The following is a 144,179-nucleotide window of genomic DNA, read 5'->3' on the forward strand; positions in this document are numbered from 1 at the left end:
CCATCTAGTTTGGCATCTTCTCACAGTGGCCAACCAGATGTTGTGGAAGCCCACAAGCAGAAGCTGAGCACAACAGCACTCTCCCCTCCTGTGGTTTCTAGCAACCGGTAATCAGAAGCACACACCCTCTGATACTGGAGTTAGAACATAACCATTGTGCCATTGATAACCTTATCCTCCATGAATTTGTCTAATTCTTTTATAACCCTCATGCAGACCCAGCAAAAACAATCACACTGGCTGACTTTGGGATATATTTGGAGCCCAATGAGATTTCTAATGGAAGGATGGGATCACTTTGTCCCCCAGTTTTTAAAAAATGTTTTGGACACCATAAGTGTGCTTGACACTGCCAAAGCACCTTGAGCCAAAAAACACTTATTCAGAGGAGGTAGAATTTTTTCTGAGCAGTATATGTTGGCCCCTTCTCCCAGCACATTGAGTAAACAACATGATTTCTGAGGTATTTTTGGATCCTAGTAGGTTTTTTTTATTTCTAGAAGGAAAATGATAAGTGGCAACTGGCTGAAATTTGGGGACATCATAAGGGTGACAGTTTTTGACAATGACCCAGAAGGACAACCCTGTAGGTCTACTCATGTGTACATTATACAGTAAAAGGCAGAAATTTGCTCCCAGGGCTTTTTGCTGGGGTATTTTTCACCCTCAGTGGTGTTTTATGTTTCCAGAAGGAAAATGGTAAGTGGTAACTGTCTGAAATTTGGGGATGTTATACAGATTAAAATGTATGACACTATCCTAGAAGGACATCCCTGAAGGTCTACCGATGTATGAATTACACAATGAAAAGTGCACATGGGGCCAAACAGTGTCCCACAAGTCTTTATGAGGGTTGAAGCAATCCAAGCTGGTGGGCATCATTGCATCTTGTGGGTAAATCCATAGTTTACCTATGTGCCATGTAAAGAAGTAATTTCTCTTTGTCTGTCCACTGTCCTTGAGTTCTAGTGTTATAAGGGGAGAAGAACTTTTCTCTATCTATTTTCTTTACACCGTTTGTCATTTTATATTCTTCTATCATGTCTCCTCTTACTCACCTCTTCTCTAAACTAAAATGCCCCAAATATTCTAACCTTTCTTCATTGGTGAGTTGCTCCATCCCTTTGATAATTTTGATGAAGAATGGCAACTTTCATGTCAGACAACTGATAGTCAGGACCACAGAGAGCTCTCTGCGAAGCAAGTGTCAGGATCCTATCATACATGAGACTTGCTGAGAAGAGAGGTTGGAGTGTTGTTCCAGAAATTATCTGAACCGATTGTCCAGGAAAGAAATAGTATTGAAGGCATATGTCATATATATTTGCATTAGTTACCCACAGGAATGGTCTGTTGCAGATCCATGGCTTTGGGAAAACAGCCAATGAGAGAGTGAGATGTTGCTGTCCAATTCCTAGTACAGACAATTCTTTGAGTTTATTAGCTGTTAGTTATACATTTGAGGTATTGTCTTCAATTCTTTTTTACAGATTGATAAGAGTTCTTAAAAGCTTGTGGCAGCTAGCTGCTTATGGTCAATTATTAAGAGCACTGGCAGACCCAAGTTCATCATTTGGGATCTTGGCAGTAATCAGCTTGGTTAGATAAGAAAAGTGATGCCTTTCAACATGGATTTTGTTATCTTTTTACTCAGTAGAGATACAACAATGTGTGCATGTGTTGTGACCCTTGTACAAGATGAAATATGGATATGTACAACCCAATGTCCCAATGAAATTAGACATCCTGATATGTAAGATGTGAACAATTGGATAAATGAACTGATCTGAACTTTCAAATATTCTGAACCCTAAATAGTCTACTTTTGTGCTAATATATAGAACAATTGCCAAGTTCTTGATTTTTACCAACATGCTCTATACTCTTGAAAAAACTAAATATCTTTTTTCATTCATGGTGCCTTTTCTCTATAAATTGATATAGCCATCAGTTGTTCTTGCTTACTGAAATAACAACAGTGTTAGCATTAGTGAAATAATACCACTGAAATAATTATATCATTGATTGACAGGCTGTGATATAACTAGGGATGGGGGAGAATATTTGAAAAAATTGAACCTGGTGCTGGATCCCGACTGAATGCACTAGTTGGCTATTCCTTCGGAGTGGCACCTATCTCTTGTGGCAGGTTGTGGCTCTAATTGACACAGATTTTGTGACCATGGCTGCAATCGACAAGAAATCATAGAATCGTAGAGTTGGAAGGGGCCTATAAGGCCATCAAGTCCAACCCCTCCTCCTATCCTCCTATTTTACATTTTTACATTTTACATTTTTTTTGTAATTAAGGTGTTGTGTCAACCACAGGATTTCCGCTTGTCCATTATATATTATGAAAAAATTGTTATTATCACATTATTGTTATTATCTCTTCTCCCAAATGGTTCTTCAGGACCCCCCTTTTCTTTTGTAAAAAATAAATTATTATGAACAACACACATACACACTGTGCTGCCCACCAGCCACTCAGTTTGGTGCAAGTAGCAATCAATCATTCACCCCAGGAAAGGGGTGGGTGTACTGTCCTCTCCTCTATGAGATATCAGTGTTTCCAAATTGGCACAGACTATATCCAAAAGAGAGTAAGCCTGAGGCAAGACAGACTCAAAGGCGATTATCTGCCTCACTGATATGTAAAAATAGGAAAAAACACCACGTGGAATGCTGTAATCAATTCATTCATGTAAGCTACCTAACAATTATGCAATGTTTTACCCACCACCAAAAAAACATGTGGAATGCTGTGATCATTCATGGCACCTACCGAAAAACTACACAATGTTTTTCCCAATGCCAAAACCCACGTGGAACACTGTGATCAGTGACCTGAAAATTATGCAATGTTTTTCTCCACTGCCAGAAAAGTACATGGAATGCTGTCATTTACATAAGTATCTACACAAACAATTACGTAATTTTTGCAACCCCGGGAAAAAAAACACCTGCAGATCGAATCGCTGAAAAACACGAGCAAAGGATCGAATTGGAAAACACCAGAGAAAGCGGAAACAAAAAAAACCCGGACCAGTAAAGAAATGACGGACTATCGAACTGCATGCGGTTACGCACCATGCAGCGAACCCATCCCTGGATATAATTTAGTTGCAGTTAGCCACTAGCTAGTTATTAATTTTAGTTTGTATATGTTTAGATTGGATTCAGTGCCACATGTTACCAAGAATTTCTGTGAAACTTAGGAACCCTGGGCATTCAAATCTGTTTCCACTACAAAAATCCACAATTTATTTGATCTTGCTACAGAAAAGTTCTTATACTGACCTTCCTTTTAAACTCACAAGAATCTGCAAGACAGTTCAGCAGTGACCATGGTGAGGGTGCAAGTGCCAGTCATTGAAACTGCTTAACACTGGATCAATGTTAATGCAGGTGGGCTGTAGCAATTCAAGACTTTGACTTTACCATCAAGCACAGAAATCTGGGGGTGTGAAACATTAATATTGTCACATTATCCAGATGGCTAGATATCCATGTGGAAGGAGACAGTACAGAAGTGATGGTACCAGAGCCAAAACTTACACCAGCACAAACTTCAGAAGGTCATTCTAGCGCTTATTCTTAGCTCTTAAATATTCATTTCTGAATACTACAAGCAACAGAAATAGTGATTTTATAATCTAGTGCTTGGAACATAAATTTCAATGCTGTAGTTAGATCACATTCAGATTAAAGCCACTTACATGTTACTAGCAGAATAATCCCATATATATGGGTCTGTTTCCTCTGTTGTTTCTGTTACATAATTAACATGTCAGTGCTTCTTTTGGTAAAAAATGAGGTGCCAGTACTCATACCGTGATAAAAGTGTCATGAATGCCAACATAAAATGGCTGCCGTGGGCAGCAAAAAAAGTGGTGCCAGTACAAGTATAAGTGATTTCTCAAGAGATTGAAAATGTGTAGATATTGCAATACTAAGTGTAAGAGAATAACTTTCATTATGAGATCAATGCTCACTACAGACCCTCTTGTCAAATGGCATTATTATTATTTGTTGCATTAAAGTGCTCTGTGAGGGGATAGGGCTCTCCTAACAACTCTCAGCACTCTTCACAAACTATACTTCCCAGGATTCTTTGGGAAAGCCATGACTGTAAAGTGACGTAATAGTGGAATAAATGTATAGTGTGAATGTATCTCTCTCACTCACCTATCAGACCAAGGTACTAAACAATTAAAGCAAAAATATTCATTTGTCCTGCACTGAAATTGTCTACAATTGCTTTGCGATACCAGCTCCTCCTTTGAGTCAGGGATCTGACTAGCTCTAGTAGTAATGACAGCAGGGCAAGTTATTGCTGCAGTCGTTAATTGCTGTAGTTGTTAATGCAACAATAGGCAGGCCCTGGAACAAGTTAAAATGGAACCTGTAGATCAAGGACGGGGAACCTCCTATAGCCTTGGGACATCAAGCCATCAGGGCTGGCCCTACTATTAGACAGAGTTAGGTGTCCTCCTTCTGGGTGTCATTAAAGGGCAGCAGTTCTTGATTTGTTTGTTTTTTTAAAAAAGAAAAATATTGGATGATGGAACTCAGTGCTGCTGCTCCACTCACATAATGGCTTCTGTTCCAGCAGATGCCCCCTATTAACATTAGAGGAGGGAGGCCATTTTCTCCACTTCTCCCACCTTCTCTGCTATTACAGTATTTTCAGGGGCACAGGGGGCTCCAGTGGAAAGTGGGAATCAGTGGAGATAACTTCTTTTCCTCTTAACGTTAGTGGAGAATCTGAAGCTGTTTCGGAAGTGGACAGGCAACGTCCTTTTTACTGCTAGGAAAGGGGAGGGGAATTTTCTGCCTTAAGTGCCAGAATAACTAGCTTTGAGCACCCTGACTTGAGGAGGGGGCTTGTCTTTTGCCAGCCTACCCCAGGCAGCACAATGTCTTGAGCTGGCTAACCATGAACTAGCAATGCACACTTCTGCAAACAAGTACAATGTTATCAGGTACTCTAGCAGGATATTTTTTCTGGCTTAAGGTCTTGCTGCAGTAGCATAACTGTGTGAGTGCTGAGTCAATATCCTTATTTTAATAGGCCATCAAATCTTCAGAAGCTGGTTATGTAGATGAAGTCTTTGCATGTGTATGTTTGTGTGGTATATATTAAAAACATGCCATTCATTATTATGTAGTAGTGACTATATTTCATACACAGTGGTTACAATACAATTGATTTGGGCAAAAGCATGGTTACAAATTTTAATATTTTAAAAACATTCATTTTTTACTCAGTGATACAGACATATTAAACAAACTCAGTTAGCCCTTCTGACCTTAGACATCTTAACTTAGTTAAATATTTATTAAATATCAGAACATGATCCTGGCTGCAGTAACAGTGCCATGCTTTTGTTTTATTTTTCATATAACAATATTGAATACATACTTGATGGAGCAAGCTAAGATACTTTTATTTCTTTTTAAAAACATCATTATAGCACATGTACAATTCTTTTGTGGGGTTCCCTCTATTTTTTTCTCCAAAGCAGTTCTTTTTTTTAAAAAAAAAAGTCATAATGGACTTGTGAAATAAAATGGAAATTCATGAAATGCACCGGTACATTTTTGTCATCTCATAAACAAAATATTAATATTGGTTTGTAGAGAAATACACAAATCCCCCAAATTAAGCATGAAACTTTAAATTGCATTATATCCACAGAACCTACCATCCTTACTTGTATAGCTGCTTTTATTCAGGGGATTGAATGCTGTGTTTTGTTTTCTGTAGATAGAACCTGGAGGGCACTGGAGAACAATTTATGCATTAGACACAGAATTTTAAATGAACATGCCCTCTAATGACTCCTTCAGTCCAAGCAGACTTTTGAAAAAGCGACACTGAAACCAAGAAAAATTACTTAAAGGATCAGTTACATTTATAGCGATGAAATCAATAACAATATTTTCCCCAGGCTTCTTTCCCTCTGATAAGCAAAATATCTTTACTTAAGTTAAATGCCACATTAAAATTTAATCACAATCTGTGTGCTGCAGCTAATGACAATTTCTGGACATCTGTCTTCGCCTTTGTTTAAGTCTTGTATTCCTTCTGCTTAATTCTTGCCTTTAAATAGGAAGACATCATTGTGTGTTGTTTTGTGTGTGTGTGTGTGTGCTTTAAAAAACACCTCTGCCACAGTACGTGACTTTTACCTCTTGGAAATCCAAAGCTTATGAATGTTCTTTTCATACATGTTTCTGTTGTGGCTGGTATTAATTAGAAAGTAGCAAGAGAAGATAATTTTTATCCCCCCCCCCCCGCAATAACAGCAATAGCTAATTTCCACTACCACTGGGGAAACATGTATGAAGTTAAATGGATGGTTTATAATAATGGATTTGTCCTTTTTGAGCAATGCAGGGTACTTGTTCCCCCCCCCCAACAATTACTCTGCTTAGAATGGTTGGAACAAGCATCCCATTGGCATTAATTGCATTTATGTATGTTTCTCAAAACGTCTGTCTTCAAAAGAATAAATGTTAAATTGTTTAGCTGTGGCACTTGCTCATTGAGAAAAGAGATTTTATAAGAGAAACAGCAGCAATTACACCTGTCCCTTGCTTCCTATCTCTGCCTCAGAAGAGGAGAATAAAGAAAGATAATCTTTCACTACACTTCCTCTGATTACCACTCCATTCTCCAATCACCTAATATGACTGTGGAGACTTGCAGTAAGGATGTAATATTTATTATAGCAGAACTATTTAAGAGGATCAATAGAGTCAATATTGGGCTGTGCTTTTAAGTTTTGAAGCCTTGAAGAACTGAAGTAGTGATCATACTATAGTGTTTTGTAGTAAAACAAGTTTTCACTCCCATTTGAATGGGCTTGCGTCAATCAATAAGGTTAACTATATTTGACTAGATTAAAATCAATAAAATTTGCCCACGTCCAGTATCAGAAATGGCATATAAGCTTGCATTTGTGTTTGCTCAGTTGTCGATCTGTTCTTAATTAATCAAAAGCCTTTGCCAGAATTAAATATATAATCATCAGTAAGTGCATTAAAATATCCTTCCCCTTGAAGCAGATTATGGGTTTAGGAGAAATTCAAATAACCTTATACCGTGTTAATTAAAAGAGATGCTAAAATATTCAAATATGCCTACAATATGTCCAAATATATTTCCAATATGTCCAAATGTGTGCACACTATTACATACTTCAGCATATACGGCGTTGAACATGTACATCTTGAATGACTGCAGTGAAGCAGCTGATATATTTGATTGCTCTTCTAAAACATCACCATTTGGGTGGATGGAAACACTGAACATGCAAGAAGTATATTAGGAATATGCTTCCCTAATATCTAAGTGGCAATACATCTCAGATTTATGGCTAAGCTATCATGCACTGATAGGACCTTTGTCTATTGCATTCTACATGAATCATACTGTGCATCCAACAAATTTTTCTCCTGCGCTAAAAAATCATCCTTTCCCCATTCATTCTCAGCAAGCAGTATGTGTTTTTCCTTTTTAAAATACAGATTTGAAAGAGTCAGTACTTTCCCCCCTTCCTATAAAAATTATAAGATGCTATTTTTTATCCTTACTGAAACTAGGACTGAAATCTATAGGGTTGGTTGGTTTGTGGACTCCTCCGCCCCACTTTACACCATCATCCAACAATATTTCCAGATTCAGGCTTATGCAAAGGAGTCTAAAATATAGTCACATCTATATTGTATTGTTTGTAAAAACTGCTTTTTCATTTTGGTACATCCTGTGCTCTCTCTGCTGTTTCCAATTCGCAAAATCTTTGCTTTTTTCCTTCATACTTTATCTAAATCATGTTATCAGTTTACATTTCCTGACATAAAAACACAAACATCTAAGTTAAAATGATTTATGAACACAAATATCGTCTACTTCTTGTCCTTTGAAAAGAATTAAGTAAACTGCCTGTTCAAAATGGTTATAGTAGCTGTCTACTTTTCTGAAAGCAAAAGCCAAATGAGTGGTTAAAAATATTACACATTTGAAAAATGCAAATAGGGTTATCCAAATATGCAGCCATATGTCCTCAATGCACACAGTTAAAAAAGAATTTGTAAGGCTGCGCAGCAAACAAGTATATTTAAAGGTGCTGGATGCTAATCGCCATGCAATGTGTTCTCTTCACTCATGTGATATTATTTTAAAAGAGACATCCCCCCCCTACAATAAACATGCCACCAACCATTTTAATATAAAAGCAAGCTTCTAACAGATCTCAGCTACTGAACCATCTTCCTTTTCTCACTGTTTAAATTCAATACTTGGAGAGCAGTTCAGAGCATTCCTTTGGATGTTAACATAAATTAGTTCATGTAATTTATGCTGCAAAGTTTGTCTAACCTTTAAGCAACTTGCTCCGCTGATCACAGCATCAATAACAATAGGGGATATGAGGCCAAATCCAAGTGGTTAAACCCCTAACAGGAAAATATCAATTAATCTTTTTCAACAGAGTTGAAGTATGGGTAATCCTCTCATTAAATTGTTTGAACTTTTCTCCCAGTAAACAAAGGAGGAATAATGAGTGATGTGGTCTGACTTGTTTATATGAAGACTCTTCAAGGGGCTTAGGCTCGACTTCTCAGTGCTCGGTCCTTCTTAGTCACTTGTCACTAATTACCCATTTTAAAGGCATTTGTGTCAGTTCAGGAACTCCAAAAGGAAACTATTCTCAGGGTTCTGGGGTGAAGATGATAAAAGTCAATGTATTACATTCATAAATGCATGAACAGCATGGTTGGAAATACACTAACAGCATTTCTGTATGGAAAAACTTCATCTACATCTGCCTATACATTTTATTAAAACGCTGCATCCTTTTCCAAAATAGCCCTGTATGTTATGTTTTTTTTAAAAAAAGTCTGTCTGTCATTTTATTTAATATGAAATACTTTCATAATATATTTTGTTTTTGAGATAATTGTTGATGGATTCACTATCTGAGTCACAGATTAGTTAAGCAGAGGGAAGCCGATGTTGTCCTCTGGAAAGACGTTCCTTATATCAAGGCTGATAAACTTGTCGGAAATAGTTTTGACTGATATGCTTTTTCTGGTAGAAAAGGTGTTGTACATAAAGAGCTAGTTTCTGTATTCAAGGAGGCAGCATAAGTAGAAGTGAAGGGGATGCATTTGCCCACAGAAGGTCTTGGATTCAGTCCTCGCTATCTCCATTGCTGGGGGGGGAGTGCTGTTGCCCAGTGTTAGAGAACATGCTTTGTATATGTCAGCCCAACTTGCAGTCCAGAGCATCTCTAATTAAAAATGTGGCTGCATTCAGACACAGGGTTTATTGCATTAGGTTTCCTGATTATAATGCTAGTGCTTCTGTCCTGATTTCTGATTGTTCTTTCATACTGCCATAACTGTTGCATTGTGGAACTGTGGGTTTTTTTTATTGATAAACTGCTGTTGGGCTAAATTTCATTAATATCAGTGGACATGGTGTGACAAAACAGTGGGCACCAACAGACATATTGCCACCTACCCACTCTTTATGCACATGCACACTTCTGTATGCCAGAAAACCACTCCAGATCTCATTATGTGACCAGTGGTGGCGTGATCACAAGAAAACCACAGAAAAATGAAACACCAAACTCACACAATTTCCCAGGTTAATGAGGTCGTAAATATATATATTTTTAAACACAGAATTAATGTGCTAAGCTTCTACTAGATTCCACTAGATTTTCAGAAGTGGCTTTTACGCCATGTGAAAGATCACATAAAATGCAAAAATTAACATGTAAGGAAACATTGAGAAAACTGAATAAAGTGATGTCTGAATGCAGGTAGCAGGTGATGAGGGAAACCCCTGTCTGAGATTCTGGAGATCCAGGCATCTGGTTGACCACTGTGAGAATAGAATGCAGGACTAGAGGGGCCATTGGACTGATCCAGCGAGAGTTCTTCTTATGTTCAGTGCCAGTTACAGTAGATAATACTGGTTTGGAAGGACAAATAGTGTAACCTGGTATCAAGCAGCTTCTTACATCCAAAAAAAGTACAACTGACTTGCAACTTTTTCTTCTAAAGTCCTGTGAGACTCATGGATCTCGCCAGTAGTGAGATTGGTGGTTCACAGTTGGCTTTCTGATCTCAGCGATATAATTATGAAAGAGCATCATGAGTACTTTATTGGGCATAGTAGTGATTTTGATGTAAAACTATTGTTGCATTTTTAGCATGTCAGTTATTTTTGTATCAGGTTCTCTCAGCCTTCTTAGGTAAATTAAGATAGTACCACTGGTCAAGTCAATGCCTCTCTAGTGGGCCTCGGGGCTTTAACGGCAATTTAAGCTGGATCTCCCATGTGCAAACATTATAACTTACACTGTCCTCATGAAGAAGGAAAATTACCCAGACTTGCCCTACAATGGCAATTTCCACTTTATGAAATATGTATGTTAAAAATTGCATTTCCTTTAAGTAAGCAGTGGAGTCCAGAAACAGAGGAATGGGGCAAGCTGATTGTGGGAGAAGGCTTCCCTCCCATCCACTTCCCCTTCTAGTTCTGATTTGACAGTGTGGGGACCAAAATATGGTGTTCCAAAGCAATATAGCTAACATGTCTGTTCATCTGGGCTCCTTCAGGAGGAAGGGCAGCATATTAAAAAAATATACAGATGTATACACTTTTGGAGTGCAGGAAAACTGAATAACATGTATGCTTTGTGCATTACTTTCTAAACTCTGTGCTGATGGAGTATGTTGATTAAAGGTGACCCTATTCCAGACGGGACATGACTTCTATTCTTTTGGGCAACCTGAAATACCTGCATAATTTTCTTTCACTGCAACACTGACATTGGAGAAGCTGCATCTCAGGTGCTTCTCTCTTCCTCTTAAATGGTTAGGCCTGTGTCTTTATGAATTTGGTATTTTTAAAAATATCTTCGCTATCATAGGAAGCTGCTTTATACCAAGTCAGACTCATCATTCATTGGCGATCGCTCGTGGCTGAGTAAGATTGTCTTCGAAGAAAAGGTGTTTGCTTGGAAGACGCCTGTGTGTGAATTTGTTTTATGTGGGGAAATCGGCGCACGACAATCAACACACAATCTTGACAGAAAAAGGCTTTGATCCAATGGCACGGATACCATGGCGATTGGAAGTCTTTTATCTGCTGCAGCCTTCATCCGCCTTCACAGCTGTTGTAACGTACACATTGTTATCCTCCACCTGTTCTGCTGTTGAGGACTTTCTTGGATCGTTCTTTGTCTGGTTTGTCTCCCTTGACCTTACCGCCATGGGTGACCCTGCTGGGAGTACATGACTCCAGATGGCATCGCTCACAGGGTTCATTGGAACATGCAAGCCCACTCGCCACTACAAAGTGACGATCCAGTGAGGGGCAAGTCAGACTATTGTAGATTCAGCCTATTATTATTATTATTATTATTATTATTATTATTATTATTATTATTTAGTCCCTCTTTATAAAAAGAAGTCTCAAAGCGACTTAGTAAGATAAAATACAATAGAAAAAGAAATAAAATCAGAAAATGTTAAACAAAGTATAATACAAAATGCCTAAAATGGTCTTCCAATGACATAATATTAAGAACAAGTCCTATCCACCCCACTAAGAGATGATTTAGTCCGACCGGCAGTGTCTCAGGCACAAGTCTTTCACATTACCTGCTACCTGATTCATTTTAACTTGAGATAACAGAGACTGGATATGTACCTTCTGCAGGCAAAGCATGTGCTCTACCACTGAGTTACAGTCTCCTTTTATAGTAGTTCTACACTGAGGCCAAAGAATCTGGCCTAGAGCTAATTTCATATTTTCATTAGCCCTGTTCAGGTATTTTACCCCTAATGAGAGAGCCAGGATGTCTCTGCTGGTCTGCCCCCTCCATCCCATCCCCACCATCCTACACATGTTGGAGGGCAAAAGTCTGCAGTGGGGCACTTGCTGTATGCATGTAGGCTCTCCATGCAATTTAGAACCCTGTGAGATCAAGTTTCTAAGTTGTGCAGGGAGCCTACATGCATAGAGCAGGCTCCCCACGTCACGCTTTCAGCACAGCTGGGCAATAGAAAAAGGCAGCTGTAGAAGTGGAACTAAGGAATACAACCTCACTCTCCCCTCATGCGATTCTAATTGCAAGATTACTAGAATGCCTGAAAAGGGCTTTTATTCCATAAATTACATTCACCCACTACCAAATACCTTGATATATTATGTTTGCAAAACCCAACATGCCTAGCATGAAACTGGTCCCTACCTCTGCACCTTGTTTGGGGTATCAAGGGCTGATTTCAATGGTTTGAAAGTCAGGGTAAACCACCAGTTAAAATTAAGGCAAAAGACAGTAAAAGAGCCTTTTCGTGCCACTATCGTGCACATCACTTGTACTGAGGACAAGATGTTCTGCTACCATTGCCACTTCCAGGATGGCTTAGTTTTGTCACCCTTGATGTGTACCTTGCCATGCTGTGCTAATCTCTCATAAAAATCTAAACTATTACTCATATGTTCCTGTGGTGAGGACTGCAAATCTATAATTTAGAACCCCTTGGTTATGATTCAGGACCAAAATGAAGGAATTGGGTTCTTTCAACATTTTGTCTTTAAAGGATTTTCTCACTGCACAGGACACCAAAGAAGGCATTTATGTGAAACATTTGAAGAATTCATTTGCTGTAGCCTTGCTGGATGAGGGGATGCTTAAAAGGCACATTTAAGTAAAAAGCTTTGGTATGTCTGTGTTGCGTGTGCATCATTTTCATCTTCATAAACGATGGAAACTCTTTATGAGCTTCCCCCATCCCCTTTTCTTTCTGATGGGAGAAAGAGAGGAATGTAAAATGAATCTGGTAAAATAATCTCTAATGGGGATTATCTAAAAGCACCTTCTCTCCTATAAACGATGTGGCATTCATATTATTCAAATCTGAATAATCAACTGGAAGTCTAACACTCATTCCACATGATCAGTGGTGACTGTTGGTACTTTTCCACTCCTGTCTCCTCTCTACTTAGCGCAACAAAAATAGGACCACTTTCTGCAGAGTGAGAGGAGATGTATCATGCTAAAGGGATGTATGGGTGGTGAAACTGGCTTGAGAGAGGAAGGAAAATGGCATAGGACATGCTCTAATTTTCAAAAGGCAGACCTATTGTATTGAAATAATCAGACACACGTGCTGCTAACAAAGAAAAAAGTATGCAGTGATGGTAACTATTGGTAAACTATAATGAACCTAAAGCATATTGTTTTAGTTTAGTCCTGGTGATCGATGGAAGCCCTTGGTGGAAATTATTATCTAAAAACACCTTAAAATGTATTACTCCTTATCTTCTATCTTCTTCAGTAGATATATCTCACATGTAATGATTCATAGAATAATAGGGCTGAGATTCAAGCCCATGCTCATGTACTAACTGAGGTTCATCTCTCCTCAAGTACATGCAACACAGTGGTAGCCAAAGTGGTACCCTTGGGCCAACATGGCCAACAGTCAGGGATGATGGGAGTTATAGACCAACAATATCTGGGAAGCATGATGTTGGATACACTTGCCCTAACACATTAAGACTGTATTATTTCATTTATCCTCAGCAATGTGTATGTTCCATGCACTAGATGATTGCCACACAAATATGATGTTATGAATCAAGTAGCATGAGTTACTTCCAGTTCCTGGGGGGAAAGATATCCTTGGTTTCCCAGCTTGTAATCCACCTCTTCCCTGTCAGCATGTCCTATTCTCCCATTCTACAAGTCCTTGTCAAATTACTGCAATTCTTTGAAAACCTGGATCTTGGCAGCAGAATATATTATGCAAAATAAGCAAATCTAGCGTGTGGCCTTTTGGTCCTTAAAATATGGCTGTATCTGATCATGCAAATTAGTGTAACTTGGCACGTCATTTTACAAGTGGAAGTAAACAAAAGAGGATGGGAAAAAGACTCAGTAAGCCTCCAGTTAGATTAAAAAACAAGTTAACTTCCTTACCCAAGGACTGCATTTTGACTAAACTATGGCCCTTCCTTAAGGTTTGAATCTGAGACATGGAATGATCTCCTAAGCACATACACCAACTTCAATTCTGATAAATCTTTGGCAGGTATCCCATTATAGTGGGTTGAATCCAGACTTCATTCCCACTGCAGGAGCGTTCCCTGAGTAAAATGTGAAATGGCCAGGGACACTATACTACATGTTCAATTCTGGTTTGTTGTTATATAGGAGCTTTTACCTGATCGTGAGGATCATAGATAAAATGTATGCAGCTTCCATGGCTGGAACCCTGATAAATTCCTCCACACAGTTATGCATGTGGGTACACAGTCATGTTTAGAACAGTTGGTATGAGTCCAGCTGTAGGCAGAGTGAGCCATCAGCTGTTACTTGAGGACACTGGGGGAAAGTGCTGCTGCAATCAGGAAGACCACTGAGAGTTCACTGCCATGATTCACAGGAACTTTTCCTGTGTAGTGGTGTACTCATGTGGATGATGGAGGAATTTAGTGAGGTGAACCTAACCTAAGATAGCATGTTGTCCAAGGAATTATGTACAGTCAAGGTTTTAATACGAATGTTCTACCTGTACTGAACATGTAACTTTAAAGTAATTGTTTCATCAATAAATATCATAGCCAGCAACGACCAATGGTAGGAATGTGGGAGACAATTGATTCTATTGGCATTTATAGGTAAATCTACCTGATTTGCACTTTGCAAAACAATACACAAACCAAAACATAGCCATCCTTCAGGATTCACACTTCTCCAAATTTTCCAATGCAGTTTCCAGCCAAGTAAAAATGCATATCATTGTGAAAAGAACTTACAAAAAGTCATACTATTTTAAGGAAATTTGTAGGCTAAGCAAAATTGCATACGAAAATGTGTATGTTAGGAGAAATTTGCACTAAAATGCTGATAAGGATATTTCTAAAAAACACAAACTGATGTGGAAATGTGGAGAACTGAACTTAAGTTGGAAAAACAGGAAATTGACAGAAACTGAAACTGATAGATACCTCCATCCACACATGGTTATGGTTCACATACACCATATATATCACGTACACTATATATATCACATACACCATCCAATGTAAATGTACTGTGTGCAGTATCTTTTCTGCATAAGTATTGCACAATCCTCTTACATATATCTGCTGTTTTAAAGTTCATGTTCAGTGCATGAAATGTAAAGTGCATTACAAACCTTGACTTTTTAAATGTACAGGTTTTTGTTTTGGTTTTGGAAAGGAAATATACACTCTTGTTTTGTTCCCCCCTCCCCAAGACATTATGTCCATGGCATCCTGGTAGGAGAATTCTGTTAAGATCACTTCTAAAAAGTAGCATCTGGAAATCTGAGTTTAAAATTAATGCACCAATCACAAAACAATCTTTCACAGTGCCCAACCCAATTTATAGATTGACACAAATTTGGATGATTTTTGTGCCATGTGTGTTTCCCAAATACATTTTCAGAGGATGAAGACACAAACAAAGAGATATTGGTTTCAATTTTTGAGAAGAACTCAATCTTGTAGGATCACTTCATTTACCAGCAGCGTATGATTTTATACATGGTTGTCGGATCCTTGACACAAATGTGGCCTAGAGATTGCCTATTATTGGGCTAGAATGGGAACATGATTTTGGCTATGTGGAAGTATAGCAAAAATCCTGGAATCGGGGACTTTGGTATTCTACGAGTAATAATAGGGTATCAACATTCAATGTAAACATGTAACATTCTTGAAATGTTTTAAATAAATGTCAACATACATAAAATAACATTCCTTTGACAAGCATTAATTTCTTATTTTTTCAGTGTGAGTTAGTAGCAAAAATTGGCATAGCATTTCACTGTTGCCTACAGCCTGATGCACTTCACTTTTCTGAAACACTCACATAGCTTAAAGTTCTCATAGAACAAAGAGCAGTTCCCTATAATGTCAGGTACATTGTGTAGAGTGCAGCACCAATTACCAGTATAACCAGTAGAGTCCAGTAGCGTTTTAGCTTGCTTATCAGTGCCAGTCGCCGACCGAAATAATAGACCATCAGCCACGTCTTTAAGAAAACAAAACTTTACTGGTTTCACACCGTGCTCCGTCTCTTGCTCACCAACCAACTCTATAATGCTTTCCTATTACCCCCACACCTCTGTGTGCTCATTGAAGCCTTTTTATTGCTGCTTCACTTATCAGTTACAGCTGCAGCCTGACCTTGGGCGTTTCTGCCAAGTGCTGTCAATTACCGGCTTCACTGTGTCTTTAACTCCTAACAGTCTTGTCTGGAACTGGCTGTGTTGCCCACCTAAGCCTGACAGCCCCCACCTTCCAGACAGACGTTTCAAGTTAAACTTTTACATTTTTTTTCACAGTACAATTATACATTTCCTTTGTTACATACATTTGCTTTTTACTTTGTACAGTCTTCAGGCATTTTTCACTTTTCTACATTCTTTACACATTTAACACATATATGCACAGTCACTGTCACCTTCTTGAGCATACTTTGCCATTCGTTCTCTTATGCTATTTATGAACAGAGTATCACTGTCTGTTATTACTTTGCACAATTTGTTTTCCTCATTGTTTGTCTCACCCTGTACGGCTGATATTTGGAAACGTTCTGGAGGTTTCCCTTTATTTTGTCTTGTTGACCTCCTTAATGTTTCTGTTTCTTGTTCCTGTTCTGTATCTATGTCTGTGCTTGATGCACTGCTACTGGAATCAGAGCTGCTTGTCTCTATCTCCTGTTCTGTTTGTTGAGCAGGCTCTGTTGCATTTATGCCATTTGTGTCACTGCAATCTAGATTTACATATGTTTTGTGGTTCTCTGAGTCTTGTTCTTGTGTTCTAACACTCCTGCTGAGTGTTACACTACCATCCTGTGGAACCCACACGCGGTAATTCACATGTTGAAACCCCAACACATATCCCTTTTTCGCTCTGGGAGCCAATTTTCCCTTTCTCTTTCCCTTGGGAACATGCACCCAGCATGGGGAACCAAATTTCAGTATGTGTAGTAGTCTGGGCTTTCTTTTGTACAACAGTTCATATGGTGACATGGCAATAGTTCTATGCAGTACTCTGTTTTGAATATAAGCAGCATACATTAAACTTTCTCCCCAGAAAGATTGATCAAGGCCTGAATCCTTTAACATTGCTCTCATTGCATCCTGCAATGTTTTGTTTTTCCTTTCTGCTGTCCCGTTCTGATGTGGAGAAAACGGGGCGGTTACAGCATGATCTATTCCTTTCTTTTCAAAATATTCTTCCAGGGACTTTCCTGTGAACTCCCCGCCCTGGTCAGATCTAATCTGTTGCACCTGTGTACCATGCTGCACTTCTACTCTGTTTAGAAAACGTTTTAATTGCTCTGCAGCCTCATCTTTTGTTTTCAATAACTTTACATGACAAAATCTTGAAAAATCGTCAACAATCACGAGAAAATATTTAGCACCACCTTTTGTTTTGGGAAATGGTCCCGCTAAATCAACATGTATTGTCTGATAAGGCTTATCTGTATTTCTTTCAGCTACTTTGTTAATTGGAGCTACAGTGGCCTTTGTCTGCTGACATACTTCACACTGCATGTATTGCTTGCAGTCTTTTAGTTGTACATCAGCACTGAATTGCTCTGCCTTTTTCACAGTCTCATAATTTACATGCCCCAGCCTTCGGTGCCATTCATGGATACATCTATCATGTGTTTTCTTATGCGTTACTAGTGAGGCTTGTACTGCAGGGTTTACATTTACATAGAACATTCCTTCCTCACAATATCCTTTTAGGCACACCTTTCCCCTTTTCATTATTTCACATTTCTTGTTACTAAATAACACACTATAATTCATTTGCAATAGTTTTGAAACTGACAGAATGTTGTTAGTTAAATTAGGCACAAATAAAACATTTGTCATTATTGTTTGTAAAGCACACAACTGTACAATACCCTTACCCATCACCTGTTGTTTAGTGCCATCAGCTAAACTCACGTCTTCATTAGCTGGCACCATTGTTTTAAATAGACTTTTATCTTTTATCAGTGAATGGGTGGAACCTGAGTCCAGGACCCACAAACTATTGTCTCTGTTAACAAAGTCTTTTTCATTCTTTGTCTTTGCACTCACCAACTGCACGTGTGAGGGTTTTCTTCCATCCCTCCTCCTTCTCAGTAAGTCACAGTCCCGCCTTAAATGATGCAAGGAGCCGCAGTTGTAACAAGCTTTAGTCCCAAAAGCCTTTATCTCAGTCTTTTCTTTTCTTTCACTCCTTTCGTTCCGTCCCTCTTGCCTTTGTTTTGTTTCTTTTCTTCTCTCCCACTCTTGCTTTAGTTTGTCTGCAACATATCGAAACGAAAGTCCAGAATCGGGCATCGCTTCAAGTGCGCTGATAACAGGACTCCAAGTGTCATTAAGTGTTGAAAGAGTGATATAGATCTGCTGCGTTTCAGAGTGTTCCACTCCCCTTTCTTGTAATTCTACAAACAGGCTTGTAATGTTCATTAAGTGTTCTGACATAGTTACTTCGTCAGTTAGCTGCATTCTGTATAGTTTTCTCGCAAGACTTATTCTACTGCTAGCTGTTTTCTTGAACATAATATGCTCTTAAAGCAGTCCACATTTCTTTAGCAGTTTCTTTGCCTCTTAGAAGCAGTAGTTGCGAGTCTCCAACAGCCAAGATAATTAATGACTTCGCTCTTTCATCCAAGCATAGCCATTCAGCAGGTGGTGGAACGGAGGGGGGTTGTTGGTCAATTACCTTCCATAAATCTTCTCTGTTTAGATAGGCTTGCATCCGCAGCCGCCAGCATGAGTAATTTCGTTCAGAGAGACGTTCCAGTGGAATGCCAGCCAAAGTTACTCCAGTCATTCTTGCAGACCTCTTATCACTTTGGTTTCCAGGCAACACGGTTCTCTATCTCTGCTTTGCCGCTCTCCCACAGCTCTCCAGCTCAGCTTCCTTCGGTTGTCCGGCGTAGCACAAACTTGCTCACTGGTTTTAACTGGGTGTTACTGGTTTGGAACTGGGCCCATAACCCTTGTAGAGTGCAGCACCAATTTACCAGTATAACCAGTAGAGTCCAGTAGAGTCCAGTAGCGTTTTAGCTTGCTTATCAGTGCCAGTCGCCGACCGAAATAATAGACCATCAGCCACGTCTTTAAGAAAACAAAACTTTACTGGTTTCACACCGTGCTCCGTCTCTTGCTCACCAACCAACTCTATAATGCTTTCCTATTACCCCCACACCTCTGTGTGCTCATTGAAGCCTTTTTATTGCTGCTTCACTTATCAGTTACAGCTGCAGCCTGACCTTGGGCGTTTCTGCCAAGTGCTGTCAATTACCGGCTTCACTGTGTCTTTAACTCCTAACAGTCTTGTCTGGAACTGGCTGTGTTGCCCACCTAAGCCTGACACATTGTTCCTTTTTCAGGAGCAGAAGTGCTATCAATTAATTCTACTTTTTTTTCTTCTAAAGGAAAATGAATAAAAAGATATCTGCCAGCATATATTAAAAAGAGGGTAGAAGGGGACTTCCGGGAAGGGTGACTTAGCCTGTGCCTGCTTTTGAGACGGGCTCCTGCCTCAAAAGAAGCTTATTCAGATATATCAGTCAGATTTTTTTTTTTTTTTGACTGATTAAACTTCTCCCGGGTAGGGAGAAACGAAGAGATTAACCTCAAAGCCTATTTTTGTTGGGACGACCAGATCTCATTAATTTATGGGACGAGGTCCAGCCGACGAAGGTGGGACGGATTTTCAACAACAAGCTCTATCTGATAAAGCGAACGTTCATCTTATCTTCTAAGAGAGAACGCACTAACAGGCAAGCACCCTTCTTTCTATATTTTTCTTTTACTTGACTTAAATTGTTGCTGTTTAAAAGAGATTTGCCAGATTGATCGGTTTTTGACATCTCACTGGGGAGCCATAACTTCTCTCTGCTACTCACTAATTAATAGCTTATCTCTGTTTTTGTTGCAAAAAGCTGTCCTGGATTTGCATTCTAAAGATATACACAGAAGAGGGATTTCTATTCCAGATTTTTATTTTGAAGAATATTATATTGTCTGAGACTACTCTCTTTTTGGTCTATTTTATTTTGACGAATCTGTTTCCTGACGACCGCCATTAATTGTTTCGATCCTGGGAACTGCATTTTGTTTACTTAAGCATGGAGAGATAAGGCTGTCTGCTCTGTTTATACTGTGATGTCACCAAGTTTGGAGTATTAACCCAATTGTTGCTGAAATAAGAAGTGGTTTTCCTATATTTTTCTTTTAAAATGGCAATTAAGAAAGTGGCTGAGAATCTGGAAATAACTATGTTTCAGAAAATAATGGATGAGATTGAGATAACGAAACAAAACCTGCGACAGGGTTGTAAGGAGCTGAAAATTGAATTGAGTAAAATGAAGCAGGAGATTAAAGATATAGGGGTCCCTGTGAGAGAGGTGACCCTGGAGATTGGAACAAACGTGGAACAGGAAAAAGATTTGGAGTCTATGGACTTTAGAAACAAAATCTATTGTTTGGAGACACAGGAGATTAAAGACATAGGGGTCCTTGTGAGAGAGGAGACCCTGGAGACTGGAACAGGGGTCCCTGTGAGAGAGGAGACCCTGGAGACTGGAACAGGGGTCCCTGTGAGAGAGGAGATCCCGGAGATTGGAACAAACGTGGAACAGGAACAAGATTTGGAGTCTATGGACTTTAGAAATAAAATCTATTGTTTGGAACTCAATGTTATCTCTGAAGAAATTAATGAAGATTCTAGAGATAAAGTTATCAATGGCATGGATAATCTTCTGGACTGGAATGATGTGATGGAGCCCAATATAGAGAAAATCTATGGAATTAACTGCAGCCATGTGACAATGGAAAAACTTTCAAGAGATGACCCAGTGTATTTTGAAAAAAAGAACAGAGATATGATTTTACAGCAGTATTTCAGCAACCTATTCAGAATGGATGGCAAGAAAATATTTGGGATAGAGGTAATTCCCATCAGACTCTTACTATATGACTATGGCTTTGACAGCAAGATTATTATGGAATACTGATAATGGAAGATTGGATACTGAAATTACTGGACTTAACAAGACTACTGAAGATGGAAGATGGAAAATGGAACTAATAGGGATAATAGAACAATGGCTACTGAAATTACTGAACCTAACAGATTCTGATGTGATGGATTAATTGAAATGTTTATTTTGACTATGGTTATGACAATAAGATTATCATAATTAGTAATGAGATGGATTAATCGATATGCTTATCTGGAAAAAAAAATTGATAGATATATTTCTTAAAGAATTGAAACCTCTCTTTGACTTTTTGTGGAAAGAATAAAGTAATGTTTATGAGATTTGATGATTAAGTAAGATAACTACTGGAGGAAAGTGATTTTATAATATGACTTAAGAGACAGGATTGTTATATATTATAGACTTATAACTGATTTGATCTTTGACAAATGGGAAGTCAATATTTTACTCTTTATTTTTTTTTTCTTTTTTTTTTTCTTTTTTTTCTTTTTGTTTAACTATTTTTGATTTTGTTTTTTGTCTTTGAATGTTTTATGATTTCGTCTTGTATGTTTTATGAAAATCTGAATAAAAATTATTGAAAAAAAAAAAAAAAAAGAGGGTAGAAGGAGGGGGATAGATAGAATAAGAGAATAATATTCTCCCTTTAACTAAAATTTGATTTGGTGTTTCTAAATATGTTTCCTCAATTTGTAAATTAGGGTTAAATAAGAGGTGTTAAAAAGTGTACCCTGGCAAGTACCCTACTGATTTCCCCTTGTAAATGTTGCCCCATGCCCCATAGTGCCCACATTACTATTACAACACAGGGGTGAGAACCTGTGTTTGTCTCCTAACACATTGTTCTGCCCTTGCTTATGGGGTTATTTAGGAAGCTGCAGTGCACAGATAATTTTATTTATTTATTTATTTGTTTGTTAAACTTATATACCGCCCGACTAGCAATAGCTCTCTGGGCGGTGAACATAGAAAATACAATAAATCACAATATGATACAATAAAACATAAAGACAGTCTAAAATCAATTACAGCAAAATTTTAAAATTAAATTAACATTAAATTAAAATGTTTCAGAGAAAAGGAAGGTTTTAACTTGACGCCGAAAAGAAAGCAGTGTCGGCGCCAAGCGCACTTCCTCGGGGAGACTGTTCCATAGTTCGGGGGCCACCACTGAGAAGGCCCTAGATCTTGTCACCACCAGATAAGGGTGAATGGTCATTAATTTCAAGCTTACTAGAAAAAAAAACAACCTTTTGAATAAATTACTGCTAAATGAATGGTGCTTTATACCAGCTGTGGGAAACCTTTGGCCCTCTAGATGTTGCTGAACTACAATTACCTAGAGAGGTAGTGGGCTCTCCAACACTGGAGACATTCAAGAGGCAGCTGGACAGCAATCTGTCAGGAATGCTTTGATTTGGATTCCTGCATTGAGCAGGGGGTTGGACTTGATGGCCTTATAGGCCCCTTCCATCTCTACTATTCTATGATTCTACGATTCTATGAATTCCCATCAGCTACCATGGCCAATGGCCAGGGATGATGGAAGTTGTAGTTCAGCAACATCTGGAAGGCCAAAAGTTCTCCCACACCTGCTTTATACGGTCATCATTTCATTACATAAGAGAACCAGAAAGCCCAACATCATGGGTGAAGATGGACAGTAAGGGGAGGAAATAAGTCACTCTGACATAAAGAGATCCTTGCCCTGCCCTTCAGGCACTGAGTCATACCACAAAGGACCAAATCTATCACCATCTCTGATATGGTTAAGCGAGGCACCTCCAGTAATCTCTGATAATGAATTGGGCTTTTCAAGCATTCGTCTTGAACACTCAAAAAAAAATTTCTTCCCAAACTTTCCCACCTCTGCCCATCGCAAATCTCTGCCTTCCCCAAGAAAAAAAGTCACCCTTCAGAAGGATAACAGAGCAACAGGCAATAGAGGGCATGATGACAGTGGGCCAAGAGAACCCTTGTAGGATGTCTGTTCAGCTAGAAAAGACACCCCATACTTCATCTGCCAGGGACTATGGCTCTTCCAATCAAAATGAATGATCCCCACCAAGAAATGCAGCTAAAGAGAGATTCTGTGGGGGCATTCCTAGCAGGGATGCCAGGTCAGAAGCATCGTAGACCCTGAGGTTTTAGGGTCAGGACCTAGTGCTGTCATGTGCATAGGCCCGAGTGATGTCATGGGGTGCATCCTAGTGATGTCATAAGGTGGGCCCTGGTGGTGTCATTGGGGTGGGCCCTGTTGATGTCATTAAGCATGATACATTAAGCATGAACCACAGTTATTTGGAGCATACCACTCAAACAAAAAATATCTGATTGGAAATTAAGATAAAAATCTTAACTAACTAGGGTTTTCCTAGGTCCAGCTGAAGTGACAGAATCATTCATTCTCATCTGCTTAGGGAGCCTGGGTAGGGAACATTTAATCTAGCCTACTTGCTTCAGGCAAGAATGGTTTAAGTGCCCTCAGGCCAGGTAAGTCACCAGAAGGCCCTTGTAGGAAGAAGGGAGCCTAGTGTTGTGGAGATGTTAGATTGCAGCACTCAGGAGCAAAGATGGATGCCCCTGAAGGCTGCAATTCCAAACACATGTACTAAGAGTCTAAGCCCGATAGAACTCAACAGGACTTACTCCTGAGTAGATATGGTTAGGATTGTGCTGTTGGTGAGGCTTGACTAGGAATCCTCTGCAAAGATATTGATATGAAAGCAGGGTTGGCAACCCCCTGCCTGGAATGCCCTATCTCTGTCTTTTAACGTGGTTGCTCCAAACTTCTTTACAAACTTGACCCTTCACAGCAGAGAGAGGTTTGAGAAATGAGTAAGAGTCAAGAAGATTTTCTAACCCTTTACTGCCTACCCTGTGGCCTGCTATAAACTCACTTTGACAGCGTATTTTCACAGAGAGTGACTTAGGAATAACAGCAACTGAAGCCACACTTCCCAGTATGTGGATTCTCTTTTACCACTATTGAACAAGAAACAAACCATCACGCAACCAACAAGGTGCACCATCAGTGGGTTTAAGAGGGTTGAGCTGAGCGCATGGAACCATTGTTGTTTCTTCTATTGATGTAAGGGAGTGAGGTCAGAGGTAAACAAAATGAGAACAGAAAAAGAAAAACAAAAGGCAGTGATGATTTCCTAAATGCAATACCATACCAACCACAACAATTTTTCTATGAGTAAGGCAGAAAACCTAGCATCCACAACCAGTCACGGTTCCTAACCAAAACTAAAAAAAAATCCTGGCAGCCAAGGTAACAGAAATCCCCATGCAGCACAACCTGACCCAGGGGCTACAGTTATTTATTTATTTATTACACTTTTATACCGCCCCATAGTCGAAGCTCTCTGGGCGGTTTACAACATAAAAGCAATATGCCATCACATTTGGTACAGTTAGTGCAGAATGCTGTGGCATGATTGCTGACATTAGTGAGACCCAATCAGCATATAATACCTCTGCTCTGAAATCTGTACTGGTTGCCGATTTGTTACCAGGCCAAGTTCAAGGTGTGCTTTCCATGTTACGGGTGTATTTTGAATGTTTTTAAATACCTGTCTTTAACTGTTTTTCCCAATAATGTCATTGTTTTAATTCTTTCTGTAAACTGCTTTGAGATGTTTTACAATAAAGTGGTATATAAATATTGTAAATAACATACATAAATAAATTTCAGAGTAACTGTGCCCCTTGGGTCTCTTTCCTCTTTTAGAAACAAAGGAATCTGCCTTATATCGACACAGGCTATTTGGTACCATCTGGCTCAGAACTGATTCCAGGCAATAGTCTTTCCCAGATATTGGATTTTGGACTTTTGCATTATTTATTTATTAGACTTATATTCCTCCCTTCCTCCCAGTAGGAGCCCAAGGTGGCAAACAAAGCACTAAAAACATTACAAAATATCATAAAAAGAGACTTTAAAATATATTACAACTTTAAAAACATCTTTTAAAAACATCTTTTAAAATATCTTTAAAATCAATTCCAATACAGACACTGACTGGGATAAGGTCTCCACTTCAAAGGCTTATTAAAAGAGGAGGGTCTTCAATAGGCACCAAAAAATAACAGAGATGGCACCTGTCTAATATTTAAGGGGAGGGAATTCCAAAGGGTAGGTGCCACTATACTAAAGGTCCACTTCCTATGTTGAGCGGAACAGACCTCCTGATAAGATGATATCTGCAGGAGGCTCTCATCTGCAAAGCTCAGTGATCAACTGGGTATATAAGGGGTACGACAATCTTTCAGGTATCCTGTTCCCAAACCAGAACCTTGAACTTAGACCAATTGCTAATAGGCAGCCAGTGCAATTCTTTCAGCAGTGAGGTGACATGTTGGTGATACTGTGCCCCAGTGAGCAGTCATGCTGTTACATTTTGCAGCAGCTGCAGCTTCAGGACCAAAGTGAAGGGCAGCCCCACATACAGCACATTACAGCAATCCAGCCTCGAGGTTACCAGTGCATAGACAACAGTGGTCAGGCTATCCAGGTCCAGAAATCACTGCAGGTGTTTTACGAGCCGAAGCTGGTAAAAGGCACTCCTAGCCACTGAGCTCACCTGGGCCTCTAGTGACAAAGATGGATCCACAAGCACCCCAGACTTCAGATCTGGTCTTTCAGAGGGAGTACGACCCCATTCAAAGCAGGCAACTGACCAGTTATCCGAACCCAGTCATGGCTTCTCTCAAAGAATCCTGGGATCTGTAGTTTGTAAAGGCTGCTGAGAGTTGTTAGCAGGGCAGGCGCCAGGCACTGATGTGCTAACACACTTGTATGAGTGTGTGCCGGGAGCTCCCTCACTACAATCTGCATGACCTACACTGTTGTGGATCATGGAGCAGGAGCTCCACCCTCTCACCCACAGGAAGGGCCCTTCAATGGCTCCTCGGGCTGCAAGGGCCTTCAGCCAGGGCCGAACCTGGACATGCACTGACACTGGGCCTGGTTGTTAGGAGTCTTCTGTTCCCCTCACAGAGCTACAACTCTGAGAGTGGTTTAATGATCAGCCCCTCTTCCCACGGCAACTCTGAGAATTGTAGCTCTTGGGGGTAGAGACAAGAATCTCCTAACACGGGGAAAGTGATAGAACCATTCATATGACTGAGGACCCTGATAATCAGGAGTCTACTTAAATACTTCAATAAATAAATAAAACTGAGATTCAGTTTCATCAGTGTGGCACTGTGGATAGATGAGTCCATTTTGGTTTGTCAAAATATCCCATTCCCCTATCATATGCATTTTCCCCATGTTGACATTAGAGAACTGCATCACAAAATCTGAAGAAGTGCACATTTCAAAGGACGTCTGTGCTTCAAGTTTGGGTCATGTTTTGGGAAGTGCAAGTTAGGTAAGTTCACATTGGATCCGTTTCAATCCGGTTTTGGGCCCGGTTTCGGCACTGAAACAGCCTTGGTCGCCCTGTATGATGACCTTTGTCGGGAGAGGGACAGGGGGAGTGTGACTTTGTTGATTCTCCTCGATCTCTCAGTGGCGTTTGATACCATCGACCATGGTATCCTTCTGGGGAGACTCGCGGAGTTGGGAGTTGGGGGTACTGCTTGGCAGTGGTTCCGCTCCTACTTCGTGGATCGTCGCCAGAAGGTAGTGCTTGGGGAACATTACTCGACACCCTGGACTCTCCATTGTGGAGTCCCTCAGGGGTTGGTTTTGTCCCCCATGCTTTTTAACATCTACATGAAGCCTCTGGGTGCGGTCATCAGGAGTTTTGGAGTGCGTTGTCATCAGTATGCTGATGACACGCAACTCTATTTCTCCTTTTCATCTTCTTCAGGTGAGTCTGTTGATGTGCTGAACCGTTGCCTGACCGCGATAATGGACTGGATGAGAGCTAATAAACTGAGACTCAATCCAGACAAGACTGAGACACTGTTGGTGAACGCCTTCCCCGCTCAGATGGTGGATGTGCATCCTGTTCTGGATGGGGTTACACTCCCCCTGAAAGAACAGGTCCGTAGTTTGGGGGTCCTTTTTGACCCTTCCTTGTCTCTTGAGGCTCAAGTGGCCTCGGTGGCACGGAACGCGTTTTACCATCTCCGTTTGGTAGCCCAACTACGCCCCTATCTGGATGGCGACGACCTCGCCTCAGTTGTTCATGCTCTGGTAACTTCGAGATTGGATTACTGTAATGCGCTCTACATAGGGCTGCCCTTGAAGACAGTTCGGAAGCTTCAGCTAGTGCAGAATGCGGCAGCTAGACTATTGATGAGGACCAGTCGGTCTTCACACATAACTCCTGTTCTGGCTCGCCTGCACTGGCTACCTATTTGCTTCCAGGTGAGATTCAAGGTGCTGGTTATGACCTATAAAGCCTTACATGGCGTGGGACCGCAATACCTGGTGGAACGCCTCTCCCGCTATGAACTTACCTGCTCACTTCGTTCAGCATCTAAGGCCCTCCTCCAGGTACCAACCCATCGTGAAGCCCGGAGGGTGGTTACTAGATCTAGGGCCTTTTCTGTGGTGGCCCCCAAGTTGTGGAATAGCCTCCCCGAAGAGGTACGCCTGGCGCCTACATTATTATCTTTCCGGCGCCAGGTAAATACCTTCTTATGCTCCCAGGCATTTTAATCATTTTATCTTTTTAATCTTGTAATACTAATCCTTTTATCATCTTATATTTTGTTTAATTGTATTTTGTTTTCATTGTGTCTTATATGTTTTGTGATTTTATTATGATGATGTATGTATTTTATCCTATTCTGTTTACCGCCCTGAGAGCTACTTGCTATGGGCGGTATATAAATGCAACAAAATAAATAAATAAATAAAATTAAAAGATGAACTGAATCAAGTATCTCCCCCATCTCTACTCCCCCAAATCTACTTTTCTCTAGATCTGAGAGAAGTAGATTTGAGTCTCCTGAAAGGATATCACACATAGGAGCTGTCTTGTTCTCACAGCATATCTAGATGTTTTTCACCATTTGAAGCAATCTCATCTTCATGTCTTTGCCCTTGCCTTTAGGACAATCAGCATGACAGTGTTAAGCAAATCATTTAATATTTCTTTACAGCAGGGGTGAGGGACTTCTGATCCCAACAGCCACATTGTCTTATGGACAACCTTTCAGGGGCCATATGCCAGTGGTGGGCAGGCCTAGATCCAAAAGTGGGTGGAGCAATGACTGTACATTTTACCCTTGTAGCGTTGGCTAGTTTCTACACACACTCACACACACACACCTCTCTATCTCCATCCAGACAAGCAAGAGGCATTATCAGAGTCCAAGGACATGTTCCAGTCAGGCAAAAACACCTGGGGTGTGAACCAGGGCAGTCAGGGTTGTGTCTTGGGTTGAGATCAAAGGGCCATATAGAGAGGTCTGGAGGGTCACATTCAGTCCCCAGGCTTGAGGTTCCCCGTCTCTACTTTAAATCATTGTTAGTGTGTTACTCTCTAGTTAAAAAGTAGCCAATTTTAACTATTTTTTCCTCAGTTCCTTTGCAAGCTGAAACGTAAGAATGCTAAAGAGCTTCCCCTATTTTCATATTAATAGATCGTCTCTACTTTGCAGGTGGAACTCCAGTGAAAAGCGTGATACATTTGATGGCATAATTTTTATTAGGGAATAGTGCCTTTCATGAGATTGTACAACTGGGAGAAGCTGCAGGAAACAGAATGTTATGTAAAATAATACTGTTAAATATACATAAGATTTACTCATAGCGTATGCTGTTTACATATAATGCCTAATAAACATATTTCACCCAAAGTTAATGTTTCCCAGTGGAATAATTATATTAAATAGGTGTGTAATCAATCTAGTGGAAATAAAAGGAGGGGAAGAAAAACTAAGGGAGGGGCAAAAAAAAGTGTCATCTAGCATGTGTAAAATGTTAGCAGTAAGATTTAATATCTAACTACTTTTTTTAAAAAAAAGGTAGGTTTGGAGAGATCTAATTATATAATGTGATTTACACCAATGTGCCATACATGGCTTTTGAAACTTTTCATGTTCTTCAGTCTTAGTTCCCCATTTGAAATATTAATGTGAAAGTTGTTGCAATGATATTAACTCCATCAGATCATATGGGGAAGCATTTCCAGACATATTGATAAGCCCATTGATTCCTTCCATTCTTGCAGTCAGTGGACTAAGGCAGAAAGGATCAGTAGCCATTTGACCTTCATTGTGTATAAAATAAACACCAGATGGTGAGGATTTGGTGAGTACATCCATTCTTTCTTCTTGGTTGTCATGTTCACACTGTTGCTTCCCACTGAGTCTTTCTCTTTATTTGTCATAGTGCCAAAGCCACTTCTATAGTACCTTTCATGCATCACAGCTTTCAAATCTTGTCCCATTAGTTTCATTTTGTTTCTATCATAAATAATCAACTACTTTCTTATACACTCTTTCATTACCTAATAATGATTGCTCTTGGCACAAAAGAGAAAAGTCTTGCAAGGTTAGCCAGTACAGTTTGCCCATTTAGTACAGGGCCTGCTTGCCACTATTTATTAAAGGATTCAGGAAGCACAAGTAGTGATCCCCAAACCTCCAAAAAGCAACAGCATCTTTTAAAAAGCGTCATTCAAAAGGGGATAGACCAGATGACATTTTTATTTGAAACATTTTAATGATCAAACTGCATGGAATAAAACTCAGTTGTAGTATTCATATGAAAAAAAAAACATATGGTCTTAAAAATGCCTTGGTAAGGAAAGTCCTGTAAGAATTACATTCAAAGCCATCCTCATATAAACTCATACTTTAAAAAAAGGAAAGGAAAAAAAAAATCATGACGGGCTTCAGTTTCCATTAATCACTTCACAGATGTATCTGGAGCTCAATGGTTATTGCAGAAGACCTAAGGGCCATTTCAGGAATTAGTTTGGGCTGCTGTTTTGTTGTTGTTGTTTTAATTCAAAGCAGTTTAGCAGCTTGAACACTGTAACCTACAAAGGTTCCATTAAAATGAATGGGAGGTTTGCAATTGATTGTAGTAAGAACTAGGCTTGCTGGGTCAGAAGCATCCCAAACCCTGAGATTTCAGCGGCAAACCCTAATGATGTCATAGGGGGCCACTGGTGCTGTCATTAGGCATCATACAGTATTATTATTATCATTACTATTACTACTGCTACTACTACTACTACTACTACCACCACCACTACCACTACTACTACTATGTTTATAATATCCTGCCTTTCCTCTCAGAGGAGCCCAGGGTGGCAAACAAAACATTAAAAACACTCTAAAACTTCTTAAAAACAGACTTTAAAATATATTAAAATTAAGCATCTTTAAAAACATATTGAAGCAAAACAAAACATATTTAAAAACATATTTGCAAATAAGCTCTGAAAACATCTTAAAAAGCAATTCCAACACAGTTGCAGACTAGGATAAGGTCTCTACTTAAAAGGCTTGGAGTATACCATTCAAACAAAAACATTTCCCTGATTGTGCTGTTGGTAAGGCTTCACTAGAGATCCTATACAAAGATATCCATATCAAACCAGGGTTGGCAACCCCATGCCTGGAATACCCTGCCCCTGCCTTTTAACATGGCTGCTCCAAACCTTTTTACTTCACTGCAGAAAGATATTTGAGAAATAAGTAAGAGTAAGAAGATTCTCTACCTTTTTCTGCCTATCCTGTGGACCGCTATAAACTCATTTTGACAGCCAACCCCATTCCAGTCAGAAATAACTGACAGAGAGAAAGCAACATGGGTTGGTCTACTTTCACAGGCAGTAGCTTGGAAACAACAGCAATTGCAGCCACATTTCCCAGCACGTGAATTATCTTTTACCACTATTGGATGAGAAACAAACCATTATGCAACGCATCATCAGTGGGTTTAAGGGGGTTAAGCTGAACACATGGAACCAATGTTGTTGCTTCAATGGATGCAAGGGAGTGAAGTTAAAGGTAAATGAAATGCAAAGAGAAAAAGAAGAAACAAAAGACAGTGATGACTTCCTAAATACAATACCATACCAACCTCAACAAGATTCCTATGAGTAAGGCAGAAAACTCAGCATCCCACAACCACTCAGGATTCCTAAACAAAAAACAAAACTAAAAAAAACCCTGGCAGCCAGTCAGCTAAGATAACAGAAATCACCATGAAGCACAGCCTGATCCAAGGGCTTCATTAGTGCAGAATGCTGTGGCATGACTGCTGACATGAGTGAGCACATAATATCTTTGTTCTGAAATCTGCACTGGTTGCTGATTTCACAAGTTCACAATGTGCTTCCATGTTACAGGTATCATATAGTACTTGTTCTGCTCTTGTAAGAAATTGATCCTTTAGTGTGGCGTCACCTATGCTTTGGAACTACCTGCCTATTGACATAAAGCAGGCACCTTCATTGTATTCTTTTTGGCACCTGCTAAAAACATTTTTGTTTAGGCAAGCCTACCCAGGCATGTAGAAACTATTATGTTTTTAATATTTTTTACTCATTAATGTTTTATTATTTTGAATGTTTTTAAATACCTGTCTTTAACTGTTTTTACCAATAATTTTATTGTTTTAATTCCTTCTGTAAACTGCTTTAAGGTTTTTTTATAATAAAATATATGAATGTTGTAAGTAAAATGAATAAATAAATTTTGGAGTCATTGTGGGCCTTGGGTCTCTTTCCTCTTTTAAGGAAAAAACCTTATACTGACTCAGGCCATTTGTACACCGTAGCTAAGTACTGATGGCATGGACTAGCATTGGCTTCCCCTGTTTAAAAAAGCATCTCTTAAAATTGTTCTTTTCAATGAATGCACAGCACAGTCTGCTTCTGTGTTGGATTTTTTTAAAATATGTTTTTAACCTTTTTTTAAAGATGTTTCAAAGCTTTTCTAAAAAATGTTTTTAAAGTTGTTTTGTTTTAATGTATCTTAAAGTCTGTTTTTATGATGTTTTAAAGTGTTTTTATTGTTTTTGTTTGCCGCCCTGGGCTCCTGCTGGGAGGAAGGGCAGGATATAAATCAAATAATAAATAAATAAATACCTAGAACAGATCCATACCATTCATTTAAAGCAAATTCAACACACATTTGAAGGACATGACTCCCACCAAGGAACTATGAGAACTATAGTTTGTTAAGGGAGGTGGGAACAATAACAGTGAAGGGGGAACTACACTTCCCAGGATTCTTTGGGGGAAGTCATATGCTTTAAATGTGAGTTGTATTGTGTGGATCTACTTCATAAACTTTCCTTGCATGTAAATAGTTCTATTTTTTTTAATGGAAATCACCTACAAGGTTTACTGGATGACCATGGACTACTCACCATCTCTCAGTGTAATCTGTCCCTCAGGGTGAAAACAATAGAGGGGGACCATGGTCACTCCATGGAAGAAGGGCACACTTAAAATGTAGAGGAAATAATAATGTACAACCATAGTGTGAAATTAAATACTTATTGGGACACAGTATGAACAAATATTTATATAAGCATGACTGTCAATTATTTACACAACCTGTAAAGATATTTATAGTGCAATCCTATGCATGTTTACTCAGATGCAAGTCCCAATGTATTTATTGGGGCTTACTCAAACAGGGAAGTGTGCACAGGACTGCAACCTCAAGTGATAAGGAACATCACTCATCAACTCAAAATTCAGAATCATGCCACTTAAAGCTGTTTTGCAACTGTTTTATACTTGTTTATGGTTATTGGATTTTAAATGAATTTATTTCTTGGGAACTGTGTTGGTTTCCAATCAGCAACCCTACTTCACAGGCTTGTTGGAAAGACTCCATATATACACAAGCTGGAGATATAAAAATACATACGTCCCTATAATAGTTTGTTGTGCGAAACAGTTGGTCATTGCAGAATGTTTTTTAAAAAAAATAAAATTTCCTATAAAATAACAGCAATGACACCTAAGTAAGCCCTACCGAATAGCTTTAAAAATTGGATGAAGGGGGAGAGAAAGATTTACAACACAAACACAATCCTTTGCTATATTGATGTTCACTTAAAAGTCCCATTGATTTACAGTACAATCCTATCCATGTCTACTCAAAGGTAATTCCTACTGAATTCAGTGAGGTTTGTTGTTGTTGTTATATGCCTTCAAGTGGATTACGACTTATGGCAACGCTATGAATCAGCGATCTCCAAGAGCACCTGTTATAAACCACCTAGTTCAGATCTTGTAAGTTCATGTCGGTGGCTTTCTTTATGGAATCAATCCATCCCTCTTTTGGTCTTCCTTTTTTTCTATTCACTTCTGTTTTTCTCAGCATTATTATCTTTTCTAGTGAATTATGATTCTACTACATGATTCTGTCTTCTCATTATATGTCCAAAGTATGATAGCCTCAATTTCATCATTTTAGCTTCTAGTGATAGTTCTGGTTTAATTTGTTGTAACACCCAGTTATTTGTCTTTTTCACAGACCATGGTACGATTTACAACACAAACACAGCATTATTGTCTTTTCTAGTGAATCAAGTCTTCTCATGATGTGTCCAAAGCAGAGCTTGGAAAAGTTACTTTTTTGAACTACAACTCCCATCAGTCCAATCCAGTGGCCATGCTTGCTGGGGCTGATGGGAGTTGTAGTTCAAAAAAGTAACTTTTCCAAGCTCTGGAAGTATGATAACCTCAGTTTCATCATTTTAGCTTCTAGTGACAGTTCTGGTTTAATTTGTTCTAACAACCAATTATTTGTCTTTATCACAGTCCATGGTATGCACAAAGCTCTCCTCCAGCACTACATTTCAAATGAGTTGATTTTTCTCTTATCCGCCTTTTTCACTGTCCAACTTTCACATCCATACATAGAGATCGGGAATACCATGGTCTGAATGATCCTGACTTTGGTGTTCAGTGATACATCCTTGCATCTGAGGACCTTTTCTAGTTCTCTCACAGCTGCCCTATCCAGTAGTATGGTATCATCTCCATATCTTAAATTTTTGATGTTTCTCCCTCCAATTTTCACACCTTCTTCATCTTGGTCCAATCCTGCTTTCTGTAGGATATGTTCTGCATACAGATTAAATAAATAGGGTAATAAAATACACCCCTGTTTCACACCCTTTCCAATGGGGAACCAATCGGTTTCTCCATATTCTGTCCTTACAGTAGCCTCTTGTCCAGAGTATAGGTTGCGCATTAGGACAATCAGATGCTGTGGCACCCCCATTTTTTTTAAAGCATTCCATAGTTTTTCATGATCTACACAGTCAAAGGCTTTGCTGTAGTCTATAAAGCACAGGGTGATTTTCTTCTGAAATTCCTTGCTCTGTTCCATTTTCCAACATATGTTGGCGATATGATCTCTGGCACCTCTTCCCTTTCTAGATCCAGCTCGGACGCCTGGCATTTGTTGTTCCATATATGGTAAGAGCCTTTGTTGTAGAATCTTGAGCATTACTTTACTTGCATGGGATATTAAGGCAATAGTTCAATAATTACTGCATTCTCTGGGATCCCCTTTCTTTGGAATTGGGATATATATTGAACTCTTCCAGTCTGTGGGCCATTGTTTAGTTTTCCATATTTCTTGACAAATTTTTGTTAAAATTTGGACAGATTCAGTCTCAGTAGCTTGTAGAAACTCTATTCGTATGCCATCTGTTCCTGGTAATTTGTTTCTTCCAAGAATTTTAAGAGCAGATTTCACCTCACATTCTAAAATTTCTGGTCCTTCATCATATGGTTCCTCTGTGAATGAATTTGTCATCCTGGCATCTCTTTTACAGAGTTCTTCAGTGAATTGCTTCTATCTTCCTTTTATTTCATCTCGTTCAGTCAGTGTGTTACCCTGTTGATTATTCAACATCCCTACTCTTGGTTTAAATTTCCCTTTCATTTCTCTAATCTTTTGGAATAGGGCTTTTGTTCTTCCCTTTTTGTTGTCCTATTTCTATACATCCTCTGAGTCTGGATGCATCTTAGTCTGGTGTCTCAGTTGACCATTCTGCCTTGGGTGCCCCTGCTAGGAGTCTAGCCTCTTGGTCTAGACTCCTGATGGCATTGCTCTCAGCTTCTGTGACACTCTGAAATCCCAAAATGATATTAAGGTATGCATCCTAGAGGGGGTCAATGGGGTTTACACCCAGGTATGTGGAATTAGCATTGCTGCTTTACTCCCAGAAAAGCGAGTATAGGATTAAAGCTTCATATTGGAAAGGTTTTTAAAACAGGCTATGAATTAAACAAATAAAGTGCCCTCTTCAACAGCACAGGAAAATGTAAACTTGTTTGATTCCTCATAATTAGAAGAGTATAACACATTGTAATGGTAACATAAGCTGCATGTACACTTTTTTAAAAAAAATCTGTTCAAAAATTATTTAAAAGATGAAATGTATAATATGTTATTTTTGCAAGTAATTAAAAAGCCTTCATGTATGCTTTTATTATAATCATAACTCAAATTGTTTATTGCGCATGCATGCCAAAATCCTGTTGTGATCTAGATCTCCTGCACACACAGAGAAAGGGACTTTTGCTACTTCTGAAAGCTATAAACTTACTCAGTTTATGAGATTTTCAGACAAGGAGGAAAAGGTAACCATTTTCTAGCCTTGCAATGGGTTCTAGCTATTGCCTGATGGTCAACAAATCCCTTGTCAATCACAACTTATTGGCTACAAACGTGAAAGGACGGGGTTAGAGCTACCAGCTCATTTAACAGAAGTGGGGGGGGCTGACATTTTGGTGTATATCTCTTGAACCAGACCGCTTACAATCTTAATTTTTAAAAAATGAAAGCTGAAAATCCAGAGTTTGGGGTCCTAGAGAGGACCCCAAAAATTTGCAATCTCCACGCCAAAAACAGACTTGCCAACCATAGTGATAACAGGGTTGCACCCAAGATAGAGAAGCTGCTGCTGCTGCTGCTGCTGCTGTTATCTCAAGGAGCTTCTGACTCACAAAAATGGAGTTTCACCCAGGGGGCTCACTCTGCCCTCACTAGACTGAGTCCTTGATTTGAGTCCTTAGTTTGTACAGCAGGTCTATTTCCCATCTTCAGCTGTCAGAGCAAATGTATTTACTGAAGGAGAAACATTGTTTCCTAACATCCACTATTTATTTCAAATAGTTGAGGAAATTGGAGTATAATTTCTTCATGCATGAAAATAAAACTGATATTGCCCCAAGTTTATATTTCTCTTTGTTTCAAAAGAGGCATATGCCACAATATGTCTTGTTTTAGCAGCTGAAAAATTATCCTATGACTTAAATTACATCATTCTGCCTCCTACAGAACGTTTTCAGTGGAACAGATGTTATTCTCAGGAAATGCCATTGTTATACATTTAGCAGGAAATTTTAAGTTAATACGTAACATTTGTATAGCACTTGCAAGTGCTCAAGTCAATTATGACTTATGGCGACCCTATGAATCAGTGATCTCCAAGAGCATGTCATGAACCACCCTGTTCAGATCTTGTAAGTTCAGGTCTGTGGCTTCCTTTATGGAATCAATCCATCTCTTGTTTGGCCTCCCTCTTTTTGTACAACCTTTGTTTTTCCCAGCATTATTGTCTTTTAGTAGTCATTTTTACAACAAACCTGTAATGTATGTCAGCATTACTTGCAGCAGTGCTTGATTTAGTGCTGTATCATTGTTTATGTATTCATTTGGCTGCTCCTTTGTTTTATTTTGCTCCCTGCAATCAGTACTGATAAAAGATGGGCTAGAAATCTTTCAAACAGGCAAAATTCAAGGTGCTAGTAGTGGTGTACAAAGTCCTATACAACTTGGGACCAGGATATCTAGAAGATTGCCTCATCCCTTACATACCCAACCAATCACTGCATACTATCCAATCAGGAGATCTGTTCTGGACTATCTCAAAATTGGCCCTTTAGTGTGGTGGTACCTACCCTTTTGAATGTTCTCTCATTGTATATCAGACACTCCATTTGGGGGGCTTTTCACATGCTACATTCAGTGGAAGTGCTGCCAATGTTTGTTGCCTTATTGTCATTTTGTTTGTGTTAAACCCTGTAAGCTTCCCAGAGGACTTAATTTTCAGGTTAAACTAAACTGTAGGTATAAAATAAGAGATCATGTCTTTTACATGCTGATGTTAACACAAATTAATTTTTTCATTGGATCTTATAGAAGCTGACTAGGTCTTTGAAAGGACTGGCTCAACATATTATATATCCTAGGAACATAGGAAGCTGCCTCAGTCAGCTGTTGGTCCATTTAGCGCAGTACGGTCTATGTGGACTGGCAGCAGCTTTCCAGGGTTTGAAGCAGGGAACACTCCCAGTCCTACCTGAAAATGCTGGGGATTGAACCTGAGGAATTCTGCATGCAAGGCAGATGTTCTACCACTGAGCCCTGGCCCTTCCTCAAGTAACATATATTAATAACACATTACACCAGGTGTGGGGAACCTTTGGCCCTTCAGACGTTTCTGACTGATTACTTCTATCATCACTGGCCATTGGCCATGCTTTCTGGGGCTCATGGGAGTTGTGGTTCAGCCACAACTGGAGGGCCAAAGGTTTCCCATTTCTGCATTAGGCTTTCCTGTGTGACCTACTAATGTCAGAGGCATTTGACGGGGACCTGGAAGAGGACCTTCTCTGTGGCTGCACCTAGAACACAGAACTTTCTGTCTGATGGCTTCCCACTATAGAGTTAGGAGGACATATTATTATTGTTGTTGTTGCTGCTGTTGTTGTTATTTTAGTAGTAGTAGTAGTAGTAGTAGTATGACATCTCAAAACAATTTTACAATACAATAGAATAGAATTGCATATTAAAACAGTTAAAACATTTGTTTGTTTTTTATTTATTTATTTTTATTTATTTAATTTATTTATTAAATTTATTAGTCGCCCATCTGGCTGGTTCTCCAGCCACTCTGGGTGACGCACAACATAAAACATACAATTCACATTAAAACCTTCAAATTCCAACAGTAACACTAAAACCTAACCCACCTCAAAGGCCTGCCTGAAGAGCCAGGTTTTCAAGGTCTGGCGGAAACTCATTATGGAGGGAGCATGGCGGATGTCATTTGGGAGGGAATTCCATAGAGTGGGTGCCATGATTGAAAAAGCCCTCTCCCTAGTTCTCACCACTCTAGCTGATTTAACTGGTGAGACGGAGAGGAGGTCTTTTGAGGCTGATCTTGTTGGGTGGCAATATTGATGATGTTAAATGTATACCCCATCCTTCCTCCCAGTAGGAGCCCATATAATTAATTACATATAACACACATGTGTATACACACACACACCATTTTAAAATTACATACATATATTTTAAAAATTCCATACAAACATATTAAAGAAAGCCTTTGATATATAGGAAGTTATTTTAATCTTTCTTAGGACTTGTTATTTTTAGTGTTAAAGCTGCTCTGTACGGATTTAAAATAAAAATAAATACATCTCTGATTTTTTTTGCTGTATTTTTGTGGTATGCTTCTTGATTTTTCTTATTGGTTGCTAGCACTGCTTTGTGTTGTTTTAACTGTTGTTAGCCGCCTTGGACATTTTTAATGGAAAGGCAGAGTGTAACTGTTTTGGATAGATAGATTTAGTTTATTTTCTTACATTTATATCCTGCCTTTCTTCTATCATGGAACCCAAGGCAGCAGCATGCAGGTGGTTCACAGACAGTCACCCACTCAGACACTGACTAGATCCACACCTGCTTAGCTTTAACAAGGTGATGGCCTCATATGTCTTCAGACCACCCCTGGGTCTACTTGTAACACCTGGTGGTTGTGCCACAGATTTACTTCCACTCCCAACACCTTTCCCCTTCCCCCAAGCTTAGCTAAGACAAAAGTCCTTATGTCATAAATCTCTGGAATAACTCATGAAGGATAAATAAATTAAACAATTTGTTAAGAACAGTTAGATAGGGACCCACCAGGTTCAAGGTTCTTGTACTAGTATACAAAGCCCTGAACAACTTAGGTCCAGGTCACCTTAAGGACTACCTTGCCCAGCATTTCCCAAATTGATCATTGAGATAATCTGAGGGAGCACTGCTAGCTGTCCCCCATTGGCACAGATAAGAAATAGAACTCCTTATCTAGATTAAACCTTTGGCTGTATTATAGTCTAATTTCCCAGGCCCTAAAATGGTGTAGTTTTTTTCCTGGACCCCTTCAATTCTCTGCAGAGGTTGCCTCTTTAAGTTTAAGTTTAGTTCTGGTTTAATTTGTTCCAACACCCAACTATTTGTCTTTTTCGTGGTCCAGAGTATCTGCAAAGCTCTCCTCCAACACCACATTTCAAATGAGTTGATTTTTCTCTTATCCGTTTTTTTCACTGTCCAACTTTCACATCCATACATAGAGATCGGGAATACCATGGTCTGAATGATCCTGACTTTAGTCTTCAGTGATACATCATTGCGTTTGAGGACCTTTCCTAGTTCTCTCATAGCTGCCCTCCCCAGTCCTAGCCACCTTCTGATTTCTTGACTATTGTCTCCATTTTGGTTAATGACTATGCCTAGGTATTGGTAATCCTTGACAAGTTCAATGTCCTCATTGTCAACTTTAAAGTTACATAAATCTTATGTTATCATTACTTTAGTCTTTTTGACGTTCAGCTGTAGTCCTGCTTTTGTGCTTTCCTCTTTACTTTCATCAGCATTCATTACTGGTTTCTGCTAGTAGTATGGTATTGTCTCCATATCTTAAATTATTGATATTTCTCCCTCCAATTTCCACACCTTCTTCATCTTGGTCCAATCCTGCTTTCCGTATATGTTCTGCATATAGATTAAACAAATAGGCTGCTTAAATAAATCCCTGTCTCGCACTCTTTCCGATGGGAAACCAGTCGGTTTCTCCATATTCTGTCCTTACAGTAGCCTCTTATCCAGAGTAGAGGTTGCACATCAGGACAATCAGATGCTGTGGCACCCCCATTTCTTTTAAAGCATTCCATAGTTTTTCATGATCTACTCAGTCAAAGGCTTTGCTGTAATCTATAAAGCACAGGGTGATTTTCTTCTGAAATTCCTTGGTCCGTTCCATTATCCAACATATGTTTGCGATATGATCTCTGGTGCCTCTTCCCTTTCTAAACCCAGCTTGGACATCTGGCATTTCTCACTCCATATGTGGTATTAGCCTTTGTTGTAGCATCTTGAGCATTACTTTACTTGCATGGGATATTAAGGCAATAGTTCAATAATTATTGCATTCCCTGGGATCCCCTTTCTTTGGCATTGGGATGTATATGGAACACTTCTAGTCTGTGGGCCATTGTTTTCGATATTTCTTGACAATTTTTGTCAAAATGTGGACAGATTCAGTCTCAGTAGCTTGTAGAAACTCTATTGGTATGCCATCTGTTCCTGGTGATTTGTTTCTTCCAAGTATTTTAAGAGCAGCTTTCAGCTTACATTCTAAAATTTCTGGTTCTTCATCATACGGTTCCTCCCTGAATGAATCTGTCATCCTGGCATCTCTTTTATAGAGTTCTTCAGTGTATTGCTTCCATCTTCCTTTATTGCATCTTGGTCAGTCAGTATGTTCCCCTGTTGATTATTCAACATCCCTACTCTTGGTTTAAATTTCCCTTTCATTTCTCTAATCTTTTGGAATACTGCTCTTGTTCTACCCTTTTTGTTGTCCTCTTCTATTTCTATACAATAACTATTGTAATAGTTCTCTTTGTCTAGTTGTCGTATTGTTGCATTTAGGATTCTGACCATGCTTCTATCTCCTTTTGCTTTTGCTTTCCTTCTCTCTTTAACCATTTTAAGAGTTTCTTCAGTCATCCATTGACGTCTTTCTGTCTTTTTAACTAGAGGTATTGTCTTTTTGCATTCTTCCTTGATAACGTCTCTGACTTCACTCCACTTCTGGTTCTCTCTCAACTACGTTTAAAGCCTCAAACCTGTTCCTTATTTGATCTTTATATTCTTCTGGGATGTTATTTGAATTGTATTTTGGCATTATGATGGTTTGTTGTTCTTTAGCTTTACTCTGATTTTCGATACAACCAGTTCATGATCTGTAGTGCAGTCTGCTCCTGGACTTGTTTTCACAGAAAGTATGGAACTTCTCCATCTTCTGCTACTAATTATATAATCAATTTGATTCCTATATTGACCATTTGGTGATGTCCACGTGTACAGTCATCTTTTTGATTGCTCAAAAAATGTATTTGCAAGAAACAAATTATTGGCTTCACAGAATTCATTTTTTAAAATAATTTTTATTCAGATTTTTCAAAAGACAAACAAAACAAAGTCAAAAAACATAACAATACAACAAAAAAATAAAAATAAAATAGTTGACTTCCGATTTGTCGCAGATCAGCTATAAGTATATAATATACATCAAACCTGTCCCTTAATATATACATACAGGATCACTTTTCTCCATAGGCTATCTTAGTTAATCGTCAAATCCCAATATCATCATTTTATTTTGATCTTTCAACAAAAAGTCTAAGAGAGGCTTCCATTCCTTAAGAAATGTGTCTGTCGATTTTTCTCTAAGTAGACATGTCAATTTATCCATCTCTACTAAGTCCATTTATTTCAATAGCCATTCTTCCGTTGTTGGTGTTGATTCCATTTTCCACTTTTGTGCATATAATAATCTTGCTGCCGTAATCATATATAATATTATTCTTCCATATTTCTTTTCTATTTGTTTATCCATAAAACCCAGTAAAAAAAATTCTGGTTTTGACTGAATATTTATCTTTAGAATTTTTTGCATCATCCTACCTATCTGTGCCCAAAATGATTTTGCCTTTTTACACAGCCACCACATATGATAAAATGATCCTTCTTGTTGTTTACATTTCCAACAAACATTAGAAACATTACTGTGCCTGCTTTTGAGACGGGCTCCTGCCTCAAAAGAAGCTTATTCAGATATATCAGTCAGTTTTTTCTTTTTTTTTTTGACTGATTAAACTTCTCCCGGGTAGGGAGAAACGAAGAGATTAACCTCAAAGCCTATTTTTGTTGGGACGACCAGATCTCATTAATTTATGGGACGAGGTCCAGCCGACGAAGGTGGGACGGATTTTCAACAACAAGCTCTATCTGTTAAAGCGAACGTTCATCTTATCTTCTAAGAGAGAACGCACTAACAGGCAAGCACCCTTCTTTCTATATTTTTCTTTTACTTGACTTAAATTGTTGCTGTTTAAAAGAGATTTGCCAGATTGATCGGTTTTTGACATCTCACTGGGGAGCCGTAACTTCTCTCTGCTACGCACTAATTAATAGCTTATCTCTGTTTTTGTTGCAAAAAGCTGTCCTGGATTTGCATTCTAAAGATATACACAGAAGAGGGATTTCTATTCCAGATTTTTATTTTGAAAAATATTATACTGTTTTGAGACTACTCTCTTTTTGGTCTATTTTATTTTGACGAATCTGTTTCTTGACGATTGCCATTAATTGTTTCGATCCTGGGAACTGCATTTTGTTTACTTAACTATTGGAGAGATAAGGCTGTCTGCTCTGTTTATACTGTGATGTCACCAAGTTTGGAGTATTAACCCAATTGTTGCTGAAATAAGAAGTGGTTTTCCTATATTTTTCTTTTAAAATGGCAATTAAGAAAGTGGCTGAGAATCTGGAAATAACTATGTTTCAGAAAATAATGGATGAGATTGAGATAACGAAAATTGAATTGAGTAAAATGAAGCAGGAGATTAAAGATATAAGGGTCCCTGTGAGAGAGGTGACCCTGGAAGGGGTCCCTGTGAGAGAGGAGACCCCGGAGATTGGAACAGGGGTCCCTGTGAGAGAGGAGACCCTGGAGACTGGAATAGGGGTCCCTGTGAGAGAGGAGATCCCGGAGATTGGAACAAACGTGGAACAGGAACAAGATTTGGAGTCTATGGACTTTAGAAATAAAATCTATTGTTTGGAACTCAATGTTATCTCTGAAGAAATTAATGAAGATTCTAGAGATAAAGTTATCAATGGCATGGATTATCTTCTGGACTGGAATGATGTGATGGAGCCCAATATAGAGAAAATCTATGGAATTAACTGCAGCCATGTGACAATGGAAAAACTTTTAAGAGATGACCCAGTGTATTTTGAAAAAAAGAACAGAGATATGATTTTACAGCAGTATTTCAGCAACCTATTCAGAATGGATGGCAAGAAAATATTTGGGATAGAGGTAATTCCCATCAGACTCTTACTATATGACTATGGCTTTGACAGCAAGATTATTATGGAATACTGATAATGGAAGATTGGATATTGAAATTACTGGACTTAACAAGACTACTGAAGATGGAAGATGGAAAATGGAACTAATAGAGATAATAGAACAATGGCTACTGAAATTACTGAACCTAACAGATTCTGATGTGATGGATTAATTGAAATGTTTATTTTGACTATGGTTATGACAATAAGATTATCATAATTAGTAATGAGATGGATTAATCGATATGCTTATCTGGAAAAAAAAATTGATAGATATATTTCTTAAAGAATTGAAACCTCTCTTTGACTTTTTGTGGAAAGAATAAAGTAATGTTTATGAGATTTGATGATTAAGTAAGATAACTACTGGAGGAAAGTGATTTTATAATATGACTTAAGAGACAGGATTGTTATATATTATAGACTTATAACTGATTTGATCTTTGACAAATGGGAAGTCAATATTTTACTCTTTATTTTTTATTTTTTTTTTTATTTTTTTCTTTTTGTTTAACTATTTTTGATTTTGTTTTTTGTCTTTGAATGTTTTATGATTTTGTTTTGTATGTTTTATGAAAATCTGAATAAAAATTATTGGAAAAAAAAAAAAAAAAGAAACATTACTATACATTTTTGACAACTTTTCTGGAGTCATGTACCAACGGTACATCATTTTATAGAAATTTTCTTTAAGATTATAGCATAATGTAAATCTCAAGCCTTTTTTCCACATATTTTCCCATTGATCAATTTGTATGTTATAACCAAATTTTTTTGCCCACTTTACCATACACTCTTTTACTTGTTCTTCTTCCATATCCATTTTCAGTAAGAGTTTATACATTTTCGCAATTATATTTTCATCATTTGTACACAAACCTATTTCAAAATCAGATTTACTTATTTCAAACCCATACATTTTCTTGTCCATTTTATATCTTTCTAACAATTGTAAATAGGCAAACCATTGAGAACTATATCCTTCCTTTGTCAGTTGTTCTCTCTCTTTCATTATATATTCTCCATGTACATTTTCTAATAGTTCTTGATAAGTTAACCATTTCTCTTTTCCAGCCATTTCTCTTCTGTAAAACGCTTCTTGACTTGAGACACATAATGGTATTTTCGAATAGAACCTTGGTTTATATCTATTCCATATTTTCAACAGAGGACGTCTTATAAAATGATTATTAAAGTCTACATTTACTTTTACTTTGTCATACCATAGATATCCATGCCATCCCCACTTCAGGTTATGGCCCTCCAAATCCAATAGTCTTTTATTCCTCAATAAAATCCATTCCTTTATCCAGACAAAACAGCAGGCAGCAAAATAAAGTCTCAGATTTGGTAATCCCAGTCCTCCTCTTTCTTTGGCGTCTTGTAGTAAAAACTCTTGGTTTTTTTCCTTGCCATACAAATTTAGAGATATCTTTTTGCCATTGTTTAAAAGGTAAATCAGAGGATATTACAGGTATTGTTTGAAACAAAAACATCATTCTCGGTAATACATTCATTTTTATCACAGATATTCTACCCATTAATGACAATTGTAGTTTATCCCATCTTAGCAGATCTTTCTTAATCTCTGTCCATAATTTTTCATAATTATTATGAAACAACTTTGAATTTTTATTTGTCATAATGATACCTAAATATTTCAACTTTTTCTCTATTGTAAAATCTGTCTTGTCCATTAACTCTTTCTGTTCCCTTAAAGTTAAATTTTTCACCAACATCTTTGTTTTTTGATTGTTGATCTTAAATCCTGCTAACGGTCCAAATTCTTTTAATTTGTCCATCAATACATTAATTCCTTCCAAAGGGTTTTCTAATACAATTATCAAATCATCAGCAAATGCTCTCAGTTTATATTCTTCTTTTTTTATCTTTAATCCCAAAATCCTTTTATCTTGCCTTATATCTCTAAGCAGCACTTCTAAGACCAGAATAAATAGAAGGGGAGATAATGGACATCCCTGTCTTGTACCCTTTTGTATTTCACATGAATCCGTTAAATCTCCATTAACAATTATCTGAGCCTTCTGAGATGTATAAATCGATCTAATCCATTTTATAAAATTGTCTCCAAAATCCATTTGCTCCAAAACCTGAAACATAAATTTCCAATTCAAATTATCAAATGCTTTCTCAGCATCTAAGAAAATCAAAGCTGCTTGTTTATCATTTCGTTGTTCTAAATATTCCAACACATTCAAGACATTCCTGACGTTGTCACGTAATTGTCTTTTAGGTAAAAACCCCGATTGATCTTCCTGGATAAATTGTTGCAATATTATTTTCATTCTTTCTGCCAAGATCATTGTAAAAATTTTATAGTCATTATTCAATAGAGATATCGGCCGATAATTTTTTGTTTTGGTTAGATCCTGCTCCTCTTTAGGTATTAATGTTATGTTAGCATTTTTCCAACTATCCGGTATCTTTCCCTCTTGCAAAATAGAATTCATTGTATACTGTAAAGGTAGCAAGAGTTCTTCCTCCAAACATTTATAATACATTGCAGATAACCCATCTGGTCCTGGCGCCTTTCCTGATTTAATTTTGTTTATAGCTTCAGATATCTCTCTTGACGTGATAGGGCCATTAATAGCTTGTCTCTGAAAGTCTGTAATTTTAGGCAAATTCTGTTTAGATATATACTCTTCTATTTTTTCAGATGGGATTTCCTGACACTTGTACAATGATGAATGATATTGATGAAAAATCTTTTTGATTTTTACATTATCTGTCAGCATCTCATCTCCTTCTTGTATCTTTAAAATAATATTTTTTTGACGTTCTTTTCTTAATTTATATGCTAACCATTTCCCCGGTTTATTTGCAAATTCAAAAGTCCTTTGTTTAGCAAAATTTAGTTTCCTTTCAATTTCTCTAACTGTCAGCATTGATACTTGATTCTGTAACATTTTAATTTGATTTACAATAGAAACTTTAGTTGGATTCTTTTTCAATTCTTCCTCTTTTTGTTTTATTTCTTCCAAAATTAATTGCATTTTCTGTTGTTTCTTTTTTTTAAATTCAGAGTTACATTTAATAAAATATCCCCGCATAAATGCCTTACTTGTATCCCAAACAATATTTTCATTTGTTCCTTTATGTAAATTATATTCAAAAAACTCTTTTAATTTCTTCTTACATTCTTGTACTACTTTGTCATTCTGTAATAAAGATTCATTTAGTCTCCATCTAAATTCAAGATTTTTTTTTTTAAAAAGTTAATATCACAGGATTGTGGTCCGAAAAAGTTTTTGGTAATATATCCATTTTAAAAATATATTTCACTAGATTTTTAGACATCCAAATCATATCAATCCTCGAGAATGTTTTATGTCTTTCTGCAAAATAAGTAAATTCCTTTGCGTTATCATTTATATATCTCCAGGTATCCACCAATTCTAAATTTTCCATCAGTTCAAAGCAAATCTTCGGTAATTTACCCTGTGTCTCTTTAATATTTTTTTCAGAAAGTCTATCAATTTTTGGTGAGATTACCCCATTCCAATCACCCATGACACACCAATGATCATATGAAAACTCTGACAATTTTTCCATAAGTCCTGTGTAAAACCTTGTTTTATCTTCATTGGGGGCATAAATACCCACTATCAAAATTTTTATGCCCTGTAAAGTAATTTCAACCCCCACAAATCTACCACTATCATCCAGTAATATCAATTTAGGAAGCAATTGTGAGTTAATGTAAAGAACAACTCCATTTTTTTTTTGATCCAGCCGAAATAAATTCTTCACCCAAATTTTTACAAATCAAATATTTGGAATCTTTCTTCTTAATATGAGTTTCTTGTAAACAAATTATATCCAATTTTAATTTTTTCAAATAATGAAACACTTTCTTTCTCTTCTGCGCCGTGTTGGCTCCATTTATATTCCAAGTTAGATATTTGTAATCCATCTTCAAGCGTGTATTTTAAAATGTACCTGATGCTCCCTTTAATCCATCATCTTCCTTCCCCTCTTCTGCATGTTCCTGTTGACTTTGTTTCCCAGGAATTATATCCATATCTTTGAGTTTATCTTCTTCCATGTCTTTTGAAGCTTTTCTCAAGAAATCCCTTGCTTTTTGAACAGTATTCAATTGATATTTCTGTTGTCTGAATGTAAAAATCACTCCTTCTGGAACATCCCATCTAAATTGAATTTTGCATTGCTTAAGTTTTTCTGTAAAGAAAGCATATTCTTTTCTCTTACGTAAAAGTCTAATAGGAATTTCTTTCATCACCAGTATTTCCTTACCATCAATTTTAAAGGTATTGTTGAAGTGTTGTTGTAATACCATATCTCTGGTCGTCTTTTTTATAAAGTGAACAAGCACATCTCTTAGAATTTTTTTCATTGTTGCATATCTGGAATTAATTCTATAAACTTTATCTATTTCAAATTTCATCCAATCTTCATTCAAATCCAGAAATTTTACTAAAGCATTAACAATTTTATCTCTGATGTCTTCACCTGTTTTCTCAGGGATTGCACGGAATCTCAAACAATGTTCTTTATTTCTCACTTCAATCACAGCCATGTAGTCCAAATTTTTTTCTAATTCCAGATTTAATATATCTGTTCTATTCTCCAAGATTTGTACCTTTTCTTTAGTATTTTTTGCATCCTCCTTTATTTGCCCAATTGTCCCTTTAATCTCATCCACTTGTGTTTTAATATAGTCTTTTATATCTATCAATTCAGTTTTCATTTCCTGTTTTATATCACTAATCCTTTCCATTATTTTTTGAAACATATCTGGGGGTATAGCCCCTTCCTGTGTATCAATTGAACCTCTTCGCTCCTGAGCCTTAGCTGCTTTTTTAGTTGTCATTCTCAAAAGAAGCCTTTAATTTCTAATATTAACCACTGTTCCAAAACCTAGAGGCAGTCTATTTCTTTTTTTTTTCCTCCACCAACAAAAGAGTTAATATTCCAGGCCTGTTATTATAGTCCGGCCAGCACAGTTCTTATCTACATCCAGGAATGCAAAACAATTCTGGTTCACAACACCAAGCGATTAGTAACATATACGAACAGCAGATTCGTCCAAAAAGAAATAATCCAAGGAGAAAAATAGTCCAAAATATATTTCCATCAAATAATAATTACCTCTCATCCGTTTTTAATCTTTAAAACTCCAAATTCAGGCCAGCTTTTTGTCGTAAAAAAATATATATAAATTGTTTACATTTTCTTTCTTCCTTAATTATATTTAAAAGAGAAAAAGTATGACTCACCCAGATTTCTCAGTTGCTGATTCGTAAACAAATCCCTTTTATTGTAGTAATTTAAGCCAAGTGATAAGATTTAGACAGAAGGAGGCTCGCTGGTTAAGAACGTTTTTAGAAAGAAAAAAAATGCTTCGCTTTTTTTCAGTACAGCTTGTTGGAAGTCCTGACTCCATCTTCAGCCGATCGGTATGCCTTCTTATCTCAGGGAATTCCTGATCAATTCCAGCAGCCGACAGCTCAACGAAGTCCTGTGGAAAATCTGATCGGTTCACCTATACCTTGGAGAACATTTAAGCCAGTCAAAGTTTCCTCTTGGCTGGCTTTTAAACTGAAAAAAGCTTCCTCTGAGGCAGAGATCTCTCAGAGACAATCACCAGCTGAGCACTCGCTTCCGGGAAGTCCGGCTTCACAGAATTCAATAAGTCTTTCTCCTGCTTCATTTTTCTCTCCTAAGCCCCATTTCCCCACAATTCCTAGTTCTCTGTTCCCTACTTTTGCACTCTAGTCCCCCATGATTATCAGCACATCTTGTTTAGGGATGTGATCAATTTCTTCCTCTACTTCTGTGTAAAATCTCTCCAATTCCTCTTCTTCTGTGTTTGCCTTTGGAGCGTAGACTTAGAGGATGGTTATGTTAATAGGTTTCCCATTTAACCTCATTGATATCACTCGCTCAGTCCTTGCATTGTAGGTCCTAATTGCTTTTGCTACATCACTTCTCACTATTAAAGCAACCCCATTTCTCCTTAATTTCTCATTTCCTGCATAAAATATTTTGTAGTTGCCTGACTGAAAATGTCCCATTCCCGTCCATTTTAATTCACTCACACCAAGCACTGCAATTTCTTTCTTGACAATTTCTAACTTTCCCTGGTTTGTGCTTCTCACATTCCATGTTCTTATTGTGTGTGTCGTACAACTCAGGACTCTCCTTTCACATGTGTGCACATCAGCCTCTGGGCTTCCTTTCGGCTGTGACCTAGCTGTGTCATTAGTCACAGCCCTACTCATACTTGTCCTCTGATCTTCCCCAGTAGCTCGCTGAGTGCCTTCTGACCTGGGGGTCTCATCTTCCAGCACTATCTCGTGTTGCATTTTGGATACTCTGTTCATAGGGTTTTCATGGTAAGAGGTATGCAGAGGTGGTTTACCATTGCCTTCCTCTGAGTCTGGATGCATCTTAGTCTGGTGTCTCAGCTTTGACCATTCCGCCTTGGGTGCCCCTGCTAGGAGCCTAACCTCTTGGTCTGGACTCCTGATGGTATTGCTCTCAGCTTCTTCAACACTCTCAAACCCCCTCACCACATTAATGTGTGCATCCTAGAGAAGGATATATATTATATTAAATTTTTCAATATATGCATCTTTACCACACTTTACCACAGTATATGCATTTTTGTACATAGTACTTTGCCATATAACTCCACTGCATAGGTAGCTGAAATGCAGATTTTGAAAAATGGCTGTGATTCAGTTTGTATGGGTCACCAAACCATTGCCCATGGCAATACCTTCAGTGGTGCCCCCAGCAGGCAGCCCAGAATCTCAGCTTTCATTCTGAAAAAAGAAAGTCTCTAGCCTTCCAGAAAGAAAGTTATGGAGCAAAATTTGTAGATCCCCTTCTCAGTGATTTATGTGACACGAGCTAGCCTGGCTGATCCTGCCTGTCAGTGTTACTAGCCAATGAGTCAGACCTGACATTGAAATAAGTGAGTTGTTTGGACACCAGGCAATAGGAATTAGAAATGGCACCCTAAAGTGCTGTTTTTCCCCTCCCTTTTTGTGCACTTTCTGTTTTTTTTCTTTTTAGTCTTTGAAATCTCTATAGTTTACTCTATCTTTTTCCTTAGCAACCAGAGTGCATCTTTCCTGTGCTGGGTTTAGCTGAGATCAGGTATTGCCTAGAAATTATTTTCTGCAAATACTACTACACAAGAAGTGTGTGTGGGTCAATGTTAAAAAATCCCCCTCCCTGCAAAAGGCAAATGCAGAAACTTTGTAAGAGGCATAGGCTTTGGTTTAGAGTTGGCATTGGGGAAAAGCAGGGTTCTTGTGCCTTTAGAGCTTTATGGCAGGCAGATATTCAACTGGTCAAGCCTTTTCTAGTATGGAAATACAATTATAGGAAAAGCTTCACCATGACTACTCTCTAATTTTATGTTAAGTCATGCCCCCATGGCAGCCATTTTGTGACTGGTGCTCCCAGCCCTCTCTCAAAATTTGAAATGTGCCCTCTGGTCCAAAAAGGTTGGCGACCCCTGGCGTATTGTTTCAGAAACTATGAATTAGGTAGGCTCACCCTTAAATGTTAAATGCTTTGAATTTATTCCCCATCCCATATAACTCTATATTGTAAATGCAGGGATAGCCAATATGATGCCCTCTAGGTGTTGTACAACAACTCCCACCATCCCAGATCATTATAGTCCAATTACATGTGGAGGACATAAGAACATAAGAACATAAGAAGAGCCTGCTGGATCAGGCCAGTGGCCCATCTAGTCCAGCATCCTGTTCTCACAGTGGCCAACCAGGTGCCTGGGGGAAGCCCGCAAGCAGGACCCGAGTGCAAGAACACTCTCCCCTCCTGAGGCTTCCGGCAACTGGTTTTCAGAAGCATGCTGCCTCTGATAGGGTGGCAAAGCACAGCCATCACAGCTAGTAGCCATTGATAGCCCTGTCCTCCATGAATTTGTCTAATCTTCTTTTAAAGCCATCCAAGCTGGTGGCCATTACTGCATCTTGTGGGAGCAAATTCCATAGTTTAACTATGCGCTGAGTAAAAAAGTACTTCCTTTTGTCTGTCCTGAATCTTCCAACATTCAGCTTCTTTGAATGTCCACGAGTTCTAGTATTACGAGAGAGGGAGAAGAACTTTTCTCTATCCACTTTCTCAATGCCATGCATAATTTTATACACTTCTATCATGTCTCCTCTGACCCGCCTTTTCTCTAAACTAAAAAGCCCCAAATGCTGCAACCTTTCCTCGTAAGGGAGTCGCTCCATCCCCTGGATCATTCTGGTTGCCCTCTTCTGAACCTTTTCCAACTCTATAATATCCTTTTTGAGATGAGGCGACCAGAACTGTACACAGTATTCCAAATGCGGCCGCACCATAGATTTATACAACGGCATTATGATATCGGCTGTTTTATTTTCAATACCTTTCCTAATTATCGCTAGCATGGAATTTGCCTTTTTCACAGCTGCCGCACACTGGGTCGACATTTTCACCGTGCTGTCCACTACAACCCCGAGGTCTCCCTCCTGGTCGGTCACCGCCAGTTCAGACCCCATGAGCGTATATGTGAAATTAAGATTTTTTGCTCCAATATGCATAATTTTACACTTGTTTATATTGAATTGCATTTGCCATTTTTCTGCCCATTCACTCAGTTTGGAGAGGTCTTTTTGGAGCTCTTCGCAAACCCTTTTTGTTTTAACAACCCTGAACAATTTAGTGTCATCAGCAAACTTGGCCACTTCACTGCTCACTCCTAATTCTAGGTCATTAATGAACAAGTTGAAAAGTACAGGTCCCAATACCGATCCTTGAGGGACTCCACTTTCTACAGCCCTCCATTGGGAGAACTGTCCGTTGATTCCTACTCTCTGCTTTCTGCTTCTTAACCAATTCCTTATCCACAAGAGGACCTCTCCTCTTATTCCATGACTGCTAAGCTTCCTCAGAAGCCTTTGGTGAGGTACCTTGTCAAACGCTTTTTGAAAGTCTAAGTACACTATGTCCACTGGATCACCTCTATCTATATGCTTGTTGACACTCTCAAAGAATTCTAATAGGTTACTGAGACAGGACTTTCCCTTGCAGAAGCCATGCTGGCTCTGCTTCAGCAAGGCTTGTTCTTCTATGTGCTTAGTTAATCTAGCTTTAATCATACTTTCTACCAGTTTTCCAGGGACAGAAGTTAAGCTAACTGGCCTGTAATTTCCGGGATCCCCTCTGGATCCCTTTTGGAAGATTGGCGTTACATTTGCCACTTTCCAGTCCTCAGGCACGGAGGAGGACCCGAGGGACAAGTTACATATTTTAGTTAGCAGATCAGCAATTTCACCTTTGAGTTCTTTGAGAACTCTCGGGTGGATGCCATCCGGGCCCGGTGATTTGTCAGTTTTTATATTGTCCATTAAGCTTAGAACTTCCTCTCTCGTTACCACTATTTGTCTCAGTTCCTCAGAATCCCTTCCTGCAAATGTTAGTTCAGGTTCAGGGATCTGCCCTATATCTTCCACTGTGAAGACAGATGCAAAGAATTCATTTAGCTTCTCTGCAATCTCCTTATCGTTCTTTAGGACACCTTTGACTCCCTTATCATCCAAGGGTCCAATCGTCTCCCTAGATGGTCTCCTGCTTTGAATGTATTTAAAGAATTTTTTGTTGTTGGTTTTTATGTTCTTACCAATGTGCTCCTCAAATTCTTTTTTAGCATCCCTTATTGTCTTCTTGCATTTCTTTTGCCAGAGTTTGTGTTCTTTTTTATTTTCTTCATTCGGACAAGACTTCCATTTTTTGAAGGAAGACTTTTTGCCTCTAAGAGCTTCCTTGACTTTGCTCGTTAACCATGCTGGCATCTTCTTGGCCCTGGCGGTACCTTTTCTGATCTGCGGTACGCACTCCAGTTGAGCTTCTAATATAGTGTTTTTAAACAACTTCCAAGCATTTTCGAGTGATGTGACCCTCTGGACTTTGTTTTTCAGCTTTCTTTTTACCAATCCCCTCATTTTTGTGAAGTTTCCTCTTTTGAAGTCAAATGTGACCGTGTTGGATTTTCTTGGCAATTGGCCAGTTACATGTATGTTTAATTTAATAGCACTGTGGTCACTGCTCCCAATCGGTTCAACAACACTTACATCTCGCACCAGGTCCCAGTCCCCACTGAGGATTAAGTCCAGGGTTGCCGTCCCTCTGGTCGGTTCCATGACCAACTGGTCTAGGGAATAGTCATTTAGAATATCTAGAAACATTGCTTCTTTGTCATGACTGGAACACATATGCAGCCAGTCTATGTCCGGGTAGTTGAAGTCACCCATTACTACCACATTTCCTAGTTTGGATGCTTCCTCAATTTCATATCTCATCTCAAGGTCTCTGTGATGTTCCTATATATTAGTGTATATATGGTAAGTGCTGGTTGTTTAGAGTATACATGGTAAGTAGTGAAAGAGGAGGGGGAGTGAATGGGCAATAGAATGCTTGATGATTGGCTGAATGTTTAAAATGGCTGACAGTATAAATGAAAGGATGACAGGTAAATCTGTGTGAATGTGAGGTGGTGAATTGTGGAATCTGGAGGGAGAAGAGAAAGAGTGGATTGCTTGGTGGGGTTTAGAGAGTTGTTTACCAGGAGGGAGGTGGAGTTCGGATTAGTATTGAGTAAAACCATATGCTTATGTGCCTTAAGAAGAAATCTTGTTAATCTTGTTAGCTTTGTTATCTGTAATAAATACTTAATTTGGTTTACCAAAGGCCTGGTCCTTGGCTGGGGTTTCACAGACCAGAAGGGAGAGTAAGGTAATGACCAAGGCTGAAGGGGAACTGTAACAAATGGTGGCAGCAGTGAAGAGAATAACAATACCAGTATTCAGAGTCTCTGGGAATACTAGTATTGGGACGTTACTGGTGGTTGCCTAGCAGGGGGATCTGTTGAGATCTGTGCTAGAGCGGGGAGAGAAATCATAAGAGAGAGCGGTCCGGACTGGTGGAGTCCCTGGTGGTGCCTAGAGACAGGCAGTAACCACGAGCAGGTAGGAACCTGACAGGGAGAGCCAGGGAAGGACGCCTCACAGTCTCCCTGAGCATTTTGATCAGGGGGACGATAGATCGTTCCCAGTATTAAGTCCCTCCTGGGGCATGGTATCACCACCCACAACGATTCTGTGGAGGAGTCTGCCTCTTTTGGGGTTTTGAGCTTGCTGGATTTAATGCCTTCTTTCACGTATAGAGCGACTCCACCACCAATACGTCCTTCCCTGTCCTTCCGATATAGTTTATATCCAGGGATAACCGTATCCCACTGGTTTTCTCCATTCCACCAGGTCTCCATTATGCTCACTATATCAATGTTCTCCTCTAAGACCAAGCACTCCAGTTCTCCCATCTTGGTTCGCAGGCTCCTAGCATTAGCGTACAGGCACTTGTAAGCAGTGTCTCTCTTCAAGTGTCTTTGGCACTTGTGGTTAGGCCTGTGGTAATTTTGCTCTTCTGAATTTATATCCTGTGCCCCTGCTCTCACAATGCCTACTTCTAGGCCTACCCCTTTTAAAATTTCATCATTTCTTTGGTTTTTATCCCAGGGGGGAGGTTTATTCCGAACCGGACCTTTCTCAGCTCCTGTCGGGTTTCCCCCCTCAGTCAGTTTAAAAGCTGCTCTGCCACCTTTTTAATTTTAAGTGCCAGCAGTCTGGTTCCATTCTGGTTCAAGTGGAGCCTGTCCCTTTTGTACAGGCCCGGCTTGTCCCAAAATGTTCCCCAGTGCCTAACAAATCCAAACCCTTCCACCCGACACCATCGTCTCATCCACGCATTGAGACTGCGAAGCTGGGCCTGTCTGGCTGGTCCTGCGCGTGGAACCGGTAGCATTTCAGAGAAAGCCACCTTGGAGGTCCTGGCTTTCAGCATCCTACCTAGCAACCTAAATTTGGCTTCCAGGACCTCACGGCTGCATTTCCCCATGTCATTGGTGCCAACGTGCACCACGACCACTGACTCCTTCCCAGCACTGTCTACCAAACTATCTAAACGACATCACATTCACTACCCTGCTATAGACAGCACATGGGCCCATTCATAAGGCATGCACCCTAACTCATATGCACCAAAGATTAAAAAACAGATGCAGCCTCAATCCTGAGTTTCTTTAACCCTGCTGAAAAGTATTTCCCTATTTAGGTGTCTCTGATATCATCACCAGCCATGCAAATTATATTTGGTCCACCTCGAGAGGTATGGTGATCCTGCTTGCATGGTGGCTGAACTCATTCTCAGAAAAAACTTTGTGGCCAGAAGACTTACCCAAATTGGCTTGACATGAAAGAAACATTGGAGATCTCTCAGAGGCAAAGGGTCACATGTGGAAACATTTATGAGAACAGCACAATCTTTATGATCACCAGTTCTTTGCCAAACTCTATGGCTGACATCCACAGCAGATACAATGCATAGCAGTGGCATCCATACCATTTCGGCAACAATTGCCGTACTTTCCCCCCCACCCAGATATGGTGGCTTGTACCTACATACAAGCTGGCTCACATGAAGATGTGGGAGAGATTCCATGAAGAGAATATATAAATTTGCATCTGTGAACCAACCCTATGGCATATCTTAAAACCTCACTTTACCATAATAGCATAGCTGCAGCTAACATTATACACATGTGAATGTTTCAGTCTTTTTATTGTCATTGCTGATGATTAATGGAGCACATTTCCTAGAAACTGAAAAATAAGGAAGAAGAGTCTGTTTCACTCTGCAGAATAGAATTTGGACAAATTTCTATTTGCGTATTTATTATCCAATTTCTTCTGAGCAATTCAGATGCACATATGCAAGTGTACTCACCAAGGCAAGAGAGGTGAGCCAGATTCTGATCACACTCATAAATGGGATAAATGAGCAAGTTCACGAAAGTCAATTAATTTATCCCATTTGCAACTGAGACCGGAATTCATCCCAGCAGCATATATAATAGCAGGAGTGTTGTGCTATTTGATCTTTCAGCGCCATGCTGAATTATGCTTCAAACTGCAGCGGTTCTGGTTTTTCCTGTGCGTTATCTTTCATAATTGTACATGAAATAATTGAAGTACAATGTGTTAGAAATAGATGAGCTGGCTTTTATTATGAAAAATAATCAATCCATTGTTAGTACTAGTATTATTAGTATTATTGGCATCAGAGTCTACATTTCTTCAAAGTTAATTATGGGACTGTTGCCTCATCAAATGTTTGGCTTTCTATTTACATTGGAACATTCTGTGAATATTGAAATGAGTAAACAGCCGTACTCATTAGAATACCATTCTGTATTTGAATGCAATTAGTAGATTTTGACCCACAGAAGGCATTCACAATGCAACACCGATTCATAACAGGCTTGTTTAAGTTTCTCTTCTTAACGTCTTATTCAGATGTGTATATTTTATGGTTTCTACAATGTGGTTCTATAGCCTGTGTATTAGCAGCACTCTTATGTGGTTTGTCTGCAAGCCAGAGATCTCTTAGCATTTCTCTTTATAGTTGAAAGGATGGCATTAAGGAAGCCTTTTCTTTTTTTTGGTTCCTAGTTGTGATTGCTGACATATCAAATTTATTCCTCCGTAATCCAGATCATTTTCCAGCAGCTTTGAGGCCTGTGTGCCGTAGTTTGTTAGAGATCTCATAGAAACTCTATACTGACAGACCAAAAAGCCCTTCGACTGTCACTTTATGTCATTAACAATTTTCTAAAGCCATTACAGATGGGATGGACTGATTAAAACTGAGCTGGGAGGATCTTTTTCCCAGCCAGGAATCTCCCTTGAGACATTCTCTGCGTGTGAAGTTTCTGGTGATTAATGGGAGAAAAATAGGGCCGCCTGTCCCCCCAGTTGCCATGTACTTTATTTGGGGTGGGGGAGCTTATTTATATTTGGTGATCTGCCTGGATTGGATGTCTTTAGAAGTTAAACATTTAAGTGGATAATTTTTCTTTTTTAAAAAAGAAAAGTAGGTCTGGAAAACATCCTAAAAGGGGTGCTGTGCCATAATATCCCTTACATTATTAATGCGTTGTTAAGCATATGCATTTTGGTAGCTCCATTATAATTGATATAAATGTTGCTAAATGACTAAAAATGTTTATCTTTCTGTGCTCTCTGCCCCTCCCCACCCAGATCTATTCTGCTATTTTATTTCTGTAAATGATAGCTACAGCTGGAATATTGTTTTACTGCAAATCTCACACCAGCACTGTCACTTGTGATGTGACACCCAAGATTTTTTATCTGTAGCCTGGGTAGGAATTATTAAACATTCTCACATTGTGCAAAGTGTGGAGGATGAACAGCAGTGCAGTGAGGTGCATCCAACACTTCTGTCTTTCCCACCTGATCCTTGAAATATGACTCCTTTAAAAGGCTAATAGTCACTTGTAGAGAAGTGACAGCATTCAAGAAATAACTTATGCTAGAAATACAGCTGGACCAGTTTTCCTTTTACAGGGTGGAGGGGAGAGATTACCTCTAACAAAAACTCCAGGATAAAGGGAAAATATTGTATTTAAAATGCTTGTGTACTAAGAGCAATATGTCCAAACAACAACAACAACAACAACTCTGTGTACATTTTGTATCAGGGTTTTTTTTAAAAATTTCAGTTCACCGGTCTTGGGATGGACATAATATTTTATCATGTTAAAAAATAACATGCAATTTTTTTAAAAAAAAGTCCTAAATCTCTAAACATAGATGAGAACAACAACAAAATAATTACTTATCCTTACCAAGGAAAGGGAGGAGAGGTCCCCTGGATTCTCTAAAAATAAGCACACTGACAGAGTGATGATTTAAGTTATCTTAGGGACCAATCCAAAGCTCTTGCGGAGAGCAGATTCCAAACAACCTGTTTACTGAGCATTCATTCTGATTTGTTTGCTGGCAGATTAGATGACATTGGCTATTTAACAAACATTCATTCTGATTTGTTTGTGGGGAGGTTAAATGATGTTGCATCAAAGTGTTATCTGATGCTTTCCAGTGCATTTACCCATCATTTTCCTTATTGCAAAAAGTCTGATACTTGGGGGAAGGTTTGTTCGTGAAACCTCCCCCCTTGTCAATGTAGAATTGGCAAGAGTTAGTTTGCCTGGTATTATTAAGTGGCCTGAAACATGTGAACTAAAGCTAGACCTGCTACTGTAACTGTATCCTACAGTCAGAGTGCTCAGCTGAAGCTGCTTCAAAGGCACCAGCAGTGCAATGACTTTTCTTAGCTTCAAAGATGTCTAGAAAATACCAAAATGGTGGGTGCCATATAATAGAATAATTCAGTAACTTAATTACCTGCTAAGAGTCACTTAATTCACAGCAGGCTTGAGGTGCTATTGAGACAACTGGAAATCAGGTGACTCATATACATCCAATCACTTCACAGTATTTTTTATATTAGCCTTTTTCACATGTTCCAATGAATGCATAGAGGGGATCTCATGCACTCTCCACCTTCCCTGTCTTCATGGATTCACTTGAACGGCTGCACCAAATATATTCATGTACACACATACTTATCCTTATCGATATGAACCTGCTCGTACACTACGCTCCACATCGAAGGCCCTCCTCCGAGTTCCGTCTCATAGGGAGGCTCGGAGGACGGTGACAAGATCTAGGGCCTTCTCAGTGGTGGCCCCCGAACTGTGGAACAGTCTCCCCGAAGAGGTGCGTATGGCGCCGACATTGCTCTCCTTTCGGCGCCAGGTTAAGACTTGCCTCTTTGCTATGGCGTTTTAATATGTAACTCGTTTGTTTTAAATTTTGTTGTAATTGTTTTTGATTTCTTGTTTTATATATGTTTATGCTGTATTTATTATGAGATCTGAGATGTTTTGTATTTTTATATTCTGTTGTTCACCGCCCAGAGAGCTAATGCTAGTCGGGCGGTATATAAATCTAATAAAATAAATAAAATAAATAAATAAATACTTGCTTCTTTGCTCACAGGAATTCTGACCAATTGTGTAGCAGCTTGTAGAGCTGAACTGAACATCCCCAAATTACGCCACCTTAGTCATAGGATATGAACTTGGAAAGACGACTGACACTCATGAGTCTCCCAACAGCTGTATACATATGGTTTCTATACAGATGTTCAGCTGAACACATGGGAGCAGAAACAGTGTACAATCCCATTTTTCACATGCATTGCCATGCTGAAAAAGGATTACTATTTACTCTTGTTCTGTAGCTCACTGATTGAGCTTAGGTATTCACCTGATTTAATTTGCTCTGTCCTGAATCATCCAACATACAGCTTCTTTGAATGTCCACCAATCTAGAGTTATGGGAGAGGGAGAAAAACTCTTCTCTATCCACTTTTATTTTTATATATTATTATTATTTATTATTTGATTTATATCCCGCCCTTTCTCCTAGCAGGAGCCCAGGGCGGCAAACAGAAGCGCTAAAAACACTTTAAAACATCATAAAAACAGACCTTAAAATACATTAGAACAAAACAACATTAAAAACATTTTTTTTAAAAAGCTTTAAAAACACCTTTTTAAAAAGGGTTAAAACATTATTAAAAAAACACATATTAACAAGCAATTCTAACACAGACGCAGACTGGAATAGGTCTCAACTTAGAAGGCTTGTTGAAAGAGGAAAGTCTTCAAAAGGCACCGAAAATATAGCAGAGATAGTGCCTGCCTAATATTCAAGGGAAGGGAATTCCACAGGGTAGGTGCCGCCACACTAAAGGCCCATTTCCTACATTGTGCAGAACAAACCTCCTGATAAGATGGTATCTGCAGGAGGCCCTCACCTGCAGAGCACAGTGATTGACTGGGTATATAAGGGATAAGTTGGTCTTTCAGGTATCATGGTCCCGAGCTGTATAGGGCTTTGTATACCAAAACTAGAACCTTGAACTTGGTCCAGTAGCAAATGGGCAGCCAGTGCAATTATTTCAGCAGTGATGTGACATGTTGGCGATACCCTGCCCCAGTGAGCAGTCTCGCCACCACATTTTGCACCAGCTGCAGCTTCCGGACTAACTTCAATGGCAGCCCCACATAGAGCACATTACAGTAATCCAGCCAGGAGGTTACCAGTGCGTGGACAACAGTGGTCAGGCTATCCTGGTCCAGAAAAGGCCGCAGCTGTCTTACCAGCTGAAGCTGGTAAAAGGCACTCCTAGCCACAGAGGTCACCTGGGCCTCTAGCAACAAAGATGGATCCAGGAGCACGCCCAGACTACGGACTTGCTCTTTCAGAGGGAGTACAACCCTATCCAAAGCAGACAACTAACTAATTATCCGAACTCGGGAACCACCAACCCACAGTGCCTCCATCTTGCTAGGATTCAGACACAGTTTATTGGCCCTCATCCAGCCCACCACCGAATCCAGGCAGCAGTCCAGGGCTTTCACGGCCTCTCCTGATTCAGATATTATGGAGAAATAGAGCTGGGTATCATCAGCATACTGCTGACACCTTGCCCCAAAGCTCCTGATGACTGCTCCCAAGGGCTTCATATAGATGTTAAACGGCATGGGGAACAAGATGGTATCCTGGGGCACCCACAGCACAAGTGCCAGGGGGCCAAAAGACAATCACCCAACACTATTCTCTGAGAATAACCTTGGAGATAGGATCGGAACCACTGTAAAACAGTTCCTCCAATACCCATCTCACCAGTAGGATACCACGGTCAATGGTATCAAAAGCCGCTGAGAGATCAAGTAAGAATAACAGGGTCACACTCCCCCTGTCCTTCTCCTGATAAAGGTCATCAATCAGGGCAACCAAGGGCGATTCAGTCCCATAACCAGGCCTGAACCCAGATTGGAATGGGTCAAGTTAATCTGTTTCATCCAAGAGTACTTGCAATTGTTGCGCCACAACCCTCTCAATCACCTTCCCTAACCACTTTCTCCATGCTGTGCATAATTTTATACATCTCTATCATGTCTTCTCTTACTTGCCATTTCCTAAACTAAAAAGCCTCAAATGAGCAACTTTTCCTCATAGTGGAATCACTCTATCCCCTTGATCACTTTGGTTGTCATTTTCTGAGCCTTTTCAGTATTCCAAATGTGACCATACTATAGATTTGTATAATCATTTAGGAACAAGTTAAAAAGCACAGGTCCCAATACCAATCTTTGAGGGACTTCACTTTCTACATCCCTGATCCATAAGAGAACCTCTCCTCGTATTCCACCGCTGCTAAGCTTGATCAGGAGTCTTTGTCGAAATCTTTTTGAAAGTCCAGATACACTATCTCAGCTGGATCACCTTTTCAATATGCTTGTTGACACTTTCAAAGAACTTTAATAGATTAGTGGGACCAGACTTAACCTCGTAGAAGCCATGCTGGTCCTGCTTCAGCAAAGCTTGTTCTTCTATATGTTTGTTTATTTTATCTAAGAATACTTTCCAACAGTTTTTGGCTTGTAATTTCCAGGATCACCCCTGTATACCTTTTTAAAAATTGGCGTTACATGAGCCACTTTTCAATCCTCAAGTATGACGGCTGATCTTAGGAACAAATTACTTTTTTTAAAAAAGATCAGCAATTTCACTTTTGAGTTCTTTGAGAACTCTTCAGTGGATGCCATCTAGACTCAGCAATTTGTCAGTTCCAGACATAGAACTTTGTTGCTCATCACCACTATGTGCCTTAGTTCCCAAGACTCCCTTCCTGTAAAAGTTAATTCAGGCACAGGGATCTGCCCTACATCTTCTATTGTGAAGACAGATGCAAAGAACTCATTCAGCTTCTCTGCAATCTTCATTTTTTTTTATGGAAGCCTTCTTGCCTGTAATAGCTTCTTTTACTCTGCTTGTTAACCATGAAGGCATCCTCTTGGTACCTTTCCTGATATGCAGTATACACTTTGGGACTTGTCATGTGTGTGTGAGATAATCTGCACTACCCAGCCTTTAAGATATCTGGAAGCCCTTCTCCAGGTGCCCCTACCTTGCGAGGTGATGCAGGGGCAACCAGAGAGAGGACTTTATCAGTGGTAATGACTCATCTCTAGAATAACTTTCCCAAACAGATCTGTGATGTGCCTTTATTAATGAAATACAGCAGGTGATTTTGGGTCCACAGATAAACTAGAGGAATGAGGAGAGGCCTGAAACAACTTTATTCTTCAGAGCCTCCAACACAAACTTGTGCAGCAACTTCTAGGCCTTTGGAACTGCTTGGATCATGTGACATTAGGGCAAGTCCTCAGATTACCAACTTCTTAATACCAAGGAAACAGCTCTAAATTATAAACTCTACAGCAGGGATTGGGAAACTGTGGCCCTCCAGATATTGTTGCACACCTTTCATTCCTGACCCTTGGCCATTCCATCTGGGCTGATGGGAGGTTGGAGTCCACAATATGTGGAGCACCACAAGTTCCCCATGCCTGATATACATGATCAAATTAGATGTGACATGGAATCTCTGTATATGACTTTCCCAATATTTAGGGTTCTCAGTCTTTCTCTGTCTCTTAAAAAGAAGCTAAGGAATAGAGAGTGGGCTGATTTGGATCAATGCCTTGAAGGGGGTTCTAGCTGATTTCACCACACTGTGTTTCTACATTTAGGCATTTATCTTTCTCCTCCCTCATTAAATACCAATTTATTTGGGGGGGACAAGACAGGGAATCCTCATGCCTGGTTGAAATAGAGATTGGGAACCCCAAACATGGTGCTCCCCATGCCACATGACCCTTAGGTACCAGGTTAAAACTTGTGTACTTAACAAGTTATTTAAATGACTGAAATGATGTTTCTTATTGATTGAATGGTTCCAAGGTTCTAATGACTTCTTCTTGATCATTCTGCTGCTTGCTTTTATTGTTTTAAATTTGCAGTATTTTTAATGGTGAATTTTATTGGCATATAGTTGGGATGCTTGCAAAATTCTCTAAGCCCAGACTCGGAAATGGACTCTGAGTCTTCCTCTAACGACAGGAGTGCTTTACAAGCTCCAAAATTCTTTCTCCGGCTCAGATTAACATTAAAGCTTTAAGTTAAGAGAAAGGGAAGGAAGGGGAAACTTATAGGAAAGTCTGGCTGGGAACAGTACATTATGTCTGAGCCCTTGGATTGTTTCTGGAATGTGATCCAAGATTTTCCCATTTCGTAAGATAAAATCTCTGGTCATTTCTGAATTTATCCAAGGCAGACCTAGGTGGGCTCACCCATCTTTAGTATGTAGTGTTTAATTCATGTATTAGGTATATGTAGGGTTTAATGGAGAGATGAGTATTTGTTCCTCCAGATATTGTTGGACTACTTCCCATCATCCCCGACTATTGACCATGGTGGCTGATGGGAGCCAGAGTCCAACAGCATCTGGAGAGCACAGATGCCCCATTCCTGGTTTAATGCAATCCACAAATGTTTTATATAAATAAAACCAATCAACCAGTCAAGGCTCAGGAACCTTGTTCTTGTTTGGATCTGGTCTCCCTATCTGATTTTGTTCTTACCTTAGCTCCTATTGCAGAGCTTCCCTGTCTTCCTTAAGCCTGCAGCTCATAGAATAGCCTGTATCTGAGTCTGCAGATACTCATATTAGTCTAATATTTTTAAAAGGTCAGTGAACTACAAATGTATCAGTCTCTGACTGAGAAATACATTTAACCCAGGTGCCTAATCATGAACGTCAGGATATTTATTTTCACTTTTAAAAAAATTGGTTGCATGATATACGAGGAACAGATACGTGGGAAGAAAGCAAATAATTAAGGTTTGTGTTGATGGCAAGAATTTTCTAAGTAGGTGGTGGCTTGTTTTTCTCCCTTTGGTTTGTTTTATTGCTAGCAAGAGGCAATATTATAAACTGGGGATTCTCTGACAGGAAAGCTAACACTGTTGTGTGTGAAGGAAAGAGAATTGGGAAGCTAGTTTTGGATGGTGTGATAGGCCTGAGTGTATGGAGATTTCTGTGAAAGGAAGGGCAGCATCCAATGTGCTTTGAGTTGCTCCTCACAAGAGTCTAGCAAGCAAGACATTTCACCAGCTTTTAATCTTGTTATACCAATAGTAGGGAATAAATCAAAACAAGGATCAGAAAAGTAGAGATTAAGTGAAATAAAAACAATGGATGGAAGAAGATCTCCTAACCAGTGGCATTCTCATTCTTATGGTATTATTCTCCAGTGTGTCTGGAGGAGGCCAATCTGGAATGGATAAAGGCAAGCAAATGGAACCTGAATGAGATGGCCGAGAATTTTGATTCAGTTTGCATTTCAAGCTGAATCTATCAAATTCGCACTTTCCAAAATATTATGAGAACCAAAACAAAGTTATCCGTTGAAACTCACACCTTATGATGCAGTTTGCTAACCAATGTTTATAAAAATGCATATATTAGGAGAAAGTACAATGAATATATGAATGAAAATAACATGCAAAAATGCATTAAATTAGGAGAAATTGCTTGCAAAAATGTGTACATTAGCCTTCAAAATGTGTTTATTTGGAGAAATCTGCACTAAAATGACTATTCTTTTCCAAAAAAATTGCAAATTGCTGCAGAAATGTGGAGAACTGAATTTCAGATTGGAATAATGAGAAATGGAGAAAATTGAAATTGACAAATTTTTCCCTAATGCAAACAAGGGTCCCGTCTGCACTATACATTTAAAGCAGTATGATATCACTTTAAACAGTCATGGCTTCCCTCAAAAAATCCTGGGAACTGTTGTTTGTTAAGGGTGCTGAGACTTGTTAGAAGACTCCTGTTCCTCTCACAGAGCTACAATTCTCAGAGTATCCAGGAAAGAGGGATTGGTTGTTAAACCACTCTGGGAATTGTAGCTTTCTGAGAGGAATAGGGGTGTCCTAACAATTCTTAGCACCTTTAACAAACTACAGTTCCCAGGATTCTTTGGGGAAAGTATGATTGTTTGAAGTGGTATGATATAGCTTGAAATGTATAGTGCAGATGGGGCCAAGGAGCTGATGGTTAGGAGATGATGGTTTTATTTATTTATTTCCACATTTTAAACTACCTTTCAGGAGAAACAAACAAACTTTCAAGTCCATATACAGGCGGGCCCCGCTTATACGGCAGGTTCCATTCCAGACCCCCGCTGTAAAGCGGAAATCACCATAAAGTGGAACCCCATAGAATATAATGGGGCTCATCACGCGAAAATGAGGCCAAAATGCTGCAAAAGTGGCAAAATCGGCTTTAAGATGGGGAATGAAAGCCACCGCATTAGCGGAATGCCGGGAAGCGAAGCGCCGGGAAGCGGGGCCCTACTGTACAAAAGAAACAAACTGGTGATAAGTTATGTCAAGAACGTTTGGTTTCTAAAATGGTTTTGTGGCAAGAAATTGTGGGGGAAACATCTTGCCTGAAATGGGGCCTCTGAGAGGCCATGAGAGTGTCAGTTCTCACAGCTGAACTCAGTTAATTAAGCCGTAAGCAAGAACATCTGCTTATCAGCTCGAGACTGGTACTTCAAGGCCACAGGCCTGGGAAGGTTGGTGGATGCATGACCATTAGGCGTGAAAGCTCCAGAAGAGCTCATCATCAGAAAGCTCCCTGACTGGCTAATTAACTCCTGGATGTTGCTGGGCTTTTTCCCATAATAATAGGACTCAGAGTTTAGGGTTTTGTTCCCCAATGTTCTTTGGTGCTACCTTCAGCTGGGCTTTAAGGGGTGGTGGCAGTCTACCTACCTTGCAGGGTTGTTGTTGGATTGTGCCTGGCCAGGATCAATTGCCCTGGGTTTGGGAACTGAGTCCTGGTGTGAACTGGTGGCAGTTCTTGACAGGTTAGTCTGTGAGCCATAAGGAAGTGAGTTTTCTTCCTCTGTGTGTGTACCTTCTTCTGACCTGGAAGACTATGCTTTTAGCCAGGGACTGCTATGGAATCATGCTTTGTCTCCTGGATTCTCAGGTGGCAGCTGTGTGGCCACAAGTGCTTTTGATCAATTATTACTTTTGAGACACTCTCTGCATCAATCAATGACCATCATCTCATGCTTTTGTAATCTCACATTGATTACTGCAACAAGCTCTACACATGGGGCTACCCATTTCCTAACTGGGAGCGGCTTGAGAGAGCATCTAGCACCAATGCTATGTCAGCTGCAGTTGTTAGCTAAGCAAGAAAATTCTACACTTAGCCGGCTTCCCTTTTAACCCCTCTTCTTCAATAATCCATTCTTAATATGCAGAAATAGACTGTATGTATGCAGCTTTGCGATACACCACTAAAAAGAAGTGTGAAGCTGTTGCTATTGATCAAGTCTTGAAGAGTGGAAGAATATCTGGATTTAGCCCCCACCGTTCCCAAATAGGTGAACAGGGCCATCTGTTTGGGAAGGTGCAGCCCCAGGATCTAGGTATGTCCAGACATGTCTGGATGAATTTACCAGGACCAGATTCAAATCCCCACTCAGCCATGAACTTTACTGAATGACCTTTGGCCAGTCCCTATCTCTCACCTTAACCCAGCTTGCAGGGTTGCTGTGAAGATAAAATACGGGAAGTAACTATGTATGCCACCTTGAGCTCCTAGGATGAAAGGCAGCCTAAAAATTCTTAATTAAAGAAAATAAATATAAAATAAACCCTGCAAAACTCATATTGTAGATATGCAACAGGGGATGACCGAGAAGCCCTGTTCAAACGGCATATGTATGGACTCAGGGCTTATCCAAACGGACCGGGATAATCCATGGTTTCCATATTCGGTTTGTCATCTGATAGTCCTCACTGTGCCTTTTAGTTTGCTCTTTCCCAATTAAAAAAACTGCTTTTTTGCACCCGCACACGCAGCGGTAAGACCCCTACATTCTTTTCGCTTTTTCCAAGCTCCACCTCTAAAACCTCCTCCTATCAACCAATTGGTCAGCAAAAAAAATTACGTATGCTCCTCTCCCCCTTTGCAACGAAGCACAATATGGCTGTAAAGGAGTTCTCGCCTAGGAAGGAAAGGCTGCTGGTCGGTTCACGCCTGCCTTGTTTGTATTTGCGATATTATGCTTAAACAAATGTATGCTTTTCTGCCTTTATTGATATTTAAGGAGATACACTTGCTGGCAATTGCACTTATTTCTCCAAAAAAGCAAGAAATGTGTCACCCCCCTCCTTCTCCCTTTCCTTCCCAGGGAGAATGAAATTGACAAAGCTTTCCGGAGCAGGCATGAAACCGACCAGCAGCCCTTTTCTTGTTTGTATTTGCCATATTACACTTAAACAAATGTATGCTTTTCTGATTTGAAGCAAAAACCCCAGCAAGTAGAATGAAATTGACAAAGCTTTCCGGAGGCAGGCTGAAACCAACCCCCCCCTTCTCACTTGCTGTGCATTGCAGATCTCACCCAGAGTGGCCGCCCAGTTTGCAGGCTGGCAAAAATTAAAATGCATCTGCACAGTAGTTGCAGACACACACACCCCAACACCCCACCATTGTGATGATTGGTTCAATTTTCCCAGGCTTATTCTCGCACATGCGCAAAAGTGCAGATTGGCTGGAATGAGGAGAAGGGGCAAGGGGAAATGCCCAAGAACCGCCCATCAGCTGTAAAGTCCGCAGAATTGCATCCTAACTCCTGAAGGCACAGCAGATGATTCCCGATTTTAAACAGCAAATCGCATTTTTGCCGGTATTGCAAGGAGCGGATTTAACCCGCGAAAATGCGTAACAGTGCGAGACGTCATTTGGATGACCAAAAAATAATGAACACACATAGCGGGCGTGTCACACATTTTGCAGTCGTCTGGATGAGCCCTCAGCCTTCCTCAACCTGGTGTCCTCAAGACATTTTGGACTCCAACCTCCATTGGACCCAGCCAGTATGGCAATAGTCAAGGATGATGGAAGCTGTAGTCCAAATCACCTGGAGGCCCCTACACTGGCTAACATATTTTGATTGAACACATGTGGGTAGGGCCAATGATTGCAACATCTGGTGTAAACCTTTCACGCTGTTCACTCTCATCTGCAACATTAGTTCAGATTGTTTTATTCTGGTTTTGACTCAAATGGCTCCACGCAGTAACTTAAACCATGATCTCCCCCCACCAAAAAATAGTGGGGGTGATACCAAACTCCCTTCCAGGGCTGTTACAAGGATTACTGAGGCAGAGGGTTTTGAACTCTCCAAAGCATTTCACAAATGCTAAGTATTATTTTCCTAGCTGCTACCTCTGTTTCCTTAAGCTTGATCCTCTTAGCACTGTGAGGATTCAGGATTTAAAATCAATAAAACGGTTGCTTCTTATTTAGTGAAAGTCAAGCCTGTGAAAGATGCCTGGGCTGGCAGATTCCTACTGCAAGTCAACAAAGCTGAGCAAAGCCTATAAACAAACATGGACCCTCATCCAAAGGTTTTCTTGAGCTTCTGGGTTTTCAACAGACTGAATTCGGAGGGGGATATATATATATATATATATATATATATATATATATATATATATATATATATATATATAATTTCTTGAGCTTCTGGGTTTTCAACAGACTGAATTTGGAGGGGTATATATATATACCCCTCCGAATTCAGTCTGTTGAAAACCCAGAAGCCATATATATATGCACATTCTGTTCTGTGGGTGGTTAGGTTCAATTTGTTCCTGGCACCAATCAATACTGCTGTTGGAGCGTGCTTTTGTCATCTTAATAGTTTTGTTTTTTATAAACACTTTCTGTCATTACACTACAATTGGTTTAACTGAGCTAATTTGCCCATGGAAATCAGAAATAGTTTAAGCAGTGTGTATGATAAAGAAATAGCAGGTGGAGGGGCGGGAAAGAGAGAGCTGCTAAAATAAATTGGGTGAATCATGATTCGCCCCCCAAAAAAGCTACACTTTCTTTTCTAAATGGAGAGTATATTCAGATAAATGTCTTTACATGCATAGACCTCCACATAATCAAGAACCGTGTACAATTCCTGAACAGTTTTATCATATAAGCTTTCTTTTGTAGATGTTCCTCGGCATGTATGGAGACTGGGGGAACAGCATGCAGTGTTAGGGCTGTCCTGCCCTCCCCTACCAGCAAGCACTCACCCTCTCCTCTTCCATTCAGGCAATTTTGTGAAGAGGACTCATGAGTTAGCCACATGGGTCAAGTCAAGTAAGATGCGGGCCTAGGCAAGGGATGGGAAGCATGTGACCCTTCAGATGCTGTTGGACTCCATCTCCCATCAGCCCCAGCCAGCATGGCCAATTGTCAGGGATGGTGGGAGTTGGAATGCACAACTTTTGGAGGGCTACAGTTTTCCCAGCCCTGGCCTAGGAGGAGTTATGGCACTGCAGTTAGGATTATATGGGATGCCAGTGAAAGATATAGACATGGAGGAGAGTAGCTACAGTGATTAGGTTCATGTTGATAGTTTTAGATATTGCATCTACAAGCCAAACTAGGAGTGACATTAATAGTGTGACTACAATTAACTTGCGCATTCTTGGTTATGTAAAGAGCAACCACAGGGGTGCCTGACTAGCCTCAGGTCTCTGGGAGGTGGGGACGAAATGTAATTCTCTCCTCGCCCTTTTAATGTGTCTGATGGCATAGGTTAAAATATTCCCTTTTAGACAGCTCAGGGTTAGGCTTTTCTTCTGCCTTTAATATGTGGGTTTATTTGGTGCCTATGTATTTCATAATGTTAATTACAATATATTGGAAAAAATGGAAAAATGTTTATTTTAGGTTTTAAATTTTATACTGCATGCTTGGTGTGATGATGGTGATTATACAGGGAGGGGGAACAGCTTATCAATATAACAAATGCATTAATTAATGTTTACAGGAAAATAGTTGAAACTTTTTTAAAAAAACGAATAAAAGATTATTTAATATTGCATCTGGCTGTAACATCTAATTAACATTTTAAAGGCTACAGTTTAATTGAAATGAACGACAAGTCTTTGCCTACCTAAGACAACTCATGAACATGATTACAACAAAATAATTTCTCTTTGTTAGATACAGATTTTTCAGTAATAGCATTATCTTGGCTTTATAAAGTTAAGCACCACTTACAAGCGACACTTCAATTTGCTTCATTCTATTATATATCAGGGTGGCTGTTCTGTTCTTGTAGCCACCATCTGTGTAGGTGTTCATTTGTACTCTCCTGCTGTGTGGGTACTCTGTCTAACTCCCAGCCTTCTAGCTTTTCTAATCATTTTGCAAAATGCTGTTTGAATTTTTATGAGCTGGGTTTCCTTATCACTAATTTAAAGTTACAGAGATTTATGCTGCCCAATATGGTTATATTTTGACTTGATTAATTTTTAAATGCTCTGTGAGATCCTCTCTATTATTGTCATAATAACAAGTAGAAAAATGTATGTCATAAGAAATTAGTACTTCTAAGCAGATGAGCATACAACTGAGCTACAGAAGTTGAAAGAAAAAAAGACTGCTTTTTTTCAAACCATCAAAGCCCTCCATATCTTCCATAGAAAACTGAATGCATTTTTTATTTATTTGGATTTTAACTTTCACTCTTCCTGAAGTCTGAAAGACTTAAAATATTTTAAGTGGTACCACAATAAATTGTTGAAGGCTCACTTTTTATGCAGTAGTTTCCCGAGTAGGAAGATCTGTGGGAAAAGCGTACTATCTCCTCCTTCATATATTTGTTTACCTATCTTCAGCAACTGTTCTTTAATCTGTTGGTGCTTCAGCACCTTTTTTAAAAAAATGGTAAGGTGTGTGCTATTTGAGCCCAACCAATTGGGGATCATGTGGTGTTTCATAACACCACATAGCCAATCAGTTGTGGCTATGTGTAAACATAGCAAACTGCCTTATACTAAGTATTGGTTCATCCTCAGACTGGCAGTTGCTTTCCAGCGTTTCGGACATGAGTCTTTCTGAGTGCTATGTGGAGATGTCAAGGTTTGAACTTGGGATCTTATGGGGCCTTAGCTATGGCTACATGACCACCTCTGTAACAGCAGATAAATTGCAGTGGTAGGTCTGCTTTCACACTGCACTTCATTCCATTATTCTGATGATTTCTTACCTCGTAATTTGCACATTATATTTGATCTTTCACATGATGTACAAGCTAGGTCTGGAATTCTAGTGGAATATAGTGCAAGTTTAGCACTAACTGTTGTAATAAATAATAAGAGAAATAATCTGTTTCCAAGCTTAGGGACTCGGAAAATCACAGGAGTTTTTATCTAGCTGCACCCACTCATGTGACAGGCATCCCAGCATGCAATGTGTTCCCGCCCTTTAGGCATGTGGTTTTTTTTGTTTTGCCTGACAAAAATTGCACCAGTATTCCAGCGTAGGTGCAGGTAGGAGCAGCATTTCCCACACAAAAGGGAGTAGGGTTGCATGGTGACGAAACAAGATCTTAGACCTCCTACACAGCAGGGAACTACATTGCTCACGTGTATAATGGGTGAGGGACAAAAACAAGACGTTCATTGCAGCCATGTGAAAGACAGTTGCACGAAATGCCAGTATATCGGCTGAAAAAGCGTTTGTTCCTTAATGCAACAGGTACTACAGTATGAAAGGAATTTTAGAAATCGGGATAGAAGCAATACTATTTTAATCCATTAAGCTAATACAATAAGCCCCATGTCTGAAAGCAGCCTAGGACACATTCCAATGGTCTAAGCAATCAGACTGACATGTGCTTTCCTTTCTCCCTGCATGGTAATTTGATTGCCCATCTGCATGTCAATATATTCACCCTAATCCAACTGTTGCCATGTGTAGTTGGGAGAATGGGGATGTGCATCTGGGTGCACTGCCGAATGCACATCCCATTGAAAGTAATGCAGTGTGAGTGGATAACACCCAAACGTAAAGTATGTAAAAAGTCAGCCATTTTAGACATTTGATTCTTACAAATCTCTCTCTCTCGCGCACACACACACACACACACACAGAGTAAATCCCTCACCTCATTGGTTTGTAACACTTCAGCTACAATCCTTAGTTGAGTATTATTTTGCACAATTCAGTTCTGCATTGAAAACTTTGAATTAGTGCCAGTGGTAGCTTTTAACGATTTTCAAATAATATTGATGCATTACGTGCTTGAGTTGATTTATTCCAGTTGCGGGGAACAGCAGGAGATGAGAGTGCTCTTTGCACTCAGGTCCTGTGTGTGGGCTTCCCATGGGCAACTGATTGGCCACTGTGAGAACAGGATGCTGGACTAGATGGGCCACTAGCCTGATCCAGCAGGCTATTCTTATGTTATGAGTGGATCAAGTGATAAATGAAAGATTACTACCATCAAAATGCAATGATTCTTTTATATATTTGTTTTATTGGCTTTATAACCCATCCTTCGCCCAATGGTCTCACAGCAAAGTGCATGTAGCAATAAAACTAAATGTATGAATCTTCAAAGTAAAATAAAAAAACATTACACATACATACTGTTGGATTGGGAGACACAATGCCTCAATAGCAGTTGAGCAAATAAAATAAATAACTTCAGGATCAAACCCCTTCCCTTCCCAAAGACCTGGGCAAAGATATTATTTTAATTAATCTCCTAAAAAGTTACAAGATATAACAAATGGTACTGTACTTTTCTTTTGGGCTTGTCATGAGTAAGTAATTTTCTGTTCCAATTCATATTCTGTTGTAATATGACACAGTTTGTTGTTTATAACATAACAAAATACTTTGCACTTCAGTTACTCCAATCAAGTCTCCTGTGATGTACAAATAGTCTAAATGTAGATGTTTTGATATAACACCTACACATCTTTTTGTAGCATTATCTCACTGTGTGGTGTCATTCAAACACAGATTCAATTTGTTTTGATAATGAGACCCCTGAAGAAATTGTTCTGAAGGGCCTGAACTGAACTCATTCCATTGCACAAGGAAGCTATAGGTTTTATCATAAATTAAACTGATGCCAAGCATCTTTCAGGAATGAGTCACTGCAAACATGACACCTGTCTTATGTAGACAACATTGGGTTTCAAATAGAGTAGGGCAAAGTTGTGGAAAATGTGGTCCTCCAGATATTGTTGGATTACAACTCCTGTCATTCCTGACCATTGGCTGCGATGGCTGGGGCTTATGGGAGCGGGGAGTACAACATTATCTGGAAAGCCACAGGTTCTCCATACCTGGCTAATGGGTTCAATTTAAGGGGCTGGAAATTACCTTTAACATCCTAAATGGTTCTCAGGGTGGAACTATAATTATGGAATTCCTTCCCGGAGAAGTTCACCTTTTCCTGTTTTCAGGAAGTGATTGAAAAACAGAATTATTCAGGAGGACTTTAAAAGTTGCATTGTACAAATAATTTAAAATGCAGTTCTGGATTGTGGGAGGAGACAGACTGTTTTTGGTAACTTTTTATGATAGTCTGCTGTTATGCATTTTATTATTACTGTGAGCATTATTAAATTGCAATCCTGATTGAGTTTCTTTGTGTGGATGGAAAAGTGTAAAATAACTGAAAGAAAGAAGACCTAGTGTGAGGGCAAAGAGAGATGCCTAAGAACAGGAGGGGCCTATTTGAAAACTCCCATCGTCCCTGACCATTGTCCATGCTGACTGGGTCTAATAGGAGTTGGAAGTCCAACATCATCTGGAAGGCACCGTGTTGGCTACTACTCCTGCACTAAGATTGCTAGAAAGAAGAGAAATAAAAACAGTTTTTGTAGAAGAGATTGATATTGCAATCTATTAACAGATGACTACGCACAATCTGTTTTTAAGAGATCTATGGGATGACGGCAACAATTCAGCCAAGACCCTTCCTCCTCCTAATTAATGCCTAAGCTTTACTTCTTGTACACACAGCCATGAGTCTGTTATTTTATTCAAATACTGGTTGAAAAGTAATAGGATTCTATCCAAATCAAGAAGTATCCATAAACTACAGGCACATTTTCCTCTAAAATGTTACTTTAAAAAAATAAAGTGCAGATGGCACCACAAATAAATGACTGTCATGCACTAGGATCTTTTCTATGCAAATGACTAATACATCAGTGCAATTCTGCCAGAGCAACAGCAAGAGTCTGCCAAAAAAGAATCATATCATAATCAGTGCGTGTTCCTGATTGTTCACTGTTTGTGACACATATGGATCCTCTGAAATACAGAACACCTACCTAGAGAAACAGTCAAATCATTATGCATCATGAACTTTTGCATGTGTTTAGAATGTTTTAAGGAAACTATTTGGTCTGCAATAAACAGACATATTTTCTCAGTGTCATTACAGCAATAGCTGTGCAAAAATAAAAAAGCAATAAACAAGACTGTTGTAGTAGCTATGCTTAAACTTGTAAATCTCTACACCGGAAAGGCATGCTCTCTCACTGCAGAATAATAGATCGATTATCCATTCAAGAGAGCAGACAGACAGACAGACAGACAGACAGACAGATAGATAGATAGATAGATAGATAGATAGATAGATAGATCACATGCTGAGTAGAAGAGGGGAGTTCCATCCCCAGTCCCCCAAAGATGTCTAGCTTTTTTCAAAGATAAATGAAGACATTGATTATATATGACCTTATAGAGATAGGCACTGGGTGTCAACAATGATTCTTGCAACTGATAAACAACAGGACAATACTATCAGTCTTGATCAATAAGAAAAAAGATGCCAGAGCCTTTCCAATAACATTCATATTCTCAGCATACCTCAGAGATAATTAAGTTTTCTTCCCCAGCTATAGATTATTATAAATGTTAGGTGCCCCACCCATGAAAACAGCAATAAAGATGCACTGAATTAATTCTGGTCCTGTTTCCTTTTTGTTTGGAAAAGTGTTGTCATGGCTGAGAGCCTAGCGTTCAGAGGACTGAACAGAGGTGCTTTCATCACTCTTTGGAAGATTAATTTCTTACCTAGTTTATACATTCATTAATGAAATATTTTGATTTTTAAAACTCAGGCAGAGAAACATGTACCCTTTCTCCAGCTGACTCAACATATGCCTTCCTTTGCTAATGAAGAAAGTAGGACATGAACCATACTAGAAGATGTAGGCCTGGTTCACAATACATAGTAAGTCAAACTATGGCTTACCTGGACTGCAGTCTCCTGGAGAGAAGCTCACAGCTCCTTTGCTCCTCCGTGGTCCTTTTTTCGCCCACAAAGTTTAGCATGTCATCCAAACTGGGATAGTGGTTAAGGTCTTTCCTCACTAAACCACAAACCATTCAAACCTTGCCTGTGGCTTGTTTTTAGTGAGGAGAAAATCATAAGGCCAAATTCAGACAACCCACTTAGTTAAACCTTGGATAGCTCAGCCTGAGCAAAAAGTACCAAGTAGGAGAACAGTGGCTGTGAGCTTTTCTCCGGGAGCCCACATGAGCCATGTATTCTGCAGTCCCAGTAAGCCATGAAGTGTGAACCAGGCTAGTGGGGCAATTAATTGCTTTATAATAGGTAAGAAGTTATCTTGCTGGACATATTGGACCTGTCTAAATACTGCTTCATGTGAAAAAGCAATTCGTGGATTACTCATGATTGTTCAACTATAAACCAACATTGCAAGACAAAGTTGCAATAGAGGGAAACATATAAGGAAGCAAGCTGCAGACTGTGTGTCCTTTCTTTACCTGATTCTCAGGCAGGTCAGCGGTTTCAACTGTTGTGAAATCCAGACATGCCTGCTGGGTCCTAATGCCTACCCTGGTTTGTAGGCTGGATATGACCCACAGCCAAAGTTCATCCCCTACCCACCCATCCGCTGTTCAGTGGGAACCAGATAAGAGAGAAAAGGGCTTTGATGTTGTGAAATTGCAGCTCCTTTCTCTGAAAAACAAAGAGCGAAGCAAAAGGGGAAATATCTCACCAGAGAGGTAGACTTGTGTTCCTTGCAAATATGCAAAAAGTGTCCATGCATTTTGCAACTGCGTGTATTTTAAGGTCTGAGCCTTCAAATAACTGGAAGGCAAGGCTTGCAGTTCATCTGGGCATTGATGCTATTTGCATTACTCTAGTGGGATTGTTGACTTCTTTTTGTCTTTTGCAGTCAGAACAGATGAATGGTATTGGAAAGCTGCTTTTTTAAAAAAATTGTACAAAATCTATGGAGAAAAATGGAAGATTTAACTTGTGTGGAGTTACTAAGAGTTAAATCTAAGCCTTCCATGGGAAAGAGGTGTGTGTGAGAGAGATTCTATGTGTCTGTTTGCATTTAGGGTATGTAATTGCCTCTGTGTCTGGACACGCCCACTACTGGATTGTAGCCCCAACAGCTTTGCACCAGGGCAATGTGTCCCCTTGTCCCAAAAATGTCCCCCACCTCTGCCTTACACTTTCAAGAATGGGGGTGTCACCTAACAACCAATAACTTGGAGATCTACAGAGGTACTTTTGGCATTCAAAAAGTTAGTAAAAACATATGTTTATTTGCTAGCATCGCTGTTGCACCCCCTACCGATTAGACAAGCTCTCAACTTGCTCAGGATGGATTTTCAGTATTTTTCATGACATTGTAACTGAGCAAAAACTCCTAACATAACCAATCTTGAATGTTTAATTTCTTAAAACTGAATCTGGAAGACTTCCCAGATCATACATCTGTTATGTTAATTGGCAAAGGATAAGGCTGAAGAAAGAAACACTGGGGAGGATCAATGTCCTTCTCTCTTCTTTCAGGCAAAAACATAATGTAATTATCCCCTCCCTTTTCTCCTGCATGGCATGTTTGCAGGCTACCTGGCAAATACAAACAGGAACACCTGTATGCCTGACACATCGCACCTGCACTGTGACACACTGAGATGTGCCACTAGTGTTCCACAGGAGAAGAGACTCTGCATGTTAATTGCCTTTTCCCACATGGAATAAGATCCATAGATAGAATCCATAACAGAAAAGAAATGACACCACATTTTAGTTAGAAAACAAGAGGTTGGGAGGAAGGGAGGAATTTCTTGTTGCTGTTCTACTCTAAGAACCTAAGCGGCTCTCATAGTTTTTCATGAATAGAAGCCTGTTGCAGGAAGATTGTCAATGATGTACTTGTTGCTTATCTATGTGGGAGACATGTCACCACCTCTGTCTATCCTTATTCCCTCTGCTGCACATAAGTGCTGAACACTGGTCTCTTACCTGTTTCTTTTCTTGTGCTGCATGTCTGGGAATAAATGAATGAGGAAAAGGGTCAAGGAAATCACACAAACACAGTAATGGGTACCTGTGGCACACAGAGTGCATGTGGCCCTTGGTGACTCTCGGTGTGGCCCACTCACTTTCTGCCAGTAGACAGCTAATCAATTGTCAGCTGGGCTGCAGGGAAAAGAGCACTGTTCCCCTGCTGCTAAGTAGTGCGGGGACACTGGTTTTTGCTGCATCAGAATCACAGAGGGATGAGGTTAAAGGGCCAAGTCTCCAGCAATCCCAATGTACAAAAGATCACTGTCTGTGCACTGCAATATTGACTGCATCTGGAGAGTGGAGGCTTTAATCTGTCCATTTCCCACCACCACCACCACCTGTGCTAACAGAAGCATAAAAGGGCAGCGATTTTGGCTTCATATGGATCCCAGAGATGGGGGGAGGATAAAGCTTTCACTCCCAAGCAATTCTGATTCAGCCAAGATCACTGTCGCCATGAAGCATGGGAACAGCAATCGTGGCTGAATCAGAATTGTTGGGGAGGGGAGGCGAGGCTTTAACCTCATGCCCTCTCCAGAAATCCCTGTGCAGTCAAAAGCAAGGTGGAGAGGTTAAAGTGTATGTGTATTTGTGTAAAAGAGAGAGAGAGACAGAGAGAGAGAGAGAGAGAGGAACGCATGTGTGTTTTCCTGGCGGAACATGTCAGGGATGCTATCCCGTTACTTTTTCTGCAGGTGGCCCCCTCTTGGCCCTCTCTGGTCTGCCACCCCTCCCCCCACAGAGAAGAAGGAAAGAGGAGAGGAAGGGAGCCCTCCAGGCCAAGCAATACAGCAAAGGTCTGTGCAATAGCCTCTCCAAGCAAGGCCAGACTGCAGTGGAGAAACAGGAAGAGGAAGTGCCACACCATGGGGAGCTGCAGGCTTCTTGGAGCTCGATCTCACAGGACATGTGGTTGTGGCCTGCTGCTAGCCTTCTCCGCTACTTACTCAGGAAGATATAATCATACCACTTCTACACTTTTCCTATGGTAACTGCCACAGAAAATTACTCTCCAGTGGCACCTTGCCTGGAAATCTTAGGTGGCATTCACTTACTCACTCACTACTCAAACTCTTTCCTCAGTGGGCTTAGAGTTCTTTCTGTGACAAGAAGAGGCCGCCTGCTCTGCCACAGAATTCCTGCTTAAAGTCTGCCCTGTTCATTCTACCCTGACAACAAACTTTGTAACAGAGGTTACGTGACCTGGGCTAGTCATAAGTAGGGACGGGATCTGCTGCTTGTTGTCATTCCAATTCTATTTTGGCCAACTGGAAGGCTATTCTGTTCCATGTGGAGGTTTTCCCAGCTGTCGTCTGTTTATCTGGCTTGATTTCTTCCTCCCAGAGAAGGAGGAAGGAAATTTAAAGGGTTAATACCACAGAGATTAAAAATCAGGCCCAGAGAGTTTCCTCAGCTTAGCCACTACCTGACTCAATGCCCATGTTAACAAGATTGTTTAGTCTAGTTGCTTCCTAATCTCTGCAGTATTAACCCCTAAATGTCTTACAGCAGAAGGGTGAAACTGTGGCAGCAGCTCAGCTGGGCAAGATCATGGAGGACGAAAAGGAAGAGGAGGTGTCCTTGTGCCATGCACTCTGATGTGGGACAAGTGGCAGCAGCTCAGTTTTAGCAGTGGGGGTTTCATAGCCATGACAGGAAGGCCCCCAACATGTTTGCAGGCCTATGGGTGGAAGTTCGGCCTCCTCTGTGTGTGTGTGTGTGTGATTCCTCTCTCACCCCAGTCTTTCTATTCAGCTTCATCAGGTGATGAAAAGCACATAGAGTTCCTTCAGCTCCACATTCTAACTGGGGGGGAGGTAACTTACCTCACCATATCAAAGGAGCAGCCAGTGAGAGAGACTTAAATTGAGTTCTCGCCCAATGGATTCTGGTGTCAAGGAAAAGCGGCTGAGTTCTCAGTAAGCATGCTCAGTCTGCAAACAGGGTGAGCATGCAAAGTATTATAAAATCCAGTTTCAAATCAAACTAACATGGAATTTTCATCCATCCCTAATGATAAGCCTGCCTGACCAATCTTATCTCTATTGCTGCCCAGACATAAAGATTTAACATTACTCTGACATAATATACCTCGACTTCAGCAAAGCTTTTAACAAAGTGCCCCATGATATTCTGATTAGCAAACTAGCTAAATGTGGGGTGGATGGAACAACTATCAGGTGGATCCACAGTTGGCTCCAGAATTGTACTCAAAGAGTGCTTATCAATGGTTCCTTCTCAAACTGGGCAGAAGTAACGAGTGGGGTACCACAGTCCTGGGTCCAGTGCTCTTCAACATTTTTATTAAGGAATTGGATGAGGAGGTATAGAGCATGCTTATCAAATTTGCAGATGATACAAAATTGGGGGGCACAGCTAATACCGTGGAAGACAGAAAGAAAATTCAAAGGGACCTTGATAGGCTGGAGCATTGGGCTGAAAACAGCAGAATGAAATTCAACCGGGATAAATGCAAAGTTCTATGCTTAGGAAAAAGAAACCAAATGCACAGTTATAAAATAGGGGATACGTGGCTCAGCAATATGACATGTGAGAAGGATCTTGGAATTGTCATTGATCACAAGCTGAATATGAGCCAACAGTGTGATGTGGCTGCAAAAAAGGCAAATGCTATATTAGGCTGCATTAACAGAAGTATAGTTTCCAAATCACGTGAAGTATTAGTTCCCCTCTATTCAGCACTGGTTAGGCCTCATCTTGAATACTGTGTCCACGTCTGGTCTCCGCACTTCAAGAAGGATGCAGACAAACTGGAACAGGTTCACAGGAGGGCCACAAGGATGATCAGGGGACTGGAAACAAAGCCCTATGAGGAGAGACTGAAAGAACTGGGCATGTTTAGCCTGGAGAAGAGAAGACTGAGGGGAGATATGATAGCACTCTTCAAGTATATGAATGGTTGTCACATAGAGGAGGGCTGGGATCTCTTCTTGATCGTCCCAGACTGCAGTGCACGGAATAATGGGCTCAAGTTGCAGGAAGCCAGATTTTGACTGAACATCAGGAAAAACATCCTAACTGTTAGAGCCATACAACAATGCAATCAATTACCTAGAGAGGTAGTGGTCTCTCAGACACTGGAGGCATTGAAGAGGCAGCTGGACAGCCATCTGTTGGGAATGCTTTGATTTGGATTCCTGCATTGAGCAGGGGGTTAGACTTGATGGCCTTATAGGCCCCTTCCAACTCTACTTTTCTATGATTCTATGATTTAGACTCCTTTACAGGTGGGCTATAGGCCTAGCTAATGTCCCTCTCTTCCAGCCTCCTAAGCATACATTTTACAACCAACTTCAGCATGGCCAGGGACAGGTTCCATTACATAACAATTACATGGTGAGATTCAGTATCATCTTACACTTAATATACCATTTTCTCTTTTAAAGAGAACTTTAAACAAAATACCAAGAATTCTAGTGAACAATGTTGCAGGGTCTGGGCAGGGACCAAAGTACACACAGGAATTGAGTCAGGCCCCCTTGGATTGTGGAGCCCAGTTGCCCCCCCTGACAGCCCGGCAGCTGAGCAGCTTTGCAGTTTTACCAAGTTGCATGGCTTGTGCAGGATTGCAAAACATAGCAGTGTAACAGGCCCTGCTACTCCCAGGCTTTTCCCCAGCAATGACAAGCCCAGGGCAAGCTACCTCTTATTGCTGCTCTGCTTTCAGTGCACTCCTGCTCCAATTCAGGACCACAATGTCATGTGGTGTGGATGGCTCTCTCAAAAGATTACTTTCATGGAGTTGTAGGCCTATATTCTTTATTATGTTCAGCACACACATAAAATGGCTCCTGTTGCAGGCTCTTCTTCCTGAGCCCTCCTTAGCTATAACAGGTTTTTACTTTATTTTGTTTGCAGTCAGGTTGTTGCGAAGTTTTTTAGTTTTTATTTATAATTCCCCCCCCCCCATCAAAAGCATACAGTACACACTCTGGATTCCAAAGTACTTGAAATTTTTTTTGTCAGAATCCACTTGTTGATGTATGATTTAAGTCTGAGTAAGTTTTCCCATTAAAGATGTGTACCAGATCCTTTTAATCCATTGTTCCAGGGTAAGATTATTTACAGTTTTCCATTATTAGACTATTGTTTGGTGTGCTGCCTCTAGGAAAAAGGTAATCAACTCCTTACGTGTCAATCCTTTTTGTTCACCAACAAAGAGTTAATAATGCCAGTTTTGGATAACATTCAAATTTTTGCCCAGTCATTGTTCCTATTTCCCTGACAAGTTACTCTCAAAATTATTTGACTTTGTCACAGCTCCACCACATATGGAAGAATGTTCCTGGATAATCACATTCCAACCAATAGCATGACTATTTATGGATTAATGGAGTGTAATATCATCTGTGTACAATCTTAATATGTTGTACCTTATTTTTGCAGACACGGATTTAAAAGATTTTTTTATCCCAAACTCTGCTGCAATCATTTTCTTCTATGTGATAATTTAAGTCCTCTTCCCATATATATGTGTTTTAGAGTTTTTAAGACAGACATTACCTCATTCATTAATTTGTATATTGTGGATAATAATTTCTTATATGTATAAGTACAATTGAATATTTTTATCTTTAAAAACAATAGGAAAAGTAGTAAATATAAAAGATAACATCTTCCATCTTGCGGCTTTACTTTATTATTTTATTTTATTGTTTTATGTTCACCGCCCAGAGAGCTATTGCTAGTCGGGCGGTATATAAATTTAATAAATAAATAAATAAAAATAAATTATTTATATGGGGCTTACAGTGTTTCTAGTATTTGAAATGCGAAGTGCTTGGTAACATTGCCTCAAAGTAAAGCTGTGTTCCACAGTTTTTACTTGGCACAAATTTATTATTATATTGTTATTGTTGTTGTTGTTGATGATGATAATAATAATAATAATAATAATAATAATAATTTTATTTGCCCGCCCTTTAGGTCCCAAGGCAGGTTACAAAATCTAAAATACAATAATAAAAAGAATTTAACACATTCCAATCAGAAGAATAGGGTTCTGAAAACATACATCTCAGGAAGTGAAGGCCAGGTTAAAGAGGTACATGACATCAAAGTAAAAATAGAAAAAGAAACATTATATTATTATTTTTTAAAACATACTTTAAAGCTAATTGAAGGAAGATCATTTTTGGAGTTAGTACCCAAACAACCTGTAGAACCTTGAGAAAAAGGTTACTGACACTTGCTTTTTGCCACCCTAGGTCACTGCAGACGCAATCCAAACACTGCCACTGAGGTCAGCTTGGTACCCCCTTCAGCTCAGCTTGGCACCCCGTTCAGTTTGGCACCCCAGGTGACCGCTCAGCTCACCTACCACTAAGGCCAGCCCTGCCCACTACCATCCATGCTGACAAGTGTGTAGGCCCTGAGAGCTAACCCACTATTGCATTTAGCACTGAGGAGCAAAAAGAATACAGTCTAGCCTAAGATCTGCTGCCAACTCCCAGTGCCTTTGCTCCCACTGTCCCACTCGCGTTTCTGTCACAAACTCCCACTCGCAAGTTCTCTTGGGTTTGTTTTAAAAAACAAACAAACATAGCTGGGGAGGGAATTCCATTTATTGGGATAGAGAACCTTTCTGATCCTCTTTCTTTGGGGTTGCGCAATGGAAAGAGAGAGACCAAGTGGCCACCCGGTCTAAGTGACAGGTTCCCTACAGGCTGTAGCGCTCCCCTCTTCACCGCCCTCCTCCCTTGTTCCAGTGGATAGGTAAGAGTGAGCCCTGCACTCCTTAGTCCGAAGGAGGAGGAGGTGCACATCCCATTCACCTTCATGCTGGTAGTTCCAGGTTCTTCCCATGGCTCAAAGAGGACAGGCAGATTACTCAAGAGGAGAAGCAGCAATGGCACAAGGTCATGATGGCTCCTGGAACCTTTCCTCGGCATTGAGTCTCCAGCTCCTCCTCTTCCTCCAGCTCTGGATGTAAACACTGAATAAGGAAGGAGGAAACTTGGCACCATGGCAACCCAAGCTGGAAAAGGAATGAGTGAGTGGGTCAAGCAGATGTTAATGGCAGGAAGAGCTGTCAATAAAACACAGTGTGCCCTCCCCCTGCTGCCATTAATGTCACAGTGTTGTGTGTGTGTGTCAACTGGATGTACTGCAACCAGTCAAACAGAGACACCAGCACCTGAGTGCTTGTTTTTTAAAACTCCGAATAAGCCATATTTGTTAACAAATATCCGGAAATATGTTTAATCACAAATCAGTGCCAAAGAAGCCCGATTCAGTCCATTCTTTAGCACAGTCCTAAATCTTGCAACAAATTCCTCTTCATGCTAGTTTCAGTTGGATATAGATGGGGAGAGGGGCTGTTGCAGATGGAGAGGTATTTTGCAACGCCACTTGATCAAGGCTCCTTCTGGATGTTAAGTACTGACACGGCTCTTCATTGCTTGTACATAATGGACTGGCTAAAATGTAACAATACTGATCTCATTGAGCATCTAAGAATGTTTTACATTGATCTGGAGTTACTGCTTAATCAAATGAGATTACTTATTTAAATTAACATACTTCCATTAAAATGTATTTTCACTTGTAGCAGTGCATAATATAAATAGTGTTCAGTATCTGATTATTATTCATAATGTCCTCATCCTTGTTAATATAAATGCAGAAAACTTGTTTTCTCAAAGTTCATTCTGATGTGGATAGACATGTGCATTCAAGTGTGTATTCCTTTCGAGGTAGAATAATGTGGGTAGGCCATATCTTGTCCCTTCCCCCATTTTGTACACAAGAAAACACTTGGCAAATGTGGGGATGGTTGTTATTAACAATTTCCACCATCCATTGAGCAAAATGTCTAAAATGCAGTGCTCAATAAATGTCATAAGAATTAAAATATATTTACACCTAAGGTGTAAAGTTTTAAAGAATATTAATTACAGTTTCAACAATATTGATATATATTTAATTTTCTTTTTTTAAAAAAAAAATCACCTAAGTCATAATACTGTAGCTCTCATATCTTTGTGTCACCAGAGATTATAGTGTATCTATAATATGTGCAGACATGTACTGAAATTGTGCTAATGTTCAATCCAAGACACAGTTAATTGCTTTGCACTGATTGATGTTTAGATAGGACTTTCCTGCCATTCTTTTGACAACCTAATTTGTTAGTTAAACAAGTATATAAATTGGGACACATGGTGAGTGTACATGTTCACTTGTCAATCTAAACTTTTTGACTTTCATCGTTCACTACAAAAGCTTTTAGATTCCCCATAGCAATCTCCCTCCCCTCCTTTCCCCTGCATGATCAGTACTAAAATACAAACTGAAAAAGCCAAACTGTGATGAAAGGGGGACGACTTTAAAATAAGCACTGGATTCAAAAGCCACAGTTGACATTTAGAGGCTAAATTTTCTGAATTTATTTGTGTTTAGTTACTTATTGTTTGTCTGATATTTCTACTTGGATGCCTCACCGCTTTCTCAAACTCAATATGTCTAAAACTGAATTTCTCATTTTTCCTTCCAAACTGCCTTTTCCTTGATCAGTCTGTATCCATTAACAGTATCGCCATTCTCTCTGTCAACTAGGCATGAAGCCTTGGCTTTACTTTCAGTTCCTCTCTCTCTTTTGCTCTCCATATTCAGCCTATCATCAAGTCATGCCACTTCTATACAATATTGCAAAAATCTGTCTCTTTCTATTATTTTCCTTAATCTTGTGTATAGCTTGGTTTCTCCTGTCTTGACTACTGACCCGTTCTTCTCTCTGGCCTTCCCTTGTCACACTTTAGTTTTCTCCTCCCAATTCAGAACCGTCAAAAATAAATGGTAGGGGGACAATTCATCATCCTTACCCCATGAGGATTGCATGGCATTTTCTTGCCTGATTGGAAGGGGGTGTGTGAGGTGTGTGGGCGTGGGTGTGGCTTTTGTGTGGCTGAATTGTACCATACTATAGAAAGGCAAGAGTCACATCCACTGTTCTGCCCACTTTTCTCTCTGGCTTTGCCCACCACTGGAGGGCATCCTTGGGAAGGTTTTACCTAAGAGAATACAGCCCGTTAGGCTGAAAAATATTTTCCTTCCTGTATTATATTGTGGAATTATTCCAAATGGCAATCTGGTCAATGATCAAAGTGTATGGCTTGAATATAATAGCTTCACTTTAAAAGAAAAGTTTCCTCCATCGTTTGGAAGCTTGTTAAATGCAGATGTGTGCAGTGTAAAAAAGTGTTTTGTCAGGTAATTGTGGATTGGGCCAATGGATATTTTGTTTCACAGATGTTAGGTGAGAGAAACCTAATCTTCTACTGAGTAGTGTTAGGAATATTTCCATATGTGTGACTTAAGGGGAAGAGATTTTTGAGATAGATAGATTTTCTCCTGTTGATGTCCAAGGGCAGTGCATGACATGCTCAGCCCGACAGGAATCCTAGGTGCACTATGATCAACAATGGCATGCACATTCTCCCTCGCCTCCAGTATACATACATGGTGTGACACAGCCTTATACATATTTCCTCCCTCTCTTTTTGAGAGGGATTGGCCACACAAATTGCCCCTGTACATGTATGTATGTAGCTGCATTGCATATACCTCACATACATGGAGGTAAGGATCAGTCTTCTACAATGTGTATAGGATTCCCAGGGAAGTGAGATTCTTGGATGAAACTTGCACAGCATTGTAATGTGAGACAAACAACTGTGTGTAACTGAGCATGATGGGCCACAGCTCATCAGTGGTACTTTGCATGCAGAAGGCCCAAGGTTCAGTCTCCAGCATCTCCAGGGATGGGCTGTGAAGGACTCCTGCCTGAAACCTAGGACAGCTGCTGCCAACCTCCTTGTGAACAATAAGGCGTGTGAATAGTTGGTCTTCCCAGAATGTTTCAAAAATACTGTAACTGAATGACAGCTATCAGTTTTATTTGTGAAAGTTCTAGAATTTAACTCTAGAACCAGGATTAGTGATGTATATGAAGTTTAGAGGCCTCAACATATTTCCTTTCCTCATGCAAGTGACATGATTCAAATCAACAAGAATATGAGTAGAAGTGAAATGCGTGGCTAAAAATAGTATGAGAAAATTCCTTCCAGAACTTTTGTTACTCATCCAGCATTTCTTAAAGCTCTGCATGATGCTTCAGGTCTCACAGGCTTGGTTCGCACATCACGGTAAGCCAAATTATGGCTTACTGGGACTGCGCAAACTTGTGGCCTCCCAGAGAGGAGCTCACAGCCACTTTGCTCCTTCCTGGTCTTTTTCACTTCCATGCTGTGCTGTGCTAAGTCAAAGTTTGGCTTAGCATGTTGCTGGAACCCAGGCTCATTATTAAATTCTTTCTTCATTAACCACTAGCTGTAGCTGGGGATGAGAGAAACTGTCCATTTCGCTTTCTCTCAGTTTCTAATTTTTCCAGTCTTAAATTCAGTTTTCCGTATTATCACATCCATTTGCAAATTATTATTTTAAAAAGTCCTTATGAAAATTCATCAGCATTTTAGTGTGAATTTCTCCCAGTATACACTTTTTATGCCTAATATGCACATTTTGGCAAACCAGTTTTCCCTAATATAACACATTTGTTAGTTTCACTATTATTTATTTATTTATTTATTATTTGATTTATATCCCGCCCTTCCTCCCAGCAGGAGCCCAGGGCGGCAAACAAACGCATTAAAAGCCATCTCTGCTATCTTTTTGGTGCCTTTTGAAGACTTTCCTCTTTCAACAAACCTTTTAAGTTGAGACCTATCCCAGTCTGCGTCTGTGTTAGAATTGCTTGCTAATATGTGTCTTTTTAATAATGTTTTAACCCTTTTATAAAAGATGGTTTTAAAGCATTTTTAAAATGTTTTTAACGTTTTCTTTTTAATGTATTTTAAGGTCTGTTTTTATGATGTTTTAAAATGTTTTTAGCTCTTCTGGTCCTGCTTGTGGGCTTCCCCCAGGCACCTGGTTGGCCACTGTGAGAACAGGATGCTGGACTAGATGGGCCACTGGCCTGATCCAGCAGGCTCTTCTTATGTTCTTATGTCTTAATATTGCTGCTTCCTCCCTGCTAAAACAAGATCAGCACAGCACATGTCTTGTTTCTGTTATTTAGGCTGATTTCAGGGGTTGTCACCACTTACCATATGCTCAGAGGCACATGTTTCCAAATTCTCACAAGCTACATAGGAAGTGGATTGGACTGTGAAAGACCAGCCTAAGTTGTTTGCATTTTTACAAATTTGTGGGGCAGTACAGTATATCAGAGAGGAGGTCAGTCTCCTGCTCCCCTATTGCATTCATTATAGCTGCCCAATTTCCCTGCTTTTTAACGTTTGATAGAAATATCTGTTGCCTGTGCAAAATGGTGTGCATTTCCAAACAGAATAACATGCTTTTGCATTGAAACCAGGGTAGTTGTATATGCAGGCAACAGAAAAAATGATAGGAGAGACATCTGCATGTGTGTGGGAGAAGCACACTTTACATTTATGATCAGCAGATTTAGTGCTATTCCTAATTCCAAATCCTTAAAATCCAAAAAATAAATATATAGAATTGATGTTTATTTTGTGTTCTATTTCATTCTGTTTGTTCTTCTTAGGTCCAGTTCACATTTTAACGTGGATAAGGATCTACATAGCCCTTTCTCCGCTGCACAAGCAAGGGATGTGTAAAACAGATGCTTTGTGTATACCATAGGCCTGGATTGTGTGATCATTCCTTCCCTCCATGTGTACAAAGAATCAAGCAGTTTGAATCCATGTATGGGCTTAGGTCTTGTGATATCCTCATGGTGGAAGTCTTACAGACCACACTTCTACATTGAATGGGTGACAGCTTCAAGAAACCCAGTATCTTATACTGTTAGTAGTTCTGTTGGCACTGAAAAAATGGGGTGTTCAACCGGTTTTCTATACTTTTTTTAGCCTTACCAGACGTGTACTAATTTCCACAGCACAGAAAACATGCGATGTAAAAACAAGATGCCTCTACATTAGTTTATTAGCGTGTAGGGTTCAGAGAGTGCAAAGATATCTTAAAATAATGCAGAAGGCACATGTCTGTACTACCAAAGAATGACTGAACTTCTGTTTGCAATGTTCTGTTTTTGTATGTAACTTTACTTGGCAACAGATGCAATATTTATAGTAAAGTCTATCACCGTTTATTAATGTTATACATTAGAGTATTTTTGCTACTCTAAAAAAATGATATGCTAAAATATGCCGAAACATTTTCAAATAAAACCTGAAAAATGATCTGACAATTTAATTGCATTTCATTGTTGAAATAATAGAGCATAATAAATCTCTGAGCAAAGCAATGTAAATAATATATTGATTTCATCTAGCATAATTGTGCTAACCATTTATGAAGCCTTAACGAAGCCTCGAGAGAGCACTTGCCTACTTTGTTTGTTTTAAAATTACTAATTTTCCCCTAAGCTGAAGTTTTCAGATAATTTTTATATAAGCATAGAAGTAGACTAGCAATAACGTGTGATATACATATGCCTGTGTTACTGATTATCAAATCTTCATGCTAATTGAAATTTCTATGTGATGTGATTTGAAGCACATTACAGGTATAATGCATCTTGAATTTTAAGTTTGTTGTAAGAAAGAAACTACTTTTCTAAGCACTGAACACGTTATATTTCTGTCATTGATGATGCCGCTATTGAATTACTCATCAGAATGTATTTATACCTCAAGTTGTATAGTTTACTATTTTTGCCTAAAAGAGCAATCTTAACCCCTGATCCACACTCCTGGTGGGGTTAATACCCAATGGAAGTGTCTCTCCCTCAGGCTCCACCAATGGAGGAGGGTCTCTGCCACCATGGATGTCCCCATCCCAAGTGCAGTGGAGGATACACTACTTCCAGCAGTGTTCTTGCTGGTGGTAGCCAGCATAAGGCCCCAAAACAGGGCAGGGATGGGCCAGGGCTGGTGACAGGGATAGGAATAGGGAGGATTCCAATATGTTCCATGTACTAGAGCAAACCAATCAGTTTTCCCCTCCTTGGACATGTGTGCAAATCAGAACAAATCTGTGGACCAATCTGTGTTGTTAAGAAGTGGTCATTGCCTTTTTCTTTTCACATTTTGTAGCTCCTTAGAAGCTAATACCTCATCCATGTCCACACAATATAATAGCTGTTTTAAAATGCTCCCAGAAAGGTGCTGTACATCATAATGTGTAGTCCCTTCCTAGGAAATTCTGCGGATAAAATAATGGCACCTATATGGGTTATTGGCTGCTTGTTCCCTGAACATGCAACTCAAGTACCCTTCCTTGGCTCTCATCTCCTCCGCATCCCCTACCCTTCCCAATCCTTCTCCTCATCCATGGACAAGGAAAATTATGTGCAAGGTGGTGTACATGATAGTATTTCTCTCTATCCCTTAAATTTGGGATAGCATCAGCTTGCCCTGGGCCCCGGCTTGTGCACTCCCCATGCCCCCACCTACCTGTCTCCTCTCACCTTCCCCCCATGCCCCCCACCTACCTCTCTCTGCTTCCCCTTTCCCTGGAGCTACAGGGGTCCCTCCACTCCTCTTCCATGATCCGTGGCAACAGCCACGGATCGCAGGGCAGGAGCTTCTGCCTGCCCACCATTCCCTCACCTCACCCCACCTACTTGTCTCCTGTCTTTTAGCATTGCCACGGTCTCCCTAAGGGGGTGAAGCCTCCTCCGCCATCTTGGTTGATAGCACGCATGTGTACTACGCACGCATGTCTCTGCCATCAACGAAGATGGTGGCAAGGGCTTCCATACCTTAGGGAAACCTCGGCCGCCATCTTCATTAAGGGCAATACTAAAAGGCAGGAGACAGGTAGGTGGGGCAAGGTGAGGGAATGGTGGGCAGGCAGAAGCTCTTGCCCTGCGATCCGCAGCTATTGCCACGAATCACGGAAGGGGAGCAGAGAGTTCCCTTAGTGGCCCCTGTAGCTCCAGGGGCCCTCGGGCCAGTGCCCCACCTGGTCGCCCTTTAGAACCAGCCCTGGGCTTATGGATTGCGTATGGCTCATCATTGTTTTCTTTTGAATATTGTAGGCCAGGGAAAAATAAATGAAGAAGAGCAATACTATGGATGGGAGAGAAATTTGATTCAGTTCACATTAAAGCTGAACTTAGCTAAATCACACTTTCTGAAACAATATGTGGATTAAAACATAGTTATTCTTCGAAATTCACTCTTCTCCGAATATTGCAGTGCAGTTCTCCAGCCAACTAATGTGTACAGAATACATATAAAATACATACATGCATAAAAATGCATATATTAGTAAGAATAAACACAAATGTGTTATATTAGGGGAAATTGTAAAAAAAAAGTGTGTTTAGGTGAAATTGCTTACAAGAATGTGTATATTAAGAGAAATTTGCTCTAAAATGCTGATAAATCTTCATGAAGTCTTTTTCTGTTTTTGTTTTTGAAAAAGCAAACTGATGTGGAAATATGGTGAACTGAAGGCTGGAAAAATGAAAAACTGGGAGAAACCAGAACTGACAATTTGTTCATCCCTAATCAGTACCATTCATGATGTACTTTTGAGTGCCCAGAAACATGTGGCTTGCCACTAGTGGAATAAAATGCTGAACTAGATGGGACTTTGATCTGGTCCAGCCAGAGATTATTGTGTTTTACATGTCTTATTTGTGTGTTTGAAGTCATACCCTGACTCCCTCCACTCCTATGTATAGTAGAAATGTAGAGCTCTGTGGTTGATTGCCTTTTGCTTTTCAATAATAGTAACAGTTTATTCTGTAGTGAACTGTGTATAGTTCACAAGATGACAAAAAATTAAATCCATAGAACTGCTGTTGTTTTTTCAAAGAAAATCCTGGCAAAATTCTGTGCTCATTTGTAGTCAGGAGAAAAATAGATAATAAAAGCTTAACTCCAAAGAGACTACACAGAAAAACAACTTTTAATATAAGAAAAATAAGCAAGTGCACAACCGATGACACAGAAAACAAATGTGCATTATACTGATATATTAAAAAGGGTTTCCCCCCCTCCTCATTGGGGGTGGAATTCAACAAAGAGCTAGGTCTCAGGCAAGGATTTCCCTTTGCACAATGGAACATTCTCTCCCTCTTCTATGCCCGTGCCTGCCCCCCAAATCTGTTCTGGGTTCCCCCAACCCTCTGGAGCAGATTTGGGGAGGGGAGGAGGAGGGAAAGCACCACTGTGCAAGCAGAAATCCTTGTGCTGACAGTACACAGTAGTTGAATATCACCCTAAAACATGCATAATGTTGTACTGATATTCTGAACTTAGTGATGAATATGTTTTGTTGGAATATATATACATCGTTACTAGTACTCAGTATCTTCATTCCTGACCAGTTCCATCACAGATTGTTTACACAAGGCTATATTTTTGTTTCAATCACGACTTCCTTATAAAGAATAATATTTAGAAAAAATGAAAAGTCTAAGCTCATATAAATATTAAAAATAGTTTGTGAAGACAGATTGTGCCAGTATGGGATTCCATTGCTATTGCACTTAGTTTTAAGGTTTCCTTCTTTCTTTTTTAAAAAATTAAAACATTTATTTCTGTGATGCAATCTTTTCTTTCAAATTTATTATTGGTTATTCTGAATTCTCCAATTTTTTATTTATGCAGTGGAGCCAAGTATTGAGTGGGTTGAACAGAATGGGCTTATTAGCAGCAATATTTCCATGAATGATGGTTTTGCTGCCATTAGGAACAGAGGAAGCTACCTTTTCCGAAATCAAACAATTAGTCCATTTAGCTCAGGATCATCTACATCAGGGGTGGGAAGCCTTTTTCAGCTAGAGGGCTGAATTCCCTCATGGGAAACCTATCACCCCGCTTCACCTCCCCCCTGAGATGGAATAAATGCAGTTGAGCTGGAGGAGAAGCCTTGGTATTTATCATATACAGCTCCAAATTGGTGTCCATGATACTGACAGATTGCACTCTGCAATTACAATGAAAATAAATATGTGAAATATTTTCCCAGATATCAAATACATTGCTTTGATTGCTTGGAAAATGTGGTATCCTAGAAGGAACTGTATTCCTGTGACTGCAGACTGCCCAGTACCAGGTTTCCTTTTTAAGTATTTTAATGTGGAAAAAAATGCATGTTCTGTTTTGTTTAGCAGCCATAAGCTTAGACCAGCTACCATCCTGTAAGTGAGAGAAAGACATTTGCGAGTGAAGGGGCGAAATAAGACAAGGACACATCAGCTTGGGTTGAACAAGGGCCACTTTATTAAACTATACAAAAACACCTTTTAAAGTGACCTGCAGAGGGAAACCTAGGTGCGGAACTATCTATAAGCAAGCATCTTGCCATACAGCTCATGGGCGACCAGCCCCTGCTGGGGACAAGGGCAAGCCCCATCTGCTTACCCCTTCCGCCAGCCACACCCCGTAGGTGAGTAGGGGGGCCTCCTCAGGTCACCACCCCCCGGGGCCGCACAACCCTTGGGTGGATGAGTTAAGTTGGCCCCAAAAGCAGCCCATATCCTGCCCTCAAGCCGCAAAGCTCTGACAGACAGGCCTCTGGAACCGTCAATCACCTCCAAAGGTGCCTAAGGGGGCCACCGAGCTGTCCTTACCTATTTCCCTTTCCGCACCTTCCCACACCAGTGCCCCAATTATAAACTGCCCTCCTAGGGCAATTAAACTTCGACCATAACAAAATAGCCAAATTAGCCAAATTCACCTATTAATCACAACGCCCCCTAACCCGATTCCATCCCACTCTCACAGTGTGGAGTAGGCAAAATACCTGCCGGCCAAACAAGGGTGGGCAGGGTGAAAATTCCTACTCGGCCCCAAAGCGACCATTGAACACACTATAAGAGAGGGAGGGCAGGGTGGGCGTTGCTCGCTGAAAGAGGAGGTAGGAGGGGCGGCCTGGCCTTAAATAGGCCCATGGCCCCTCCCCTCCCTGCCGCAGGTCACGCACACATAATGCTGCGACACGAGACATTGCCCTTAACAAAGATGTCCGCGGCAGCATCGCTCGCTCCTCGCAACTATGCCCTGCCTATCCATGCTGCGCAGGTAAGTGGGGCTTCATTTCTGCATGCACAAATGATAGGATACTGATGATTTCCCCACTGGCTGCAACCCCCACCTCCATCTGCTTCAGAGGATCTCCCATTGTTTAGAAGGTTTTATTTTTTTTGAAGGGATGTTGGGGTCTGGGACAGGAAGCAGAAAAGTCCCTTTGCAACTTTATGCTATTTTAGATCTTAGTGATAGGCCACGTTTCTACAAACATACAAACGGATGGATGAGAACAGGTTCAGAGTCAGGCAGAGCTTGGAAGATTACTTTTAAAAAGTAATAAATTACAGTTACAATTACTTGGCCCAAAAGTAGTAATTACCGTTACAATTACAACTGCTCTGAAAGTAACTGATTACTTTACTTTTTCTCAAAAGTAATCACTACAATTACATTTCAGTTACTTTTTTTAAAAAACTCCTACAAGGTGCTGGCCTTGGCTGCTGCACATCTAAGAAGCCTAAAACAATATTAAAAATAAACACACACACACAGGGGGTAGTAGAATAAAAAAATTTATCCATAAGATTAACATAATGGCATAACAGAATCTCACATCCCCCCAAGCAATGAAGATACCCCAACTCTTGAAATCAAATTTTACACTTGAAATGCTTTTATAATATGTTTCTGTTATGTCTCAAAAGAACAAGATGCTCAAAGAGCATGTCAGACAAGGAATGTCTTTTTACAGTCATTACGTTGCCACCAGTACTGAACAGGCGTTCTACTGCGGCGCTTGAAGGCATGCCTGTGTTGTGCTGCAAAAAACACCGCAGCACACGTGGAAAGCCATGGAGTGATGACACTTCCCTGCTGGGAGACCTCAGGTACCTCACCAGTTCCTCCTCAGCAGTGTCCACTGCTGACTTCTTGCCCTGGGGCAGAAAGTTAAAGAAGTCATCTTCTAAGTCATCTCCTTCCTGGTCTTTATCTGAAGACCGATCACTGTCCTCATTAAGTACACCCATCTTTATTTCAGCTTTCAACAAGGCTTCCATGGTGTATCTAAGAAAGAGAGAGGATATGTTAACACATATATGATAGGAAACCATCATCTGCTCTTCATTTCCTGATGCTTGTCATGTCCCCTGGTTCAGGGTCCAGCCTGAGCATGGAAGGTAAGAAGGTGACCAAGTCACCACACTCATGGGGCAGCACAGCAGACCCTTAAGGATTACCTGCAGCAACCCAAAGTTGTGATGAGGAGCCCCAGGAAGAAAAGGCCCAGCCCCTGCCTACCACCTTAAGCCCTCTGATGCCTCCCTTGAGACAACATTTCCCTTGGAGTAATCCACCCAAAGGGCTTTCCTAATGTTCTTACTTGTTGGTATGGGTGGTGGCCTGACACGATTCCAGCCAATCTAGTTTGAAGCGAGGGTGTAGGCAGGCTGCCAGAAGAAGCCTCTTGTCCTCCCAGATAGCTGCAAACCGCTTTCTTAGGGCTTTGCGCACACCTCTCAGCAGCTGAAAACAGTATGTGTACCTCTCAGATTTGTTTTCCAGTCCTTCTAACTTGCGGTCCAGATTGCAGAGCGTTGGTAGCAAATACCCCATGAACATGCCGTTCTCCCATTGCAGGATATCTGGGGACTGGGCTAGTGGCTCCATAATCTCTGTGTATTCCTTTACCACTTCAATCTCAGCAGCTGTGATCCTGGACAAGGAGCAGCGGTCCATTATGGCGTGCATTTTTAGTGGCACAGTTGACAGGAGCTCATGTAGTTGCTTCAATGCATCAAAGGTGGAATTCCACCTGGTCTTATTCGGTACCTTCAGATACACACCACATTGCGCATGGATATACTCAGCAATCTGGGCTGACTGGTTCTGCTTGAACCACAACTTGCTGCACTTTCCCATCAAGGAACGAAACTGTTTCTTGAAAGGACCAAGAAGACTACTTTTGGAGGAGTCAGAAAGCATGGCCTCTATGTCTTGTGTTGCCACAAGGTTGAGGGTGTGGCTAGCACATCTCTGGTGTGGTGGTAAAACAAAATCCTCTCCTGAGTCTGCAGCTTCTTCCTCTGCCTCAGGTCCTGTGTCCAGGATCTCACAGATAGGCGCAAACTCCACCTCAGCCTCCTCCTCCTCCTGGTTATCACCATCATCGTCACTGGTGCCTGCAGCTTCCACTGGTTCTTTGGCCATGAAAACTCTGAACGCTTTCACAAAGTTGGAGCCATTGTCTGTAGTAGTGCACATAACTTTGTTGTGGATCCTGTACTGCACATGTACATCATGCAGTGCTTTTGAAAGGACATCGTATGTATGGCGCCCCTTCAGACGCTTACAAGCCAAGGCCCCGACCTCACGTTTCAGGGTAGTTGGGTTGATCCAGTGGGCTGTTACCCCAAAGTAACTCTTCTTGCCATTGGTCCAACAATCTGCAGTGGTTGCTATATATGCCACAGCACCCATTCGGTTTGCAAGAGTTTCTCTCATGTGGCATGCTCTCTTCTCAATTCTGTCTCTCAGAGTCTTGGCGCATATGATGGTGAGATCTTTGAGGAGTCCAATGCGAACCAGATTAATGAATGATGGTTTGTCCACAGTCTGAAGTGGTAATGTCTCCTCTACAATGAAATCAATGATTCTCCTGTCGAGATTGCTCTGGGTGACAGGCTCCCTGCCAGATCCCCACCTCTCAAGGGTTGTCTGCTGCTGCTTCAGCATTTTGGGAGGAGGGGTGTCATGCATTGGTTCAGGAAGGCCACGTCTCCTTGCCTTTATTGCTTCTTCAATTGCTCTCAGCTTCTCAGGGTGTGCCCTCTGAGGAAGAAGAACAAAGCATGAATCCAAGAAAAAATGGAAGAGGAACTTCACAATTTAAACATAAATAGACAATGGACACTCTTTGAGGACCAGCATGACAAAGGCTTACCTCAAAATGTTTCTTCACATTGGATGAGGAGGAAACAGCTGATCTCAGATTTTTGATCCTTGGAAGGCAGTAATTGCATCGTACAACAACATTTTCCCCACTCTGGCTCACAAATGTACAAGCTTTCTCAAAGCCAAACCATGGTACTTGCTGTTCTGCAGATGTGGCTGTGGGCAACTGGCACTGCTTCATGCCCTCCTCCTCCTCATGCACAGGGCCTCCTTTCTGAACCTCACTTTCTAGTTTTGCCTCCTCAGGATCAACAAGCTGTGACTCAAGTGGCCGCACTAACTGACTGCTGCTCTCAGCAGCAAAACCTGCAACAGGCGTCTCTGTAATAAACAAGAGATAATGCTCCTATATGGGTGAACTTCAGCTGTGATGTGCCCCCATCTCTTCCCCATGCTGCAAGATGCCCCAGTCAGAGTGGAAGTAAGCAGGTCGATAGCACAATTAAAAGAGATCCTATTTGCATCATTTTTGCTCACTGAATAACCCTGCCTGGGCCAGTCTAACCTACTATCTCACAGGGTTGTTGTGAGAACAAAATGAGACTAGGGTTCAAATCCCCACATAGCCATGAAGCTCACTGGGTGACCTTGGGCCAGTCACTGCCTCTCAGCCTCATGAAAACCCTATTCATAGGGTCACCATAAGTTGGAATCAACTTGAAGGCGGTACATATATTTTTTATTTTGAATATGATGATTATGATAATAAATATGCAGCATTTCAAATTAATTCTGTATGAGAAGCATTCCATGCCAAGCTTGGAAAACCAAGGATGAGGTATAAAATGTAGACAAAAATACTTTTGACAAAATGCCGTTTATCTTTTATATCTATATCTATAATTAGCAATACAGCTGAATGATGTATGTAAAGTATTTTTTCTTTCCCTTTTCTTTTTTATTAATATTTTAGTACTACTGCTAAAGTTCTGATGAAAGAATAAAGCATTCATTAGCCAAATTCAAATGATTAGAACACATCACATAAATTCCACTGAAGTTGGAGTTTTTGCCATAGAAAATGAAAAAAAACATATAACCTATGATAGCCCAATAGACAATCAGAACTAATATAAAACTATATTGCTTCTCATTTGCAAATCTTGCAAGATCTAAGGTAACTCTAGATCATGTGAGTTCAGGTGATGCATGTTATGTACATTTGTATAGATATTAGCAGAGATTATCAACAGTCTATCTCTCTCTGGGACTGGGAATCTCTCTCTTTCTCACAGAACATGAGTTTGAGAGCTGGGGGACTGAGAGGAGGAGCTGCAAGGACCCTACTTCTCACCTCATCTCTGCCAAGAACAAAAAAATCAGCCTTAAGCCATTTATTATACGCCTAATGATTTTTTATTTTTATTATTATTATTATTATTACTGAGACAGTTTTTGTCCCACATACAATTCAGTCTTGTGATTAAACAGGACAAAAATACAAATAAAAAGAAAGATGAAGTTCAAATAAATATACAATAAAAAGCTAGCCGGCATTTTAAAAGGCAGGAGTGCTCTGTCTGGATAAATACAGCACACAGGTATGCATAGGAACAAGGGGGAGGGTTCAAAAAGGGGGGGAAGAGCTTGGAAAAGTTACTTTTTTGAACTACAGCTCCCATCAGCCTAATCCAGTGGCCATGTTGCCTAGGGCTGATGGGAGCTGTAGTTCAAAAAAGTAACTTTTCCAAGCTCTGAGTAGGCCGAAGTTTCAGAAGTGCCTTGTGATTGATGGGGGGGGCGGCAGCAAGGCAAGGAGAGGCAGTGGGAGGGGCAGAAGGGGCTGCAGGGGGGCAGGGGGGCAAAAATGCCACAGGGGGCAGAAGGGGCCACGGGGGGCACACACACACACACACACACACACACACACAAATCATCGTCACTCACCTCCAGAGCTCTTTGCCATTCTGCTGCTGCCTTCTCCTCCATTGTCCTTGCCCTGGCTTTTTCCTCCGGCGTCCATTTTTTCCTCTCAGACACTAGCAGGCCCTGCCTATTCACCTCTTCCTTCGTGCCTCCTAACACAGATCACGAGGGAAGAGAGAGTCTGCACAGAGGTCCAATCAGTGTGAGACACATGTCTTGTGTTAACCAATCACAGCCAGGAGCTGACTTCCCCTTGTTCCCGCCCCCAAGTAACGTCCAACCTAACGTGGAAACGTTAAAGTTGCAGCTGAAAAGTAGGGAAATTACTAGTCATTCCGTTACTTGCCAAATGTAATGGAATTACCCACTCGTTATTTAAAATTGTAACTAATTAGAAGTAACTCGTTAAAAATAATGAGTTACTTCCAAGCTCTGGAGTCAGGCGGTTTCCAGCAGAACCCAGCATAAGACAGAAGAAAGCCTGCTGGATCTGGCCAGTGGCCCATCTCGTACAGCACCCTGTTCTCACAATGGCCAACCAAATGGCTATAGGAATCCTGCATGGAGGACCAGAACACAGCAGCACTCTCCTCACTTGTGATTCCCAGCAACTGGGATTCTGAGCCAGCTTGCCTCTGACCAGGGAGTTAGAAAATGGCCATCAAGGCTGGTAGCCAACAATAGCCTTACAGGTATAGTTAGTATATTTATATTTATAGTACACCCAGAAGCTATGGGCAGTGTACATATTTAAAGTTTGTTTGTTCACCGCCCTGAGAGCTATTCTGCTAAGGGCGGTATATAAATTGAAATAATAAATAAATAAATAAATAAATAAATAAAGTGACTATATCAACTGTCAATATTGTTGCTTCCTCCCTGTTAAAATAAGATCAGCACAGCACATGTCTTGTTTCTGTTATTTGGGCTGATTGCAGGGATTGCCACCACTCATCATATGATCAGAGGCACATGTTACCAAATTCTTTCAAGTTACACAGGAAATGGACTGGACTGTAAAAGACCAACCCAAACTGTGTTTGCATTTTGACAAATTTGTATGGTAGTACAATATCTCAGACAGGAAGTCAGGTCTGCTTCCCTGGCATATTCACTTTAGCTGCCTAGTTTCTGAAGTTTGATAGAAATATCCGCTGGCTATAGGTACGTTCTTAAACCTCCCACATGTGCTCATTTCCTACTTTGGCTCAGTCTTCTCCCAAAAGAGGGTCTATGACCCTCCCGGGAAACATGATGTAGAAGGAGCAGGATTGGAGCTTGGGATTGATAGATAAATGGTCAAGGAATACCTAATCACTTTGAACGAGTTCAAATCAGCAAGGCCCGATAAACTGCATCCTAGAGTATTGAAGGAACCGGCTGAAGAACGCTCCAAACCACTATTATCTTTGCGAAATCATGGAGGACTGGTGAAGTGCCAGATGACTGGAGGAGAGCTAATGTTATCCGTATATTCAAAAAGGGCAAAAAGGAGGAACCGGGGAACTACAGACCAGTCAGCCTAATTTCAATCCCTGGAAAAACTCTGGAGCAGATTATAAAGCAGTCAGTCTGCAAGCACCTTGAAAACAATGCAGTGATTACTAGGATCCAACATGGATTTATGAAGAAGAAATCCTGCCAAACTAATCTCATCTCATTTTTTGATCAGGTAATCTCCCTTGTAGACTGTGGGAATGCTGTGCACATAATATATCTCGACTTCAGCAAAGCTTTTGACAAAGGGCCCCATGATATTCTGATTAGCAAACTAGCTAAATGTGGGGTGGATGGAACAACTATCAGATGGATCCACAGTTGGCTCCAGAATCGTACTCAAAGAGTGCTTATCAATGGTTCCTTCTTCAACTGGGTGGAAGTAACGAGTGGGGTGCCACAGGGCTTGGTCCTATGCCCAGTGCTCTTCAACATTTTTAGTAACGACTTGGATGAGAAGGTACAGAGCATGCTTATCAAATTTGCAGATGATACAAAATCGGGGGGCACAGCTAATACCATGGAAGACAGAAACAAAATTCAAAGGGATCTTGATAGGCTGGAGGATTGGGCTAAAAACAACAGAATGAAATTCAACAGGGATAAATGCAAGGTTCTGCACATAGGAAAAATAAACCAAATGCACACTATAAGATGGGGGATGCTTGGCTCAGCAATGCAACATGTGAGAAGAATCTTGGAATTGTCGTTGATCACAAGCTGAATATGAGCCAACAGAGCTATGTGGCTGCAAAAAAGGCAAATTCTATATTAGGCTGCATTAACAGAAGTATAGTTTCCAAATCGCATGAAGTATTAGTTCCCCTCTATTCAGCACTGGTTAGGCCTCATCTTGAATACTGCATCCAGTTCTGGTCTCCGCACTTCAAGGAGGATGTAGACAAACTGGAACAGTTTCAGAGGATGGCAACAAGGATGATCAGGGGACTGGAAACAAAGCCCTATGAGGAGAGACTGAAAGAACTGGGCATGTTTAGCCTGGAGAAGAGAAGACTGAGGGGAGATATGATACCACTCTTCAAGTACATGAAAGGATCTCTTCTCAACCGTCCCAGAGTGCAGGACACAGAATAATGGGCTCAAGTTGCAGGAAGTCAGATTTCGACTGGATATCAGGAAAAACTTCCTAACTGTTAGAGCCATACAACAATGGAACCAATTAGCTAGAGAGGTAGTGGGCTCTCTTACACTGGAGGCATTCAAGAGGCAGCTGGACAGCCATCTGTCGGGAATGCTTTGATTTGGAATCCTGCATTGAGCAGGGGGTTGGACTTGATGGCCTTATAGGCCCCTTCCAACTCTACTATTCTATGACTCTATAATCCAACATGCTAACCACTACACTATCCAATCTCTAACTTAAGAACGTGATCCTATGGATAGTTCAACATCCTCCTGAATGTTTGTCGTTTAAACTGAGATATTTCAGTAGTTTCAAGTCTAGGATGATGATGATGATGTCACTTCTGTCAAAAATGAACTCAAAGAACTTAAAAATTAAAAACAGATATAAGAGCAAGAATGGAAACAGCCAAAAATATTCAAAAAGGCATGAAAACCAAAATCCAGCTCTTCTCCCACCTAAGAAATATGCACAGAATTGAACTCCAAAGGCCTGGATGATTTATTTATTTTTACCTGGCACCTAAAAACAGATAGTGATGGTGCCAGGCATACCTCTCTGGGGAGAGCATTCCACAAATGGGGAGCCAGCACTGTGAAGGCCCATTCACGTGCTGCCACCCTCTGCACCTGCCACAGAGGGGGCACATACAGAAGGACCTAAGAGGATGAACGTGGGGTCCAGGTTGCTTCAAGTGGGGAGAGGCAGTCTTTGAGGTGTGGAGGTCCTGAGCCACATAAGGCTGTATAGCTCAAAGCTAACTCTTTGAATTTGGCCCAGAAACTAACTGGTAGCCAATGTAGCCATGCCAGAATTGGTGTTATATGTTGTGACCGGCTTGCCACAGTTAGATTTCTGGCTGCTGCATTCTGCCTCAGCTGAATTTCTGAACCATCTTCAAAGGCAGCCCCACGTGTAACACATTTCAGTAATCTACCTAGAGGTTACCAGAGCATAGACAACAGTAGCTAAGCTATCCCTGTCCAGATAGGGGTATAACTTTACACCACTGAAGCCACCTGGGCCTCAAGTAATAGTAGTGGATCCAGAAGTAACCCCAAACTACACACCTTCTCCTTCAGAGGGAGTGCAGCCCATCTGGCCTAGGGAACCACCCTCTAACAGCGCCTCAGGCTTCAGTTTGCTGGCTCTCATCCAGTCTATGGCCAAGGCCAGGCATAGATCCAGCACACCCACTGCCTGCCATGCCATTATGGATTACATTGTTATACACTTTTTCTCAGGGCCAACCTAAGATATGCTGCTGCCTGAATTGGACAAGATTGTGCCCCCATCCCCCATTCCATGAGCAGAAGCTGACAGGACTGGCAGTTGAAGCTTTAACACTGGCAAAAGGGCAGTGCTCTCCAGTGCACCTGTAGGAAACAGGCTAGTTTAGGGGGTGCAGGACAAGCAACCCATTGGAGTACACAGCTCTGTACTCCAACACCTCACCACTGCTCCCCACCCCCCAGCATATGCTGCCTGAGTCAGCCACTTCACTTTGCCTAAAGGTAGAGCTGGTTTTGTCTCTTCTATGGAGCTTGATCTTTCTTGGGCCACAGTATACTTTGCATGGGGGATCCTGAATGTTTCTTTTGTAATGAAATCTAGCTGTGTTGTGAGGGGTGCCAGTTTAATGGGAAGACTGGAGCTCGGTTGGAGGGTATTTGGTTCCTTTTCCCAGTCAAAATTGCCCCCCATGGTCCCCACACACAATTCTCCCACAGCACAAATTGTACAATCGCACTTTCTTTAGAAATAAAATGTCAGATATCATATATAATGTATAGTTTGGTTTCCCTCCTTCCTTTGTTATAATTTATGCAGGACAGTTCAGAAGGATGGAGCGTTGCTTAACCCTTTCCCTGCCTGTCAATTCTTTGTCTGAAAGAGCCCCTCCCTTGCAAAGCAACTTTTCTACTCACAAGATTTAAAATTCCTATTTGCATGGACAGATTCATCATTTGAAAGTTACAGAAGGTAATTGGGTAAGGAGAATGGTAAGTAGGAAAGAAGTTAAGTGTTCCATATTTGTTAGGCAAAACTTCTGAGTTGCTGAATTCAGATTAGTTATGTTATGTTATTTATTCATTTATTTATTACATATTTCCACTTTTTTTCCAATAAGCTCAAGGCGACATTCAAATTTCTGCCAGAACTGCAATAGCAGGGATCATTCAGTTTATACCTTAAGACTTAAATAAGTAAGACAACCAACCAAAAGGGTGGATGGAGGTATTGCTTAGCAACCAGGCAAAATGGCATGATCTCTGCTGAGATAGCATATGATCTGATTGCCTGTATAGTTCTGAGGGAGCTTTTTGTTCCGTTTAAAAAGTGTTGTCAGAAAAGTGTTATCAGAATCTTTTCTCTCTGTTATTTAAGTGACTCTGCCAACAGTTTCTTCCCTCATCTTTTATGTTCACAACAGCCCCTGGGAAATAACGTAGGCTGAGAGATGGTGATTGGTCCAAGGTTACCCCAGGGAGCTTCATGGCTGAATGGGGTTTGAACCTGGGTCTCCCAGGTCTACCATTCTCAATTCCCCATTAAATCTGATTTTCTATGTGAAAAACAAAACAAAAACAAAATGGCAACAGGTCTCCAATACCTATGTTTAGTAGCATATTGCATACTTCTTTAGTTCCTCAGTGAGTTGTTGAATTCAGATTAGTCCAGATTTATGCTAGTACCTAGAATATAGCATATGGGAAATGCATTATATGACACAGCTAAATAGTTGGCTTTATAAGCACAATCACCAAATTTCACCAGGTTTGCTCCTCACTGTTCCAACTATATTTTTGGCATCCTGTATCAAAATCTTAATGTAAGCTAAGCAACTGGGAATATCCTTATGAAGGGCAGGCCTTCATCCAGTACTCACTCTGCTGCTTCAGACTGGTTTGCTATAGCTACTTAATTTCAAGTGGCTGTTACAGAGCCCTCCAGAACTATAGCCACTTTACTACATGGTGCTTCATGTGGACAGCTCTGCAGCTGTGACCCGTTGGCTGGACTTAAGTCAATATGAGTACTACTGCAATTAAAGGCTTTGAAGTTAATAAATGAAGACACGGCAAGGGCTGTCCCTTAGTCACTTTACAATTAATCACTTTCTTTAAGATGTATTTAGGATGAGTTGGGATGCTTCTCTCAGATAGTCTTTGGGTTGAACTCTGGTGTCAAAAGGCAAATACATTACCAGCTAAGAACTCAGGTCACTGGAATTCAGTTTCTGTGACTGGTCTGGCAGAAGCAGAACCTAAAGTTTTTGACCTCTTAGGGCAGAAGTAAAGCTTATCTATTCATTAAAACCTTTGCCTAAGTCATGCTATTCAGAAGGAGGAGGTAAAAATTCCTGTTAAGGCCCAGGGATTGGAGTTCTTTTGAAGTGGCTTTGTACATTCATGGGAAGTGATTCAAGGGAACAATTACTTTTTTGGAGATGTTTTTTCAAACATGCATTTGCACATTTCTTTCCTTAATTATTATATATATAATTTACTTTTGATTAAATTTCTATCCCTCTTTAAATGTATAGCCAGATGTGCTATGTGTACACACACACAAATATTTGCAGTGCTATAGACTGTATATATGGAAGCAATAACATTGCAAATATTTGAGGATGTTAGGGTTAGGAAACATTGAAGTACACTGTGCATTTTCATTTAGTTACTATGCACTGTGTTTTATTAGCTCTTTTAATATGTATGTGAATGTGTAGAAATACCAGGAATTAGGAACCTGTGATCTTCAAAATGTTGTTGGACTACAGCTCCCTTTGTCCCTGACCATTGTCCATGCTGGCTGGGGCTGATGGGAACTGGAATCCAACATCTGGAGGGCCACAGGACTCCCAGACCTGATATATACAAACACACGCAAAATCCCCCCATGCACTGAGTATGAGTAGTTTGTGTGTACACAAGAAGACTACAGTATCACCCTGCAGAAAGTGCAAATGGGCCTCTTAGGTGTCAGCTGGGTGCAGGCACAGCACTGGGCACTTCATGGAAGAATTAAAAGACTCCTTCCCATATGACCATATATTTTACAGTAGGGCTTTATCAGCTTAATTGTTTAGAACTTTCTTTTGTTCATGAATCAGTAGCAGCAAAGTTAATCAGTAAGACTTCAAGTTGTTTGCAGACTTTTCTGTTTACTGTTTTATGTATCATAGGGATTTATAGCCCCCTTTTCAATGAGTTCCCAGAATGCCATACAAAGAATCAAAATTACAATTAAAAGCAGTTTCAAAACAATATATAACATAATTTAAAAGATTAGCATAAAAGCAATTAGCAAAAATAAAATAAATACAAAACAGCAACAAAATTGCTGTTCCATATTCTGTGGAATAGCATTCCTGTTGAGATAAGTCAGGTGCCCACTATCTGCACTTTCCAGAAACGATTGAAGACATTTTTGTCTCAAAAAGCCTTCCCAGCTGGATGAATAGGCCTCTGTTATAGGTATCTACTTGTTTTTTTTTTAATTAAAAAAACCTTCTGTTTTCTGTGTTTTTTTCGGCTGGTTTTATTGTATCTTGTACATTGCCTTGAGACGTATGTATGGAAGACGATTAATAAATAAATAATAAAAGTGATCCACAGAGATGACAGAAGTCAGGTTTAAAAGCCTGGGAAAAGAAGAAGGTCTTTGCTTTCTGACACAATAAAATATCAAAATAAGTGCCAGATGACAAAATGTTCCATTTTAAAGTGTAGATGGTGAGAGCACCCAGAGAATGATTTAATCAGGATATGTTGGCTTAGGCTATGGTATATTCCTGTAAAAAGGACTGAAAGAGGAAGGCTTAAAGTTGGCTATTATTAATTATTGTTGTCTGTAAGTTATTTCATGTGGCCTCCAATACCCCAAGTAGGCACCTAGACATACATTGCATTTTTGACAATATGCATCCTTATTTAAATATAATTACTCATAGCTATATGACCAAACTACAAATCAGCCATTGGCTTTTCTGGCTCTGATGTGTAACCTCCTGATTAGTAGATGCTAAAGTCTTTGTCCTGAAATGTATAAAAAACCCAGGCAACCAGTGCCAGGTTGCAGTTCTCCACTCGCTCAGAGAGAGACTGACCAAGAGTATGCTTGTCATCCAATAAAGGCCTACCTTTTTGCTGCAAGCCTGTGTTCTTTGATTTTACTCAAGGACCCCCAGTCCAACGAACTATAAAATTCCCCGTCAAGCCTACCTAGTGGCTGTGTCAGGAAGCCACTCAGCCTTTAAATTTCCCACAATGTTCTTAAAATAGTTTGCCCACAACATTCCAAACTGACATTATGTCAGATGCTCTGGAGAACTGTGGGAAAACCAAAATCAAAATGCTAGGTGGTTTTCATCCTAAGCATTGGGCAGATATAAGAACATAGCCATTACATATAGGCATGAAACAGGCAGGTAGGAAGGCCAAATGGCAATTTGGGTCCTGGCAGTTGTCACTCCCCTTACAGAGTTGCGATAAGGATTACAAGGTGATAAGTCATGTGGAATACTTTGGATTCTTGACAGGCTATACAAAAGCTTAGAATTATTACTTTGTTGGCTAAAAGATTATTAAACGAAAAGTTCTTTGACTAGTTGACAGCTCTAGTTTTCCTACAGTAAACTGTCTTGAGACGTACAGATGGGGAAGACAAGAAATTCAAATAAATAACTGAATAAATTTGCATATACAAATTGTGCCCATTTCCATTTATGTGGTGATGATGTACAGCTGTGGTATGTCAAACACTGTAATAAACTGTTCTTTTTTCAAGCCTTCTTTCCTTATATGATTAATACATAACTGTAGAAAGCTTGTCTTGTTTTTGTATCTCATCTGTGCCAACATTCTTTACTGAGCAGGGTAGACCAAAAGTTGATTTAGGATCAGTCAACACTATTGACCAAAGCTCCACAAGATAAAGAAGAGTGCTGTTTTAAATTTAAACTCTCATCTTTCATCAGGTACCCAGAAACACTTCTTAGTATTGCAGCAACAAGGTTAGTTCTTTATTTGGTTTTCCTCTCTGGGAACATGTAACCTGCTCTACCATGAAATTAAGTCAGAGAACTTAGGTTCTAAATCCGTTTAAAATCGGTGACATATCTATATGAATAGGCCAATGTCCACAAAGGAAATTCAGCTATGACAAGCACATATGCAGGTACAGGCACTTGAACCAAACTGAATCAATCATCATATCTGAATAATAATAATACTCATATATAACATTTATTTTAAAAGTGTCCAGACCTCTTCATGCACATTGTCTCTGAAATTGTTGTTAGGACAACCCTGTAAAAGTCAGCCAGCAAAAGAGTGCTCGCATATTACATTAAATGAGTGTACAATCTATGTACCTGTGTCCACAATAGTTGAGCTGTACATTCGCAGTGATTCACATGTACCATTCAGCAAATGCAGAGCCTGTGTATCTGTGTACACAATGGGTGAGCTGTATAAAACAATGTATTCTTTCACACAAACACATTAATATGTAGAGACAGCTTGTACCTGGGTTCAGTGTAACATGTGAACAAATCTTATTATACTCAAAGTGCATAGCAGCACATCAGGGCTGAGCATTAGAGCCGGTTCTAAAGGGCGGCCAGGTGAGGCACTGGCCCGAGGGCCCCTGGAGCTACTGAGGCCCCTGAGGGCCCCCTCCGCTCCCCTTCTGCAATCCGCGGCAGGAGCCGCAGATTGCAGGACAGGAGGAGCTTCTGAGCCGTCCACCATCCCCCCGCTTCACCTACCTTTCTCTCTGCTGTTTTTTGCAGTGCGCGCAGGGTTGCCATCAATCAAGATGGTGGTCGAGGTTTCCGTAAGGGGCTGAAGCCTCTGCCGCCATCTTGGTTGATGGCAGCAATGCACACGCGTGTGTGCCATCAACCAAGATGGTGGCAGAGGCTTCAGCCCCTTATGGAAACTTCAGCCACCATCTTGATTGATGGCAACCCTGTGAGAGTAGTGCGCACAGCTGCAAAAAACAGCAGAAAAAGGTAGGTGAAGTGGGGGGATGGCAGGTGGCTTAGAAGCTCCTGTCCTGTGATCTGTGCTCCTGCCGTGGATCGCAGAAAGGAAGCAGAGGGGCCCGTGGCAGGCTAGTGCCCAAGGGCCCCGGCATGCCCGGACCCAGCCCTGCTGAGCATGAATGACCTGCTTATGACCCTTATGACTATCTGACAGCTTTTACTGATGATGTGAGGTCTAAACTGGGAACATTTTTACTGTTAAAAAAAAATTGCTCTACACAGAAAACAAATCATATGCTTCCAAAAATCTCAAAGAAATCTTCTTGAGTTAGGAGAACACTGACAGAAAGTAAGCAAATGAATGCAATATGAAATCTGCAATTCAATATGAAATGTGCAATATAAATTAATTTTAAAATTGGCATATTCTCCATAATTTCAAGATAGATCAAAATAAGCTTAATAAAGTGTTGAACTGTGATACTAGCTAGCTTATGAAGAACAATACATTGACTTGAAATGTTTTAATGCTGTTTGACTGTCATATTGTTACAACCAATGTTAGTCATACCCAGAGTAGACCCATTGAAATTAATGAACTTGACTAACTTAGGTCCATTAATTTTAGTGTGTCTACTCTGAGTAAAACTGAGTTAACTGCACCCATGGCTTTTAATTGTTTTAACTGTAAGCCATTGTGGGGGGGAATGTTCTATGAACAGTAGATAAAGAAATTAAATTAAATGAATAAATAATAATAGGGCAAGTGAACTCAGAAATAAGCTCCACTGAGTTCAACAGCAGCTACTCCCAGGTATACACTTACCTGGAAGTAAATTCCATTAGTTGGACTTACTTCTGAATAAACATGCTTAGGATTGCACTAAGCAAGAATGCCTACCTGTACATGCCTTTCGAGAATCCAGGATGTATATTTTGAATGACATCCACATTGAACCCTGAATTTGGATTAATATATGCACTTTTTCTACTTTGGAATTGGTGATTGTTTTTAATTTGGAACAATTTGTTTTTCATCTGAAATCTTTTTTTCTCCACTTTGTTATAAAATCTGAAAGAGCCAAGATTCCTTATATAGGCCACTATGATGCAGAACAATTATTATTTTACTTTTCCAAAGATATTTACAATCATTTGGCTTCCATCTATCACCAAAACTCAATTAAAACAGTTTTTCTATGTCCAACTAAAACAAACTGTTTACCTACGTTTGCTCAGTGTTTACTTCAAAAGAGGTAGAAGACCCAAATATAAGACTAACATAGGTGTCTTGGGATACAGCATGGGTCAAAAAATTTAACCCAAGGAAAAAGGTCTAATCTTTAGGTTGCAACTGGAGCCGTCCTTTTTTCCTTCACTAAGTAAATGGATGCATTATAATGTTATTCATACCTCACATGGTGTCCTAACAATTCCTGTATTCAGACTGAAAGGGATATATTCCCTTTGTAACCAAGTATTAAATTTGCCCCTTGAGATTAGTGTGTAGCCACTCTTAAAGGATGAAACAGGATTAGATACGCTTTCTTGCTGAGAAAGAATTCTGAAAGTGTGTTGTAGAAACTCTTTTGTGCTATTAGGACTAAAAAACAAACAAACCCTGCCTCTTTGTTAATAGTCCACAAGTGAATTTTTTAAATTATTTATTGGCACTGTGACAACGATGATGGTAGTGAAACTGTATGACATTTTACTTTAATAGTAGTTGAATTTTCAACTGTGAGATTTCACTATGCAATTTTCAATTTGAAATATGTTCTAACAACTGCATATCAAAAAAATTATGGTAATTGTGCTTTTTCCAGAAAACATTCAGAATGTTTTGCCTTTTGTTACTGTGATTTAAAAGGCAAGAGTATCATACTCACATGTAAACTTAAGGTAGCATTTAATTTTCAAAAAAAATAAGCAAAATGGCAAAGATATCGATCTCACATACACAGCAGTTGAAATGTAATTTGCTTACTTGTGCGTCCTTAAATTAAGGCTCAAATTGGCACATGAAATTTTTAAGAAGCAAACTTAAAGTGTGCACTGACTGGACCACAGTGGCTCTTTCTTCTGATTGAAGCAAAGTGATCTGATGGCATAGAGAAGCTAACGTTTCTCCTACTAATTCATTGTGGCTTCTGTAGACTTTTTTCTTCCAGAAAGACTCATATCTGAAGGACATCTTTTCTCAGCCTGAGAGGCACATTCCGCTCTGGGCAATCTTCCAGGGGCTATGTACCAATGGTGGGTGGGGCCAGAGGCAGAAGTGGGTAGAGCAGCAAGTGGAAATTTTACCTTGATACAGTAGGCTAGTTTCCACACTCACTCCTCTCACTCCTCCATCCAGGCAAACAAAAGAGTTCAAGGGCTCATTACAGCAGGCAAAAACACTCAAAAACACTGGTAATGGCCTGGGAAAAAGGGGGTATGCCTGAGGTGGGGGTGTAGGGATAGTCCCAATGGCCAAAGAGACAGACTTGGAGGGTTGGATTTGGCCCCTGGGCCTGAGGTTCCCCACCCCGGAGATTGGGGATACCCAGTCACAATAATCTACTGTTACTATGATCTACTATTATAAACACAGTATATGCCTGACATATGGCAGATGCATTGGTTTCAAATATTCCACCATATAGCCAGTGTTACAACACTGGCTTTGGACATGTCTGAAATGTACTTTAGCATGTCCAGAAAATAAGCCTTTGTGGGATACAAAAGATGGGAGAATGTAGCTCTCAAACTTCTTTTCTCTGTGACCTGGACTTTTTTTTGCCAGAGAATGAGCTGCTGTTGGTCCAGTGGTCCTGGCAGGCATTAGCAAACCTGCCTAAAAACAGAGTACAGCATGTGTAGCTTTAGGAACTTTCATCTATGTAGCAGAGGGCCCTAGTAAGGTGCTTGGGAAGGAGCAACAAAGGCAACATCAGAGCTTTTCCCAAAAGGGGCTTTTTTAAAAAACTGAGAAACTGAGTGTTCAGGGGGGAGAAGGAGGGGGTGAAGAGGTGGAATCTAGAAAGCTGGGAGCACGTTATACCTTTCTCTCATAAAGCATCTGAGAACCACATCAAAGAAAGGTGGCGTGAGTTCCCTAGTAGTAGGACAAATATATGTTTCAGTCTTCTATGAACAGTACTCAATGGTGAATGTACTTTGCTCGGTTATAATAAATGAGAAGCTGCAAGGATGTTCTTGTATAATATGTTAAGAACTGTGCACATATTGCTTCACTTACTTGTAAGAGAAAAAAGCCTGGGAGGTTTTATGTTATATTCAAGGTTTTATATCTCTACTCGGGTTGAAAAAGCTTTATGCAAAATTTCCTTTAAGACATAACACTCAATTCAAGGGATGAAACACCTAATATAGGCCAACTACCATTATTAGCAGGGATGGCAAATCTTGGCTCTCCAGATGTGCCAGCCAGCATGGCCAATAGCTGGGTATCATGGGAGTTCAACAACTTCAGGCAGGTTACAGGTTCCCCATCCTTGATCTATAGGAAGCTTTGAGGAGGCAACCCCATCTTGATTAGTTTAACTTGCCCAATAAAAATCAGTCTACTTCCAAATTTTGGTATTAAGAAGGCTAACTCCACTTCATAATCTTAGGTCCATACCATATATTTAAAGCGCTTGACTTTCCCCAAAGAATTCTGGGAACTGTGGTTTTCCCCTCTCAAACCTTGGGCTCCTACTGGAAGGAAGGGCAGTCAACAACAACAACAATAATAATAATTCCCAGCACCCGTAACAAGCTGCCATTCCTATGATACCCAGTGTGCTTTTAATGTGCACTGGATATGCTTCAAATTTATGGTGTGGACTGCTCAATATCATCTGATGAGGAAAATCTAAGGGCTTATCCAAACGGAGCAGGATAATCCATGGTTTCCATATTCGGTTTGTCATCTGGTAGTCCTCACTTTGCCTTTTAGTTTGCTCTTTCCCAATTAAAAAAAATGCTTTTTTGCACCCGCACACGCAGCGGTAAGACTCCTACATCCTTTTCGCTTTTTCCAAGGTCCGCCTCTAAAACCTCCCCCTATCAACCAATTGGTCAGCAAAAAAATTACGTATGCTCCTCTCCCCCTTTGCAACGAAGCACAATATGGCTGTAAAGGAATTCTCACCTGGGAAGGAAAGGCTGCTGGTCGGTTTCACGCCTGCCTTCCCACCAGAATGAAATTAACAAAGGGTTCCGGAGCAGGCTTGAAACTGACCAGAAGCACTTTTCTTGTTTGCATTTGCGATATTACACTTAAACGAATGTATGCTTTTCTGCCTTTATTGATATTCTGGCAATGCATTTATTTCTCCAAAAAAGCAAGAAACGTGTCACCCCCCCCTCCTTCTCCCTTTCCTTCCCAAGGAGAATGAAATTGACAAAGCTTTCTGGAGCAGGCTTGAAACTGACCAGCAAACCTTTTCTTGTTTGCATTTGCGATATTACACTTAAACAAATGTATGCTTTTCTGATTTGGAGCAAAAACCCCAGCAAGTAGAATGAAATTGACAAAGCTTTTGGAGGCAGGCTGAAACCGACCACCACCCCTTTCTTGCTTGCTGTGCATTGCAGATCTCACCCAGAGCGGCCGCCCAGTTTGCAGGCTGGCAAAAAATAAAATGCATCTGCGCAGTAGTTGCAGACCCCCCCCAACACCCCACCATTGCGATGATTGGTTCAATTTTCCCGGGGCTTATTCTCGCACATGTGCAAAAGTGCAGATACATGATTGGCTGGAATGAGGAGAAGGGGCAAGGGGAAACACCCAAGAATCGCCCATCAGCTATAAAGTCCGCGGTATTGCATCCTAACTCCTGAAGGCACAGCGGATGATTCCCGATTTTAAACAGCAAATCGCATTTTTGCCGGTATTGCAAGGAGCGGATTTAACCTGCGAAAATGCGTAACAGCACGAGACGTCATTTGGACAACCGAAAAATAATGAACACACATAGTGGGCGTGTCACACATTTTGCAGTCGTCTGGATGAGCCCTAAGCTTGTTTCTAGGGGATCTTATATAGAAGATGCTTGATAACCTTTTCTGGGGGAGAAATTCTAATAACTGATTGCTTCGAGGCTCACTTTGTGCTTCTGGCCTCCTGGCACTGGTGTCACAGTGACCTTTGAGAATGGCAGGGGCAAGGCAATGGGGATGTTGGCACAGAGCAGATGCATCAGCAGGAGCACCAGATTGACTTCACTGAGATGCCTGCACTGTGCTGACCACCTTTCCCTCTCCCTACTGATAAGTCACAGTGACGCCAGAGCCAGGAGGCCAAATAAGCTCTGCCGCTCCTCCCTGCCAATCTCTCCTGCCTTCTGCCCAAGTTATTCCTGAGTCATGCAAGCCTGTTTTCCTAGCCCAGTTATTTTATTTTTCTTCATTCATTTGCAACATTTATAACCCACCCTTCACCCAATGGTCCCATTTATGATACTGAGTTTTTAATGTCTCCATGAACTCTTGTCACAGTACTTATCTTAGGTCTGCCCCCCCCAACATGCACATCCCCATTCTTTTTCTGTAGTACTAACCCAGCCTTGAAACAAAACCATAGGTTGTTTTGTTTCCATCAAAGTCTTTGATGGAAGAATATAGTGAAACAGCATCCAGTAGAAAAACCCTCATAAGAATCTGAAAATATACACTTTTATACACTTAGGATATCTTGAGGTGGTAAATTGTTGTTTCTTCTGCATCCTCCCCCCCATCACAACCACAATCTCTTTTATATTTAAACAGTTCAAATAACACTCCAAAAACTGAGATATTGTTCTTAGAAAAGCACATTCATTAGAAATGTCATATATAAATGTTCATATCACATGATGGAAGATGTTACTTTGTTGCCAGTGTTTTCCATTTTGAACATAAATCTACCATAGATGGAAATGGCTGCATAAGAGGCAATTATGACACACTGGAGAAAAACTGAGGTTGTATGACATTTGTAAAACATTTTGAATATTTTCTTTCAATTTTGTCTAGGCAAAATGCCATAGATGGACAGATAATAAATATATGCATGTCTTCTAATATGCACTACCTAAAATTTGTAAAGCTATCAAAAACCAAGGATGGTGAATAGAGGGAAGTGCTCTGAGTTATATGCATTCAACAAAATAACGTAATGAACACTAAGACTTGTCCCTTTTTCCTCAATATTAGTTGCAGTAGAATGTAATTCCTTCTTACCGAAGGCTAGCGAATCATAAAAACGTACATCATTAGCCAAGTTAAATGGCACTAGGATTGTAGTTTTCAAAGCAAAACTATGAATGGTATACTGGTGTAATTCATGAAACACTATCACTGATATATTACCATAATGCAGTGCTCTGGAATGACTACCTTTCTTTCATGTAGCTGAAAGAAATCTCACTGTCAAGGAAAAGGGGGGAGTGGGGGATTAGAAATGGTTGAAGCTAGAGTCTGTTGCATCAATGGATCAAGCACGCTACAGACTATAATATACTTCCTATTTGTGAAGGCCAGTGTGAGACATTGTCTCCCGGCCTCTATTTTCATTCTACTGAAGCAAGAGTCACCTTTCAATAGTTTCAGGGAAAGATTTCTCTGAGCACAGGTTTACAGAGGCTACCGAATCCTCGAGTGAGCTGAAACAGTTTCATGTGACCTCACAATAGGGGGAAAATATTGTCCTAGTTCAGGCATAAGTAAACATGACTAGAAAACATGAGGTCACACACACTGGCCCAGTGTTGGCTGCCACCCGTTGTGACTGGTGGGGCAGAAGGCAGGAAGCCTAACAGTAGGTGGAGCCGGAGACACTGACAGGCAGAGCCAACTAATTCTAGCTTTGCCCCCATCCTCTTCCCAGCAGAGTTCTACAAGGGCAGCACTTCGGCTATGGAGGAGGAAGCTGGCAGCCAGTGCCACCCCATGGATTGGCTATAAGAGGGCAGGCAAAGAAGGGCTGGCAGAGGGCAGACTGAGGTTGGTGGGGCAGTGCCCCCTTTGCCCTAATGAACCAGCCTCTACTGCACTGGCCCTGCCCCCAACATCCCAGCACATGAGCCCAGTTCAGATCTCATGTTAATTGTTTTGCAAAGGTATTTATATACTACTTTTCAGGTGGACCTCACAAAGTGGTTTACATGTTTAGATGTGAAGAAAGCTATAACTGTTTCTTCTTTGCTCCCTTTTAGGGCAAGGAGAATTCTGCCTGGAGAGGGAATATAAATATGAGTAGAGAATATGGGGACACACCCACTGGAACCGACCCAGCCACCGTGTGCTCCACCCTGGCCTTTCCACATTGAACAGGATGGTCTGAAGGAGGATTTTAAGTGTGTTTGGGTGAATGTGCTTAGAAGCATCCTCACAATTAGAAACCCTATTAATCCAGGGTTCCCAACCATGTAGAGGCTTTTATGTGCATTCCATCAAACACACAGGAAAATGCCCTTCATATGTGCAGCAGTGGAGCATGTGGGGGCCAGTGTGTGCAGGAATATTGGAGTGGGATTAGTGCATGCACCCCCAGAGCTTGGAAAAGTTACTTTTTTGAACTACAACTCCCATCAGCCCAATCCAGTGGCCATGCCCCAAACCATCTGTAGAGCCACATGCTCCCATCTCATATCTCATATTTACATTCTCTTCAGGTATAATGCCTGGATGGAGTTACAGTAACACAGGAATCAGTTCCCTATAATTCAGCATATAAAATCTTGAATCTAAAATTGGACATATGACAATACAACCTGGGTCCATGCAGGTTTCTTATCTACATTTCAATAACACTACAGAAGTCTGTGGTTGTCCTTCTAGAGACTTCCAGCCTTAAGCCAGTTTCTCCAGAATAACTTTAATAAAATCAACAAGACACCCCTGCCTGAAGCTGTCAGGCTGGTATAGTCTGTGCCACAGTGCTTAGAGAAAATTAGGAAATGGATTATTAGTATTAAGGAAGTTTGCAGAACAGAGAGCAAATTAAATCAGTGTGGAATCAATGGATGCATGTCTCCACCTTTGCAGTTGCAGCTCTAGTGGAATATCAGTTGTCAAGTTATATTTCATGGGTTCATTACACAAAGGAGATGGCACCATGAGGAAACAGTGACACAGTCGTATTCCATGGTGAGATAACAACGAAACAATATAAAACATATTCAGCAAAACATATTTCTGTTTACCATTTAATGCTGCCACAAGCAGTTCACATGCTGTCCCATACAGTGGGATTCATTACACCTCTTAGCAGAGCTTCGGGAAGGTGCTATAGGGCACGGAGATCTGCTTTCTCATAACCTCCATAATTTCCTCTGCCTCCCTGCCCCAGCACCCATCACCACCACATTCTGAACCCAAGCCAGGGGAAGGGATCTCATGGAAATTTTATGTAATAATAAGTGCTACTGGTCTAGCCATTTGTAGAAAATGGTCATATATACAACAGAAAAAGCATCAACCATTTCTATAACCATTTGTCCACACTGCAATTTGACTGAAACATGGGATACCCTATATTATTATTCTTTCAGTATCCACATGAAGTGACGCTCAGATTTCCAGGAATTTTAATAACATGAATTGGAGGATGTGAAGAAGGTGAAGAGATTACAATATTTTCATGTACTCTTTTGATTGGTAAGGGACAGTCGAGGCCCATCTGTTTTGCAGCAAAGTAAGCCCCAAACCATCTGTGTAGAGCCACATGCCAGCTAATACACAGAGATGCACAGTTTTTTGTTATGAATCTCCCCCCAGTATTTTCTCCCCCAGTATTAGTGTGAATAAAGTAGCAACAACTAAATTAAAGACATCTTCAAAGAAAGCTGGCTTTCCAGAGCACAGTGTACATTATATCCATTTAAAAGTCATAAAATAGTCTCAGGGACATGTCCATCTGATTATTTTCCTAAGACAGAGAAGCAGTCATCTGAAAAATAAATGATCTTTTTTCATTTTTGCAATGTTATTTAAGGTACAGCAACATCTCTGAAATTTTCAAGGAGCACATAATTGGAAACAAAGTCATATAGAATGTATCTTTGCCCTCTTTCGTACGCAAATCTTGGGAAGGAAACTTTCTTGCCAATAGTTATGCTTTCACAAACCTTTGTGTCTGCCATAGTGAATCATAGGATCAAATGAATCATAGATGATAGAATACAAAAACTTTTTTTTATTTTTTTAAAGTTATTGTGGGGATTTATAACCTGCACTTCATTATAAATGAACCCATCGGGATTTTTTTTAACATGAAAATCTTTGAGGCTTTCCAGGTTGTTTCTTCTGCTTCCAACATATAATTCACTTTATTTATATATTTAATAAAAAGATTTCTATACCACCATATCATAATATATCAACATTAAAACATAAAATAAATCAAACATAGAAAACTGCCTTATACTGAATCAGACTTGTTGGTTCATCTAGCTCAGTATTGTCTACACTGACAGGCAGCAGACTTCAAGGGCTTCAGGCAGGGGGCATTCCCAGCTCTACGTGGAGATGCCCGGGAATGAACCTAGCGCTGTCTGCATGCAAGGCAAATTCTCAACCATTGAGCTGCGGTCCTTATAAAGATAATCATTAAAGTGATTGACTAATAACAATAACAACAACAACAATAATAAAGCAGTTGCAAAGGTTGGCACACACACAAAAAAGTCTCCAGGAAACACCTGAAAATCAAACCCAAGGATACCTGCCAAACCTCTGTTGAAAGAATGTTCCACAGGATGGGACCAGCGACACAAAATGCCTGGCTTCTAGTTGAGGCCAGTTATAACATGCAGGCAGGCCAGGGAGAAAGCAGACTGACAGCACATTTCCAAGATTATTTCAATGATCGAGCAGGGGTATAAGGGCTCAGGCAGTCTTTAAGATATTTCATAAAATGCCCAAAAAGTTAGAATGTGTTCTCTGGAAATATTGATTTTGATTCTTTTTCCTGTTTTAGAACCAAACTTCCCCCAACCGCCACTAAATATGTAAAACAGACAGAAAAAAATATAACGCTCTGACCCAACTTTTTCAGCAATATATTTTGGACAGCTCTGACTACAACACTATCTGGACAGAGACAGCTTTCTAACATTTATCCATGCTCTGGCAACCTCACAGCTAGATTGCTTTATATGTGGGCCTGCCTTTCAAATATTGCAGCACTTTCAAAATAGGGCAGTGGGATTATTAATGGGGACTGGATAATACGATCACACCACGCAAGTGCTTTGCCTGACCAGTCTGTTTTTGAGCTGAATTTTTGAGCTGGTATTAACCTTTAAGACCCTATACAGCTTGGGGCCAAGCTACTCCTCGTCCCACATATACCTGCCCAGCCCTTAACAGCTTCATCAGATGCCTTTATTTATTTATGCGATTTATTTATGTGATTTATTTGTCGCCCATCTGGCTGGAGACCCAGCCACTCTGAGCGACGTACAAAGTAAAGGTATATAAACATCACAACATCAAAAAAACAAGCAATAAAACTATAACAACCAGGTAAAAGCTACTAAGGTTCAATAAGGCTTCTAGCCTGTATAGTCCAAAAGGTGCGTCATTTGCAAAACTGAAAGCAGCACCTCCTCTTGCTCTCAGCATCCAGCGTCCAGTGTAGTAAACAGCGAGGGGGCAGCATAAACAGGACCCACGAAGACGCGACCAACAGGGAAGTTCTCCTTAAGAAGGAAAAGGCAAAGGTGTTGAGAGGCAAACGCGGCCAATACAAGGTCGAACGAACAAAGGTCAAAATGGCAGGACGGTGCCAGGTGTCAAATGAAGGAAGCAAGTGATTATTCGGGAAGGGGTTATAAAATACTATCCTGAGAGGCTCAGCTGGTGCTTATGTTATGATCTTTGTGGCACCAGGTAAAGACCTTTATATTGGCCTAGGCTTTGTAGTGATATGTTTTTAGTGCGTTTTAGTTCTTTGGCACTTTCCCCCCCATGCTGGATTGTGGCTGGTTTTATATTGATTTTATGCTGATTTCTGAGGATTTATGTTTGCTATATTGATACTATTTTTAATATACAACTTAATGTTGTACTATCATTTTATTGATATATTTTGTAAACCAGACAAAGGTCTGTGGTAATGGGTGTAACAAATGTGTCATAAATATAAAAATAAACCAACAAGGGGAAGTATCTCAAGGAAAATATCATTTATTTCACAATCCATTAGAATATATCACATCAGTCTATACTTCCGGGAAGGGTGACTTCACTTGTGCCTGCTTTTGATACGGGCTCCCGCCTCAAAAGAAGCTTATTCAGATATAAATCAGTCAGAACATTTTTTTTTTGACTGATGAAATTTCTCCCAGGCAGGGAGAAACGTAGAGATCAACCTCAAAAGCCTGTTTTTGTTGGGAGGACTGGATTTCATTAATTTATGAGAAAAGGTCCAGCCAGCAATGCCGGACGGACTTCCGAACAAGCTCTATCTGATTAATGCGATACGTTTATCTTTTCTTCAAAGAGAAAACGGACTAACAGGCAAGCACCCTTCTTTCTATTATTTTTTTTACTTGGTTTAAATTGTTGCAGCAAAAAGAGATTTGTCAAATGAATCAGCTTTAAAGAACTTCTGGGTGAGCTATAACTCTTCTCTGTTATTCACGAAATTAACAGCTTATCTCTGTTTCTATTGCAAAAAGCTGTCCTGGAAGTGCATTCTAAAGATATAAACAGAAGAGGGATTTCTATTCCGAGGAACATTATATTGTCTGGGACTATTCTCTTTTTGGTCTATTTTATTTTGACGAATCTGCTTCTTCACGACGCCACTAACTGTTTTGATGCTGGGAACTAAATTTGTTTTGTATTCTTGAACATAGAGAGATAAGGCAGGCTGCTCTGTTTATACTGTGATGTCATCAAGCCCGGAATATTAACCCAATTGTTGCTGAAATAAGAAGTGGTTCTTCTTTATTTTTGTTTTGTTTTGTTTTCGTGGTTTTAAAAATGGCAATCAAGAAAGTGGCTGAGAATCTGGAAGTAATTATGTTTCAGAAAATAATGGATGAGATTGAGATAACGAAACAAACCCTGCGACAGGGCAGTAAGGAGCTGAAAATTGAACTGAGCAAAATGACGCAGGAGCTTAAAGAAATAGGGGATCCTGTGAGAGAGGAGAATGAGATCAGAGATGAGAAAAGAAAAAATAAAGGGAAGATACAAGCCCTGGAGATTGGAACAAATGTGGAATTGGAAAAAGATCTGGAGTTTATGGATATTAGAAATAAAATCTACTGTTTGGAATTTAACGTTATCTCTGAAGAAATTAATGAAGATATTAGAGATAAAGTTATCAATGTCTTGGATAATCTTCTGGACTGGAATGTCGTGATGGAGCTTGATATAGAGAAAATCTATGGAATTAACTGCAGCCATGTGACAATGGAAAAACTCTCAAGAGATGAGCCAGTGCATTTTGTAAAAAAGAAGAACAGAGATATGACTTTACAACAATATTTCAGCAACTTATTCAGAACTGATGGCAAGAAAATATTTGGGATAGAGGAAATTCCCATCAGACTCTTATTATATGACTATGGCTATGACAGCAAGATTATTATGGAATACTGATAATGGAAGATTGGACACTGAAATTACTGGACTTAACAGGACTATTGAAGATGGAAGATGGAATTAATAGGGATAATGGAATAATGGCTATTGAAATTATTGGACCTAACAGATTTTGATGAGATGGATTAATCGATATGTTTATTTGGACTATGGTTATGACAATAAGATTATTATTATTATTAACGAGATGGATTAATCGATATGTTTATTTGGAGAAAAATTGATAGATATATTTCTTAAAGAATTGAAACCTCTCTTTGACTTTTTGTGGAAAGAATAAAGTAATGTTTATGAGATTTGATGATTAATTAAGATAACTACTGGAGGAAAGTGATTTTATAATATAATTTAAGAGACAGGATTGTTATATATTGTAGACCTATAACTGATTTGATCTGCGACAAATGGGAAGTCAACATTTTATTTTTTTGTTTAATCATTTTTGTTTTGTTTTGTTTTTTGTCTTTGAATGTTTTATGATTTTGTTTTGTATGTTTTATGAAAATTTGAATAAAAATTATTGTAAAAAATATATATATATACTTGTAAGATACACACTTTCAAACTTTCCGGGGTAAAAAATTACTGAAGTTACAGAACTGTATGGGAGTTGTTGTTTTTAACACATTTGCACAGGCTGAGTACCTTGAGCCTAAATTCTAACCATTGGCCATTCTTGCTGGCGATGATGTAATGCCATTCAGGGGAGGCACTGTGGGGAAAATATGGCCACTGGACTGTTTTGTTTTGTTTTGTTTTAAGAAAAATATGGCCTGCTGCCACTTTTCTCTCCAAAGGTAGGAGGGTTTTTTCAGCACAAAACCATTCTGAATTTGACAACTGTGTTGTTCAAGCTGTAGTTAGTCAACAAACCAGGATATCAAGCCACAGTTTGATCCTGGTTTGTTTTAACAAATTGTGGTGTGATTACTCCATAGTCATATACACACATTACTTGCATGTAGGGCTTTGCTGTATTAATGGAGCAACGGGGCCACACTATTAGCTCTGCTCTGGACTTTGCTAATCCTTTCTGTAGTGATTGCACATTGCCCATGGTTGCCTGAAATAAACTTCCAACATACAGTTGATGTAGAAAGGATTAATGATGTCAGGGGCAGATCGTGTGATGAGGTGGCAGCACTCACCTGACCTCCAGGCAGTTCCACTGCTGCTACTGACTGCAGGGTAGAGGTGAAGGAGTGAGCTTGGTGCAATACAAATTCACTGGAAGAACCAATCTAGTGCTCCTGTTGTTGCATTTGCACCACACCAACCTCACTGCTACTTCTCCTCTCCCCCTCTACCTCCCAGTAAGCAGCAGTGATGTCACCGACTGGAGGTCAGGTGAGCACTGCTGCCTCACTATACCATCTGCCACTGGGGGCAAGACTAAAAACACAACCCTGCCAACAACATGATGAGGTCCTGCATGTTGAGTAGTGCATCGATAAAATTCATATCAGGGCTCAAATTAACTATCATAGTTTGTAATTATATCTGAACGGCCTGTGTAACTGGTTTAAAGGTCCCTTTCTGCACCCATTTCTATTTCACCTAGAGCTATAACATCATGCCTATCCACCTCCACAGCCTCATTCAATTGAATTACATTTAAGCAAACAAAACATGTTAAAATTCATTCTTTAGCTGTGAGCCGCAGAGGTAACAATGTTTAGTTGACATGAAGAACCTATGATTTGCTAGGAGTGGATACAATATAGTGGCTAAGAGCACAAGCTATGAGCTAGAAATCCTAGATTTGGACAATCATAAGAAGAACATAAGAAGAGCCTGCTGGATCAGGCCAGTGGCCCATCTAATCCAGCATCCTGTTCTCACAGTTTCTCCATTTCATCCAAACTAGGTTTCTGGTTTGTTTGCTTTGTTGTGAAGGAGGTTCATGTATGGGCAAAAGGCTTATGAGGCCAATATATGAAAATTAATTAGTTTTCTCAGTCATCCCGTAATTAGATGGTTGGTGAGTTTTATTGGCTGAATATGAGAAATAATAATTTGCCCAAAGCCACCTGATGACCCAGTTTGGACGATCCTAAGCCAAGATATGAGCCAGCCTTTTGCCCATGCACACACCTCTTTCACTTCTCTCTTTGCAGCATGAACAATCAAACCAAGTTCTCACAGTGGCCAATCAGATGCACATGGGAAGCCCACGAGATAGTGTTGAAAGAGGAGACCTACAGGTCAGAAGGCACTCACTGAGCTACTGGGGAAGAACAAAGGACAAGTACGAGTAGTGCTGTGACTAATGATACAGCTGGGTCACAGCCGAAAGGAAGCCCAGAGCCTGATGCGCACAGATGCGAAAGGAGAGTCCGGAGTTGTACGACGCACACAATAGGAACATGGAATGTGAGAAGCATGAACCAGGGAAAGTTAGATATTGTCAAGCAAGAACTGGAATGTATCAACATTACAATACTTGGCATGAGTGAATTAAAATTGATGGGAATGGGACATTTTCTATCAGGCAACTACAAAATACTTTATGCAGGAAATGAGAAATTAAGAAGAAATGGGGTTGCTTTAATAGTGAGAAGTGGTGTAGCAAAAGCAATTTGCTACAATGCAAGGTCTGAGTGAGTTATATCAATGAAATTAAATGGGAAACCTATTAACATAACCATCATCCAAGTCTATGCTCCGACAGCAAATGCAGAAGAATAGGAATTGAAGAGATTTTACGCAGAAGTACAGGAAGAAATTGATCACACACCAAAGCAAGATGTGCTGATAATCATGGGGGATTGGAATGCAAAAGTAGGGAACAGAGAAGAATTAGGAATTGTGGGAAAATGGGGCCTAGGAGACAGAAATGAAGCAGGAGAAAGACTTATTGAATTCTGTGAAGCCAATAATTTGTTTCTTGCAAACACATTTTTTGAGCAACAGAAAAGATGACTGTACATGTGAACATCACCAAATGGTCAATATAGGAATCAAATTGATTATATAATTGGTAGCAGAAGATGGAGAAGTTCCATACTTTCTGTGAAAACAAAACCAGGAGCAGACTGCGGTACAGATCATGAACTGGTCATATCAAATATCAGAGTAAAGCTACAGAAGACCAACAAAGCACTCATAATGCCAAAATACAATTTAAATAACATCCCATAAGCATATAAAGATCAAATAAATAACAGTTTTGAGGCTTTAAACTTAGTTGACAGAGAACCAGAAGAACTATGGAATGAAATCAGAGACATTATCAGGGAAGAATGCAAAAAGACAATACCTCTAGTTAAAAAGAGAGAAAGACCTCAATGGATGACTGAAGAAACTCTTCAAATGGTTAAAGAGAGAAGGAAAGCAAAAGCAAAAGGAGATAGAAACATAGTCAGAACCCTAAATGCAACAATACAGCGACCAGTACATAGGGGCAAAGAGAACTATTACAATAGTCATTGTATAGAAATGGAAGAGGACAACAAAAAGGGTAGAACAAGAGTCCTGTTCCAAAAGATTAGACGCAGCCTTTCCCAACCAGTGTGCCTCCAGATGTTGTTGGACCACAAATCCCATCAGCCTCAGCCAGCATTGCCAATGGTCAGGAAGATGGGAGTTGTGGTCCAACAACATCTGGAGGCACACTGGTTGGGAAAGGCTGGATTAGAGAAATTAAAGGGAAATTTAAACCAAGAGTAGGGATGTTGAATGATCAACAGGGGAACACACTGACTGACTGAGATGAAATAAAAGGAAGATGGAAGCAATACACTGAAGAACTCTATAAAAGAGATGCAAGGATGACAAATTCATTCACGGAGGAACCATATGATGAAGAACCAGAAATTTTGGAATGTGAGGTGAAAGCTGCTCTTAAAATACTTGGAAGAAATAAAGCACCAGGAATAGGTGGCATACCAATAGAGTTGCTACAAGGTACTGAGACTGAATCTGTCCAAAATTTGACAAAAATCTGTCAAGAAATATGGAAAACTAAACAATGGCCCACAGACTGGAAGCGTTCCATATACATCCCAATTCCAAAGAAAGGGGATCCCAGGGAATGCAGTAATTATCAAACTATTGCCTTAATATCCCATGCAAGTAAAGTAATGCTCAAGATTCTACAACAAAGGCTCTTACCATATATGGAGTGAGAAATGCCAGACGTCCAAGCTGGATTTAGAAAGGGAAGAGGCACCAGAGATCACATCACAAACATATGTTGGATAATGGAATGGACCAAGGAATTTCAGAAGAAAATCACCCTGTGCTTTATAGATTACAGGAAAGCCTTTGACTGTGTAGATCATGAAAAACTATAGAATGCTTTAAAAGAAATGGGGGTGCCACAGCATCTGATTGTCCTGATGCGCAACCTATACTCTGCACAAGAGGCTACTGTAAGGACAGAATATGGAGAAACCGATTGGTTCCTCATCAGAAAGCATGTGAGACAGGGGGTGTATATTATCACCCTATTTATTTAATATATACGCAGAACATATCATACGGAAAGCAGGATTGGTCCAAGCAGGACTACAGCTGAACATCAAAAAGACTCAAGTAATGACAACAGAAGATTTATGTAACTTTAAAGTTAACAATGAGGACATTGAACTTGTCAAGGATTAATACCTCGGCACAGTCATTAACCAAAATGGAGACAATAGTCAACAAATCAGAAGAAGGCTCGGACTGGCGAGGGCAGCTATGAGGAAACTACAAAAGGTCCTCAAATGCAAAGATGTATCACTGAACACTAAAGTCAGGATCATTCAGACCATGGTATTTCCGATCTCTATGTATGGATGTGAAAGTTGGACAGTGAAAAAAGCAGATAAGAGAAAAATCAACTCATTTGAAATGTGGTGTTGGAGAAGAGCTTTGCGGATAGTATGGACTGCGAAAAAGACAAATAATTGCATGTTAGAACAAATTAAACTATTAAATTAAATTAAATTATTGAGCAGATCATCATATCAGGACCATGTAGCACTAATCCTGAAAGATTTATGTTGTCTGCCAGCATGTTACCAGCCCAGCTTCAAGGTGCTTGCGACACTTTGGACCTGGATACTTGAAGGACACCTCCCTTGTATCAGTCTGCCCAAGATTTAAGATCTGCAGTGGAGTCCCTTTTTGGTTGTCCCACAGCTGAACGCAATCTCTTGTATGGTGACTCCTGAAAGGACCTTCTCTGCTTTAGCACTCAGACTGTGACATGCCCTCCCCTCCAAGATGTGACTGACTGTTGCATTTTTATTGCCATCTGAAAATAAATTAGTTTTCTCAGTCATCTGGTAATTAGATGGTTGGTGAGTTTTACTGCTATGTTTTTGTTGTTCTGTCTTTGTTGTGGTATTTATACTGTGGATTATTTTAGAGTTTTTTCTGTTTTATTGTACACTACTGTGGGCTCATTGTCAAGGAAGGGTGTGCTAAAAGCAATTGTAAATAAGGCCACATCTGCACTATGCATTTAAAGCAGTATCATACAACTTTCAACAGTCATGGCTTCCCTTAAAGAATCCTGGCAAGTGTAGTTTGTTAAAGGTACTCAGAGTTGTCAGCAGTAGTGTACTGGCAAATTCAGAAGATCCCCCTGAGACCCTGGATAACTACACCTCTAGTGTAGTCCCCTTCCCCCTCCCAAGAGCCACATTTCTCAGGACGGTTTAACAGTCCATCTCTCTTCCTAAGGATCTCTGGGAATTGTCAGTCTGGGATTATCTGTCTGGGACATGAATGATGAAAGGACACATATGGTTGGTTCCCCCCCCCCTTTAAATGAGCTTCCTAAACTGAGCTGAACAGAATTATTTTTAAGTATTTTGTGATAGAGAAATGAAATACACTAACCTACCTTGTAGGTTTGTTGTGTGATGCTGAGAAGAGACATGTAGAAAATTAGCTTCTATTTGATTATTGTCAGCAGCAGTGACATAGTGCTGTGCTTTTATGATTTTCCTAATGTTCATTGTTTGGACTGCATTCCATGCACTGTGTTCTTCTGACCTGACTCTTAGATTGTGAAAAAGTGTTCCACGCATCTGACTATGAGTGAGCGAGCGACACATTCATTAGTAACATCTAGCGGTCATTACACATAATTTACAACAAACCTGTGAGATAGCATGATACACACCGATTTTTTAACCATCACAAGGTCATATGTTGATCTTCATGGTTGCATGTGCATTTATGCTGATGTATCCAAGGACACAGTATTTACTAAACACTGTTTATGGCTCCAAAGCAAATACTTCTTAAAACGTCAAGAAATCTATACTGTGGTTGGAGCAGTCCACCAGCACAGATGAACATGTTGTTAACTTTTATGCTTCAGATTCTCTCATTCTGAGTATGTGATGGCCTCACCTCATAAAGTATGCTGTTTTTTTGTTTCAGGCATCAGTCTTCTAAACAACATTCTTCTTTTGTCATTTCATTTGTCCTTTCTGTGCACCCCCAACCTGTGCTTGCTGTAATTGTGAAACAAATGAGTGAGCCATTTCATTGATTGGATTTGCCAAAATGCCAGTGTGACACATACACAGAGAAGTTAACATCACTGGAATAAAGTCTATGTTACAATTAACCTCAGTTCATTAATGATGTTGTAAAGTTTGCCACTTAAAAAAAAAATCAGTATTGGTGAAAGCCACAGGCATTTGCATGAAGGGCATCTGTCCTTGCACAAGGCAAATGTGAAAACTGCAGCAGAATCCATGCTTGTGTTGGATTGGAGCAGATTCATGCCCAGACCAAGAATTTGATTGTTAACAGAGACAACTGCTTGAGGACCTCAATAGGTGAATGCAAAAGCTGTTGTTGAGAGTTGGGGGACCTTCTGAAATACTATGGGATATTGCACAGAGGGTTGCAGATAGGGATGTACTTGAATTTTGCAAAATTCAAATTAGACACCAGATTTCCTATTTATTCACTTTTTTTGTCCTCATGGATCAGGATTTTTACTAGCAGTTTTCTGCAGCTGAAGTGGATTTGTTTTAAAAAAAATGCCTCAAAAATATTGATGTCAATATTGATGTTTCCCTCAAAATATCAATATTGATATTTTGAGGAAATATCAATATTGATATTTTGAGGAAATATCAGTATTATTTAAAAAATCTGTGGAAAATGATATTTTAAAAATATCTATATTAATATTGATATTTTTGCAGAACACAACTGAAACAGAGAACATTGATCCCTTATGAAGCGGTACCAGAAGAAAGTTTGACAGAGTGAAAATTGAACCAGCACCGAAAAGCAGATCCCATCCTTAGTTGCAGAAGGCAAACCAAATTGGTGAAATCAGGAATCTCATCTTGAGCAAGCAGAAAGGCTTCCTGCTTGCACAGAGCTATCAATGTCTGCTTGAATAATCCACCCAGACCTCAACATATATCACAGAATGTGAGAGCACGTTTATTTATTTGTTTGTTCGTTTATTATTTGATTTATTTCCTGCCCTTCCTCCCCGCAGGAGCCCAGGGTGACACAAACTACAAGATCTGGCATGCTAGGTGGTTGCCATATTCTACTTCTCTTGTGTCTAGGAATTTTCTCATTCTTCCAAGAGTTAGAATGTGGTTCACAGTACTTCAGTGGATCCAATGAACTTTTGCCAAACAGGTGCAGTTTGAAAACAACGTCTTTCATGAATCCTGTTTGGACATCATTTGCATGGTGACTGAACATGGCTATGGAGGGATTAGGATTTCACCAACTGGCCCAGTTTCAAGCTCCACTCATTGATCATAATTTCTTAGCAGAGCCTGCCTTGTTTGCTTGTGGAGGCTGTGTCCAGTGGTAATGATGAACAACACGTGGATGGTGGGATGGGTAGAGGGCAACACAGCAGTTTTGATCCTCCCTCTTACACATTCAGTCACCATGCATATTTTGTTTAAAACTTGATATATAAAAGGGCTGTAGGCTGGTTAAACATATTCCCCAGTTATATGGTTTCCTCTATTTCCCGTATTTTGTTTTATTTTTCTTCCCAAGCATAGGATAACACTTCAGCTGCCGTTGCACATAGAACTTTCTAATTTAGTGGCCCAACGGGGAGGGAGGAAAAATTAGATGCTGTACTTCACCTTAACAGGGGGATAAACACAACAAATATGCCTAAACTGCAGTATTCAGCTCAGATTCTGTTACTGCCAAATTATAGTGGCAGGATTAAATATAACTGAATTGTACATAGTACATAATCTGAAATTCAGATATTCCCTTTTAGATAACAATACTCTTCAGATGGATTGAGGATTTGGCCTCTAAGGCTGCAATCCTAACACCATTTATCTGGGAGTAAGCCCCATTGAATTCAATGTTGTTTACTTCTGAGTAAGTAGACAACTTATATACATATTTACTTTGTAGTAAATTCCATTATTACTTTGTGAATTGCACTATAAGGGCCACACACTCTTGTGGAACTTCCAGTCATTGACATCACTGAATACATGTTGACCATTATGATTTGCAGGCATCTTGCAGATAATTTGTAATGATTTTAATGTGTACAAAAAGATGAGAGCACATTAATTGGTATTTATGTTATTTATCAAGTATGTCAGAGTAAGTCCATAATGATTATCATGATCAAAAGCTTCTGGTTCATTAGCAAACAGATCCTCAAGAGAGATAAAATTGTTAGAAAATGAAACTCCTCTGTTGCTACTTACCATCCATTAAAAATTAATTTCAAATAATGACTTTAAGTTAATTATTTCAGTAAGTTCCCAAATCTAAGGGCTTCGGGTCTGTAATATGTATTCTTCAGTTCACAATTTTTGTTATACAGTGCAAGATAACTTTGTGATCCTATAATTATTTTTTTTATATTCATTATTTTTAAACATGCAGGGTTTTGTTGTTTTTTAACTCGTTAAATAGTGAATGACCTGTTTTGAACTTCACCAGAATTTTGAAAGGAAAAACTATTCACACATGAAGGAGTTTGGTAAAAGCTGTGATTTTTCTGCTTGACTTGAAATTATTTTAAGATTCAGTTCTAAGAAGGTTAATCAATCTGTACTAACATGTAAGAGGGTATCTTATGAAAATTCAGGCAAGTCATTTTTTGCAATATCAGAAAAAAATTGCTTTAAAGAGATCCAATTAGGACATGGGTTAATCTTATGCCCACTACATGCCCTAGATCGAAGGCTATTAATTTTTAAATAGTTTGTGATCTGGATATATTTTCTACAAGAAGGAAATCCCAAAATTCCATACAGGTAAAAAAATACTTTTGTGCATTACCCTAGTACTTACTAGGCAACAATATTATATTGAAGAGCCAAAGTAAAATAATATGATTTTATCTAAAAGTGACACTTGTTTTGGAAATTTAAATAAGATCCCAGATTTTTATTTTAATATACATGTATCTTTTTAAGTATATTAAATATCACATTTCCTTGCTCAGGATACTGCATTCTGTTCTATTCCTCCCAGCCTCCGCTGCCCCTAACATTGTGTTGGTGTGTATTTTTTCTATTCTCCCCACACACACACACACACGCACTTTATAAAATAGTAAATTTTGGAACATTTACCCATGCATGTCAAGTTTTTGCCTGTATACAATGCACATTCTCATTAATGCTTTCCAGTCATTCTAGACTTAGGAAAAGAGTGTCCAAAAGTACCATATTTAGCTTCTATCTGAAATTCTCCCGAGCTGTCAGTTTAGGTGTTAAAGAGACCATTTGTAAAGCTTGGCTGGGAACTGCCATTATTGACTGGAATGTGTGTTTATCATTACATTCAATGATGAAAGTGGAACATGTAGCATATGAATAAATGTCAGCAGATGTTTCTTTTAAATGGCCTGATTTCAACCTCCTGTTGTTTGTCTTGAATACAAATATTATAAAAGGGAAAAAAGGCAGAAATTTTTATGACATAAGTGCAAGGATAGTTATTAAAAAAACAAAAATAATTATCAGAGTCAGTAGAGAGTGAGGAAAGTATAATTAATAGGAATAATTAGGTGTTGTTACTGCTTAATTTGAAAATTAGAGAAAAAGGATAGAACAGCAGTTCACTGTAGCCTAGAAACCTGCAATCTTCACTCTGCAAGGACTGGGAAAGGTCGGCAAGATTGTTACCAAAACTGAAGCCTCCAATAAAGTTGTATTTTTGCACAGTTTTTACTTTTTGTTCAAAAAAGCCCAAACAAACAAAAATAATCCCAAGAAACAGGTGGCGATTGAAGAAAGGCTAGGACACCCCCCACAGTTGGAATGTTCTCAGTCACTTGGATAGAACGATTCCCTTCAGAAATTCTCACACTTCCTGGGGCCCTTCAAAGATGTTCAGTAACTCAAGCACCAAATGTTTGCTGTGCGTGAGAAACAAGAGAGAGAGAGAGAGAGAGAGAGAGAGAGAGAGAAAGCAGGGGACTTCTTTAGCTGTATTATCATTCTGAATTTTTAAATATATTTCTCTTCATTTTTTCAGGACCAATGTTATTATTACTTTGTCCCAGTATACATGAAGAAATCCCCATCTTGCTTTGCGGTCCAAATCATTGCGTAACACAGTTTGGGGAAAGGTGGCAGAACATGTCGAGGGACAAGACGAAAAAGAATATTTTACATTATGGCTGAATTCTGTGGGTAAGTACACACTTTCACCATAGGCAACAGCAAATGAGTGATAGTATAATCACTTTCCAGCTTGGCTCAATTTGTTAAGAAATTGAAATAGCTATTGCAGGAGAGATGATCTGTGATACTATTTTTGCACATTTGAAATAATCAAGTGGTAGTTGAAGCCACGTGACAAAGGTTACACACGTGAATGAGACTTACTGCACCAGCAATTAAAATTTGGAGTGGAAGCCACTAGGACTACATTAGAATATTTAGTTTTGAGAATGATATCATAGCCTTCAGTTGGAATCCTAAGCAAGTACATGGGCCCTATTTCTGAGTAATTCTTATGTCCAAATAAATGAGTTTAGGATTGGATTCCATTGTTTCCAATATTTTAAGGCCAGAAAAATTAGGAGGGTTACCAGAGATAACCAATGCCCTGAAAAACCTTAAAAAAAAAAAAGACAAAACCCTAAGACCTGACTGGAGGAAGAAAAGGGCAATACTAGAGGGTTTCACCTGGAGGAGGGCAGTAGTGCTGGGAAGAGTAAATTGGAAGCTGAGGTGGGAGTTGATTAGATGATGAGGCATCTAATTAGAGGCAAGTGTTGGGAAGCTATGACTGATGGACCTGTAAGAATGAGTGAAATGGGGAAGCCTGGCAGTGAGAACTGTAAGACTGCTGTCTCTTTCCCATTCTTGTGTCATGTGGAAAATGTAAATGCCTTTGTGTCAAAGCCAGAGACATTATGCCTCTGAATAACAGGGCATCACAAGTGGGGAGAGTGCTGTTATGAGCATGTCCTGCTTGTGAACCCATAGGTATCTGGCTGGTCACTGTGAGAACAGGATGCTGGACTAGATGGGCCTTTGGCCTGAACCAGCAGGGCTCTTATGTTTTAAGTAGGAATAGTAAACAAGGCACCATTGTCCCAGTCCAATCCCCTCTAGCCAGAAAAACTAGGTTGGCGCAGAGTAGGGCTTCCCTTGATGGAGAGGACAGTACATCGCCTATCTCTCACCTATCTCCCACTCTGTCTCTTATTATAAGGGTCTTTGTTACTCCTTTTTTGCTTATCACCACATTGCTGTCATACCAAACCATACTAAGCTGATGCGTCTCACATCCAAGTAAGTCTTATTCTAATGCTGGAGTCCTTCACTCTGAATTCGCCCCCTCTGACACATACCATGATAAAAAATATCTATCCAAAGTTGTTGTCTTTTAACAATATATATATACCACTTGATTAAGAAACCTCTACAAAAACATTAAAATTATCAATACAAACTGTAAAAACAAGTAATTAAAAACATTTAAAAAATATTTAAAAGAACAGTAGATATTTAAAAGAGATTAAAATCCATCAGCATCTATGTGCTTGGAAAGCAAAGTTGGGATTGGGCCTTTTTTTTTCATGGGTGAGAATTTACAGATGGGTGAGAATTTACAGGTTTGCAATCATGGTACGTATTCATAAACCATAATTCATAGAATCATAGAACAGTAGAGTTGGAAAAGGCCTATAAGGCCAGCGAGTCCAATGTCCTGCTCAGTGCAGGAATCAAAGTTAAAGCATACCCATCCAGTAAAGAAATGAACAAAGAAAAAGTTAAAATTATCAACAGCAAAAAAAGAATAAAAGTTCAGAATGATTGAAGGATGATGACGTCAAAATTCTAAAGCAATAAATTAGAAAATTTCTAGAAACCATGGCTTTCCCATGGATACATATTTGATTGTTATCTTTGTCCCTGATGATACTTTCCTGTCACAGTTGATTGGCAACCTGATGCATGTGCCCCACAGTTTGCTTAACTGGGGCAATAGCAGCTTGTCTCCTATGCAAATGTTTTCAAATATGAGACTAGCAGGGAGCGTGACCTTCTCAGTAGAAGAACTGACTCTTTGGAACTCCTGTCCAATTAAGCCTACCTTATAAGATCTTACACTCTTCTTAATATTTAATTAAAACATGGCTGCTTAAGAGAGCTTTCCTGTAGTTGCCTACTAGTGGCTTTCAACAGGTATATTTTGGAAATCTACCTGTTTACCCAAGTGTTTCCTGGCCACTACTGGTGGTTTGTGCGTACAATTATTGTGATGGATGCATTACTGTGAATTGTATATTACAATGAATTGTGTATTATTGTTTATATTGTTTTAATGTATGATTTTATTATTCTGTAGTCCGCTTTGAAATTTTCTAATATAAAGCATTATATAAATGTGTCTAAATGAATGAAGAAATAAATAAATGTCACTTCTGAAATGCATCTTTTTCATTTGGATTATTATTTATATATTTTTCTTCTGCTTTATTTTATTTTAGTATGAACCACATTTGCATAGTTTTGAACAGAAAATATTTTTATACATACATCTCAATGCTCTTTGTTTTCTTGGGGGGGGGAAGGTACACTAACATTAGATTTTTACAGCTGGTATAGCACAATGGGGAGGAGAGCCTGGCTGGGAGTCCAGAGTCTGTGAGTTCAAATCCCCACGCATGCCTCCTGGGTGTAAAGGGCCAGCTAAAGATCACCCCAACACTGAGTGGGTCAGTGCAGCTCCAAGGAGCCCAGTTGCCCCCCAGCTGGCAGTTGCGGACAAGGAAGGGGTTGGCTTGTGCAGCTGTGGCAAGCTGAGCAGGCCCTAGCCAGCTGGGGAGGACTAGCCTCAGAGCGAGGCAATGGTAAACCCCCTCTGAATACTGCTTACCATGAAAACCCTATTCATAGGGTAGCCATAAGTCAGGATCAACTTGAAGGCAGTCCATTTTCATTTTTTTTCATATGTAGATATGCAACTGTGTTAATTTAGCATGTATTAAGGAAAAAATACTTTCAGACTCACAAGAATAAGAAACACACACTGTCATGAACAAATACCAAAAAAGGGGGGCGGGATTCAGTCATAACTTTATCTGGATCAGAACAAAAATTAGATTTTTTTATATACTATTTTTCTTTCAGAATTGTAAAGTTAAGAACAACAAAATGATGAAATCAATCATAGAATCATTATAAAATAAAATAAGACAAAATACATAATTTGTAGCAAGAAATGTATGAGGATTAGTGAGGGGTAAACATGAAATCAAATAAAATGTGACAGAATGTTGCCGTTGATGCAGCTAAAGTTGCGTGCACAACTCTTACTCTAACTACTCAGTTTTCATTTATGTTGAAATCACTCACATTGTCAGAGTTTTGGGGTACTCAAGCAGTTTTACTAAATTTTGAGAGAGAACTGACTACTGTTGGCTTGGCATTTTGGGGGCTGTACTACCTCCCTATTGACTGACTGACTGACTGACTATCTATCTATCTATCTATCTATCTATCTATCTATCTATCTATCTATCTATCTATCTATCTATCTATCTATCTATCTATCTATCTATCTATCTATCTATCTATCTATCTATCTGTCATCTTCAGAATCTAACCTGATCTTAACAGTATTTTTTTTTAAAAAATGCAGTGTCCTCCAAGTTTTAATTATTCCATTTTTACTAACCACTATTTGATATTTTATCCAAACCAGGGAAAACTATGGTTAGTGTAAACTATAGTTTATCTGAACAAACCAAGATCAGACTCTGGTGTCTGATCCTCACGTTTTGGAGAACCATAGTTAAAAATGACCACATTTTCCAGTTTGGACCAAGCAACAAGCTGCACTTAGTTTAAAATGGAAGTGAATGTTTCTAAACACCTCTTTGGGGTGGCACTAGAGGAGGAGAAGAAGGGGGAGCAAGCTCGTACACAAAATGGGAAACTATAGTTTAGTGTTATATCCAAGCCAAGTCTGCATCTCCCACGCAAAACAGCATTTATTTATTTATTTTGCACAAATGTGCCTGTTGATTTTATTGGAAGTTCCAACTTGTTGAAAGAGCAATTTGTGATGCAAAAATCAAAACTCATAAATATTTCTCAGCCCTGCTGTAACAGAGCAATCCTATGGTGCCTAGGGGAGTATCTCAAGGACCATAGGATTAGTTGGTTTTACCTCTATGACTTCAGAGACAGAGCTCTAATGTCAGATAGGGTGATACAGTGCAGGAGCCTCCCTCCCTGCCACCAGCTCCTCCAACACCCTGGCCCAAACAACACTACTAAGCGTGTCCAAATGCCTTTCTTCCCTTTCCCTCCTATTGTTTCCACTGGGAGGGACAACATTTTTAAAAGCTTTTTAAAAAAAATCAAACTCTGCTTTCACTTATGACTTGGTGACAGAGTGTTGGATGGCTGGTTAAACCATTCCAGTGTCTCTCCCTCTCACCAGCCTTAGGTTTGCACCCTCCACATATATGTATGACTTATATATCATTCTTTGGGGAATTTTAATATTTATCTACTTTGCATCACCATCACCATCATATGTCATATTCTTAATTGTCTTTCCATTAACCATTCACTGAGGCAGAGAAGCAATATATACATTTCTGTGGAAACTTAGGTACAGAGATTACATTTGGCATAAAATAGTGAGACAACCAGATGTTTATTTATATTGCAATGTTGTGGATGTCCGTTCTGAATTTTTCCTATATAAAACCCTAGTTCCTGATTCTGAGACAATTCACACAATGACACTGGGTCCAGTCTCATTCATTGCAGAGCTTCACTAACACACCCAACTTCAAAGCCAACCCATGGCTTAATATATCTCAGTTCTACCAACTTTCGGCCACTTTGCAAATGCACAATAGAAGTAGATGGAACTGTAAGTTGGTTGACCCTCTTGCCAAACTCTGATCAGTTCTATTCAGCCTAAATTTGAAAAATACTGGTTTGATCCTGTGAAATGGCCATTAAACCCTCAGTCTGAATAGGGACAAAGAGAACTATTACAATAGTTATTGTATAGAAACAGAAGAGGACAACAAAAAGGGAAGAACAAGATTCCTATTCGAAAAGATTAGAGAAATTAAAGGGAAATTTAAACCAAGAGTAGGGATGTTGAATAATCAACAGAGGAACACACTGACTGACTGAGATGAAATAAAAGGAAGATGGAAGCAATACACTGAAGAACTCTATAAAAGAGATGAATGGATGACAGATTCGTTCATGGAGGAACCGTATGATGAAGAACCAGAAATTTTAGAATGTGAGGTGAAAGCTGCTCTTAAAATACTTGGAAGAAACAAAGCACCAGCAACACATGGCATACCAGTAGAGTTGCTACAAGCTACTGAGACTGAATCTGTCCAAAGTTTGACAAAAATTTGTCAACAAATATGGAAAACTAAACAATGGCCCACAGACTGGAAGCGTTCCATATACATCCCAATTCCAAAGAAAGGGGATCCCAGGGAATGCAGTAATTATCAAACTATTGCCTTAATATCCCATGCAAGTAAAGTAATTCTCAATATTCTACAACAAACGTTCTTACCATATATGGAGTGAGAAATGCCAGACGTCCAAGCTGGATTTAGAAAGGGAAGAAGCACCAGAGATCATATCACAAACACGTTGGATAATAGAACGGACCAAGGAATTTCAGAAGAAAATCACCCTGTGCTTTATAGATTACAGCAAAGCCTTTGACTGTGTAGATCATGAAAAACTATGGAAGGCTTTAAAAGAAATGGGGGTGCCACAGCATCTGACTGTCCTAATGCACAACCTATATTCTGGACAAGAGGCTACTGTAAGGACAGAATATGGAGAAACCGATTAGTTCCCCATCGGAAAGAGTGTGAGACGGGGGTATTTTATCACCCTATTTATTTAATCTATACGCAGAACATATCATACGGAAAACAGGATTGGACCAAGATGAAGGAGGTGTGAAAATTGGAGGGAGAAATATGAATAATTTAAGATATGCAGACAATACCATACTACTAGCAGAAACCAGTAATGATTTGAAACGAATGCTGATGAAAGTTCAAGAGGAAAGCACAAAAGCAGGACTACAGCTGAACGTCAAGAAGACTATAATGACAACAGAAGATTTATGTAACTTTAAAGTTGACAATGAGGACATTGAACTTGTCAAGGATTATCAATATCTCCGCACAGTCATTAACCAAAATGGAGACAATAGTCAAGAAATCAGAAGAAGACTAGGAATGGGGAGGGCAGCTATGAGAGAACTAGAAAAGGTCCTCAAATGCAAAGATGTATCACTGAACACTAAAGTCAGGATCATTCAGACCATGGTATTCCCGATCTCTATGTATGGATGTGAAAGTTGGACAGTGAAAAAAGCAGATAAGAGGAAAATCCACTGATTTGAAATGTGGTGTTGGAGGAGAGCTTTGCGCATACTATGGACTGCGAAAAAGACAAATAGTTGGGTGTTAGAACAAATTAAACCAGAACTGTCACTAGAAACCAAAATGATGAAACTAAGGTTATCATACTTTGGACACATAATGAGAAGACATGATTCACTGGAAAAGACAATAATGCTGGGAAAAACAGAAGGGAGTAGAAAAAGAGGAAGGCCAAACAATAGATGGATTGACTCCATAATGGAAGCCACAGACCTGAACTTACAAGATCTGAACAGGGTGGTTCACGACAGATGCTGTTGGAGATCGCCGATTCATAGGGTTGCCATAAGTCATAGTTGACTTGAAGGCACATAACAACAACTAAAAAGTTACAGGTATAACTCCTGGTTCCCAGCTCTTGGACTTCATCTGATAGCTCCAGACAACATTAAACAAGACATGGGGAGCCTCTGGCTCATGGGCCAGATTAGGCCCACCAGGAGTCATTTCCCCCTAGTCATGCCCACCTGACCAATACCTGATGTCATATGATGTCAGGTGAGAGCAGGTAAAGCTGCAGCTGCCTCAGAGTGTGCTCCCAATTCTTCCTCTGCAAGTGGGGCTTGCATTTGATGCCTTTTAAATTTTAAATTCCATAAAGGAAGCCACAGACCTGAACTTACAGGGTCTGAACAGGGTGGTTTATAACAGATGCTCTTGGAGGTCACTGATTCATAGGGTCACCATAAGTCATGTTCGACGTGAAGACATATAACAACAACAACTGAATAGATAACACTGCTGTATACTGCAGCTTGGCAAAACAAACAAGGACTCCAGCATATTAGAATAACTGTGAGTATATTGCCCTTGAGAAGTATAATGGGTATGCCCATTCTGAGATAAGGTGAAAAGTACAGTACAACTCCATTGCAAAAGTACTGGCTAACCCAGCTATTTCAGATATCATGCTAAGAATCAGGATATGTGTGTGCCAGGGGGGGGGGCTTTAGATTGCTCTTCTTGAGCAGCATGCCCATAAGCCACAGGGCAAATTGCTTTTGAAAGTAAATAGCACAGAAATAGTTTGTGGTATGACATGGGGATCAGCTATTCAGAAAAAATAGTGACCAATTTCACTATGCCAGTACAAGCTATTCTTCTTATCCTGGCACAAGATCTGTGAATCCATCAGAACAATCCTAAAGTGGGGCTGTGGAGAAGCCTGTGGGCTCACAGCAGCTAGGGAAGAAGTGCAGGGCAGTTCTTCCTTCAATTTTTCTATTTTAGCTCAAGACTGGCAGAGCTGAGGGGCCTGATTTGCAGGGGTTTGGATCCAGTGGATCTAAGCTACTGGCACTCCACTCCTGAAGCACTCCATTTCAGGACTTTCTTCTGAAAGCAGGAGACCCAGCCCCATGGCAGAATCCCTATGATGGAGGCCAGTGGAGAAGCACCTATGTACCCCCCTACCGCTAACTATTGACATTGGGAGGGTTTAGAATGTGATATAAGTGTGTAAGTGTGTGTGTGTGCATATATGCGTGTGCACATGTGCACGCACATACACAAGGACCTTGAAAGAATAAAGCAATTGTGTGGAATGAGTGATTACAAACCCAATGTGCCTTGCCCACTTTAAAAACATTAGGAAGCCACATGGAGTGGAGGCTGGGGGTGGGAGAATCTTATTCTTTCACTGAATATATGAATATATTTTCATATTACCTCTCTTGAGGCCAAGTTCTGATTTTCTTTCCATTGTTTAATCCATTCTCGGTATTCAGATTTTTCAGGAAGGATTTTCTCTTCTGTCTTTTGTTGTTGTTTTCTTTTCTCTAGAGTTTTTTTTAATTGCTCTTCGCTTGAATTTTCTTGTGTCAAACAAGCCATCTGACACATTGCAAGATCCTGTTGCACACTTAGGGGTCTATTCTTCTTTTAACATGCATGCGTAACTGCCCTTGATGCTAAGCAGAGTTATGCATGCACACTGAAGAGAGAATAGATCTCTTAATCCTGCTTGGCAGGATTTCACTGCTAAACTTTGGCCGCAAGCAGCCATGTGTAGAGTTTGGTGACCTTTTGCACTAGGCCAGTCAATCCATTGTGGACTAAAGTAAAACTTCCTTTTCTTGGCATGCAGCAAGGCAGAGTTCCATCTGGATTCCTTGAAGTATAGCATTTCAAGTCTGTTACATATAAAAACTACGATGAGCAGCAGTAATATTGAGTTCAAGACCGACAAATAACTTTCCTCACCTTCCCACTTGGAGTGTTTTTCAATGGGTGGAAAAGTTGTTTTTAATTGTTAAGGGACAGTTATTCATTTAGATTCCAAAGAATTAAATTAGTGTGAGCTTTCTAATAACTTCCGGTGGCAATTGCTGTCCTACAACTTCAAATCCTATTGGTTTACACAGAAGTAGGATCAACCCCCCCCTTGCCTTCTATTAGGTTACTCTACCTCATCTTTCATAGATCAGAGCAGTGTAGAAAAAAGCACAACCTGATGGCAAAAACAATTCATTTAAATGAATTTCAATCCTTTGAGGCTCTGGAGGGGAGGGATTTGTGTGTTTAACCGCTATTCATGATAATGGGGATTACTTAGTTCTGCCATCCAGCACTAATAGGGGACTAGACTCTGAATGATTTGTAAGACAACAATCAGTTCCAAATACTTATTGTATTGGGATTTTTCACACTCAGGTTACAAGTTGTTTGAGGAATGATTGCTGCAAAATATCTCTTGGTGTGTTTTTTTTAAAGAAGACACCAAGTTATTCTGTGAATACTGTATTTGCATGGTATAACAGTAGCAGCAAGATACGGGTGGAAAACATACAGGAATAGGAAACTATGTTTCCTGGGATGTAGAATGTATAGAGATGGAAAACTCAAGATAATAGACTATGGGAAGCCAGGACCATAAAAGGGAGAACAAAAGCAATGGGAAAGGAATGGGGGAGAAACTACAGGAAGGAACAACAGACAGAACAACATAAATTGATGACTGAAGTAAAGAATCCTGGGAATGAGTTGGAAAGGTTGGGATGAGAGGACCTCGTCTTCACTTTTTTCCAACCTAAATAAACACAGATCCCTCCACACATACAGCTGATCTGTAGGAGTAACAAATATTGTGATCTAGCCCTTCAGAGCCAGATTAAAAGGACAAAATCTGAGTTGCTGTAAAACAGATCTGAAACTGAGCACTTAAAACTTAACTTGCTTTTACCAGCTTGTGCTGGTACACCAGCTTCGACCATTCCTAGGCAGGGAGTGCTTTTACCATAATGGCTCATGCATTGGCAACCTAAAGATTGGATTCCTACAATGCTATGTGGGGTTGCCCTTACGGTTGGTTCGGAAGTTGCAGCTTGTTCAGAATGCAGTGCCTAGGACTGTATTTTCATACATTTCTTCCACTATTATTCCACTTTAAACAGTCATGGCTTCCCCCAAAGAATCCTGGGAAGCAGGGCCCGCTCCAGGCATGCTGGGGCCCTTGGGCATCAGCTTGCCTTGGGCCCTGGCATGTGTGCATGTTCACGTTCGTGTTTGCGTGTGCGCGTGCCCCCCACACCCCCACCTTCCTGTCTCCTGTCTTTTACTATTGCCATTAACCAAGGTGGCGGCCGTGGTTTCCCTAAGGGGATGAAGCCTCTGCCGCCATCTTTGTTGATGGCACGTGTGCGTGCTACGCGCGTGCATCTCTGCCATCAACTAAGATGGTGGCAGGGGCTTCAGTACTTTAGGAAAACTGTGGCCGCCATCTTCATTAAGGGCAATACTAAAAGACAGGAGACAGGTAAGTAGGGGGTGTGGAGCCCCCGTGGATTGCCATGAATCATGGAAGGGGAGCGGAGGAGCCACTGAGGGCCCCCCTGTTACCCTGTATCTCCAGGGGCCCTCGGGCCAGTGCCCCACCTGGCTGCCCTTTAGAACCAGCCTTACTGGGAAGTGTAACTTGCTGAAAGTTATTAGAAGATTCCTATTCCCCTCATTGGTCTACAATTCTCAGAGTTCTCCAGTAAAAGGGACTGTTAAACCACTCGGGGAATTGTAGCTCTGTGGGGATAATAGGAATCTCCTAACATTGGCCAGCACCCTTCACAAACTACACTTCCCACGAATCTTTGGGGGAAGCTATGAATGTTTAAAGTGGAATAATAGTTGAATGAATGCACGGTGTGAATGTGGCATAGGTTAAGTGGAACAACCTACTGTGAGCATGCAAGACCCCTACTAAAGGAACTTCACTGGCTGCCACTCTGTTACCAAGGTAAGTTTAAGGTTCTACTGTTTGCAGGGCCAGTTCTAAAGGGCGGCCAGGTGGGGCACTGGCCCAACAGCCCCTGGAGCTACAGGGGGGCCCTCAGCCTCCCCTCTGCTCCCCTCCTGCAATCCGCACCCCTCCACGCACCTCCACCTACCTGTCTGCTGTCTTATACCATTGCCCTTAACGAAGACGGCAGCAGCGGTTTCCCTTAGGTACTGAAACCCCTGCCACCATCTTAGTTGATGGCAGAGATGCGTGCAGGTAGCACGCACGCCTGCCATCAACAAAGATGGTGGTGGAGGCATCATCCCCTTAGGAAAAGTGCGGCCGCCATCTTCGTTAAGGGCAATGGTAAAAGACAGGAAAACAGGTAGGTGGGGGTGGGGGGTCATGGGGTGCACATGCGTGCACACATACACACACACACCGGAGGCCCAGGGCAAGCTGATGCCCAAGGGCCCTGGCATTCCTGGAGCTGGCCCTGACTGTTTGGTTTATAAAGCTCTAAACAACTTGAGACAAGATTACCTGAGATAATGTCTTCTCCCATACAGACATTCTCGCTCCTGAAATCATCAGATGGGGCCCTCCTGGTGATATGGCAGTCTTCAGTGATCACCTGTGATCACCAGAAGGAGGGTCTTCATAGTAGCAGCACCCACTATGTGGAATAGCCTCCCCTCACAAATAAGACTTGCACCAATTATAGCATTTTCCCAATGCGTGCTGAAAACCTACTAACTTTAATGGCCATTAATATTAGTTGTGCATACTGCCAGATAATGTGGTCATTATATTACTGTGAATTTTCAATTTTGTGAATGGTGTATCATGCTATTTTTATTGTATGAAATTATTACCTCTGTAGACTGCTTTGAAATGTTCAAATATAGAGCAGTATATATGTTGTAAAATAAAATAAAATAATCATGCTCGGTTACTGGGAAACAGCAGCAAAGGAATCATTTTACATCGCCAATGTGCAGCCACAATTTTCTAATGATTTCCAGCTTTGTCTTACTTAATATTTATCTGAATTAATGCATTAACCAATTCATTTACACCAAACATAAGAATGATACAACGAGAAACCTTTTAGGTAACTGCCAGACAGATTTCAACTGATGTTTAATTTTCATATAAGTAACACAATGACTGGCATTCAGTTAAGCCACTTCAAATATCCTAAAGCAAAAGGGCTATTATATGTACCATTTTCTGTTGTTATATGTACCATTTTCTGTTGTTACTTGTTACAGTATATATATATATATAAGCATCTTCTATATGTAGTATTCAGTCGTGACCTGTTAAAAAATGATTACATAGATATGCTTTTGGGCATGCTGAAAGAAATACTATGAGAAGTTCAATAATGTCTACAGTTCAACCCTGTACATGTTTACAATACCCAGACACTATAACTGTGATGCTTTCTGCTCTAACTGTGATATTGTGTTATATTTATTGCTGCTGTTGTTACTACTATTTGTAAGCTACTTTGAGATTACTTGAATGGAAAGCAGCATAGAAATACAATCAATTAAAAGGTCCCACTGAGTTTAGTAGAGCCTACTCCTGAGTAAGTGGGTATAGGATTGCAAACTTAACTTGAATACAAACTTATTGTGCTGATTATCCTTGATCCGATGTAAACCAGAATGTAAGAAGGAGAAAAGATCAGCTGGTTATTTTCCTTAATTCTAAGGTACACTTTGAATATTCCATATAAAAGTTGAAAGAGGAAGTAAGTTATTCTCCCCCAGCCCAACTGTGTGAAGGGAGGGGGAGTTGTACATGGGGATAGGGAGAAATGTACCTTTAGTTCTCCATCCTATTGGGCATGCACACAGGAATGAGGGTTCAAGTTTGCAGTGGAGATCCTTGTGTAGCGCATATTCAAGCAATCTACTTGTGGTCTGTAGTTATGCACCCAATCCTTGGTTCACTTGGGCTACTCATTTGCACAAGTGATTAAAAGAGGAGTTGCATTTCATATGTGTTTCCGGTTCAGCTTGAAAGTAGTAACTCCACAAAGGTTGAAACTGCCCGTCAACCCTTTAATTCTTCATCTTTCATGACTGCTTATCGCCACTCTCACCACCTTTGCCGTTAGCCTTCTCCCCCTCCCCCCATTCATTTGTCATGATGTGATGATGGCACGATGCACTATTGCCAATAATATTTGGTTATTTGCTGCCCTCACTAAAAGGGTAAATGACATCAATTTAGGTTGATAGTAACATATGCTATATGCTTCAGATCACTTGGGTAATCCTAACCCAACTGGGGATCACAAAGTGAACATACAATCATCCATGAAATTCCAGTTCCAGGTTTAATGAAGATTTTGGGCATTTCATGGGCTCCTTCTGGGGAAAAGGGCAGGATATAAATTTAATAAATTAATATATTTCACAAAGCAGTCTTCATCCCTTTTTGCTTGACTTTTTTCAGAAAGCTTTTGCACTTGTGTAAAAACTACACAACACAATATAAGAAGCATATTTTCAGTCCAGGGGGTATAATTTGCTTGCAGAGTTCTGAAAATGAGACACATTTTAAAACTCACTTGTCTTTCAGATTCACTGTTCATTCACAGATATTCAGCTAGCCACCTAGTACTGCAGTCCAGCAGTAGATGAATTTTACTCGGTAAGCTCACAATCAGACGGATTGATTCCATAAAGAAAGCC

Source organism: Rhineura floridana, chromosome 2 (assembly GCF_030035675.1).
Source record: "Rhineura floridana isolate rRhiFlo1 chromosome 2, rRhiFlo1.hap2, whole genome shotgun sequence".
Lineage (NCBI taxonomy): Eukaryota > Metazoa > Chordata > Lepidosauria > Squamata > Rhineuridae > Rhineura > Rhineura floridana.